The sequence below is a fragment of the Eubalaena glacialis genome, chromosome 10 (genome assembly GCF_028564815.1).
Source record: "Eubalaena glacialis isolate mEubGla1 chromosome 10, mEubGla1.1.hap2.+ XY, whole genome shotgun sequence".
NCBI lineage: Eukaryota > Metazoa > Chordata > Mammalia > Artiodactyla > Balaenidae > Eubalaena > Eubalaena glacialis.
Genome location: NC_083725.1, coordinates 108,499,274 through 108,638,386, shown reverse-complemented (window position 1 = coordinate 108,638,386; position 139,113 = coordinate 108,499,274). Strand labels below are relative to the sequence as shown.

The following is a 139,113-nucleotide window of genomic DNA, read 5'->3' as shown; positions in this document are numbered from 1 at the left end:
CCCCCTCTTCATGCCCTGAGGATCCTTGTCTGGAGAGACACTACCCGTCTTCAGCCCTCTCTGCTGGCCAGTCTGACCTCTCACCTCCCCAGAGGAGCACTCGACTTGGGGAATTTCCATGCCCATTTGGAAGAAACGGAGGCGCAGAGCTGAGAGATGCTGGACCTCCAGGATGCACAATGAGAAGGGCTGTTGGATGCCCAGGGGGATCTCTGGGCAGGTGGGGTGCCTCAGCCTGGGGAGAGGGCACCAGATCTGGGCCCCAGCCAGGGATGCAGGAGGGAGGAGGGAAGGCCATGGGGTGCCGGGGGCTGCCGCCTGGCAGGTCCCTGTGCCCAGGGTAGGGAAGTTTCTTATTTCTCCTGCTCCGACTTCCCCCTTTGATTTATTATAGCCATGAAATGCTCTACTCTCTTCTCTTTTCCTTGCTGTCCCCGGGGCTGGAGGAGCACAGGCCTCCCAGGCACGGGACCTTGGCCTTGTTGGACTCCCATCTCCTTCCAAAGGTTGAGCCTGGGGGGCCCAGAAGTGAGAGGTGAGTCAGGGCAGGAAGGGAGGGACGAGGAGGGGCCCCGACCCCCCAAAGGCTAGCCTGGGCAGGACCGCAGGGGCTGGCACAGTCTCGGTTGGGAAGGGCTGGGGCCGGGCAGAGGCTGTGGCAGGTGTGGACTTGACAGCAGACAGCTCCCTGGGGTTGTGGCTCTGGGCCAATGGCCTCTCAAGTCCTGGCAGGTCCGAGGGCTGCATGCAGAGTCCTCGAATGCTACCCACCAGGTCAGAGAAATGGCTTCTCTGCAACCCCTGACGCCATCTTCGGATTTAATGGTGGCCAGAGCAGGCCTGGCCCAGGTGCATCTGGGGATGGGGCTGAGAACCCAGAGGAAGGCGTGAGGCCCCCCTGCCCAGACCTGGGGCTCCTCAAGGCCACCGCTGGACCTCACCCCGTGGCCTAGTGCAGGCAGGTGAGGGCTGGAGTCTGTCTGTCCGGCCCCTTGGCGGGCCTGGCGGCCGGAGCGTTCCTGGCCGCCGCTGTGCAGCGCCTGTGGTAACGGGGCTGTTGGCGTTTTGCAATGGCCGGGGGTGGGGAGGCTGCACACACATGCTTCCTGTGGTGACTGGGCGCTTCCTGTTTTCTCAGGCGCCGGACTTGCTACTGCCGATGTGGAAACAGGGGCAGCTGCAGCCCGGGTGGCTCCAGGTCGGGCGCCCCGACCCTGCCCAGAGGGGCCTAAGTGGGCCCATCTGCCCAGGCCCCGACCCAGGGCAGTGGATGGCCCGAGTCACCCCCCTACTGCAGGCCCCCATCCTTCCTGTCCCCAACAGCTTCCGCCAAGAGGAAGGGGCCAGGCAGGGCTATCACTCAAGGCTGAGCAGGTGGTCCAGGAGGTCAGAGGTCCAAGGGTGGGAACTCTGGTCTCAGCTCTGTCCTTTGCTCACTGAGTGCCTTTGGCCATCCCTGACCCGATCCAGGCCTTGATTTCCTCTTTTGTGTGGTGATCATGGCACCCATCATCTAAACTCCCTCACCCATTTCTGCCCCAGTTCTGACCTCCCTTGATTTTTCGATCCCAACAGCCTCAGCTCTGGGGACAGGGTTGAGGCTGGGACCCTCAGAGGGGGGCTTGGCATAGGTCTTGACAGAAAGGGGCTTGGAGAGACTGGGGAGAGGGAAGGGCACGCCAGGTGGGGGAACCAGACTTAGAAGAAGGCATGGAGGTGGGAAGGCCGGGACTGGGTTTGGGAGATAGGGTGTTGATGGGACAGACGGAGAGTGGTAGGCGACAAGGTTGATCTGGAAGGATTCAAAGCAGGAGAAGAATTTTAGGATCCTCTTTATTCCTGCAAACGTTAGGAAAATGTCTGATACCCCCTCACATTCTTCCTCAGAAGGAAGGCAATGGGGGTGGGGGGCAGGGCCAGCCCTTCCCATCCATTCACCAAGGAGACGGGCGCCCATGTGTTGTGATGTAAGGGCCTCAGGAGGGATCCGAACCTTTCTCCGAACCTAAGGCGAGGCCTTAGGATTTGGCATTGCCCTGTTCCCGAATGTGTTTTGTTTTGTTTTTAACCTGCTATTGCAAGAAGGGGAGGGGAGATGACTTTGCTTCTTGTTGAGTTTGCTGACAGCATCTGACCTCTGGAAGAAGAGTTTCTTTGCAGGAAGGCCAAGGCCTGAGCCCCCTGGGAACTGACCAGTCCACGGACTGAGTTCAGCCACACACTTGGCCCAGGAGGTTCTGAGGTGCCCACTTCACAAGTGGTTCCTCCTAAATCTCAAGGCCTGCCCATCATAGACAGCCAAGGACTGGTTCCAGCCAAAGAGGCCTTGAGGATCCCAGGACCCTGAGGCCCAGCCTGAGGGGCCATCGGGCCAGCCTGGCCCCCACCATCCTGTCCCCTGCCTTGGTGCCTTGGGCCAGCCCAGTGCTGAGTTGGCGGCTCCGCAGCTGCTTCTGCCCACGGAGGCCCAGTTATAAATAAGCCCAATGTGGCCAAGTCATCAAGTTCTGTCCCAGCTGCATTACCTCAGTGACCACAGGTTGGGGCTGCCCAGAACCAGGCCCATCAGAACCTGCCTGCCCAGGCCAAAGGCTGGGCCAGCCTTGATGCCTGCAGGGGTCCTCAAATCCAGGGTTGGGGTGTCTGCAGCTACTCAGACCTGGACCTCCCTGGACACAGGCCACGGAAGGGGCAGGGCCCATCCCGCCTGCCTGGAGCCAGCCGCTATTTACAAACCGAAACCGGGAGAAGTGAAGCGGCTGCGGCCAAAGTGGCTCCAGGCCCCCAGCCCCCAGTCCCGCTCCATCCCCGGCAGGCCCATCCCCCCTCCTCATGGCTTCCTCTTTCCTTCCCCACACAGCTCCCCAACCTCCCACTGCCCGGCCAGGTCTCTCTGGACAACCTGCCAGTACTTCATGGTGACCCCCGGCCCCATGGCCACTTGCCTGGAGGGGCGGATCCCCTTCTACTCCTCACCCCCAGGACCCCATCAGTCTGGGCTCCCTGGAGCAGCCCCCTCCCACCCGGGCCCAGCCCACCGTGGCCTGCCCAAAGCACATTCCCACAGTTCTCAGTTCCCCTTCGTGGCTGGAAAAGCTCCAGCACCAATGGCCACCATGACGCTGCCCGGCCCTGCCTGAGGGTAGCTTCTCCAGGGGACCTTGACCTTCAAGGGGGGCGCCAAGTAATCTGGGGTGCTGTGGTGGAACTTGGGGCACCTGGGGCCTTAAGGGGGCATGTTTCTGGGCAGGAGGCCCCAGCCATCTCTCTCTTTGAGTTCGGTTTCGGCCCACTCATCCGGCGGGTGTGGGTCACAGGCCCTTGTGCAGGTCAGAATTGAGCTGGAACAGACGGACACTGGGCCCGAGACCACGGCACACGCTGCTTAGGAAGTGGCAGGCAGGATGGTGCCGTAGCAGGGGCCTATTCCAGGGAGACACAACAGACAACATAAGTAATACTCACTTCTAATAATAGACGAACTCCCTCGCGATGGTGCAGAGGAAGTCAGTTCTTTCTGTCCCCAGAACAAGCCTGTCCCATTATCTCCATCATAAATGGACATGGGCTCACAGGGGAAGTCACGTGTCCCAGGCTACACAGCTAGAAAGTGTCTGGACTGAGATTCAAGATTTCCTGACATCCAGTCCCCTTCTGTCTCCGTCTGACTGCCCCTCGCTCCATCTCATCCCTCAGTCTCCTGCCCGGGAGGACAGGAGTTTCCCAGCACTGTGACAAGGCAGGAGCGGGGCTGTCCCGAAGCTTGAGGGGGAAGCAGGCCTTGGACAGCAGAGTTACCAGATGGGGTTCGTCAGTGCCCAGTGCTGCCTTCTCTGCCCCATTCCTTGCCTCCCACTAAGTCCCAGCTGAGGCAGAGCCCTAGCCCCACTCAGCCACAGTCAGCTGGCTGCCTTTCACCTAACTTCTCTGAGCCTCAGAATCCTCTTCTATGAATTGTCATTCCACAAACACAGAGCACCTACTCGATGCCGGCCCTAGGCTGGGTGCATGCAATCTCTAGAACTAGGGCATGGCCCTGTCCACACTCTTGTGGAGAAGGCAGATGAGTTACAAGATCCTGAGTACTCCGAGAGGGAAACTGCGGCTGTGAGACACCAAGAACAAGTGATGAGTGCTTCCCGGGGTGAGGAGGGTGCCACTGGGGTGGGATAGGAAAGAGTTCCCCAACAAAAGCCGGGGGACTGGTTCTCCATGCTGAGTCACACCCCTGTGCCTTGGCTCTAGTAGTTGCCATGGTCCGAGTCAAGTGCCCTTCCTTCCTCTGGGCCCGGTAAACTCCTATCCATCTGTCAGGACCCATGGACACACCACAGCATGACCAGGCCTGGCCTGGCCTGATGGCTCCTCACCTCCCTCTTCCCACCCAGGACCTGAGCACACCCGGAGGTCAGGCCTCCTCGGTCAGTATGCCCTCACCAGCCCCACCCAGGCAGGCATCTGCTCCCGGGCTCAAGCCCCCACCGTCCTCTGCTCCGAAAAGCACCGTTTCCCTTTTCTGGGTGACCACACGCCATACACAGGGAATTTCCATCTCAGCCTGTGGAGCCTCTGATTCACTCAGGCTCCTTATGCATTTAACTCCTTCCGGGTCCGTGCCTCCTACTCCTGCACCCTGGGCTGCCCCTCACACCTACCCAGGACCCCTAGGCAGCTTCAAACTTATCTTGGGCTCCACAACCTGGAAATCAAGTCAGTCCCTCACTCACTGGCCCCCTCAGGGCCCTCCCACTCCCATCCTATGCACAGAGACCCCTGCTCCTGGCACACACACTGGGGCAGCTTTGGGCTGAGAGCACAGGCTTTGGAGTAAGATAAGCCTGGTCCAACCCTGATTTTGGCCCTTTCTGCTTTGTGACCTGGAGCAGTTTAAGTATATGCTCTGAGACCCATTTCTCATCTATAAAATTGAGGTGATTCCTGTCCCATAGCTTTGTTGTAAAGATCCAGTGTGCTGGGCCCATGATGGGAGCTCAATAATGATTACTTTTCCTTCTTTGCAAAGGCCCCCTCATCCTATCACAAGGTCCCTACTCCAGACCTGGGCCCCCTTTCTCTGGCTGGCTTTCCCCTCCCGAGAGCTGGTTGCTCAGGCAGGGAGAAGGAGAGAAGTATGGGCAGAGCAAAGAAGGGCGAGATGCTGCTGTCTCAAGGCTCTCCTCCGCCAGCTTCTCGACTCCTCACATTTCTCAGTTTTTCCAAGGAGGCTTTGGAGAGGCCAGGGGGCAGGAGCTCCAAGGAGCTGAGGGCTGCAGAGATCCTGAGCTCTCAGGGACAGGGTCGAGCCTTCCTCCTCCCAAGGGATGCCGGGTGTGCATGTCACACACGAACATCTCACATGTGGGCTCCTCTAATTCTCACGGCCCAGTGAGGTGCATCCTGTTATTGCCCCCATTTTACAGATGAGGACACCGAGGCTCTGAGAAGTGACTTGCCCTCAGCCACGCAGCAAAGGGCAGGGATAGGATCCGAATCAAGGTTTCTAGAGCCATACTCCTAAACTCCACAAGGCTCAGTAAGCATTTGTGGAGGCCAATGAGGGAAACGTGGCCTAATTGAAACCCTACTGTATACAAAGGGAAGGCTCACACAGATTGTCTCGTTCTGCCCTCTGTACAATGCTGCGGGCTGGGTCTTGTTGTCCCCTCTACAGAATTGAGGCATGTGAGCTTCGGGGAGGGGAAGGAGCTTGCCCAGAGGCCATACAGCCAATCGTAAGGAAGGAGCCAGGGGTACCTAGATAGAAGAGGATGGTGTCAGGGGCTTCACAGAAGAGGGGGCTTGGAGGGGGAGAGTGGCTCCTGTCCTCAGTGAGCGAGCCGGGAGTGGGGGGGTGATGCCCGTGGTGAGCAGGAGGAAGTCGCTGTGGGTGGCGGTGGGTTTGAGGTGCCGGAGGCTGAGTGATGTGGCCAGGAGGTGAGCTCCCTGTCTGCAGGTCTGGTCAGCAGGAGACAAGGGTCTGGGGGGGGCCGGCAATGGGATTCAGGGCATGCAGGAAGTCAGGCCGCTCTGGAATTCTGTGCCTACTGCCCACTGGGGCTGGGGAGCAGGGGGCAGGAGCTGGCGCAGAGTGCAAGGAGGGACTCAGCAAGACTGGGGAGAGATGGAGGTGAACTGGGAAGGGATAATGTGGGGGGACAGCCTGGAGGAGGCGAGCCCTCAAAAGATGGAGGGAGATCTTAGGGTGTGGGAGGGGGTGGGACTGTGAGCAAAGGCCGTGGGAGATTGAGAAAGAGGTTCTAGGAATGTTGAGTAGTGTCTTCTGGCTGGAGGTGGGGGTGGGGCTGGTCCACTTGGGGTGGCGGAGGGTGGAAATGCTGGCCGGACTCCTGGGTGCTGGGGGCTCCAGCACAGCCCTCAGAGCTTTGGACTTCAGCCTGTGAACAAGCCAGAGCCAAGGACAATTTTTAGGTAGGGAAACACCCATGGGAGAAACTCGAGATAGAGGCAGCAGCGGAAGCCCATGTCCCAGGGCCACTCAGAGTGGCAGTCACCTCCCACCCCCTGGCCAGCTGTGTGTGTCCTTGGGCAGCCCCCTCACCAGCTGAGCCACGTGACCCTTGCCATTAAAATGGCACTGATAGTAAATTCACAGGGTCACGGGAGGTGGGGCGAGTTAATGCTGGTTGACTGCATCACCTCAGCCAATGCTGGGCCTTTCGCCTTGCCTTGTCCTGGCTCGCAGCACTTGGTGAGAGCCTGCGGTGGATACCACCCGGGGTCTCCAGCAGACCTGGTTTAAGCCTCGCCTGTCCCTCGATTGGCTGAATCATGGGCCCCTTCTGATCCTCGGTTTCCTCATCTGTACCACAGGGATGATAACGGCCCCAACTTCAGATCTGAATAAGGAAATGAACTTTGCAGTGGTGCTCCTGTTCTCCCGGAATCAAAACCAACTTCCACACAACACACAACGTCCCCCAGCGCCCTACCTGACCAGACCCTCACCTCCCTCACCTCCTACCACTGGCTCTTTTCACACTGGCCCCTTGCTGGTCCCCCTGCCTGGAGCTCTTCTCCCAGGTGTCTGCTTGGCTGGCTCCTTCACTTGTTCCCAGGGTTTGTTCAGGTGTCCCCTTCTCCCTGAGGCCTGCCCTTCCCGCCCTCTTCACTCTGCACATGGCCCCCCCTTCCCCAGCTGGGTCATCCTCTTTCGTATAGCGTTTGCTGCCTTCTCACCTACTCTGCATATATCCTGCCTTCCCTGCTCCAGAACAATCCCCAGGAGGACAGGGATTTTTGCCTGTTTTGTCACCTGGCCCATAGAGGCCCTGAGCAAATATTTGTTGGATGTCCTAATGCACTAAAGAGCCAGCCCAGCACTCTGACCAGAGCTCGAGGAGCTCGGAGGGGCCCAAGGAGCCTCTCCCAGTGTCTCAACTGTGAGAGGAAGTTGCAAGACGGCCATTTCTGTACACGGGCTCAGCTCTTTTTGGTCAACTTGCCCAGCTTATGCTCTGAGGCCTGAGTTTTCCCACACGCCCCGTCAAGCCCCATGGGGACCGGTGGCTAGGAAGCGGGGGTGAAGGGAGTGCTGTTCCCTCCTTTTAGAGCTCTTTGGGCTGAGGTTGAGGGGTCTGTGTGATGAGGTGTCATGTCCCCCCAGGTGGACACAGCTTCGAGGACACAGTGCCCATGTTTCCTGTTGCCTGTCTACCCTGTGACTGCAATAGCACCCAGCCTACCCCATCAGCCACCCAGCCCAGTAGGGGCAAAGGACACCTGGTGCTCCACCACCCAGGCCTGCCTGACCTCCCTGTCACTCTGCATGGCCAGCCCTACATGGCCACCCACTCGTCCAGTGGGGTGGGGAACAGCACGGTCATGTGCTGCTGGTAGGAGGGTAAGTTGCTACAACTTTTATCCAGGGCAACGTGACAATATCTCTATATTTATCTACCTATCTACTTAAAAGTTTCCAATGCTGTACAGGACTTCCCTGGTGGCGCAGTGGTTAAGAATCCACCCGCCAATGCAGGGGACACGGGTTCGAGCCCTGGTCCGGGAAGATCCTTCATGCCGCGGAGCAACTAAGCCTGTGCGCCACAAGTACTGAGCCTGCGAGCCACAACTACTGAAGCCCGTGCGCCTAGAGCCCGTGCTCGGCAACAAGAGAAGCCACCGCAATGAGAAACCCGCGCAGCGGAACGAAGAGTAGCCCCCGCTCGCCGAAACTAGAGAAAGCCTGAGTGCGGCAATGAAGACCCAATGCAGACAAAAATAAATAAATAAAAATTTTAAAATGCAGTACACAAAACTAATACAGTGTTATATGCCATTTATACCTCAATTTTAAAACATATGTCTCCTTTGACACCAAAAGAGGTGAGTCAAAAATTTCTGTGACCTGGCTCAGCCAAATAAATAAATAAATAAATATTTTTAAAAATTCTGTGTATACTTCAATAAAAAAAAATAATAATAAATTTTAAATTAAAAAAGTTTCTGTGCACCTACATTAGAGCATCTAAATAATTATCTGGTCTCTTTTCCAATGAGTTAAGATCGAAAGCTATGCCATTTTCTTTTTTTTTCCTCTGTGTATTTGTTGTTGTTGTGCTTTTTTTGAATTTTATTTATTTATTTTTTATACAGCAGGTTCTTATTAGTTATCTATTTTATACATATTAGTGTCTATATGTCAATCCCAATCTCCCAATTCATCCACCATTTTCCATATTACTTATAATTGAAGGACTTTTTATTTCTATTTTAGGTAACTTCTGATCCTATTTATTAGTGTCTACAGGGAGGTACACAGGGGTTTTTGACTCAGCCTGCATTTGGTTGCGGTGATTTTCTTTTCACTATCACTCTCTTAATAGTCAAAATTAGACTTGGAAAATTAAATATAGAGAAAGAATTTATAGCATTTTGCTTTCTTTCCCTTTGAACATTTACTTCTGCAGAAGTAGGACTTTCTCCTACATAGTTTTCATTTAAGGCGGAAAAATATGTTTTGTTCTTTACGTTGAAGGATGTTTTTTAGAAGCAAGCAAACGTGAAAGCATGAGAACCGCCACCTGGAGCCAGCACTACAGTCCATCCAGCCCAGCAAACGACCTTTAACTCAAATCTTCCCCCAACTATTCCAGTGGACACTCCCCTCTAGCGTCCCTGGAAAAATAACCAAAACAAAACCACTGCTCTTTGACCCAGTATTTCAACTTTGGGGAATTTATCCTAGACATACACTTGCATATGTGTAAGTTAGCAAATTTTATCTATTGCAGTATTATTTGTAATAGCAAAAGACTGGAAACAACCTGAATGTCCATCAATAAGAGACTGGTTAAGTAACTTTTTAAACAATGGAATACTATACAGCAATGAAAACAGACCACAGCTACATGCAACAACATAGTGGGAAAGAAGAAGTGGGATACAAAAGAATATTTACACTATGATTCTCTTTGTATAAAGATTAAAATCTGTTAAGGTAAAAACTAAACTATATTGTTAGAGGTGTTTACATAAGTGGGAAAACTATAAAGAAAATGAGGACATAATTACTGAAAAAGTTAAGATAGTGTTATTCTAGAGAGAGGGAAGGGATTTGGGGGATGCTTCTGTAGTGCTGGCAACGTTTTATTTTTTGACCTGGATGGTGGTTACATAAGTGTTCACTTTATAATTATTTTTTAAATTGGACATAAGTGGTTCATGCAGTCTTTTGTATGAATGAAGTCTCTCATGATGTTAAACTATCACAGTCCATCCAAACAGTGGAATACTATATAGTCATTAAAAAGAACGAGGCAGCTCTATATGCATGGACATGGGATGGATTTAGGGGGGAAAAACAACCAAAGTGAAGTGCAATGTGTTTAATATGCTACTTTCTGGGTGAAATTTAAAAAAGACTATGTCTGCCTCTATGCCTTTGTCTGCTTAGACTATCTCTAGAAAAATACCCAAGAATCAGGTAACAGGGAACTGGACAGTTGTTTCCCTTTTTGTATCTTTTGGATTTCATACCATGTGCATATATTACCTATTCAAAAAATAAAGTAATTTTAAAAACTGTTTCACTTCTCATTCCCTGGAGCACCTAAGATTTTTGGTCTGAAACCAATTTCTTGCCCACAAGAAATACGAACCACAAGCCAACATGATGCTCCTGGTGACCTCCAGCAAGTTGGGGACCCTCTCTGGTCCTGTTTCCTCTGCTGCAGAAGGAGGCCAGGCCTGTGCTCCTCTGAGGTCCTGTCGCTACCCAGTCCCTGCTGTCCTGTCTCCTCTCTCCCTCCCTTGTCCTCCCCTCCCACCACCCCCGCCCCGTTCTCTCTTTCATTGCCTCACTTCTCTCTACTCCCTTCTTTGACTCTTTCTCCTTTTTTTTTTCCTTTCTCTTCCTCTCCAGTTCTGGCTGCCTTTCCCCTCTCTGCCCTTCCTTGCTCTCCCCATATTTGGCTTCTCTTCCTCTGCCTCTTTCCCCTGTCCTAGGATCCAGCCCTTCCTAGAGCCCCAGAAGGCAGGTTCATGCCCCAGCTCTCCACTCACAGGTTGTGTGACCCTGGGCGAGTCACTGACCTCTTGGGTCTCAGTGTAACAGATGGTTGTCCTGGTTACGTGAGATCACAAGGGTGGAAGCACTCAGCACAGTGCTGACTCAGAAAATAATTTCCCCCCTTTTTAAAAATTTTTTAATTTTTAAAATGCTTTATTTTTGGCTGTGTTCGGTCTTCGTTGTTGCGCGCGGGTTTTCTCTAGTTGTGGTGAACGAGGGCTACTCTTCATTGCGGTGCACAGGTTTCTCAATGCAGTGCAGAGCATGGGCTCTAGGCACGCGGGCTTCTGGAGTTGCGGCACGCAGGCTCAGTAGTTGTGGTGCACAGGCCTAGCTGGTCTACGGCATGTGGGATCTTCCCGGACCAGGGCTCGAACCCGTGTCCCCTGCATTGGCAGGCAGATTCTTAACCACTGTGCCACCAGGGAAGTCCCTTTCCCCCCTTTTTAAGGAGCTGTTAGCCCTGGGGTTGTGGATTATCAGACCTTCCCTGCTCTGCTCAGAATTGCTTAGAATCTGGGTCCTACTATTCCAAAGGCTTAGGATAACATCAGGTCCCTAGGAATTCAAATCTCGGGAAGAGGCCTCTGGTGCACTTTGGGAGGAGGGGCAGTGGGAGGAAGAATGGGGAGGACTTGCTGTGTGAATGGACACAGGATGCTGGAGCTGCACGGAAAGTGGGAGTCAGTTCTGCCCATTTCCATAGATTTGGGGCCCTGGGTCTTTTATGGGTTTCCTTATCCAGGCCCCTTGGGCTTGGCCAGACTTGGGACAATGGAATCTCGTTCTTCTCCTGAGGCCCCTTGAGGCTCAGGGCTCAGGAACACAGAGCCGACCTGGTCTGCTCCCTGTGTCCACGGAGGGGAGCACCACACGCCTTGCTTATAACCAGCAAAGGCTCCACAGTTGCCCCCGGAAACCCACCAGGCTCCTGGGCTTGGTACTCAGGGCTCTTTGCCTTCTTGCCCTGTCTTGCTTCCAGCCACAAGGAGGGCAGCTCACTGTTCCCTTGTTCTCTCCCAACTCCTTGCCTTTGCTCAGGCTGGTCCCTCAGCCGGACATGCTCTCTCCCTTGCACGCTTTCCTACCTGTGGCCCTGACCTGATTAACTGTTCACTAATGCACCTGGCACCTCTTGTGCCCCTGCCTCCCAGAAGGACCATGCCGTCTGCTCACATGTGTGTTCTCTCTGCAGGTCTGTGAGCTCCTGGAGGCCCAGGGCATGCTTCCTTCATGTCTGTGTCCCCTTGCCAGGCCAGCACATGGGAGACCCTCAATAAAAAGTTAGTGATTAGGGGCTTCCCTGGTGGCGCAGCAGTTAAGAATCCGTCTGCCAATGCAGGGGACAGGGGTTTGAGCCCTGGTCTGGGAAGATCCCACATGCCACGGAGCAACTGAGCCCGTGCACCACAACTACTGAGCCCGCGTGTCACAACTACCGAAGCCCATGCACCTAGAGCCTGTGCTCCGCAACAAGAGAAGCCACCTCAATGAGAAGCACGCACACCGCAACGAAGAGTAGCCCCCGCTCGCCGCAACTAGAGAAAGCCTGGGCACAGCAACGAAGACCCAATGCAGCCAAAAATAAATTAATTAATTAATTTTTTTTAAAAAGTGATTAAATGAATGAATAAGTAGATAAATAAGCATATAAACAAAACAAACCAAGATAAGAATGAATGAATGAAAGAATGAATGAACACATCAAGCAGGACCTGGTTCTCATGCAGTAGAGCCAACCCCACACACAGCCAGTCAGCTGGGACTAGGCCTTCTTTTTTTTTTTTTAATTAATTTATTTTATTTTTGGCTGTGTTGGGTCTTCGTTGCTGGGCGAGGGCTTTCTCTGGTTGTGGCGAGCGGGGGCTACTCTTCATTGTGGTGCGCAGGCTTCTCATTGCGGTGGCTTCTCTTGTTGCGGAGCACGGGCTCTAGGCACATGGGCTTCAGTAGTTGTGGCACATGAGCTTCAGTAGTTGTGGCGTGCGGGCTCAGCAGTTGTCGCTCGCGGGCTCTAGAGTGCAGGCTCAGTGATTGTGGCTCACAGGCTCTAGAGCACAGGCTCAGTAGTTGTGGTGCATGGGCTTAGTTGCTCCGCGGCATGTGGGATCTTCCCGGACCAGGGATCGAACCCTGCATTGGCAGGCAGATTCTTAACCACTGCGCCACCAGGGAAGTCCCTAGGCCTTCTTGATGGGAAAGTGGGGACAGAGATGGAGCTGATGCCAAGTCAGCCCGCCTCTCCCCTCCTCTTGGTGAAGAACCTTGGTCAGGTACTTAGGGAGTCCTGAGGACCAGTGACGTGGACCCCTTGGAGAGTCCCAAGTGTGGATGCAAAAAATCAGTGAAGATGTAGGTGAAATAGATCTAATGGTGAACCCAGACCGGTGAATCCCTGGTCTTTGCTGCAAGTAAAGAAACACTTGGGCGTCTGGGATTCCACTGACAGGAAGGAGGCTGGCTAGTCTTAGTGGGAAGGGGATATAAAGCAAAGAGACTACACAGGGGAGGAAACTGAATGCTCAAGAAGTTCTTCCCCAAGAGAAGTGGACTCACCAGAGATCAATGGATCAAAAAATGTCTCTATTCATCCTTCTGCCCTCCAGACTAGATCAGGAATTCCCTGAAGGCAGGGATCTTGTCCAGTATCTTTCTCTTCTCCCAGCACTCAGCATAAAGCCTGGAACTCAATTAATATTGGCAGGATACATGGATGGATGAATGGATGAATGTATGGATGGATAAGTGGATGGATGGATGGATGGATGGATGGATAAGTGGATGGATGGATGGATGGATAGATGGATGAATGGATGAGTGGATGGATGGATAGGTGGATGAAAAGGACCAATGGATGAACAGATTGATAGCTGGACATCAAGTGGATAAACAGATGGAAATGTGGATGAATAACAGATGGATGGGCTGATATATGAACATATAGATGGCTACTTGGACAAGTAGATAAACAAATGGGTGGATGGATGACAGACTAACAGATAAATGGATGAATGAATGCACAGTTGGATAAACTGATAGACAAATGTATGACTGGATTGGTGGGTGGATAGATGGATCGACAGACAGATAAACAAATGGATGGGAAAATAGATGAATGGATGGACAGACAGGAAAAGTTTGTAAACTAGGAAGACTAGATTGATATTAAGGCATTGTTAAGGGGAGGAGACACTGAGAAATCTGGGCTGGGAGTAGAGCACCTAGGGATTTGGAAGAAGCGGTGGTACTTAGGAAGCTGGGAGGGGAGGGTGTAAGAACCCTTCTGGTGGAAGGGAAGCTGGTGGAGGGAAGGGGAAAGCGGCGCTGTGCTGAGGACCCTGCCCAGGAGCCCAGCCCCAGGCTGGATAGAACCCAGGGGTTGGGGTCCTACGGGCCCAGGAAGAGCCAGGCCTGGCACTCTGCTGGATCAGAGCCCTCAGCCAGCCAGGCTGACCCCAGAAAGCAGAGACCCCCAAGAGGCCACCCTTAACAGCGCTGACCCCAAGGAAGTGACTGTTGGCCACGTGGGGTTCTCAAGAGAAGCAGGTATTTGTGGGGTTAGGGGTTAGAGGTTAGAGAGCCTCTGCAGGGCCTGGGGGCAGGAAAGGCCTCTGATGGTGGAGCCAGCGTTCCTCCCTCCCACTCTTCCTCCCCACCCCAGCCCTCAAGGCCGCCCCTCACAGTCCCAGCTTCCTCTGGGCAGGGGGCCTGGCCCCCATGGCCTCCCAGGCCAGCCCCTGGAGCACCACCTGCCCCAGCCGGCCAGAGACTTCCTGTAGCGCAAGAGATTTATGCAAACGGGCTGGGGTGGTGATGTCACCCCAAGGGGACTATCTCCCAGCGGCAGGCCTTCGATAAAATCAGGAACTTGTGCTGGCCCTGCAATGTCAAGGGAGGGGGTTCACCCAGGGCTCCTGTAGCTCAAGGGGCAGGCCTGAGCCCTGTACCCGCCCTGAGTCCGTCCAGCCCCCGACGGGGCGCCCCATCCCCAGGGGCTCCGCACTGGCCCCCACCAAGGCAGGGGACCTGACCGGCTCGGAGCTCGGCTGGATGTTACAGGCGTGCAAAATGGAAGGGTTTCCCCTCGTCCCCCCTGTGAGTATTGGGACTCCTCCACCAGCCCAACCTGTGGCCCTCGGACGCCCGCCAGCTTGCCTGCCAGCCCGCCGGCTGCCCTCCCACTATCAGTGGGAAGTTGGTGTTTCCTCCCTGGAGCTCCCGGCCTGAGACCCAGCAAGGGGGCCATTGGCTTCCTCGGAGCGTGCCCTGGCGGGCTGAGGGCTGAGCCCATGGTGGAGCTGTGATCGGTGGGGCCTGAACGGTTATTTATAGATGGGGCTTGGGTGGCAGGCCGGAGCTCCACGGCAGGGTGCTGGGCTGAGGATGGTGAGGGTGGCGGCAGGGAGGTGGTGGCGGAGGAAATGGGGAGACTGGTTGAGTGGGGGATGCCAGTCCCCAGGACAGTACGGGCTTGAGGGCGGGCGGCAAGAGGCCAGAGGTGGCCTGGGTGCTTCTGGAGACTGAGGCTGCCTTAAGCCTGGGTCCCTACCAGCCAGCCTGGGGCCTGGCACAGAGGACACAGTTGTTGACCCAAGGGTCTGGGGCTTGGGCCCTGGGCCCTGGGCCCTGAGTGGCAGAGGCAGGGGTCGGGGCAGGCACTGGGCCGGAGCAGTGAGGGGAGCAGAGACTAGCCACGCAGTTAGGGATGGGCTCTGGCTGGGGATCAGGGAGTGGAGGGCAGGGGTTGGTGCTGGGGACATCCCGGGGCTGAGATTGGGGCTGGGGTAGGAGCTGGGAGAGGTCAAGGGGGGAGCCTGGGGTGGGGGCAGGGCTGAGGCTGGAGGTGAAGAAGCAGGAGTCCCGGGGGACCCCGGGGAGGGAAGGGCAGCCGCCTGGGGCAGACCCCCTCTGCCGCTGCTCTCAGTGACAGTTGCAGCCTTCGGCAGGTGTCAGACCCGAGCCCCTCTGAGAGGACCCCTTTCCCTTTTCCCACCCTGTCCCAACTCAGCCGGGGTGGGGAGCTCTGGGGGGAGACGGGAAGGGCTTGGCAGGGCCTGCCCACCTGACTCAGCTTTCCCGGCCTGGAGGCAGCTCCCTTCCCCCCGCCCCACCCCAGCCGGGCCTCAGAGCCTGGGGGAGGCACCCCAGGCTTGACATCCCTCTGTGGGGTTGCACTGCCTGCAAGCCCAGTGCCAGGTTCCTCCCTGGGCCGGACACAGAACCAGCACCTGGCCCTGGCCCACCCTCCCCCGACCTGGGGGCCGGCAGGGGTGACAGAGGTGGTCCCGAGAAGAGCCAGCTCTGCCTCCAGAAAGCCACAGGCCCTGGGGTTCAGCCACCCTGTCTCTGACCCTTGACCTCTGAATCCCTGAACTCCAGCTAGAGCGGGGCAGGAGGCACATCCTCTTGGGCTCCCACACCTCTCCCCAGCCCAGGGGCTACTCGGAGTGGGTCCTTGGAGGGTGGGCTACCAAGGCAGCCCTGGTTGCCAAACCAAGCCCTGAGGGCCAGAGTTACTGTTGTGCAATCCTCGGGCACACACTGCGCGGGGGAGGAAAGGCCTGATGACTGTTGGGAAGCCTCCGGGTGTGCATTCCCTGTGCCAGTGGGGCGAGGCGCGGGGAGGAAGACCAGGGAGCATCCCAGGGAGGGTGTCGGGAGGAGGGGGGAGGAGGGGGGAGGAGGGAGAGGCCCCCAAACCTGCCCCTGCCTGGGTGAGTCCTGTAAAATCCATCAGTGTGAACGGCCACTGGTCATGATGGTGGCCCTGGGCACCGGCTAAGAGAGAGAGTGGGTGTCAGGGAGGGGCTGTAGCAGGAGGACAAGCGTGTGTGCCGTGGGGTGAGTGTGGCGTGTGAGTGACCGAGGAAGGGCGCGGGTATGAATGTGTGGGTTAGTGCACTTGCAGGCAAGTGGGTGGATACGTGCGTTAATCCCAGTGACCCTGTGTGTGCCTACAGGTGGGTGCATAATGGTGTGTGTGTGTGATGACAAGTGTGTGTAAGTGTGAGTGCCCCCTAGAGCGAGTGTGAGGGCTGTGAGTGGACGAGGGGGTGAGAGTTCGCATGTGGGAGTGTGGGTGGGAGTGTGGGTAGGAGTGTGTCACGGGGAGTATGTATGTATTTGGGGGGTGTAGGCATATCAGTGTGACCGTGAGAGGGTGAGTGTGTGAGGCTGGGATCCGGGCACATGCTGGAATGTGAGTATGAGTGTGAGGTGACGTGGGGAGCAGCTGGGCTGTCCTCTCAGACCTGGTCCTCTTTTGACCTCTGACCTCCAGGGTCCCTGTCACCCCCTTTCTGCAGGAGCCAAGGCTCTTGCTCCCCTGGGTCCCCCTCTTCCACTCTCTGTGGCCTCTCCCAGTTCCAAGCAGAGAGAGGGCTGTAAGCCTGATACAGACGGTCTCCCGGCCACAATCCCAGCCCTGACACCCTCCTCTCTCAGCAGCCATCGGAAGATCTAGTTCCTTATGACACGGATCTCTACCAACGCCAAACGCACGAATATTACCCCTATCTCAGCAGTGATGGAGAGAGCCACAGCGGTGAGTACCGGGCCCCGGCCCAGCCCCACTTCCCCAGCCTGGCCTGCGCACCTGAGCACTGCTGGGTTCCGGGGAGAAGGGACAGGAGCCTCGTTCCCAGGGCTTCTTTGGAACTCTGAGAATCAGATCCAGTTAGCTCTTGGGGATGTGAATTCACTACCCTGATCCCCGACACTCCTGCTTCCCAACACCCCACACCCCCAGGCTGCATTTATGGAGCATCCTTGGTGTATCCAGGCACGGGTTAGCTTCTTCCACATCTATCTTCTTGCCCAACCCTTTTGGCCTTTTTACACACGAGGAAACAAGCTAAGCGGCTACGGGACTTGTACAAGGTGGCACAGCCGGTCAGTGGGACCCAGCTCTGTCGGTCTGCTCCAGGTCCAGTGCTTTCTCACCTTCCCCTCCCCCAATTCCCCGTCTTCCTTTCCTTCTTGTCTCACACACACACACTCCCCCCCATCTCCTTGCTGGTGCAGCCCCGCTCCCTGCTGTGTGTGGCTAGCAGAATTTGTCTATTGACATTTGGGCTGGATAATTCTATGTTGTGAGGCCTGTCTTGTGCATTGTAGGATATCTGGCAGCATCCCTGGCTTCCACCCACTAGATACCAGCAGTACTGCCAATCACGACAACCAAAAATGTCTCCAGCATTGCCAAGTGTCCCCTGGGGGGCAGAACCGCTCCTATGTGAGAGCTGCTGAGCTAAAGGAAAGGCTCTGAGGACTCCTTCATTCAGCAGGGGCTGAAGCCCCCAGTCTTTTCGGGATGGGGGTGAGGATGGGGCCTGGGCCAGGGGCGTTTTCCATCTGGGCCTAACTGTGCTCCCCCAAGGCCCAGCCTTGATCCTGAAGCAAATTCAGGGGAGGAGAGAGAGGCCTTCAGTGCCTGGGACCTGGGCAGGGAGATAAGAGAGGTTACCTGAGGTGGATCTTGGTATAGTGATGGGACATCTCTGAACCAAAGGCCAGGTGGCCCAGTTAACGGGTCTTCACTGGAGGATTCTTCAGGGGGTCTGAGACCTGGGCAGGCCAGACACTGGGGTTTCTGCAGTCCCAGAGGGACAGGCATGCTATGTGCCACAGCTGAGGAAGGTTTCACACCTGAGGGCCACACCTGGGAGCCAGTCACACCTGTAGCTCCATTCTGCTGGCACATCTATGGCAGTTTAAACCTGACGGCCACACCCAGAGATGCCATTTGTGGTGAGTCCTTATTTAGGGCCCTCACATCCAGATGCCAAACCTTGCGAACAGTTTCAGCTCGAACTCACACCTGACAACTACTATAAAGACTATACCTGGAAGCTGTGTCTTGAGAGTAGGTGGTGGATGTACTTCAAGGTCATTTCTGGGGACACACAGGCTTCTTTCAGAACTCTAGGGCTAGAAAGTCTTTAAAAATATCCTTTTCCTCATCCGTTTAAGCTTGTTTATAATTCTACAAGAAATGCATCCTCTCTGTGGAAAATCCAGACAATTTAGAGACTGTCCCTCATCCAACTCTATCCCCAGATCCCCCCCCCTGCCAGGGTCAAGGGCTGGGTCTCCCTGATCCAGAGACCTGCGGGCACACCCTTCCACCAAGCAGTTTGGGACCAGAGAAGGTCCCTACTTGAGGACTGGCGCCCCCTGGTGGCTTCAGGCAGCAGGACAGCTCGGGTCCCAGCAAGCTCAGGGCTACCTCTGACCCCTTCCAGTATTAGGGATCCTTTCTCCTCTAGGCCTGACCCCTTCTCAGTTTCACTGGGTTTGGGTGCATTTCTTTTGGGTCTATTGAAGCCTCATTTTCTCCTCCTGTGATATGGGTGTGCTATGGGTTTATATATCTAGAAACCAGCTAGGCCTGGGGTGGGCTGATGGAGTGAGCACTTTAGAGAAAGTCAGTGCTTTCCTGGCTCAGTGATCAGGCAGATCCCTTATATCTGGGGTGGGGCTCTAGGAATGACTCCTAATTGGATGTGTGAGCTCCCCATTTGGGTCCTTCAGACCCAGACCCTTCATAGACTCCTCCAGCGTCCCCAGGTGTTCTGGTCCCTATTCACCAACTCCCGCCTCCCCGCCACACCCCTGCCATCATGGCCCAGCTGGCCTTCTGTCCTGTCCCTTCTTAATATCTGTTGGAGGGTATTCTCTGAGGACTCAAGAGTAGAGACACCCGCACATTCTTCCACCTGTTCCTGCACGTCCTCTGCATCTGTATTTTTAGGTGGTGAGGCTTAGTGAAAAGGCACTGGGGCCAGACCTGGGTCTACTCCTGGCTCCATCACTCACTGGTGTGTAACCTTGGAGCAAGTGACTTAACCCCTCTGAGCCCCTGTTTCTTCATCTATAAAACTGAGGGCATGAAAACACTCCACAGAGTTGCAATGATTAAATGAGGTTAACACATGTAATATATGAGGTAATATACTGAGTACAAGGCCCAGTAAACTTTCAGGACATAGTAGATTAGCTTTACTGAATCCCCCCAGACGGGAGGGATGAAGCAGCTGAGAGAGTAGAGAAGCACAGAAGGTTCTGTGACAGATCAACTGGGTCATTTTCCAACGGCCCAGATGGCAGCCAGCCAGGCACCCACTCACCCATCCATCCACTCCCCTCCCATCCACCCAGCCACCCACCCAGCCACCTACTCACCCACCCATCCTTCCAACGCTTATTGTACAATCCACTTGTCCACTCATCCCCTCATTTGTCCATCCACCAAATAACCTCTGATTATATGCCATGTGCCAGAAACTGTTCTAGGCACTGGAGGTTCCATGATGAGCAGGCCAGGCAAGGCCACTGCTCTTGTAGAGCTTACAGTGAGGGAGACAGTGAAAAATCAAATTAACAGACATGTACTAATAAGTCCTATGGAAAGTAGAGTAATGTGATTCGGAGTGTCGAGGTGGGGGACATTTTAATTGGGTGGTCAAGGAAGGCCTCTGAGGAGGTGGCAGTTGAGTGGAAATCTGAGTGCAGGGAAGGAACGTGAATGTCAAGGCAGGTAGGGACAGGTGTTCTAGGGAGAGAGAACAGCAAGTGCAAGAGCAGGAGGGACCTCCACCGAGGACCAGAGTGGCCGGTGAGCACAGGCAGAAACAAAATGAAGCCAGAAGGGTCTGCAGGGGGCAGATCACGCAGGGCGTGTTGGCCGTGGCAGAAGTTTGGGTTTTATCCTGCATCTAATGGGAAGCCATTGGAGGGTTCTGAGCAGGGAAATGACATGATCTGAATAAACTTTGTGTGTGTGTGTGTGTGTGTGTGTGTGTGGTGAAAATCTAAATAAATTGTGTTTAATTTTAATTATTAAAACAAGAAATACCCATTGCAAACAATTTTAAAATACAACAGCATATCAAGTGAAATATTATCCTCTTCCCGTTCTTACTCTTCCCTGACAGCACCTTGGTCTATCCTTGCAGATATTTTATTTGACATGTATAATCCTGTATGTTTGTAAGTGTATACGTCCACATGTGCATATTCTATCCATTCAAAAATGGACTGTAGTATCATGCTGTTCTGCAATCTGCTACTTTTTACATAAACTTATCATAGTCATTCCTCCATGGCATACATAGCAACCAGAGATAGATAAAAGCTATTTCTCCAGTCTTTCTATTACAGGGCTATGTAAGTGTATATAAGAAGATTTGAAATAGAGACTTAGAACAGCATTTATTTATTCATTCACAAACATTTATTGAGTACTTTCTATATGCTAGGTGGAGATGAATCTAGCTTGATTTTTTACTTTGAGGCATCTATTCACTTGTACTATGAAAGATGAGAACTTGACTTTCTAGGTATTTATAACACACACACACACTCACACTTCTCCACATATACCAAGATACTTATAGTAACTTTTTTCCTTCTTTTTCATTTTATTGCTGTAATGGGCATACAACATAAGTGTATAAGTTTACGGTGTGACAGCGTAATGACCTCACACACATGTACATTGTGAAATGATTACCACATAAATTTAGTTAACATCCATCACCTCATATAGTTACAAAAAAATTTTTTTCCGGGCTTCCCTTGTGGCACAGTGGTTAAGAATCCGCCTGCCAATTCAGGGGACACAGGTTCGAGCCCTGGTCCGGGAAGATCCCACATGCCACGGAGCAACTAAGCCCGTGCGCCACAACTACTGAGCCTGCGCTCTAGAGCCCGCGAACCACAACTACTGAGCCCTCGTGCCACAACTAATGAAGCCCGGATGCCTAGAGCCTGTGCTCCGCAACAAGAGAAGCCACCGCAATGAGAAGCCCGCGCCCCACAACGGAGAGTAGCCCCCGCTCGCCACAACTAGAGAAAGCCCGCGCACAGCAACGAAGACCCAACGCAGCCAAAAAAAATAAATGATAATAAATAAATTAAAAAAAAATTTTTTTTCCCCTTGTGATGAGAACTTTTAGGCGAAACTCTCTTGACTTTCGGAGTTGCCACACAGCAGTGTTAACTATAGTCATTGTGTACATAACATCCCCAGGACTTATTTATCTTACACCTGGAAGTTTGTACCTTAGACCACCATCACCCAATTTCCCCTATCCCTCTCCCCACCACTACTTCTGGCAACCACAAATCTGATCTCTTTTTCTGAATTTAGCTTTTTTTAGATTCCACCTATAAGTGAGATCATACAGTGTTTGTCTTCCTCTGTATTCTAACTTTTGTTAAATCAGTATCTGAATTTTCCGTTATTAGGACCATGTGAATATTACTCACAGCCGAGCCACGTGGCGTACTTTGATTACCTGCACTTTCTCGTCGCTGTGTTTCTGAGGGTCAGTGTGGCAGGGAGATGGAGCCCTCACGCTGCAAGCAGGCTGCTGGGAGTCACACCCCATCTCCTCGCTACTGGGTGGGGTGACCTCGGGCAAGAGGTCTCACCCCTCTGTGCCTCAATTTCTTTCTTTTTATACATTTATTTATTTATTTTTGGCTGCGTTGGGTCTTCGTTGCTGCGCGCGGGCTTTCTCTAGTTGCAGAGAGCGGGGCTGCTCTCCGTCATGGTGCGCGGGCTTCTCATTGCGGTGGCTTCTCTTGTTGCGGAGCACAGGCTCTAGGCGCACAGGCTTCAGTAGTTGTGGCATGCGGACTCAGTAGTTGTGGCGCAAGGGCTTAGTTGTTCCGTGGCATGTGGGATCTTCCCGGACCAGGGCTCGAACCCGTGTCCCCTGCATTGGCAGGCGGATTCTTAACCACTGCGCCACCAGGGAAGTCCCTCAACTTCTTCTTAATGATACCTACTTCACAGGATTGCTGTAAGGATGGAATGAGTTACTACAGTTAAAATGCTTAGAACAGTGAACATTATATAAGGATTTATTACTCTTCTCATTATACTCTCCTAAGAAAGGATGTATGGGAGGCAAGGTTTTGTTCTTGTTGTTCGTTTTACCTGGTGTCTTTATGCTCTCACTTGATTAACAGTAGTTTGGCTGTGTACAGAAATCTAAGTTAAAAATCATTTTTTTTCTCACTGAAATTGAAAGCATTTCTCTACTGTCTTCTGGTTACTAGAGTTTTTCTTAGGAAATCTGATGTCATTCTATGTCCTCTTTTTGAATGTAACCATTTTTGGTTTTTCTTTTTTTTTTTTTTTTTTCTGTTTGGTTTTGTTTTGTCTCTCTGGAAGTTTTCAGTATCTTCTCCCAATACCTAGTGGTTCCACTGAATAAGCTTTTAAAAAGATCACTCTGGCTGCTGTGTGGAGAATAGATGGAGAGGAGACAAGAGTAGGAACAGGGGGAAAGCACAGTAGAAAACCACTGGAATAATCCAGGCGAGAGATGACGGTGGCTTGGACAAAGGTGGTGGCGAGAGAGACAGAAAGGAGCAGACAGGGACTTCCCTGGCAGTCCAGTGGTTAGGACTCTGTGCTCTCACTGCTGAGAGCCCGGGTTCGATCCCTGGTCGGGGAACTAAAATCCCACAAGCCGCACAGCGTGGCCAAAAAAAAAAGAAAGGAGCAGACAGATTTAGGATAGATTCTGAAGGTAGGGCTCATAGGATTTGCTATTTATTATTATTATTTTTAAACTGTGATAAAATGCACATAATATAAAATTTACTATCTTAACCATTTTCAAATGTACAGTTCAGTGGCATTAAAAACATTCACATTGTTGTGCAACCGTCACCACCAACCATCTCCAGAACTCTTTTTATCTTGCAAAACTGACACTCTGTACCAATTAGACAATAACTCCCCATTGCTCCCTCCCCTCAGACCCTGGCAACCACCATTCTACTTTCTGTTTCTATGAACTTGACTACAGTAACTACCTCATATTCATGGAATCATGCAGTATTTCTCTTTTTGTGACTGGCTTATTTTACTCAGCATATAATATCCTCAAGGTTCATCGATGTTGCAGCATAGGTCAGAATTTCCTTCCTTTTTAAAGCTGGATAATATTCCATCGTATGTATATACCACATTTTGTTTATCCATCCATCTGTTGATGGACACGTGGCTTGCTTCTACCTTTTGGCTATTGTGAATAATGCTGCTGTGAACATGGGTATAAAAATATCTTTTTAAGATCCTGCTTTCAGTTCTTTTGGGATATATACCCAGAAGTGGAACTGCTGGATTATAAGGTAATTCTATTTTTAATTTTTTGAGGACCCACCATACTGTTTTCCATAGTGGCTGCACCATTTTACATTCCTACCAACACTGAACAGGGATTCCATTTCTCCACATCCTTGCCAACACTTGTTATTTTCTGTTTTTTTAACCATTTTTTAAATTGAAGTATAGTTAATTTACAACGTTGTGTTAGTTTCAGGTGTACAATAAAGTGATTCACTGAGTCATATATATTCTTTTTCAGATTCTTTTCCATTGTAGGTTATTACAAGATATTGAAAATAATTCTCTGCACTATACAGTAGGTCCTTGTTGTTCTGTTTTTTGATAGTAGCCATCCTAATGGGTGTGATAGGATTTGCTATTTGCAGTGTGATTGTTGAAGGAAATGTAGTTCCAAAGTATGACCCTTCTCTTGTCCTTCTATCTTTCCAAACACTTATTCGTCTTTTCATACAATAGACCATCCACCAATTTATTCACATATTCATCTAATCATCCATTCATTCACCTTTCCAAGTGTTCTTCCTTCCCCCTACCAAACACTCCATGCATCTCCCACTGACTTATACATCTAATAAATATATGCTAAGCATCTTTTACATGCCAGGCACATTGCTAGGTGCTGTAGAGTGAATAAAACACAGGTCCTATATCTTTGTAACAAGGGAAATAACTAAAACCTTAATAGTTAGGATACGACGTAGAAAGTAACAAGGAACATGAGACCTGGAACTCTCTGCTCTCTGGCCCTCAGTTTCCATATCTGAACAATTTGCAGGAGGGCTGGGCTTAAGGAGCCCTCGTCCACTGGTCTGTGATTTCCTGTGAAGGTTTTCTTCTCATCCCTTGCTTTCTTAATTCCTCATCTTCCTTCTCTTATCTTGATCTTACTTCTCCTTCCCTGGGGTGAGCCCTGGCTTCAGGCTGGGGTTTCTGCTCTGAGGAGGAAAGGTCAACTGAATGACACTTAAGGCTTGAATTTTGTGTGTGTGGGGGGGAGGGGGGCGGGGGGTTGTTTTAAATATCATTTTATTTTTGTCCTAGTGACATGCAGGTATTAGTGACACCAAAAAACTGAGTTAGAATAGGGATGTGTGGGCAGGACTTTGGTCCCAGATTGGGAGCTGGTTTAGAGGGAGGAAGTGAAAGATTTTGGTAAATGGGTAATTGCTGGCTGGATGAATGAAGGTTCAGTGATGGATGGAAGGATGGATGGGTGGATAACGGATGGATGGATTAAATGATGGATGATGAATGGGTGGATGATGGATGGATTATGGTTGGATGATGGATGGACAGATGGACGAATGGATGGATGGGTGGATGGATGGATGATGGGTGGATGATGTTGGATGATGAATAATGAATGAGGGGTAAATGATGGTGGACAGACAGATGGATAAGAGCAGCCTGTAAATTCTCTCTGTCACCATGGGCCTTACTTAAAGTTTTCATTAGCAGTCTTTTTCCTCAGAGGTGGTATGGCACAGTGGTAAGAGTTTAGTCCCTGGAGTCATACATAGGTGGGTTTGGATCCTGACTCTACCAATGACTGTCTGTGGACAAGGGACTTAATGTCTTTGAGTCATGGTTTCCTCATATGCAAAAGGAAGATCATACTATAGTGGCCACCTTGTCAGAGCTAAGGTGAGGATTAAATGAGATAATGTGGATTAAGTACTTAGCATAGTGCCTGGTACATAAAAAACGCATTAAAAGTTAACATTTATTGGTCACTTAATCAAATATTGATTGAGGCCTAGTATGTGTTGGGTGCCTAACAGGCTGTAGAAGGGAGAGTCCAGAGCTATCTCCAGATATGCAAATGACACTATATTCTTTTGAGGAGCAGAGTCATGCTAACGGGGCATAAGTTGCAGGATAGTCTGGGTGACCTCTTGAAGTGACAAAAAGGGATAAAGCAATGCATTCATGAACAGTCATCCAGAAATGAGGTCCAAAGAGCCCAGGAGTGCTGACATTTGCATTAGGATGGACTCCTGGCATTGTATTCCTTCAGAGGGCCCCATCCTTGGAATGTCTCTGCCTGCCAAACAGACAGCATTTATTACATAAATGCCTGAGCCCTCAAATCAAGGGTGAAGGCAAGGTTTCTGTTGGGCTTTTTGAAACCTTAATTGTAGCCCAAGAGTCTCTGTTGCAGCTTTCAGGGGACCCTGGGGCAGGGTTCCAGAGCCTCAGCGAGCCAAGGGACCTCCTTAGGATCCTCTTAAAGGCCAGATTCCCAGGTCTCCTGTTGGCGCTGCTGATTCCGTGGGTCCCCAGTGGGCCCCAAACCTGCAGGCTTTTCCAGCCCCCAAAGTGACTCTGATGTGGGTGTACTGAGACCTGCTGTGGAAAGTGCTGGTCTCAGGCTGGGCCCACCAGAGTGAGCCCGTGGGTCTCATGAGGAGCTAGAACAGAGGTGGGGAGCAGGAGAGAAAGACAGAACTCAGGGGCTCCCCAACCCAGAACTGGAGTAGGTGTGAGCGTGTAGGGTTGGTGGGCAGGATAAGGCATTCTATAACGATCTGGGCACTTCAGCCTGGGCAGGAGAAGGCAAAAATGGGAAGGGCCAGGAGTGGGGCCGGAGGGCAGTTCTACAGCTAAAGAGGAACCTGGATCCACTCACCAAATCCCAGAGCCACAAAGAGCCCCTCTCTAAAAGACAAAGCCAACTCTCCCAAAGCAAGTGGAGAATTTCTGGGTCTTGTTAACTCACAGCAAGATGAAAGTACAAATTCAATGTTGCTGTGTTTTGTTTTCCCTTCAGATTTGGATAATTTTCTGAAGGAGAGTCAGAGTTCTTAAGAGGATAGGATTTGCTCATTCATCCATTCATCCAGAAATGTTTGTTCAGTGCCTACTGCGTCTAGACACTGGGAATACAGAAGAAAACAAAACCAGTCCCTGCCCTCGGTGCAACGCTGGGCCCCCAACTCCAGCCTCTGGGAGAAAGTGACAGCCAGGGCCCTCAAACTATTTCTCTGGGCCACAGACTAAGGTGGCAGGGAGCAAGGGAAGATGAGGAACTAACACATATTAAAGCATCTGCTGTTCGCTCAAGTGCTGATTTAGGTTCTCTAAAGAGAGCATTAAACATTAATAATACTAATTACTATAATGATGATGATAGTTAATGTTTTACTGAGTCTTATTTTGTGCCATGTTCTGTTCTAAGTGCTTTGCGGGCATTAGCTCATTTAATCCTCACAGCAAGCCTATGAGATGGGTGTAATTATTAGCTCCATCTCACAACTAAGGCAACAGGCATAGAGAAGTAGAATGACCTGTGTCGCTCAGGGCTAAGTGGCAGAGCCAGGATTCGAACCCAGCTCTGGCCAAATCATGTACTTTCTCTCTCCTATGCCATGCGGCTTCCCGGAGGTGGGAGCCTGGATTGTGGGTTCAAATGATTCCACACGTGGACTGGACCTCAGTAACCACTCAGTTGGGTCTCTGACTTTTGCAGTGGGGAATCAGAGGCTCAGGGAGATAAAATGTCTTGTCCAGGGTCACACAGCAAAGCCACCAGAGAGCAGGATTCGAAAGTGAGTCTCCTGATGACCAGTGCAGAGCCAAAACAACACATGTCATTTCTTAGGGATGTGTGAGTGAGTACGTGTTTGTGAGAAAGAAACAGAAAGAGGGAGACAGACACACACACACACGTGTGCACGCACACACGCGCACACACACGCACACCAGGCTGGTGATAGTCCCTCTACGGGGCCCTGTGCTTATCCTGGAGACACCATCCTGACTTAGCACCCTGTACACTCCCTCTTTGGTCACACGAGAAAATCCCTCTGGTCACTTTATCACCACATCTTCTTTTGGACCCCAGGAAGTCCTCAGACATGTGGCAGTTTTTGTTCCTGGAAATGGTGCCCAGAGAAACCATGTTGAAGGCCGGCTCCAGTCCCAGGCAGGGCTCCCAGTGGCACGTAGCTATTCCCCAAACTCAAAGCCACCCTACCGCAGACTCTGAAGGCACCCACCAGGGAGTTTCTGGGAAAGCCTCTGGTCCCGGCAACTTTGCTGGAACACAGGTGGAGCTGCCCAAGGACGTGGCCTTGAGGGGGCAGCGCCGGGAGCCCAGACAAGTTCTGGCGTGTGAGGAATGTCAACCCTGTGACTTTGCAGTCACACCTTGGCCGTGTGACAAGGCCGTGAGCTGTGACGGTGGGCAGCCAGTCAGCTCAGGAACCGCTGTTGTGTCTTAAGGGGAGGAGAGGGGACCCAACATTCCCCGAGGGCCGACTCTGGGGCTAGGAGGTTTTACAACTGTGAACTCGTTTGTATCCTCCCGGTAACTATTATCCCCACTTTATAGGTGAGTCAACAGAGGCCAGAGGGGTCCATGCACGTGTTTGAGGTCACACACAAAGTAAACGGCAGAGCCAGGATTCGGACTCTTTGGCTCAAAGGCCTGCGTCCTTGTGATCGCATGCGTGGCAGGGTAGAACGGTTGTTGAGAACAAAGCCTTTGCCTCGGACCTGGGTCCCAGCTCTGCCACTGATGAGGCCTTTGACCGCAGGCGTGCTATGTAGCCCCTCCAAGCCTCAGTATCCTCATCTACAGAATGGGGGTCGGAAAACAACAGGGTGGGTGGTGAGATGATTAATGTCAACTTGCAGTCCAGCCTGGCCCGTGGCGATTATTATACGGTAACACGGCCTGGCATTATTATTTTTTTTAAATTAATTAATGAATTTATTTTTGGCTGTGTTGGGTCTTCGTTTCTGTGAGAGGGCTTTCTCCAGTTGCGGCGAGCGGGGGCCACTCTTCATCGCGGTGCGCGGGCCTCTCACTGTCGCGGCCTCTCTTGTTGCGGAGCACAGGCTCCAGACACGCAGGCTCAGTAATTGTGGCTCACGGGCCCAGTTGCTCTGCGGCATGTGGGATCCTCCCAGACCAGGGCTCGAACCCGTGTCCCCTGCATTGGCAGGCGGATTCTTAACCACTGCGCCACCAGGGAAGCCCATGGCCTGGCATTATTATTCTTTAATTAGCATAAGCCTTTCCTGCCCTGCCCTCCAGACCATTACTGGGACTTCCACCCCCACCACATGCACAGCGAGTTCGAGAGCTTCCCCGAGAACCACTTCACGGAGCTGCAGAGCGTGCAGGCCCCGCAGCTGCAGCAGCTCTACCGCCACATGGAGCTGGAGCAGATGCACGTGCTCGACACACCCATGGCGCCCACCCACGCCAGCCTTGGCCACCAGGTGCGTGCGGGGTCACCCGGCCTGGCCCAGCCCAGCCCGCGGCCTGTGGTGAGGCCGGCGCTTCGCAGGAAGCTGACTGGGGCTCTTACTCAACTCGGCTTCCTGCCTCACAGCGCCAACGGCCGCCTCCTGACCCCCCGACTGACCCCGTGACCCCACACCCCTTATCTCCTCTCGCCCCACCACGGACAGAGCCCAGATCATCCCCACGTCCCCACGGATCCTCCCAAGCCTGAAGACCCGGCCCTGGGCCCTCCCGACCCCCGGTGGCCGCAACCGCCATTCGCTGACCCTTCACGGATCGGGCACCCAAGTCCCTGCGCCCTGACCTCCACTGACCTCTACGGCCCCTCCTCCTCCCCACCGACCCTAACCCCAGTCAGTGACCTCCACTGACCTTCACGACCCTCACGGACCTCCGCCGCCTCTTCGCACCCTTGCCACTCGCCTACCCAACCCCATTCGCTCCAGTGCCTGACTCTCTAGTGCCTCCTCACCCCGGGGCTGCTGCCGGTCCGTGCGCTTCCTTCCCCGGGCCACGCCGCCCCGAACCAGGGAGATGGGTGGGAATTCAGGGGCCCCTTGTCCCCATAACCTGCCCCCTGTGTGGGGTGACCCTGCCTGACCTGCAGGGTGCCCAGCCTTCCCCCAAATCCCTCTGCCCCTCGCCAGCACCCCCTCTTCTCTCACGCAGCCGACACCGACCCAGCAGCCCTGAGCTTTGAACTGCCCCTCAGTGACCTCAACCCTCCTTCCGCCACCTTTCCAGGTCTCCTACCTGCCCCGGATGTGCCTCCCGTACCCCTCCCTGTCCCCAGCTCAGCCCAGCTCGGATGAGGAGGAGGGCGAGCGGCAGAGCCCCCCACTGGAGGTGTCTGATGGGGAGGCCGACGGCCTGGAGCCAGGGCCTGGCCTCCTGCACGGGGAGACAGGTAGGGGGCCCAGTCCCACCCCCGACCCAGCCTGGGCCCAGCCGTGACCCGGTGCATCCTTGCGCCCCGTACCCACCGCGGCCAAGGCCGACGGACTCGGCAGTCAAGCCACAGAGCTGAGTGCGTGTGTATGGGTGTGTGTGTGTGTGTGTGAGTGCGTGAGTGTTTGACGACATGTGTCTTCACATGTGTTTCGGGAGGGCGCCTGGGACTGTCTGTCCCCGCGCATGTGTCTGAGCACGTGTGCCGAGGCCGAGCGTGGCAGTGGGTGTGCGCATGCTCGCTGGCGACCTTTCCCCAGCAACCACCCCGGGGGTCCCAGGTCAGGGGGAGGCGGACTGGGTCCCCGCGTGGGCGCTGACCACCTCCGGCCGCAGGCAGCAAGAAGAAGATCCGCCTGTACCAGTTCCTGCTGGACCTGCTGCGCAGTGGCGACATGAAGGACAGCATCTGGTGGGTGGACAAGGACAAGGGCACCTTCCAGTTCTCGTCCAAGCACAAGGAGGCGCTGGCGCACCGCTGGGGCATCCAGAAGGGCAACCGCAAGAAGATGACCTACCAGAAGATGGCCCGCGCGCTTCGCAACTACGGCAAGACGGGCGAGGTCAAGAAAGTCAAGAAGAAGCTCACCTACCAGTTCAGTGGGGAGGTGCTGGGCCGCGGGGGCCTGGCCGAGCGGCGCCACCCGCCCCACTGAGCCTAGGCCCGAGCCCGCCGGGCCGCCAGGCCTCCCCTCTGGCCATAGCATTAACCCCTCGCCCGGCCGGACACAGGGGGGAAGCTCCCAGGGGCCAGGGGCAGGACTGGGGCGGGCCAGGCCTCGCCTCCCCGCCCACCCCCTCCTCCTCCAAGCCCCCGCCCAAACCCCTGCTTCGCCTCCCACCAGGACTCCAGCCCCGGCTCCAGAAGGCCACCTGGGCGTCTGGCCCCAGCAAGGGTCAGCTTGCTTAGTACCAGGGGTGCTTCCTTGGGAGTTCGAAGTCATCATATTTGTGTAAATTGAATCTTCCTCTTTAAGCATCCCTTTCTCCCCACACCTCTCTCCCATCAGCTTCCTCAGGAATACCAGTTATTAAAATTATTCTCAGTGAGTCCTCTTGCGGCACAGAGAGTCTCATTTAAAATTTTTTGTGCACCTTGTCTGCCCCCCCCCCCCATCTGATCTCTCTTTTTCTCACCTGTCCATCGGGCATTTACTAAGGATCCTACCCAATGCTGGACACTGGGGACGTGAGAACAGATGACACATCGTGCCTGACTAGGAGTCAGAGCCGCTGGAAAGAACGAATCCTCAGTTGTTCTTAGAGGAATAAATCATTAAAAAGCCCTCTGCGCCTGATAAATTTTTTTTTAATGCCTCAATGAGGCTTAAACTCATAACCTTTAGGTTATGACCCCAGTGATGATGATATTAATAATAATGACAACAACACTGGATTTTCGGGCCATTTATTACATGGTAACCTTGAGAAGTGGAATCTAATATCATCCCATGTTATAGACTGGGAAACTGAGGCTCATAGAGGTCAAATAATTTGTCCAAGGTCACACAGCGAGGCTTCCTGTGTGGGATCCCTGATCCCACCCCATGTGGGCCACCATGGCAGTGTGAGGTGGGAAGCTTCACGTGCCTGGAAGGGGGTAACGTGCAGCTTGGTCAGGAGCAGGAATTAAGCCCCAGAGCTCCCGTTGGCCGCAAAGCATCCTCACGGAATCCATGCTGGCAGGACCCTGACACGGGTGAACTCCTCCCATGTACCCTAGTGTCTGGTTGCTCTGGCTTCTGGCCCACAGCAGGGGAGAGACAGAAAAAGATGAGCAGGGAAACCTGTAAGCTTCTTGCTTCCAACAGTAGCAAGAAGAGGTGGCCGACAGCCTGGGAGTGAGGACACTTTCCTCAGCAACCTGCAGACCTCAGAGAATCCAGATTCTGGGGCCATCCGCGTTGGGGCAGACACCCACACACACCTCCTTGCCCCGAGGGCTCAGAGTGGGGAAGCCCAAACATGACACTCCCTACGTGGATCTCTGAGCCCCGAGAGAGGGAAAGTGGTGCCCAGTCCCCTTTTAAAGAAGGCCCAGGAACATGAGATGCGGTTTAAACATGGTTAAAATGGAAGAAAAGAATGGATTTCGGTATTAAAAGGGATGGTAAGTTTTGACCATGTGGACAGTCCTTGTGTACAGAATTCCTCCCTCCTGACTGTGAGGGACAAATGACCTTCCCTGATATTGGGTCTTGCTTACAGTAGGTCACATGTAATTTGCTTCTTTTTGTGTAGCAACTGATGTTCCTGATGTGACCTGAGCGGGAGCAGGGGGAGGGTGTGTGGAGGCAGTCACAGGGGGCAGAAGGTCACAGAGGAACACTGACGGGGAAGCCAGGACTCAGGGCAGCCCAGCCCACGGTTGTGCATGTAACCACCGCCCAGCAAGGATGTGTTTGACCCATCAGCCTCGGGGTTATGGGTCCCACACGCTCCCACCGCACAATTTGCCTGTCACAAGGACGTACAGACAGGGCTTGGGGTACTCCTGGGGTTCATTGAGGGTTGGGGGGCAGAAGCTGTCATATTGGGCTGGCGGGGGAGGGGACGGGGCCAGCCAGGAACGATGGGGTCCCATGTTCTCCTGGAGAGCCCTTGATCTCTGGAATTTGTCTATATTTAGCAGGTGGCTGGGCAGGGTGCAGATAAGGAGGGCCTGGGGAGGGGGTGGCCCCTTATATAGTAGGGGGACGGATCCCTGCTCAGATTCTCTTTCGGTGGCCCGTGCCTGCTCAGTTCCTGGTGTGACCTCTCCCAAGATGCCTGAGCCAGGGAAGAAACCAGGTAGCTCCAGGCCTGGGGTTGGGGCTGAGCGTGGGGCAGGGAGGGCTGGGGACATCTGCAGTTGGGGGCGGGCCTAGGAGCGAGTTCCTGAGGGGGTTGATGAGGACGAGGCCTCTGAGCCCCAGCACAGGGGCACCGTCCTCCTGGGTCCTTTTTTGATTCTCAGTTTCTCCTTCTCATCCTTCTGATGAGAGTGAGAGTAAACCAGGGTCAGGGGCACAGAGTGGGAGAGAGCCAAGGCAGGAAGTGGGCCATCACCCCGCTCTCAGGACGCAGGAAGACCCCTTCCCTGCCTCCATGCCCATCTCCTGCAGCAAGGTTAAGCCTGGGCTTGCCTTTTGGGAAAAGGCTGCTGAAGGAAGGACCCCAGGATGACTCTAGACTTGAGCCAGGCTTCCTGAATGCTCTTGGACAGGTCCCTCCCCTTCTGGGTCTCAGTTTCCCCATCTATACAAAGAGGGGTTAGGTTGGTTCCTTCCAGCTCTGAGAGTGTCTGCTTTATGAGCCTGCACCCTTGTGGCCCGCACACCAGTCAAGACCCCCGCAGTGGGGTATTGCAGCCCCTCTGCTCTGGGAGAGGATGGTCAAGAGGCCCCTGGTCCCCAGCCAAGGGCAGAGAAAGTCACAGCCCAGAGCCCCAGTCCTGGCCTGTGCCCTTACCAAGGTTGTCCATGTCAGGGATCATCTCCCCAGCCCCAGCTCCCTCCCAGGCCAGCCTTATCTCGGTTGCTGATAGCCTGAAGCCCTTAGAGGACAAATTTAGCCACGTCCAAGTAGGCAGAGTACTGGTCCCTTGCCAAGGGCCCCAGCTGGTGGGGTGAAAGGGGGATGGGCTTCCACAGACTGAGAGGGTGGGGTATCCAGGGACACACCTAGCAAAAATTCTTGTATGGAGGTTGGACCACAGGCCTGGCTCTCCTACCTACTGGCTATGTGATCTTGGGTAAGTCACTTAACCTCTCTGAGCCTCGGAGTCCTCATCTGAGAAATGGGCATAATAACTGCACCTACCTCATAGAGCCATTGGAGCATTAAATGAGGTGATGCATTAAACTGCTTATCATCGTATTTAATAAGAAGCGCTATATGGGTGGTGTGCATGGTCAAGCCAGGGGCCCCTGCAGATTCCATTTGCCCCTCAGTTTCCGCCTTCAACAAGAAGCCACGGTCAGTGGAAGTGGCCACAGGCAGCCCTGCTGTGTTCGAGGCCGAGACAGAGCGGGCAGGAGTGAAGGTGCGCTGGCAGCGGGCAGGCAGTGACATCAGTGCCAGTGACAAATATGGCCTGGCAGCCGAGGGCACGCGGCACACGCTGACAGTGAGGGACGTGGGCTCTGCCGACCAGGGGTCCTATGCAGTCATCGCTGGCTCCTCCAAGGTCAAGTTTGACCTCAAGGTCTTAGAAGCAGGTAAGACCCTGGGCAGCCTTCCCTGAAGTTGGAGCTACTGGAGGCAGGGGCAGCCCCGCCACCTCTCCTTCGACCAGAGTGCAGGAGATGTTTTCCCACTTTCTTACCTTTGCTTCGGCTGTGCCCTCAGCCAGCAATGGACTTTTCCCGTTTTCTGTAGCAAGACCTTTCTGAGTGTCCCTACGTGGCTCCCTGGCGTGTCACGGCCGTTGCGGAGGTGGGGGAAGTTCAGAGATGAATAAGACATAAGCTGCCCTCCCACTGGACATGCCCACGCAGATGGGAACTCAGTGGGCTGTGTGTGCTGGCAGGGAAGCCCCATGAGCTTATGGGCGTGGAGGGAGACCCAGCCCAGCCTGGGGGGCTGGACCAAGACCAGAGCCTGGGGAAGGAGTGGAGGGATGTTCAGGCCGACCCCCTGGAATGTGGGCACAGACGGCTGGTGAGGGTGAGGAGAAGGTGAGAGGCAGGCTGAATGAACCTTTGTACACACTGCAAAGACGGGAAGGACCAGGGACAAGAGGAGGGGGTCTCTGGTTAGAAGCTGCTCCACGACCCCCCATCTGATCCTTTCCAGGGAAGGCAGAGCCTGTGCCAGGCCCTGCTCCCGCCCCTGCTGAGGCTCCTGGAGCCCCTGGAGAAGCCCTGGCCTCAGCCACTGAAGTGGAAGGAGGCTCCCCGACTCCTGAAGGTGAGAGGGGCGGGTCAGGGAGGCTGGGTCAGTGGATGGGGGTGTCCCAGGGAAGGTCTCAAAGGCCTCTGTCCACAGGGTCAAGCTCAGCAGCCCCCGATGGACCCAGTGTCCCTGACGATCCCATCGGCCTCTTTGTGATGAGGCCACAGGATGGCGAGGTGACCGCGGGTGAGTGTGGGGCTGCTGCACCCAGGGTGAGGTGGGGAGGGAGGCAGCAGGGCATCCCCGATTGTCACCCCTCTCCTGCAGGTGGCAGCATCACCTTCTCAGCCCGCGTGGCCGGGGCTAGCCTCCTGAAACCACCTGTAGTCAAGTGGTTCAAGGGCAAGTGGGTGGACCTGAGCAGCAAGGTGGGGCAACACCTGCAGCTGCATGACAGCTATGACCGGACCAGCAAGGTGGGAGCTGCGGGGCACGGGGGTCATGGGGGTGCATGGAAAGGGGACCTGGAGAGCCCCTGGAAGGCATGGGGGGCACAGAGAGGCAAGGGGCACCATGAGACTTGAGGCACAGAGGAGGTGCAAAGAAGGTCATGGGGAGCCTGGGAAGCTGGTTGGGGGGCCAGGGGCACACAGGGAGCATGGGGAGGCTCAGAGGAGGGTTATGGGGAGGCACAGGGGACCTGTGGGACATGGGGGGCTCGGAGGGCATGACAGTCTCAAGGGGGCATAAATAAGGCTTGGGGGGCACCAGACAGTGAGGGTGTAAAGGCCCCAGATGGATGGGTATCAGAGCTCAAGGGACCCTCAATGATCAACCATAACAATTCTTCACTATACAGACAAGGAAACCAAAGCTTGAGAGCTTATTGTTGCTGGTCCCAGGTCACTCAGAGCCAGGCCTAGAACCTGTGCTTTGACTCCCAGCCTTTGCTCCTCCCACTCTTCCACAGTCCCGGCCCAGGCACGAGGGCGTCTGGCAGGGCAGGGTAGACATGTACAGTTGTGTGGGCTGTGCACTGAACAAAAGTGCCTCTTTTTTTTTTTTTTTTCTGGCCGAACCACGTGGATTGCAGGATCTTAGTTCCCCAGCCAGGGATCAAACCTGGGCCCACTGCAGTGAAAGCACGGAGTCCTAACCACTGGACCACCAGGGAATTCCCCAAAGTGCCTCATCTTAAGTGAATGCCATTTGCCTTGTAGCCACCCTTGATTTATATCTTATCACCACCCTGTACCAGCAGATGGCAGTCAATGTATCTTGAGAAGGGGCCCCTTTTTCTATTTATACAAAACTGTATGGATTAATTTAAGCCCTGAGGGGTGAGAAAGTCAGTGGCCTTTAACCACCCACAGTCTCCTTTAGGGGTGAAGGGCCTCATCTCCTCGCTTCCAGTCTCCCCTGACACTTCACCTCCACAGGTCTACCTGTTTGAGCTGCACATCACAGATGCCCAGGCCACCTTTGCTGGTGGCTACCGCTGTGAGGTGTCCACCAAGGACAAATTTGACAGCTGCAACTTCAACCTCACCGTCCATGGTAAGGGGCCCTCTGGCATCTGTTCTGGGTTTGGGCTCCCCATGGGTCCTGTCCCCATACCTGCCTCCACTTCCCAATACTGAGGATGCTGAGCCCTGGCCATGCAACCACTGACCACATGCCCAATACTGAAAGAAACCCATCGAGGCTTCCAGGGTTGGGGTGGGGCTTGAGCCCAGATCTCATCTGGGGTCTTAGTCATCTTGGTGTCTGGGATCCTGGCACAGGTGAACAGGTGAAGGGTGAGTTGATAGATGGGCGGGAGATGAACCACCTCAAAGGTATTGGGAACGATAAACTGCCCCACGTCCCTGGTACCTCAACCCTGGCTGGGAAAGGCTGAGAAGATGGGGTCCTGGGGCAGATGCCCACTGTCAAGGGGTCATGGATGGGCAGGTCTGCAACACCAGGAGATCCCAGGGCAGGGCTTCTGGGATGGCCCCCTCTGAAGCCTCCTCCCCTGACTCATCCCTCTCTTTGAACCCAGAGGCCATCGGCCCCGGGGACGTGGACCTCCGATCAGCTTTCCGCCGCACGTGAGTGGCCACCTCTCGTCAGGGCCTGGGGGAGGCCGGTGCTGGGGTCTGAGGCCCCTTGGCGTTCGGGCCAGGGGTAATGTCGGGGGACCAGGATGGGGGCGTGATACGGGGGTCAGGGCTTGGGGTGATGTGGAGGGCCAGGCTGAAGAGGATGGGGATGGAAGAGAGTAAGCTCCCCTGGGCAGGTGAGAAACTGAGTCTAACCCCCACAGGAGCCTGGCTGGAGGTGGTCGGCGAATCAGGTACCCCTTCCTACCCACCGGTACAAAGACCCCGAGGGTCTGAGATGGTCAGGGAGCAGCCGTTCAGCCAGTGTCCCTTTCTCTCACGTCCATCCCCCCACCACGACCCCACCCCCTGCTCCCAAACCCCTTCTAGTTGGCTCAACTGTGGCCTTATGGGGGTTCCTCTCCATAGTGACGGCCATGAGGATGCTGGGACTCTGGACTTCAGCTCGCTGCTGAGGAAGAGGTGAGCCCCTGGGTAGCAGCTCCCAGAGCAGGTGGCGTGGCCCAGTTTCAAATTCTGGCACCATGGTTTTCCAGCTGTGTGGCCCTGAGCAGGTCACTGTACCTCTCTGAGCTGGTTTCCTTGTCTATCAAATGGGACAATCCAGGTGTTGCGAAGAGTCAGAGGGCTCAGCAAAAGTTACATCCTGTGAACTAACATCCTCATACCGTTCCCATGACCATCCTACACTTGAGTCTGCGATAGCTCATCTCAATAGGCTCTGGGGACCCAGAAGCTGGGAGAAGGCTCCAAAGCCTCAGGAATTGCCCACCTAGCCCAGTGCAACTGAGTTGTGTCCTCAGTGTCCTGTCCCTACCTCTCCTGGACCCTGCAGTATGGCCGATGCTGCTGCAGCCCAGAAAATGAGCATCGGGGTCAAGTGCTTTGGGGCAGCAGGGCACTGGCAGGACCCTGTAGCCATCCCTGCCAGGGCGGATGACAGATGACAGGGCTGGGGATCAGATTGACGTGGGTGAGGATCCCTACTGACTGGGGAGAGTCTCTGAGCCTCGGGTTCTCCTGATACCCACCTGTCGGAGCTCAGGAGGAATAAACAAGGCCACATGTGCCCTGTAAACGGAGAGGTGTAAGTGCAGGGAAGAGGGTGGAGGTGAGGACCCACAGGCTGCGGTCCATGGAGGGATGACCCATTCCTTCGTTACCAAGTCCAAGCTCATACTGCTTGCCACACGACAGGCCAATAAATCGAGAGACAAGGTGTTGGGGCAAGGAATAGCGATTTTATTCGGAAAGCCAGCAAACCGAGAAGATGGTGTATGAGTGTCCCAAAGAACCACCTTACCCAAGTTAGAATTCAGGCTTCTTTTCTACTAAAAGGGGAGGGGGTGTGGCTGGTTATTGCAGACTTCTTGGTGGAATCCTTTGTTCTTGCAGCCGGCCATGTAGGTCTGGTCACAATGTTCCTGTAAACCTCCAACAAGACAAATGTTATTTTCTGTTCTGTAATTTTTTATCTCTATACAAATGAAAAGTGCTATATACCTTTAAAGGTCAAGCCTGGGAGGCAAAGCCTTGAGAATGGGCTATCATATATAGTTTGAGCCATAGGCAACATTCTTTTACAAAGATGCAGAGCCAGCATGACCAAGCACAGGCAACACAGCACAAGGGTTAGAGCTAAAGGAATAGATCCAATATGGAGTCAGGTTTGTTCTTCTCTGTTACACCTCTAATGTGTCCACTGCTTTTCTTCCCCACCTGGAGCAGCAGCTTCCGGACCCCACGGTGAGTGCCCCATGAAGCTCTGCACCTGTCACCCCTACTTCAGCCAGGAGCACCTCCCAGTCCCAGCCCCCCCCCATACTGAAGCCTTAAGCCCCCTTGAGCCCCAGCACTGGCCCAGGACCCACTCCAGCTCGAGCTGTCCCACCAGAAGGGAAGAGGCAGAGGGGCAGGGTCAGCTTCCGCTTGGGAGGGGAGGAGAGGGGGCTGCAGTTTTGTCTTGCCCATGGGGCCTGCCCTGAGGCCTCGCCACATGGACCGCGTGACACAGGGACTCGAGGCTGGAGGCACCCGCGGAGGAGGATGTGTGGGAGATTCTGCGGCAGGCACCCCCGTCAGAGTACGAGCGCATCGCCTTCCAGCACGGCATCACCGACCTGAGAGGCATGCTCAAGCGGCTCAAGGGCATGAGGCGGGAGGAGAAGAAGAGCACAGGTGAGACATGCCTGCCAGGGAGAGGAGAGGGCGAGGTGAGCGCCTGCGCAGACGCACGCATGTGCGCGCACGCGCACGCGCACGTGCCCACGGAAAAAGCTGCGTCCAGCTTGGCCCAGAGACGCTCAGGAAAGGAGAGTCCAGGTGAATCCCCTCTCGTGTGGGGAAAAAGCAGGAGTGCCCAGGCTGGCACCTTGCCGCACAGAAAAAGAAAAGGGCCAAGTTAGCCCAGAGACGCCACAGGCAGAGGACGGAGCCCAGGCCAGCCCTCCTCCCCCAGCCAAAGCCAGGCGGCCTCTTCCTCCCCTAGCCGGCTTGGGGAAAAAAAGCCTGCTTAATTCTCCCCACACCCAAAAAAGGGGAAGAAGCCAGTTTAGCCCAGAGACCCCTGACCCGCGAAGAGAAGAGCCTGGATAATCTTCCTCACAGGCAAACAGAACAGGTGGGTGCAGGTTAGCGCCCCTCGCCCCCAGGCGGGTCCGAGGAGAGGGCTCAGGCCAGCCCTTCCCCATCAAGGGGTTGACAAGGAGCCCCGGAAACTGAGCTGGGACAGCGGAGGCGCCTGGTAGGAGGGCATAAAACCGGGGGTTGTTGGTAAAACAGAGTGGAGAGGAGAAGGCCCATTTGTCCCATCACCCATTCTCCTGCCAAGCTTCTGTCTTTTTGGAAAGCCCCGGACCCTATCCCTGAGCTGAGCAGGTGAAGAGGACCCCAAGGAAGAGAGGAACACAAAGACAGAGAGACAAGGAGGTGACAGACAGGGGTAAAGAGACAGAGTCACAGCAGAGGCACGGAGAGAGACGTGGGGAGGCAGGAGGAGGAGAGAGGCAGGACCTCGCCCTCCTCGCTGGGCCAGCCCCGGGAGCAGGGGGCTGAGGGGTGGAAGCGCTCAGCCTTTCAGAAGAAGCTGCAGCCGGCCTACCAGGTGAGCAAGGGCCACAAGATCCGGCTGACCGTGGAGCTGGCTGACTCCGACGCCGAGGTCAAGTGGCTTAAGAACGGACAGGAGATCCAGATGAGCGGCAGGTGCGGGTGGGAGTGGGACCCGGGGACACTGCAGGGTGAGGAGGGGCCCTGCGGGGGCTGCTCCCCGGCCGTGCTCTCCCTGCCTCTCCCTCCACCCATGCTCTCTGGCCAGCTCTGGATCCCTGTCTCTCTGTCTCCCGCCATTTCTCTCTCTCTCTGGGTCTAACTCCCCACCTTTCTGTTTCTTCCCGGCTGTGTTCCCTGCTCATTTTCTCTCGGTCTCGTGCCTCCCATCGGGGACGCTCCAATGGCCCCTTCTGCTCCACAGCAAGTAAGGCTCCTGGAAGGCCTGGGGTGTGGGCACGGGGGTCCCGACGGCAGTTTGAGGGGGCACCCAGAGCCCAGGAGGTGCGTCCATGGCTCTCCTGCCCACACCCCGGCCCCGCCCAGGTACATCTTCGAGTCCGTCGGCGCCAAGCGCATGCTGACCATCAGCCAATGCTCGCTGGCGGACGACGCGGCTTACCAGTGTGTGGTGGGCAGCGAGAAGTGCAGCACCGAGCTCTTTGTCAAAGGTGGGCCTGGCGCCCTGAGACCCTGAGAGGGGAGGGGGGCCACAGAGCGGCCCATCCATCGTGCTCTCTCTGCTTGACAGAGCCCCCCGTGCTGATCACATGTCCCCTGGAGGACCAGCTGGTGATGGTGGGACAGCGAGTGGAGTTTGAGTGTGAAGTGTCTGAGGAGGGGGCCCAGGTCAAATGGTGAGTGCCAGAGGCGGGGGGCTCGGGGCGGGGCCAGGGACCTGGAGGCATCCGCAGAGGAGGCCCTGGCACTTACTGCCCACCCTCTGGCCAGGCTGAAGGACGGGGTGGAACTGACCCGGGAGGAGACCTTCAAATACCGGTTCAAGAAGGACGGCCAGAGACACCACCTGATCATCAACGAGGCAACGCTGGAGGATGCTGGGCGCTACGCGCTGCGCACGAGTGGGGGCCAGGCTCTGGCTGAACTCATCGTTCAGGGTGAGGCCCTGGGAGGCCCCCTCAGCACTAGCCCCCCAGCCATGTAGGGGAATTGGGCAAACCCGGGATCGAGGCCTGCATGGCCTTGGACAAGTCACTTTGACACCTCAGGCCTCACCTTTCTCATCCATAAAATGGGGATGCTGAGGTGACCACCTGGAGGGTATGTGGCGGTTCACATGGGCCTGGTTAGTGTCACCCACCCCGGCACACATGAGATTCCTTTTGTCCACGGCACCGTCACAGGCACACATGCATTGCACTCATGTGTTTTCACAAGCCCGAGGGATCTCCGCAGGGGTTCACGCCCACACACACCCTCCCCAGCTCACTGGCTCTGCCCTATGCCCCCCAGAGAAAAAGCTGGAGGTGTACCAGAGCATCGCGGACTTGACGGTAGGCTCAAAGGACCAGGCCGTGTTCAAGTGTGAGGTGTCGGATGAGAACGTGCGGGGCGTGTGGCTGAAGAACGGGAAGGAGCTGGTGCCTGACAGCCGCATAAAGGTGTCCCACATCGGGCGGTGAGTGTGCAGGGTGTGCCAGAGACAGACACACAGAGAGACAGAGAGAAACAGAGACTGACAGAGAGAGACAGACAGAGGGAGAGACACACACAGAGAAACAGACACAGAGAGAGAGAGACTGAGATAGAGACACAGAGAGAGAAAAAGATTGGTGACAAAGACAGACAGATGGATGGAGATAAACAGAAAGAGACAGGCAGAGACAGGACCGAGACTGAACTAGAGACAAAGTCAGACTGAGATTGAGAGACAGAGGGAGAAACAGATGAACAGAGAGACAGATACACAGAATCAGGACAGAGACAGAAAGAAAGATACAGAGAGAGACAGACAGAAGTATGGAGAGGCAGACGCATACAGAGAAGAAGAGTCCATTAGAGACAGAGAAGGAGGGAGACAGAGACAAAGACGAAGCAGTGAGAGATACAGACAGGGTGGGAGCCCCCCTCCCGCTCCCCCAACTCGTGACCAGGGCAGAGTAGGAGGCCTTGGAGGACGGCTCTGGCCAGGGGCCCTCACTCTCTCCCACTCTCTTACTCATGCCCCAAGCATCTGGGCCCAAGTTCACGGAGATTAATGAGACCAGCCCCTGCCCAGTCTCCAGTGGCCCAGCCGAGGGGACACGTCTACACTGCTTACCTCTGAAAGCATGCAAGGGCGCTGAAAAATTCAAACATAGAGGAAGAGAGCACTTTAGAACACCACTGAGCTAGGGTGGGGTGAGGGCCCCCTGGAGCCCTGGCTGGGGTGTCCGGTGAGGCCAGGAGTGCGTGGCCCAGCAGGGTCCCTTGAGCCATCACTGCCCTGCAGGGTCCACAGACTGACCGTGGACGACGTCACCCCCGCAGACGAGGCGGACTACAGCTTTGTGCCAGAAGGCTTTGCCTGTAACCTGTCTGCCAAGCTCCACTTCATGGGTGAGCGGGTGCTGAGGGGCATGGGGGCCCCTGCCGCTGGGCCCTGCTGCTGTGGGCCCTGCCTTCACCCTGGTGCGACTTGCTCTTGCATCTCTTGCAGAGGTCAAGATTGACTTCGTGCCTAGGCAGGGTGAGTCTTGGGCCCCTGCGTGCTGCCTCCCACGCCCTGCCCGTGTCTCCCTTCCACTCACAAGCAGAGGGAAGAAAGGAACCGAGAGTGGGGACCCTGAGGCCCAGCCCCAGCTCTGCCACTCACAACCACGGGCCAACTGCAGTCTCTCTGAGCCTCAGTTTCCTCACCTCTAAAATGGGGATCCTGAAGTGGCTCCCCTATGGGATGGTAGGAACAATGATCTGACATGGTGTGTGTGAGCTTTCAAATGACATCACAGAGGTGAGATTTTATTATTAAATCTTTTCTGCTTTTAGAAGTACCTTTCCTGCTTTTAGATTAAACTGTGTAGGATCCTAATTTCAGGAGAATAGTCCAGGCTGAGGCATGCTGTAGGTCAGGGCTTTCCAAACAGGGTTCACTTAATATGATACTCCATTTTACAAGGGTTCCATGGTGAAATAAGTTTGGGAACCTCTTGTTGATTTAGAAGGTGCATTAGCATGTCAAAGGCTCTAAAAAATCCTGCTTAACTTTGTTTAACCTAGGGTTTCCTAATTGTCCATGGAAATTTTTTTTTTCTAGGAAGACATTGGTGTTCCCCCAAACACAAGTTGAGAAATGCTACACTAGGTGACCTGATGTTATGAACCTCCCTGGAAACTTCCTGGGGAGATGGAAATGTTTTAGGTCTTGACTGGGTGGTGTATACATGTACACAGGGTGTATACATTTGTCAAAACTCATCAAGCTGTATGCTCAAGTCTTGGCATTTTAGCTTGTGCAAACTATACCTCAGTAGAATAAATTAAAAACAAAACAACCAGGGGCATGTGCTCCTTCTAGCTTTCCCCTCTTTCATAGGCCTTAGGCCCCTTCCTCTTTCGCTGACCTGTGCTATCTCCCTGCCAGAACCTCCCAAGATCCACCTGGACTGCCCAGGTCGCGTGCCGGATACCATCGTGGTGGTGGCTGGGAACAAGCTACGCCTGGATGTCCCTATTTCCGGGGACCCTGCTCCTACTGTGATTTGGCAGAAGACCATCACAAAGGTACTGTGGATCCCTCCCCAACTTCCCCACCTGTAAAATGGGTGCATGGGACTAATGTATGCTGGGACCTGCTCCCCACCCCACATGTACACGCCCTGGCCACTGACTAGGAGCACAGAGGCTCAGCTGGCTGAGAGGTCAGGGAGGTGGGCAAAGGAGAGACAGGGGTAGGGGTTGCTTGGCAGGGGTTCCCTCCAGGCTGAGCCAGACCCTCTTTCCCCTCTGACCTTCCTTCCTGCTCTGTTCCCAGGGGAATAAGGTCCCAGCAGGGCCAGCCCTCGATGCATCAGGGGATTCAGGTGCCAGTGATGAGTGGGTATTTGACAAGAAGGTGAGTGAGGCTGAAGGTGGCTCATTTGCCCTCAGTCATTTTCTGCCCATGTGGTATCCACCCTCAGGTGAGGTCTCTGTGAAGGTGCCACATCTGGCAGGAGTTGTGCTTCTGCCCCTGGTAGGGTTTCCACGGGGCCCTCACGCCCCAGACAGACACACGTTCACACCTTCAACATTGCCAGGAAGTCCTCCTGACTGGGGGCGCTCCCTGGCTCTTGTCTTCCTGAGCTGACCTTGACTTTGTGCTTCTTCCCAGCAAGGGAGTGGGTTCCCTGGCACTTTTCAATAGGAGTAGCTGCAGGGGCACCAATCAGGTCAGCTTCTCGTCCCCAACTCACTGCTGGTTCCTCTACCCAGCTGAGGTCTTTCAGGATCCTCACAATAGCTCTGTGAGGTCATGTTATTCCCATTCAGCAGATAGGAAAACTGAGGCATGGAGCGGACAGGCGATTGTCTAAAGTTCCATGACAGAGCTAGAGCTAGAACCTGTGACCCTTGCCCTGGTGTTGTGCCCATGGCAGGTGGTAAGGAAAGGGTCTTGGATTAGATGCTCACATGGGTGCAGTTTCCACACAGGCTGTGTCTCCCCAGCAGACCCAGCACTGAGCTCCGTTCCCATCTCAGGGCTGTCAGCTGTTGCAGAGGCTGCAGAAGCCCCTGGTTCTGACTTGGGTCCTTCCGCCCAACTCCTCCTCCCCCGCCAGCTGCTGTGTGAGACCGAGGGCCGGGTCCGAGTGGAGACCACCAAGGACCGCAGCATCTTCACCGTTGAGGGAGCAGAGAAGGAAGACGAGGGCGTCTATGTTGTCACGGTGAAGAACCCCGTGGGCGAGGACCAGGTCAACCTCACAGTCAAGGTCATCGGTGAGGCAGGGGCCCAGGTGGGGAAGCCACAGGAGCAACCAGGGAGGACCCATCCATGCACTCATTTAGTCTCTAAACAAACACTGTGGGCCACATTCTTAGATCCATAGAGAGGGTTGGGACTGGGACCGGTGAATATGGGCAGTGGGGAGCTGTAACAGGTTGTTTGCAGGCTGGTGATGTGATCAGAACTGCATTCTGGAAAGATCGTTTTAGGCTCTGGGGGCAGTGGGGGAAGCCTGTTGGTTGGGGTGGTGTGGGGATGGGCAACGTTGGCATCGGCCGGGCAGGGCTGATGTGGGTACCCTCCCCCCAGATGTGCCGGATGCTCCAGCGGCCCCAGAGATCAGCAACGTGGGCGAGGACTCCTGCACGGTGCGGTGGGAGCCCCCTGCCTACGATGGTGGGCAGCCAGTCCTAGGTGAGCCGAGGGCACAGGGGACATAGCCCAGGGCAGGGGGTGCGGGGGTGCCTACGCTCTAGACCAGAGCTCCCACCTCCCCTCGCCAGGCTACATCCTGGAGCGCAAGAAGAAGAAGAGCTACCGGTGGATGCGGCTGAACTTTGACCTGCTGCGGGAGCTGAGTCACGAAGCGCGGTGCATGATCGAGGGCGTGGTCTACGAGATGCGGGTCTATGCCGTCAACGCAGTGGGCATGTCCAGGCCTAGCCCCGCCTCCCAGCCGTTCATGCCTGTTGGTGAGCCTGCCCTGTCTGCCCCGCCCCACGCCCTCCCGTTCAGGGGCCCCAGTAATAGCAGCTACTCTCTGGGTGGCGCTTACACCCGTGGTCTCCTTTAATCACCTTCATTTCACAGGTGAAGAAAGTGAGGCTCTGAGAAGTTAGATGACTTTGTCGAGGTCACCAGCTGGCAGGGGGTGGAGCTGAGACACCTCTCCAGCCTCACTTTCCACATCTATAAAATGGGGATAATGACAATATCTACTTCATAGAATTGTTAGGATGAAATGAGATCATGCAGGTGGAGCATCTGGCATACAGCAGCTCAGTAAATCTTCATTGTTCCCTGTTGCCCAGTCCCTTCAGCCAGCATTTGTTAACCAGGGAAGAGGGTGAGGGTAGTTGGGTCCCTCGGAAAGGGCCCTGGACCAGGAATCAGAGATGGGGTTTGCAGAGCCAGCTCTTTCATCCCTAGGAGGGATATCTGGAGTCATCGTCTTCCCCTATGCCTCAGTTTCCACATCCGTATAATGGAGGTTGAGAAGGTAGAACAGACACCGAGGGTGTGGCACTCTCGAGGACACCTGTCCCTGTCGGGGCATGTGAGTCTCGGGGGGAGGAGGGTGGCTGTCTGTGGTGGGGCATAGACAGGGGAGGGGGACACAGTTTGGTGAGATGGCAGGAAGAGGGTGCCTCTGGGGAGAAGGGGCCAGGCCTCTCTTTAGGAACTGACTTCCGGTTTTCTCAGCTCTTAGTCAACTCAGTTACTCATACGGGGTCAGGAAATTTCCATGTTTAAGGCCAGTTTTTTCTTAAATTACATTTATAGAATTTCCTACACCATCTGACAAAAGTGGCTCTTTCTAAGCATGTTGGTGTTGTTTTTGGGTGTCTTTTCCTTTTTAGATCTCTTCTGTAATTGCTGATGCTGCTTGGGTGTGTGTTTGTTTGTAAGCCTATCTAGAGACATGTCGTTTAAGGGAGCTGAAATATTTCTCAAAGTGCTTGAAAGCCAGTCGAAGGGGGAGGATTTCCTTGGATTGTGGTCCTTCAGCTGCCCTGGCTGGTGCAGACTCGCTCAGACCCCTCTCTGGCCTCCCCTCTGCCCAGGCCCCCCCAGTGAGCCCAGCCACCTGGCGGTGGAGGATGTCTCTGACACCACCGTCTCCCTCAAGTGGAGGCCCCCAGAGCGCACAGGAGCTGGAGGCCTCGACGGCTACAGCGTGGAGTACTGCCGGGATGGCTGTGAGTGCTCCAGCCCAGCCCTGGGCCCTCCGCCTCCCAGCACCCTTCTCTGAACTGCCCTCCAGGCCAGGCCAGGTCCCTGTCACCCTGCAGGGCCCCTGTCTGCAGTGGAGGCCCCAGTCGGCCACCAGGGATGTGGGCGGCAGGATGCGGACACTGCCCATGGCCTTGCCTCTTCATCCCCACCCCTGCCCCCAGGCTCGGAGTGGGTGGCTGCCCTTCAGGGGCTGACCGAGCACACATCGTTGCTGGTGAAGGACCTGCCCACGGGGGCTCGGCTGCTCTTCCGCGTGCGGGCTCACAACGTGGCGGGGCCTGGAGCCCCTGTCACCACCAAGGAGCCTGTGACGGTGCAGGAGATACTGCGTGAGTGCCCGTCGTGCAGGGATGAGACCTGCCACTGGCACCCTGGCCCTTGGGGTCCAGTGGAGGTGGGGGCAGTCAGGGAGACCCTGCTTGGAGGGGATAAATGCTGGGCAGGGACAGGAGGGGTCGGTGCCTATACCCATGCCACAGGCCAGATGTGCAGAGAGGGCCTCCCTCTTGGTTTTCCATGTCAACCCCCAGTTCTGGACCAGGGAAAATGTAGGTCATTGTACCATCACCTTCGAGCTCTGTTTTGTGGGTCTCTGAGCTCCAACAGGTAGGTATTGTCCATGTGTTAAGGACTGAGCAGTGAGGTCGCTTGTTGTCAGATTGGCCCATGTGGGATCCACTTTCCATTATTTTGCCAACAAAGAGTCAGTCCTTTAAGGATTGGTTCTCAGAGTGGAAAGAGGCAGCAAACTGGGATGGAAACAGCAGGGGGCATAGAGTCCAAAAGCCTAGGTTTGCATCCTGGCCTATGACTGGCTAGCTGTGTGACCTCAGATAAGTTCCTCACTCTCTCTGATCCCTGCCTGTTGTAGCAGTGTGGAGAGGCTCGGGTGGAAGCAGGAGCTTTGGGAACCTTTGGGGCTGGGGTTGGGGAGCTAAAGGAGAGGAGTGCCCGGCAGGCGGCATGTTTCCTAGTTGCGGCTCTCCAGGCCCTGCCTCCAGCGGAGGGCGCTGTGGCGCTCCTTGGGCCTGCGGCTGTGGGGGCCCCCGCCGAGCCCCTCACTCATACCCACAGAGCGGCCACGGCTCCAGCTACCCAGACATCTTCGCCAGACCATCCAGAAGAAGGTCGGAGAGCCCGTGAACCTCCTCATTCCTTTCCAGGTACGGCTGGCCCCCTTCCCTTCCCCCCGTGTGTTGTCCGTGCCCAGCAGACAGATGTCTCAGCGAGGCTGGGGCAGTGGCCGGTAGGGAGAGCCAGGCTCGGGAGTGAGCTGTCCTCCCGCACAGGGCAAGCCCCGGCCTCAGGTGACCTGGACCAAAGAGGGACAGCCACTGGCAGGCGAGGAGGTGAGCATCCGCAACAGCCCCACGGACACCATCCTGTTCATCCGGGCCGCGCACCTCGCCCACTCGGGCACCTACCAGGTGACTCTGCGCATCGAGAGCATGGAGGACAAGGCCGAGCTGGTCCTGCAGGTCGTTGGTACGTGGCGTTGGGGCTTCCCTCTGAGTCCGAGCATTTTCAGTCCCTGAGCTGGGCTGCCAGGGCCCAGGGCTCAACCTGGAGCTTCTCGTCTTCCAGGCCTGGGGCCCCGCCTCTGGGATGCCCAGAGCCCCTGCAGAAGATGGCAGGCCAGGTCCTGGCAGGGGCGAGGGGGCCCCTGGAGCCTGGCGTCCCCTACTCACACTCAGGCGATGTCAGGAGGTTTGGGCTTCCCACTGGGTCTGTCTCCTGCAGACAAGCCAAGTCCTCCCCAGGATATCCGGGTCATTGAGGCATGGGGTTTCAATGTGGCTCTGGAGTGGAAGCCACCCCAAGATGACGGCAACACAGAGCTCTGGGGCTACACGGTTCAGAAAGCTGACAAGAAGAGCATGGTGAGCCCGGGGGCTTGGGCCCCCCGCACGCACCCTCTCTGGGTCCTGGCAGACCTGGGCCCCAGCTGCCCCTCCCCGATATCCTTAGACTGGTTCCCTCCACAGGGAAGGTGCTGACACCAGGGGTACCCAAGAGAGGCCCCTGGCAGGAAGTAGGGCCTGCCCCAGAGACCCCCCTACTTTTCCTCCCCACCCCAGGAGTGGTTCACTGTCCTGGAGCATTACCGCCGCACCTACTGTGTGGTGTCAGAGCTCATCATCGGCAATGGCTACTACTTCCGGGTCTTCAGCCATAACATGGTGGGGCCCAGTGACAGAGCCGCCACCACCAAGGAGCCTGTCTTTATCCCTAGACCAGGTGCTGTACCTTCACTCCCACCCCCCGCGGGCAGGGGCTGGGGCAGGGGGGCGAGCCTGGCTAGGTGTGGCCCTCTTGGTACCAAGTTCTGTCACCGACAGGCATCATGTATGAGTCACCCAACTACAAGGCCCTGGACTTCTCTGAGGCCCCAAGCTTCACCCGCCCCCTGGTGAACCGTTCGGTCATTGCCGGCTACAACGCTACCCTCTGCTGTGCTGTCCGGGGTAGCCCCAAGGTAGGGAGCTTTGGGCCCTGGTCCAGGCCAACCCAGGAGGCCTGGCTCGTAGGCCCCCACCTCAAGCAGTCCTCCCCCAAGCCTGTCCCCACTTTTGGGTATCAGGGCCCTCCCTGAACAGGGCCTTGGCATTCCTCATTGGCTCCCTGTTGATACTCGGCCCTGGGCATAGTTTGGGACTCCAGTGGGATCCCCGGAGTAGAAACACAAATGCCTAGTCTCCCTAGGTTCCTGCCAGGTCCTCTCTCAACCTGAGAGATCTCCCTCCTTCCCATATACAGCCCAAAATTTCCTGGTTCAAGAATGGCCTGGACCTGGGCAAGGACGCCCGCTTCCGCATGTTCAGCAAGCAGGGAGTGTTGACCCTGGAGATTAGAAAGCCTTGCCCCTTCGACGGGGGCGTCTATGTCTGCAGGGCCACCAACTTGCAAGGCGAGGCACAGTGTGAGTGCCGCCTGGAAGTGCGAGGTGAGGAACCCGCTGGGCTAGGGCCTGGGGTGGTGGCAAAGGCCAGGTGCCAGCTGGGACTCTGGGCTTTCGCTTTGCTGTCCTGGCCCAAGCAGCTGCTCTGGCTGAAAGAGCAATGACCCTGTCATGTCCAGATGGTGTTGGCTTCTGGACTTTGTTGCCAGAGCTGCTTGCCTGAGCCTTCCCGAAGGCTGGGGGCGGGGGGAACACGTAGTGCTGGGAGGTTCAACACATGCATGGCATGGCCTCCTTCTCTCCTGCAGTGCCTCAGTGACCAGGCTGGCTCCCTGGGGATGGCCAGGTATGTACTCCACATCACCCTGATACCCAGGGCCCAAATCAAAGGCTGAGCCCTGGCCCTTGGTCCAGGGGCAGCCAGCCAGAAATGGGGGTGCAGGTGGCTCTTAGTAGGGTTTCAGTCCAGCTCATTCACAAGGGAGCCTGTGTCACAGGTGCAACTGGAGCCAACCCATGTACCAGGAGCCTGGAAGGAAGTTGGACAAGCCACCTTCTGCTGCTGGATGTGTGTGCAAGTGTGTGTGTTGGAGCTGGGCTGGGGGAGCCCCGGTAGGGCAGCATAGTTATGATGAGCAGGCATGGGGGGCACTCCGCACAGGCTAACCTGTCAGAGCTCCACTTGGAAGCTCCTCAGATCCTTGGGGCGAAAAGCGTATGGGCTCAGGAAATGATGGCTGGGGACAGGCCTCTCTGGCCTGCCGTGTTTTCTCAGTGTGTAAGGGCAATAAAAGATCAGTGCAATCACAGAGAACTGACTCTTCTTGTCCAAGATGCTTGTTTTCAGAAAAAAAACAGGAAAATTTACTTATCTTGAGAGCCAACTGAAGGCAGGTATTCTTTCTCCCAGATGAATTAAATGAGGACCAGAGTGGGATACTAAGTTCATAAAACATTAATACTAGAAGGAACCTCAGTCTTCCCCACCTTCAAATGAGGAAACTGAGGAGCTGTGACAGAGGAAAGTGTATTACTAGCAAAAGAACCAGAATCTCCAGGCTCTCCCATCTTTGTCCTGGTGACCCATGGTCACAGCACCCTGGATGGGGGGCAGTGCTAACCTCAGAGTGGTTCTGTGCCCATAAGGCCTGGAGTGAAAGTACCAGCTGCTTTGGGGTCCCACTGGGCAAAAAACCCACTGCCCATCCACACCCATATCGCACAGGAAGAGAGTGATCCTGTCTAGACAAGGCTCTGAGAACCAGGAAGGTGTAAGGGCCAGGGCCCTACTCTGCTCTTCCTTCCCCCGTGGGGAGCCAAAATCCCATCACCAGTTTCCTTTTGGGAGGAGGAAGCCAGCAGCTCTCAGAGGTGCCCTGATAAGAGTGAAAAGGGTCCTTCCTGCCCAGGGAGTGGTTTCTCCATGGCATAGAAGTTCCATGAAGGCTGGTCCAAGGTTGCTTCTCGGAGTTCTACCCAACCCAAGACACTCCTGGCCAAGAGCCCAGAGCCCTGGGCTCCAGGCCCCGTGGGAGGCTCTGGCGGAGTCACAACAAACAAACACCTCTCTGGACCACACCTGTAAGGGGCACCGGGAGCTGAGACCCCGGGCCTTGGTTTTTCCTTTACTACTAAATCTCTGCTTAGGTGTCAAAGCCCTGTTTGGCTGCTCCCTCTAGTGACCAACTCATAGCACAGCAGCCCTCTGATGGGGCCCTGGGAAGGCCCCTCCCATGGGGCCTCTCTGAGAGCACACGAAGCATGGTGAGCTCCACTGGGCCAGAGGGGTGGGAAGCGGGGCCTTCAGCCCACCAGAGATTGGATGGGCATGATCTCACCTCCCTGATTGCTTCAGGCCAAAGGTGCCTTTTTCGAGTCCAGGGTCAGCCTTCCTCAGCCCAGGCTGAGAGAAGACGTCATTTAACGCATGGCAGCCAGGAGCCCAAGGGGAGTTAGGGACCTTTATTTCACATTCACACATCTGTACATTTTCTATAAATAATGTGGAGCTGAAATATTTACAGTCATCTCTTGCCCACTCACTCCCAGGCTCTCTCTCCCCCTGGCAGCCAGTGCTGCGATGCTACCCGCAGACATAGAGGTGGGTACTGAGCTTGGCCTCTCCCCACACCACCAGGTTCCTGGGCGTGGCAGCCTGTGGTCCCTGGGACTCTCCTAGCCCCAGTCATTTTGCTCTTCCCTGCCGAAGGCCAGGCGGACCACGAGGAAACTGCTGCTCAGCAAACAGCAGCCGTCAGTGCAGCCCCACTGCAGTGGTGGAGACCACGGTAGCAACAGCCAGGCCTGTGCCCATGGGCAGTCGCTGCCAGCTTGGGAACTGCCTGGAAGTTGCAGGGAGGAACTAAGGAAGCAGGGAGGTTGCCACTCGCTCTGCTGCCCCTTGACTCTCCCTCCCTTTCCCCACCGCCCCCCCTTGTCTGGGGGGACAAGCCTCAAGCTTCCCTCAACTCCCCATAGTGGGACTGCTCCAGGCACCTAGTGGTGCCGGATCACAGAGGACGGAGAGCCCAAGTCCTGCTCTGGAAGGTTATAATGTCAAGGACGAGAAACTACAACACAAATGTCTCAATGACACGTAATAGTGGGCTCGCACTGGCCTGTACTCCGAGTTCTTAGAAGCCATTGGCCCAACAGACAGACACACACGTACTTCTGAGCCCTGAGGGGACAGGAGGATGGTCTTTGGGGGGTGGAGAGAAAGCTGGACGAGACTAGCTCAGCCCTGTGAGACACACGAAGACACTGAGACACACAGAACTGGGACCCATCTAAGCCTCAGCGAGGGGGCTTGCAGAGAACACACACACATCACCCGCTTCGCAGTCACAGCAGCATCGTGCACTTGGGAACAGCGAGAGGCAAGGGACGGCCCCTGGGCTGGGGCAGCCTTAACCCCTCTCCATCAGCTAGAGACGGGCCGGGGTGGGGTTCTGAGATCTTCCTCACTGCTACGGACAGCAGCCACATACGAGAAGAGACACAACACAGAGTAGCAGATCTCGTGGGCCTGGAGGAGAGAAAACCAGCCAGATCAACGTCACGCAGATTCCTACATCTTCACACGTGGAGATCTGCCAACTGGGAAACTCCTGCCCTAACTCTGGGCTCAGCCCTCCAGACTAAAGAGCCCCAAGCGAGGCCCCAGAGCTGGCCTGTGGGAGGGGTCAGCATGTGTGTCTCTCCCAGGCTGAAGACCTGCTTCAGCTCCAGCTGAATCTTTGGCATCTAGACTAAATTCTCTTCTCAACCATTCTTAATTGCCCCTCACCCTGTGCTCTCAGAGGCCCACCCCACTCCTGCTGGAACGCCCCCGGGGAGCCCTTCGCAGACTGGCCTGTCGGCACACTCACCATTGGTGTCTTGTACTTGTGGCTCACCACTTCTTTAATTTCAGGAACTAAAACCGGACGGGCAAGAGACAAAACAGAAAGTTCAAAACTAAGAGCAATAGCGCCACACTCCCCCAGGCGGCAGCGCCCGGCACCAGGGTCCCCTTCCCCTCTGGGCCTCCCGGCCGGCCGGGTGAGAGGACACTGGCCCCGCCTCCTCAGCCTGACATCTGAGGTCTGCAGTGGCCCCTGGCTCCATGGCCGTGACTCTACCGACTTGGAGAGCCCTAGCACAGGAGCAGGCTAGTCTCTCACCAGCCAGGTCGCTGCTACCATCCAGGGCCCGAGGACCACAGCTGATATTCCCAGGTTTTGGCTGGGAGGAAAGCACTGCCTCTAGCCTGTGCCTCACCTTGCTGAGACACCCGAGAACTCACCCCTGTCACCAGCCCCACGCTCTGGTCAAGTTAAACACGTTCCCTGTACTCCCAGCCCCTACACTGAGGGTCCTGAGGCTGGATGAAGAAATGGCATGATACTAAACCCACCAGACTTGGAAGTTTCCTTCCCTGATGGCAGGAGAGGCCCAGGCCTGCCTGTGTGAGGGAGAGCGTCAGAGGGCTCTGGAGCAGACACACCGAGCAGAAGAGACAGGTGAGTACAGCACCCGGGGAGGGAGGTGACAGGGAGCATCAGGCAAAATACACACATGTCCACAGCCCGGAATGCAAGACCTAAGAGTCACCCCTGCCCCAGCCATGCAGGGGTTCTGCTTGGCCAGAGGAAGGAGTAAGGTCCCCCAGCCTCAGCCATCATCATGGCCCCTGGAGACTGGGAGCAGGGGGTGTGGCATCCCCTGGGGGCCAGAAAAGGTAGGATGAGAGTTGGCCACACCTTCTTCTGACCCTGGGAGGTAGAATTCAGGGGGCCCCAGGGTTAACAGGGAATAAACTCATCAAAGGTAGAGCAATGAGCCCAGGTCCTTCTCCTGAGTTGGAAGACTCCCCCAAACGTCTCTCTGGCAGAAGAGAGAAAGGAGCACACGGGAGAAAACTCGGAACCAGTGAGCCAGCGCGAGGGTGGAGGAGGTTGGGAAGGAAGAGGGTGGGGAGAGAAGGGAAGAGACAAGTTGGTGATGTGAGCAGCTGGCTTGGGCGAAGGGAGCCTGCCCACCCGCCGCTGGGCCCAAGGCAGGGGCCTGGGGAGAGGCAGCACGGCGAGGTCACTTTACCTGCTGGAGAACGAAGGTTTTCATAGCAGCGATGAGGGGCACGAAAGAATGAAGCACAAACACAGCAGGAACTCAAAGCCCCAGGGTGAGAACCCAGACACCACTCATAGCCAGCGCTTGGCTGGGGGGAGCCTAGCTCCCGGCTTCCAGCTACCACTGCCCTCTGCCTCTGAGGCCACTAGGCTTGCCTGCCCCCTAGAGTGAGCCTGCCTGCACCGCCGCACGCCCTCCTGCAGCCCAGAGGCTCGATGGACCCTGGCGTGGCCCCAGGGTGGTGGGACAGAGCACTGGGCTGCTAGAGGGACCGAGGCAGGCGACATGAACACAGCAGAGCTAGGGAATGGCTCGTCTGCTCTGCCCCACCAGCTGGCCAAACAAGGGAAGGTGGCACTGCTTTGCGGAGCCTCTTCACTACCAGCGCTAATCTCTAAGCCCGGCGCCTAAGCCACTGCTCTTCGGCACACTCTCAGGCAGCCACCGACCGACTAGCTTTCCTTTCTCCTCCCTCCTCTCATGTCAGGACTCCCTCTTCCTCCCTATCACTCCTGCTCCTCCTGACCTCTCTGCAGAGGCTCTTCTTCTGTCTCTAGTCCCTTCTCTGGAGCTCCGAGGTTTGAGTTACTGCCATGTGAGTCCAGACCTAAGAGCAAAATAGTGTAATTACCAAATTCCTCCAGGACAAAGACGCCTCGAACTGTATTGCACTTTTTAATGTGATTCAGCTCTATGAAAACCTGCAAGAGAGGGAGGGAGGGAGGGAGGGGGGTAAGGCCCAGAGGCTCCCCCACTGCCCCGCAAAGCCCACTCTCCCAGCTACAGCCCCACCCACACAGAAAACCTATTTCCCACAGGGAGGATGGAAGAATACACACACACACAACTCAAAAGCGCTAAGAAGCGAAGACAGCAGAAAGGGCATGTACCTTCCGCTCCTGGCCGGAGGAGAAAGCATGGGAGAGAAAGGAAGGTGTTAGTTTTAACCGTCAAAGCCAACGCAAAGGCCCCTCTGCTGGCCTGGGCTGCCTGCCCACACCCTCTGCCCAGGGCAGTGCTTGTAGGACACTGTGCCCCAGGGGTCCCCCCTCAGCCCATCAGCTCTCTACCCTTCCATGCATCCTCCTCCGGCGCAGAGGGCTGGCACGGGCGCAAAGCTCCCCTCAGACTGTCCTTGGGAGGGAGGTGTTGGCATCTTCCTTGAAACAGGATTCAGGCTCTCCCAAGAGTATGTGGTGATTGATGGTACTAACAGCAACCACTTGTGAGCACCTACTAGGAGTTCTACAAATACTATTTGTTTGTCCTTACATCTACGTGGCACACACAGGATACAGTATCGCCCTCACTGTACAGATGCGGACACCGTGGATCAGAAAGTTGATTTGCCCATGGATAACGAAGTGGGGCTCCGAATCCAAGTACGTCCTGACTCCAAAGACCATGCTTTTCCCATCTGTTACCCCACACTGCAGAACTCCACCGGGGGTCCAACGCTTCCTCAACTCCAGCTGACTGTTATGTGGTAGAAGATAGACCCCAAGGCCATTATCTCATCATCAGTCAGGGTTTGACTTCCTCTCTCTCTTCAGGATCTCTCTTCTGGGGCAAAGCCTTAAACTACAGGCCAGCTTGTACATACTTTGTAACGGTTAGACGGTAGGTCACTCCAAAGGGGGTGTACCAAGTGGAAAGAGGGCATCTGGGTGTCATTTAATGAGATCTCTTCTTCAGAAGGTGAGGCATCAGGGGAGGCCACAGCCCTAAAGTGCAGTCAGAAGCCTGGTCCCCGAGAAGTGCTGGCACCTTCATAGTCTAGAAAAGTACTTAAGTAAACCCCTCTCTGGGTGGACCCTAAGGTCTTAAGTATACTATTTAATATATTACTATGACTAATAGTAAATATACTACTGCAAGTATACTGCCAGGAAGCCTGGGCAGCTGTTTCCCATCGCACCAAGTTGCCCAGCTGGATTCCTGAAAGAAGGAGAACTAAAATGGCAAGTGGTAGGAGGAAGCCCCAGAGTCCAGATGTTCACTGCCTCTGAGTGTCTGCTGCCTGGCCAGGGGCCGTGGTGCTTCGCACATTCGGGTCTGGCTCAGGGCCTCAAGGAGACGAACCAGCACGTCAGGGGAGGGGAAGGGAAGGCACTTGTGTGAAGAGTCAGGGCTGGGCGCGGACCTGGGGTGGTGCGCTGGCCTCAGAAAGGAATTAGCTTAAGGAATGTCCACTGAGAGAGAAAGTAACGCTGTGTTAGAACCAAGAGAAAAAAGTCAGCTCCTATGGTGGAGTCGCAGTGAGGGCAAGATGGATCCTGAAGTGCTCCCCAGTCAAAAGAAGGGGAGTGGGGCCTGTGGAGCAGGCGATAGAGCGGGGACGCTCAGAGGAAGGAAAAGAATAGGAAGAAGAATCGGCAGGAAAAAAAAGGCAAATAAACACACACACTCCAGATGGGACAGACACAAGCCACACACACACACACACACACACACACACACACACACACGCACACGCGCGCGCTTCACGCGCACCAGAAACACGCGAGGGGATCAGCCGGTATAGACTCTCAAAGCAAAACCACCAAGCAAAAGCACACCCTGGGATAAGGGAAGGCGGACACTGTGCGAAGAAGGGCCAAGTGAGACGCTCCCACTCACACTGTGCTGAGTCTAATGGGCAGGGGCAGCCGGGCCACCATGGCTCCCTCTCTCTCCCCTCCTCCCCCGCACAGGCTCCCTGCCGCACCTTCCAGGTGGTTGCCAGTGTCACTGCGCCCTCCCCTCTGATTGCTCTCTCCGGTCCAGCTGCTCCGATCCTCTCACTAGCCCCGGAGGCCTCTCGCACGCTCTCTGGGGAAGCACTGGGGACCTGGACACTGATCCTTACTGCAGATGCAACACCGGGGCTGGGAAGCCTCGTGCTGCCGCTTGCACCTACCTGGTTGTGCATGAACTTGAGATTGATCCCTTCTAGGGTGACCTGCAGCAAGCCACCCTCGCCAGTCTTCATGTCCTGCACGGGGAACTCGCCACCCAGCTCCGGCCCTGTGGCGAGGGAGGAGGTCATCAGCTAACTGGGAGGTGGGGCGTCCCGCGGCCTGACCCCCTTGTCGGGCCTCCACCGCTCAGGACGGACGAAAACCAACAGCAGGCGCGCGCCCAGGGAGCCGCCCTCTGCTCACCGGGCTTGATGCTCTGCTGTCGGGCGGCAGCACGCTCCATGCTGTCCTTCACGCAGTAGTACAGCTCCCGACACTGCGGCACAGTGGGGAGAGCTGTCCTGTCATACAAGCTCTCCCGGCTCCCCACCCTCTGCTCTAGAATGGCTGCTGGAGGCCTGGGCCCATGCCAGGACCTCGGAGACAGCTTTACGTGTTCCACGCCACAGCCAGAGGCAAAAGTGGGGCTCCAGCGTGGATTCTGGAATGTTAACTTCCCTGCAGGAGCTCCGCACTTTCCCTCAACGCCCAACCCCCAACGCACACAGAGTTCACGGGTACCTTCTTAGTATAGAATTTGTTGAGCTGAGTCTCAGAGCCGTTTCTACGCCACAAGCATAGCACCTTGGTCTTGGGACAGTAGGTCATGTTGATGAGCTTCTCGTACCACCAGCGCTCGTACACTGTCCCGATGTTACTACGCAGCACCACGCAGTCGTCACACACCTGCAGAGGCGCACGGGGCAGTCGGTGGCCCTGGTCTCTTCCCACCCCAGGCCACACTGCACGCTGCTCCCCACGGGGAAAGATGGGACAACTGGTCCTAGGAGCATCCCAAGGTCAGGTTTTCTGTCTTGTGCTCAGTCTTCCTTACATGGAGACACAAACACTGAACTGCTGGACACATCGTCCACTAGAAGGTTTACTGACAGAGGAGGAGCCATTGAAAGGAACTTGTGGGCAAGGAAGGAGGCTCACTTCACTTCAGTCAGTGTTCATTACTTCTTACGTGTTCTGGACTTAAAGTACGCAGAGGATATCTTATGCCTCCACCTTACAACCTTAGGAATCATTGCTATTGACAAGCACAAAGGCAGGGAATTAGGGCAGACTTAACCAAGGAGAAAAAAAATGGAACCAACACATTTTCTAATCCTGGCTCGGCTCTAGTTCTGCATAAATCTTTTCAAAAATTAATTACACAAGTGACACACGGACATTGCTTATTGCAAAAAAAAAATTATACTACACAGGATGATATAAACTAAAAGGCAAAGTTCTCCACATCCTCTTCTTGCTCAACATTCTCCCTCAGGTGGACGTACCTGTTCGTATGCCTTCAATTATGGTGGAGACATTATAGCACGATGGGTAAGAGCACAGGTCTCAGATCAGACTACCTGGATTTAGATTTAAGGCTGTCTCCTTACTTAGCTGTGTCACCTTAAGCAAGTTAATCTGTCTATATTTCCTCGTGTGTAAGATGGGGATAGTAGTAACCTCATGGAGTTACTGTGAAGATTAAATAAGTTAATGTGCACAAAATTCTTAGAATCGGACTTCCCTGGTGGCGCAGTGGTTAAGAATCCACTTGCCAATGCAGGGGACATGGGTTCGAACCCTGGTCCGAGAAGATCCCACATGCCGTGGAGCAACTAAGCCCGTGCACCCACAACTACTGAGCCTGTGCTCCAGAGCCCGCAAACCACAACTACTGAACCCCCGTGCCACAAGTACTGAAGCCCGTGCACCTAGAGCCCATGCTCCAAAACAAGATAAGCCACCGCAATGAGAAGCACACACACTGCAACGAAGAGTAGCCCCCGCTCGCCGCAACTAGAGAAAGCCTGCACACAGCAACAAAGACCCAATGCCAGCCAAAAAATAAATAAATTAGTTAATTAAATAAATTTAAAAAGAAATTCTTAGAATAAAGCCAGGCACATAGAATGTACCCTGGAGTTAGCTGCTATAACAACAATACAACTATGATTTAAGAAATATAATAATAATAATTATGACCACGTTGATGATTCTCAAATCTTTCTCCATATGAGACCTGTCTTCCTGAGTCCTGACCTCTCTCTATCTGGATGTCTCACTGGCAGCACTTCAAACTCATCATGTCCAAATCTGAACTCCACATCTCCTCCTGGGCAGCTCCTCCTTCTAAGTTCCCTATTTCAGTAAATGGCATCACTGTCTCCCCCAGATGCCCAGGCCAGAAATGAAGGAGTGATGCAAGACTCCTTCCTTTCCCTCTAACTATACCATCAAGTCCCACCATTCTACCCCAAATACCCCTGGAACACACTTCCCCTCCCTGACTCCAGCCATCAAGTCCTACTCTTCTTCAAGTCTAAGCTCAAAGGTCACTTCTGAGGGTCGCCCACGACTCCCAGACCCTCTGCTATGTATTCCCACAACACCTGCCCCCTGAACATCTTCTCTCAATGCTAATTATATTTTATGACACTGGGTGTTTAATTATCTGACTTCCCCAGTGGCTTGTCAACTCTGTTAGGGCAACAGAAACTATGTCTCCCTTATTCACTGATATAACCCCAAACCCAGCAAACCCAGCAGAGTGCCTGGCTATGATACGGACCCCATAAAAATTAGGTGAATGAATGAGGAATATACAAGATTACCAGTTTTAATCTACCATCTAAGACTCTACTGGGGCTCAAAAGCTTTAGGAAGAAAAGGGCCAACGTAGCTGAGTAGGAATTAGAAACTTGGATTCTAGCCCCAGTTGAACTCTGTGGTTCTCTCCATGTGGAAAATGGAGAATACCACTCCACTTTCCATAACCCTCTAAGAACATGATGGAAAGGAGAGGGACAGGTATTTAGAAGAACATATGATTTCTAGGCTAGAGAGACGATGGTAATAATGTGTCATACTTGTCTATGCTGCTGGTAGAGGTGTAAACTGGCATAGTCTTTGGGATGGCAATTTGGCAAAATCTATCAAAACTGTAAACGTATATAAGCTTGACCGAGAAATTTCACACTAAGAATCTATCCTATAGAAATTCTCATGTGAGTGTGCAAAGATTTATGTTCAAGGATAATCAGTGAAGTGTTGTTTAAAAAAAAAAAGTGGGAGGGACCAGTTAAATAAATTATGGCACATCCATATAACACCTAACGGTTAAGCATCCATTTAAAAAATAGAAACAGATTTCTATAATATGTAGACATATTATAGATATGCCTGTGATACATTAAGTGAAAAAAGCCAAATTATATAACAATATTTGTAGTTTGATATCACTCTTATAAACACTGAAACAAAATTCCATATAAGTAAGCTGTATTTATACAAATATGCATTTTTTTAAATCTGAAAGGATTCATGCCAAATTCTTTAACGGTGGTTACCTCTGAGACATGGCACGGGAAGGAAGTGAAGGAAAATTTTTACTTTTTACTTTATTTACTTCTATATGGTTTGAAACTTTTACGGCATATACTCTATTACTTTTGTAATTAAAATAAAAGGCAATAAAGATAATTTTTAAAAGTCTTTGCAAATTGCTATCCAACTACTCATGCAAGCAGTAGGCTGTGCTGAGAACAGCTAAATCTGACAGCATCACAGTAGCCAGGCACTGATGGAATGGGCAAGGTACCCTCGCTTTGCAGTACAAGGGGGAGCATCTATGAGATGATGAACCCACCCCATGCTCCAGGGCCCTCGTATGAGGCTCCCTGTAAGAGTGGTGAGAGAGAATCCTATACTTCAAGGAATCCTCTGGAGAAATTTACTGTGGTGCAGATGTCCTAAGCAGCCCTCAGCTCTGATGGGCACCTAGCCAAATTCTAACAAACACTTCAAGGTGACATGAAAATGACTCCCTTCTCAGCTACATCATCATGTATGTTTCTGCCTCAGAGCAGAAATCCCACCCTACGTTTGACAAACTACCTCTTCAAAAAGCTGTGAATGTGAGAATCAAATTCAACTAAGCCAAAAGGCAGCACAATATTAGCTAATTTCACTACTTTATAGAGGAGCAGTACTTGGTCCCTAAAATTACTTAGAAAGAGATCCATTTGAGAATTAAAAACACAGAAATGAAGAAAACATGGCCAATTTCCTTTACAATACTGGATTAAGAAAGGGTTTTTCTAACTATGACTCAAAATCCAGAAGCCACAAAAGAAATGACTGATTAATTTAACTACAAAAAAGTAAAAAAATTCTGCATGGTAAAAAATACCATAAGCTAGGGACTTTCCTTGTGGTCCAGTGGTTAAGACTCTGTGCTCCCAATGCAGCGGGCCTGGGTTTGATCCCTGATCAGGGAACTAGATCCCACATGTTGCAACTAAGATCCCGCATGCCTCAACGAAGATCCCGCATACCTCAACAAAGACCAGGAGCAGCCAAATAAATAAATAAATAAATAAATATTTTTTAAAAAAATACCATAAGCTAAATCAGAAAACTAATGAGGAACTTTGCAGTGGATAGGTCAGGTTGCCCACATGTGAACCCATTGATCACTAGGACAGAGCCAACCATATGAGGTGACAAGAAATATACAGCACCACCTCTTCTTGCCAAAATATTGAATCTGAAACTGATCAAATCTCTAGATTGAATTACTAGCTTGTACAAATACAAGTGATAGAGAAACATGTTAAACAACACTAAGGAGATGCAATCAGCAAAATATCTAAAGTGTAAGATGCTCTATAGGGCACATTTCTTCGACAAAATAAATGGCAACATGGGAGAGAAACTATTATATGTTAAGAGATACTTTAGAGTCATATCAACCATAATTATAAATGCATTTTCCCTTTGACCCAGCAATTCCACTTCTGGAAATTCTTAGATAAACCTGCACATGTAGGAAATGAAGCAGGCACAGCATCAACCAGAGTCGCGCTACTGGCAATAGCAAAAATTTGCAAGAAAATCAAGGGTACATAAATACTGACTGGTTATATAAACTATGGTATAGTCACACAGTGGAACACTATACAGCTGTAAAAAGAATGAGAAAGCTCTTTTTGTACTGATACAGAAGATCTCCAGGATAAGTTTAATGAAAAAAAAAAAAAAGTTACAGATCAGTAGATATGATGTGCTACCTTTAGGTAAAAGAGTAGAAGAATAAGAACTTATGTTCATATTTTATTGTGTTTGCACAGAAAACCACTGGAAGATACAAACTGGTTATAAATAAAAGTGGTTACCTCCAAGAGGAAGGGGTGAGGTGGATGGGAAACTGAGTGGAAGGGGATAAGAATGAGAGCAAGACTTGCCAGTGTATACCATTCTATGTTGTTCTGACTTATGGACAATGTGACTATATCATCTATGCAATCTATATATAAAAGAAATGATAGGGATGGACTTCCCTGGTGGCACAGTGGTTAAGAATCCGCCTGCCAATGCAGGGGACACGGGTTTGAGCCCTGGTCTGGGAAGATCCCACATGCCGCGGAGCAATTAAGCCCGTGCGCCATAACTACTGAGCCTGCGCTCTAGAGCCCGTGCTCCGCAACAAGAGAAGCCACCGCAATGAGAAGCCCGCGCACCGCAACAAAGAATAGCCCCTACTCGCCACAACTAGAGAAAGCCCGCGCGCAGCAACAAAGACCCAACGCAGCCAAAAATAAATTAAAATTTAAAAAAAAATTAAAAAATAAAAAAATGATAGGGAATCATCTATTATATTAATTTATTTGCATAAGAGCCTGACAATTTAATGATAAATGGATCATGAAGATGAATAAGTGGGGAAAAATATTCTGGCATCAGTTCTAGGAGTTCCTTGTGACTCTCAAATATTGCTTTGGGCCCCTAGCATGAACCAGCACCTACCTCCATGAAAAAGATATCTCCATTTGTGTCTGTCCCTGCATGTACCACAAATGTCTGCTTCTTCATGTGCCGGCTGCCACTGGACCGGATAGAGAGATCTCGTCCGTTCTGAGGAAAGAGAGATCCTTTAGGGACAACCAGACATCCCTCTCACACAGCCCTCTGGGCCAAGAATCCCTCATTCAGCAATTCAATTCTAATCAGCTTCCTTAGAGCAGCGCCATCTGCTGGCCACTGGCCGCCATGGATGTGTTCTCAAACTTCCTGGTCTCAGGACTCCTATTCATTTTAACTTTATTGACGACCCCCAAGAACTTATGTCTTTGTGAGTTTTACTTATAGGTATTTACCACACTAGAAATTAAAACTGAAAAAATTTAAATGTTTATTAATTAATTTAAAAGGAATTAATAATTCATTAGTAATAAATCCATTACATGATAATATAAATAACATATACTTTTTAAATAACCATATCTTCCAGAACAAAAAAAAAAAATGTGATGAGTGGCACTATTTTACACTTTTTGCAAATCTCTTTAATGTTTGGCTTAATGAAAAATAGCTGTATTCTCATATCTGTTTCTACATTCAATCTGTTGTGACATGTTGCTTTGGCTGAGGTATATTAAAGAAAATCTGACCTCACAGATACGTATCTGGAAAAGGGAGGAGTATTTTACTAGGCTTTCCAGATAAATATGCATATTCTTCTTTGATGCTATACCAGAACCTCAAGAAGTTTCTTAAAGTTAGTTGCAGTGTGTAATCTGAAAACACATCAATGAACACTTTGTACTTTGTTACATTAAAATCCATTTGTCTGCTTTACACTTGGAGTGGATCTTTTACCCACAGTTGAATTTGTAAAATCACACATCAGTCATCTGGAAAATACTGGTTCGCCCAGTTATGCAGCTCTTCCAAATGTTGACGCATTTCATTACACAATATCAAAAAATCACATTCATCACCAATCTCACTGGAAAAGTTTTTAAGTACTGGGAAGCTTCATGCACAAAAAGTCTGCCAAATACCCAACTCCAAATAACAATAATTTGTTAGTCATTCTTTCAAGTAAAAATGATGTCCCATGACTGGCTGCAAAGCTGTCAGTTCACCTTGGAACTCAAATCGTCACAAATTCCCTTTCCTCGAAACAATCATATTTTCATTTGCAGCGATATGCTTTATGTATATTTCTCATTTTGTCACATAGAATACTAAGAAGATGTATAATCACTGATCAGGTTTAATAAAACTGATGATTTTAACTGCTTCATCAAGGACATTCACAAGTGAAACTGGCTTTTTGTTTTATTTTTAACTGAGAGTGTGTGGAGGTGGGGACACTAGCACGGTTTGGTGCCACCATCTTCACCGTGTTAAGGCACCAGTGGTTTTACCCACCATTGCATTTGCACCCTTAGTGCAAATGTCAACCCAGTAAAAAAGGCAAATAACATTTTAGTATTATCATGAAAACAGTATTCACCTTGTGGATCCACAGGGGTCCACAGACCACACAAACGTTGAAATGGCTGCACTGGGATGGTTTTAATGCAGGGAATCCTATCACAGAACAGAAGGGCAAAAGCCTCATCTAGAGTCAAAGCCCTATTCTCAGAACTAGGGATTTTGAAAATATACGAGCCAAGAAATGACCTATGCGGAAGCCTCTGCGTTAGGCCATGAGGCCCACGCCTGGGAGGCTGACAAGCGCAATGGAAGGGAGCCTAAAGGATGGCCCAGGTGTGCTCACCAGGTTTGCCAGCTGGTCAAGCACTTCGTTGATTTGCTGGCTGTACACAAGCCCAATATGCGACTTTCCCATCAGGCGCCTCACCTTCTTCCGGATATCATTCTTATTTACCTGAAAAGCCAAAACAGGATCTTAATAACTTTCCTCCTGAGAAAAGTAGAATTCTAAAAGACCACATCACTGAGGATAAAACATTCAACTGTGTGTTCTGCCAACAGTCTGAGAAGAAAAACCCTGGTTCTGTCTCCAGGTGGCTTCTGCAGAAAAGTGGCTCTTAGAGAAGTTCTGGTTTAAGTGGATGGGGACTCACGGGGACACATCCTCCCTAACCCCCCAAGCACCACCATAACATTCACCTCTAAAAACCCCTGGGGCTCCTCAGAGTGTGATTCTTACATAGTAAGACTTAAGAGTAGCAATGTTCTACACTCAGCTGTCACAAGACACCATCTTAGGGTTAAAGATCACCACCCTTTCCCAACCAGAGTTAACTGGTACCACTGGAGTTCAAGAGACCCTTAAACAGAAAAGGAAACAAACCAAGAGTGCCTGCAGGGTATTCTCTGCATTTGATCAACTAATCCCTTCACATTTAGAGAGGATGGGAGAACAGGAGGAGGAGAAACCCAGGAGCTCATTCTCAAAACAACTCTCTTCTACCCACCAAGTCCCTTTCAGAACAGGACTCTTCTATTTGGTAACACAGTTCTCCCACAGCTGTAAAAACCAAGCATAGGGACTTCCGTCGTGGTGCAGTGGTTAAGAATCCGCCTGCCAATGCAGGGGACACGGGTTCGAGCCCTGGTCCGGGAAGATCCCACATGCCGCGGAGCAACTAAGCCCGTGTGCCACAACCACTGAGCCTGCGCTCTAGAGCTCGCGTGCCACAACTACTGAGCCCGCGCTCCACAACAAGAGAAGCCACCACAATGAGAAGCCCGCACACCGCAGCGAAGAGTAGCCCCCGCTCATCGCAACTAGAGAAAGCCCGTGAGCAGCAATGAAGACCCAATGCAGCCAAAAATAAAAATAATTAATTAATTTTAAAAAAAACAACAAAAAGCAAGTATAACCAAGTCAAACTAGAACCTACCATTGCTTTTTCAATGAGTAGCTCTTTTTACATCTATGGCAAAGTCTATATGATAAAGGACTAATGCTGAAAAGTAAATTCTGAGCATTCTTTCTAAGGTTTCAGAGCCTACTACTTAAAAAAAAATTTTTTTTCCACTGTATTCTGTGGGGAGTTCTACAGGCATCCTAAAACTATTCAGCAAAGGAAGCCCATTTAAAATTCAAAATAAACAAGTGGCATGCAATCATCAATCACCTTTACAACATTCCTTAGCACAACAGCCTGGCAGCTTCAGATAAATGGATCATGTGTGAGCAGCAGAGAGGCCTCAGACTTTCAGTGAAGAAGAGAGCCCCAGCAGGATGCTCTGACTGCTTCCCAACTGCCCCAAGATTTAGGCAACAGGAACAAGCCTTGCCCTCCAGTATCAGCAGTAGCTGGGCATAAGCAAAATAGACATTACCTTCATCAGCAGCATGTAGGAGATGAGGTTGTGCAAGAGCGTGGCCAGCAAACGATCTTCATCATCCTCTAGGCGCTTCCGGTCATGTTCTCCTAGGGACAGGTACCTGAGCAGGAGACCAGGACAAGTCAGCCCCCAGGTGGGAGAACACAGAATTAACTGGGAAGAGGATGAATTTGCATTTTCCCAAGGGTTTCTAAGCCTCATACCTGTCTATCATTTCCTGGGGACCCTGGTCCATACCCATCCCTTCTCTCTCCAACATCACAGCATCTAAGAACGCATCTTCCCAGAACTGCATTTGGTCCCATAAAGTAGAACGCTCTTTGCCTGTGTGGAATAGAGTTTTTTTAGGGGCTTGTATAACATATAAAGAATATGGCTGCCAAACTAAAACAGAGTAAATTCCAGAAAAAAGGAAGTCATTACAAATTCCAGGGCAAAGGAAACATGAGACTCTTCACCCCAGATCTAACATTCCTGCCACCAGCCCCAGCTGCCTCCAAGTGAGGCCCAATCCCTCCCGAGGAGGAGGGATGAACAGCACACAAAGAAAGGTGGTTACTTATAGAAAAGGTCTCCATAGCAGCATCCTCTAACTGGTCCCACATCGATCCTTTGTCCCTTCCTGCCGATTTGTGAGCAGGAAGGACCATGGTAGCAAGAAAGTAAAAGAAGACAGAAAGACAGAGGCTGTTGGTTAATACCAAACTTCAGTCTCTTCTAGTTTTCACCCACTGTTTTTTCCCCAGTAAGTCGCTTGCTTCAGATATAAAAATGTCCTCTAACATCAGCACTGAGATCCGCAAAAAAGCCAAGCAGCTACTTGTTCAGTGCCACCCTCTTCCCGGGCTGAGTCCAGCTTCCTTCCAGTGCAAGTGGCCTTCGCAGTCTATTTCTCACCTAGGAGTCCCTCGTAGAGATAGACTCGCTGGCTTACATCTTCAGAAAAGCGAACTGGGCTGCCCACCAGCTTCTCCTTTACACTTGGCTTCAAGCTGTGGGCTTTACCCTAGAGAGAAGACGCAATAGGTCAGCTGCCAGAGGTAACAATGAATAGGGGCAAAGTAAACCAAGCAGCTCATTAAGAGGCTCACACACTAGGCACCATCATTAGTCACATATATTCCAGTAGCCCTGCCTTTGCTACTCTGCTTGCCTCAATCAGAAGTCAATCTGATAATCCTGCTTTCTGTTACTGCCTCCCAAAACATGCAATCAAGTTTTCATTTTTACTTACCTTTACCCTTTAGTCTCTGTAAGACTCTTTCCTCTTAAAAAAAAAAAAAATTAGGCAAATTCTCTGTAGCAGCGTGATGCAGTGAAAAGAACACTGGGTTTGAAGTCTAGACTGACCAACGTTCAGATCCCTGCCTCTTACTAGCTGTGTGATCTTAGGTACAAAGCTTAGCTTCTCTGAGAGTCATTTTCCTCACCTGTAAAAGGAAGGTTATAATACCTACCCGATAGGACTATTCTCATTTAATATGAGAAAATACGTATAAATCACTTAATAGTGCCTGGCACATGGTTGGTATTTGATAAATGTTAAGTCTTCTCTTCTACCATCTCTTAGAAATATCTTCCCACATAGAAATACCACTAACTTTATCTACCACTTCTGCAATATTAGACTTTCTATTCATTCAAAAAAGATCTTTGGCTGGGTAAGAGGTAGTTTTCATGCCTGCTTCACAACACATGCAACAGCATAAGCAGAGAAGCCACTGAACAAAGGTTATTATTAGGCAATACCTAATTAGTGTGTCCAAATGCCAGCTTCCTGGTTCACAGCCCAAGACTTTGTTCAATGAACCATATTAGCCTAAGATAATTTATTTCTTACCAAAATAGCCCTTTTTGAGCCAAGAAATTTAGGTAACTGCTCTCAGCAACTCAACTGCACAAAGAGCCCTTGCCCAGAAGTACAGGAAAAGTAAGAATTTGTCCCAGGAAGGTGCCAGGAAAGGTAGCACACAGCTGAATGGCTTCCTCCAAGACTGCTTCTCCATAACATCTCTCTCAACCTCCAGAATGGAAGCACACTAGAAGGATTTAAAATACTCTTGGAGCTTCCCTGGTGGCGCAGTGGTTGAGAATCCGCCTGCCAATGCACGGGACACGGGTTCAATCCCTGGTCCAGGAAGATCCCACATGCCGTGGAGCAACTAAACCCGTGCGCCACAACTATGGAGCCTGCGCTCTAGAGCCCATGAGCCACAACTACTGAGCCTGCGTGCCACAACTACTGAAGCCCACGTGCCTAGAGCCCGTGCTCTCCAACAAGAGAAGCCACCAAAATGAGAAGCCCGCACACCGCAACGAAGAGTAGCTCCCGCTCACCGCAACTAGTGAAAGCCCGCGCGTAGCAACGAAGACCCAACGCAGCCAAAAATAAATAAATAAAATAAATAAATGTATTAAAAATTAATAATAATAATAAAATACTCTTAATTAAAAGGGTCTGTTTAGACTCAGGGAGAGTTAAGGTCCATTAGCTTGAATGGCTCTGCTAACTCTCAATCCTATCCCCTACCTCCACCTTGGGATGTCACTTGCTCTATTAGAAACATGTATACAGAAGGCCCTGGGGGTGGGAATGATCACCAGTGTTAAATAATTTATTTCATTTAAATTTCACCTTCCATTCTCCCCACAGACCAAAGAGAAGAACCCATGAGCTCGTGTAGAAAATATCCATTCTCAACGTCGCCTAACCAAGTGGTGAGTGTATCAGAACCCTTAAAGCTGCCTAAAGAGGCCTGTATACACTGAAGGGCAGTGGGTCTAAAGGCAAGGACTAAAAAGAATTCATTTAATTCCAACTGATCACTGGCTTATTGTATAACCTAGGGCAAGATCTTTTTTTCCTAAGGCTTTGTTTCCCTCACCTGGCAGAAGAGATTAGTTGTAGCAATATACTGAAGTGCAAACTTCTTGAAAATGGGAATCATGCCTTATCATCCCTGTTTCTTTAGTACAGAATCTGGCATTTAGTAAATCACTTAATAGATGTTTATTAATGAAGGAAAGCTTCAAATAACTGTTAGGAATATACTAAAATGAAATGCTATTTTAAGGTGCTATATAAATAAAGCAGAGACCAGAATAAAACTAGACTAGTCCATAAAAATAGGTAGACTGGTACAAAATGAGAGCTGCAACTGCCCTGACATTGCTATAAAGGCATCACTTTGCTTATTTTAAACACGGGGGTTACTGCCACGTAGGAGTCGAAGCCCTTATCTGACTGGGCAGGAAGCCTAACTCATCCATGATTCAGGAGAAGGTTCTAAAAGCCCCAGATCACGGAGTCAAATGACTCTGAAAAAAGCTAACTTAAGAAACATTTTCTTTAAAGTCAAATATATGAAGGTTATCCATTCCTTCCTTCCGCTTTTCCTTCTAACTGCCTCCTAACTTTTCATCCTTTTCTAACCCATCCCCATCCCACTGAAAAAATGGTCTTCTTTTGTTAGTAAACAAACTTACAAAGATGGCACTGGTGGCAGAGTTGGTTTCAATTTCACTATCAGACAAAGTGCCTCTAGAGCCTGCCAGGTGGGTGCTGCCCTCACCGCCTGGTCCATCACCTGCATTGCTGCTCAGGTCACTGTCCGCTCCAAGGGTCTCTCCAGAGCTATTACTCACCTGGAAAGGAAAAAAAGGTGGTAAGGGATATTCCCCAGGATGTGTCCCAGAAATGCCAAGCTGCTAGAGCTCTCTGCTACCATAAAAAAAAGTATCCAACTTCAAAGGTGTGTCAGACAGCCTCTGGAAGTACCTTCTTTACAAGATGAGGAGAAGCCCTGGGTGAAATCTCGGGGTCTGATCTCACAAACAAAGACCTATGACAGGTAAACATCTCCACCAAGAGAACCAACCTGACCTGAGACTAAGAACAGCCCCCAAAGGAGAGAGTAGCCCCCTTTTCCAAAGGGGGACCCACACCCCACCCACCAAGATGCCAGCGTGGTGTTCCCCTACCACGGTGCTAACTTCAGAGTCCTGACTTGAGCTTCGGATCATAACGGCCGGACTCACACCAAGGACAGAATCTGGATCAGTCCTCTGAAACAAGACACGCGGACTCAGACACATGAGGGAGGTGTCCAGTCTAGTCTCAGTTTCCCTAAGAAATACTGTATCTTCTCCCTTCTCTCCATCCCCACCCTTCTATTGTCATCCCTAGATAGGTCATGAAAAATGAACATTTTTCCTGAATATAAAATATATATGACTTACAGAGTGAGAAAAATAATGAATGTTAAAGAAGTACATGCTCACTACAGAAAATACACGAAAGAATAAGGAAATAAAAATAAACCATAAACTTACCACCTACGTTAATCTCTGTTAAGTCTTTAGCATATTTCCTTTCAGTCTTTTCTATATATGTTTTAAAAATAAAGTTTGAATCATACTGTATATAGCTTTGTAAACACTTTCCCATGTCACATTTTTGAAAATACAGTCATTAACGGATACTAATATTGTATTACATGGATATATTACACTTATTTCATCATTCCCCTATGACGGGATATTCATGTTGTTTCAACGCTGTCATTTTGTTCTGTTTTGATCTGAAAGAAGTATTCCGAGATGGCAAATTTTTAATGCTCGCAATCCTCAACAAGGCTGTCACAAACCTGGGGACCAGATGTCAGGCTCACACCACTGTCTGCGCTGACTTGGGACTTTCTCTCCTCTGTCTCACCAAGGTCAAAGGCGGGTTTGATTACTTCAGGCCCTGAGTAGGGGAAGACTTGTGTTACTCAGTACAAGAGGCTAGGGGCAGGCTGGCGAAGGGAGTGGGACAGCAGCACAGCCCGGTCCCAGACCAGTTCAGCATGTCCCAGTCACCTTTCCAGGGACTGCCACCCACTCAGGCCGCACTGGAAGAAGTCCCCAGATGCCTTAAGAACCAAGTAGGAAAAATTAAACCTGGTCTCAAGGGGTTCTGCAGCCATCTTCTCAACCTGAGAAAATTCTGACCAAATCATCCTAAAGCAGAAAAGCTCCACAAACAAACATCTGAACCACATTCCACTGTACTCAGAATCAGAGCTTCACTCGTGCCTAAGACCCTTTAAGGGTCCCCAGGTCACTCTGCTTCCCAAACAAATATGTCTGAAGGGGCTAGAAAAGGAAGAGCCCAATGAGATTAAAAAACACCAGCTGTCTCAGCGGACGCTGCCTACCCCCACCCTGCAGCTTCTGTGTTTGACATTAAAAACCACCCCCATTATTTCTCGCCCGCCCACAATGGTATGGCAGAAGGACAGAATGACAGAAAGCAAGAAAGCGTGCCTAGGCAAGCCACCAGAGAGAGTTGGGAAGCTACAGACTCAACACGGAGGGAGAGCAACCATCTCTGCCAACTGTGCCCACAGGCCTTCTAATGGGGGAGGGAGGTATCAGCCAATGAGGGGCACTGACATAGGCAAACATTCTCCCCACCAACTCGGAAGCAATAGAGAACCAAGCTCTAAGGGATTTTACACAGTAGATGCCCTGATTACTGCCTGATTACTACAAGGGGAGGGGGAAAGAAGCAGCCTACGAGCATATACCTATGAGTCACATACCACCTACCTGCTTGCATTCCAAATACCCACCCAAGAGCAAATTTGGGGTGGGGCTGACAAAGGGAGCCTGCCCCTACTGGGCCTGGGGAGTTGGCAGGTATGGGAGACTTGGGAACAGGAAGGGGCATTTGTTCCTTACTCTGTTTTTCCAAAGCTTTTTGCTTTTTCACTTCCTGGTGCTTGTTCCACAATTCTACCCCAGATGCAATGTGAGCAGGAGAGAAAGACAGAGAGAGTCAGAGGCTGGTCAGACAGACGAAATGGAAATCCACCCACCCAAGCTGATTCAGTCGCAGGCACAGGATTACAAATCAAGAGATAAAAAGAGATCTTCATTGCGGGGAGGGGGGTTAAAAAAATCAAGACATCTAACGCCTTCCCCCCAGGTCAAGAACTAAATTCCTATCCTAACCTCAATGTGGCAGTAAAAATCCCACAGAATGTTAGAGCTGGCAGAGCCTTTAATCAAGCTCCTTCATTCTGGCATGAGGAAACTGATCCCAAAGAGGCGGGAGCACTTGCTCAAGATCAGGTAACTCAGGACCAGTTTAAACTTCCACCACACCACGCTCTCTGCCAAATGAGCTAGGCAACAGCAAATTTTAAAGATTCCAGATAAGACAGATGATTACCTCAAGCAGCCAAAGGGTTTCAGAAGCATGAGCACAAATCTGTTTGACTCACTGGATTGAAGAGAGGCCACTCAAGGTAGGCAGTTACCATCCCTTCTTGTTGCTACCAAAAAAACCCAACTTACCCTCAGCATCAGTGCCTGCCCTACCAAGAGACCCATCTTAGCCAGTCATCTGGAAAAATGCTTCCGGTAGAGGTGACAGAGAACACTAAATGGTCAAGAAGAGCATCTTAGTAGGGGTTAAGAAGAGAGAGTACCGATCATAGCAATTCTCTTCCTGGAAGAACTTTAGAGTCTACTTAGTGCAATCTCCTTGTTTTCCAGATGAGGAGATAGAGACCCTGAAAGGGGAAATGATTTGCCCAAAGTCACTTTCCTAGTTGGGGGCAGATACAGGACTAAAACTCCAGACCTCCAGACTGGCAGGTCAGTACATTTTTCTAGAACATCACAACAGGCAGGAGAAAAGCATGGTTGACTGCCTCTAGGACAATATTTTGCTGGTTAGAGAAGCACAGCTCTCCTAAGAAGGAAACTGGTTCCTCATTACCATTTATGGGAGCAAAAGGCAACTGCTAATGGATGTGGCAAAGAGGTATCGGCTAGAAGCACATTGCCCAGGGACCTAGAACCCGAAAAAGAAAGACACAATCTAGATGACTCAAGGTCAGGTAGAGAGTGAGTCAAACAGAGGTGACACCCAGAGAGCTCACCAAGGCTCTGCCTTAGTGGGAATGGAGAAACACCAAATGTAAGCAAGGTCGAATCAAGTCCAGTAAGGACATGTTTAAAGAAAAGCTGACTCAGAACTCTGTACCTCGAAGTCCAGAACCCAGGGAAATGGGGTTGCCGGACATGCCCCAAAGGAGCAAATTCGAGGACAGCATCATGGTTGGATGGGGGAAAACTGGCTTTAGAGACCCAGACAGTCACAATTTTATAGCCCAAAGATGCATCTATAAACTTCCTTATAGCTTCCAGGAGCTCATGTGGCCTCTCCATTATGTGAAGAAATCCAGATGTAAGTAAAAGAGAGGGACGGGGAGTACAGCTCAGACTCCTGCACTAAGCCTCGCTGGGCCCTCTACGCAAAACTTCCATTCTTCCTCTAAGATGTAGGTGAGGGTGGCTGTAAATGAAGCATAAGGGATAGAGAAGTATAAAGAAATGCCATTAGAAAAGGACACAAACCTATCTTCCTGTCTACAGAGCAAAGCATGGGGAAGAGAAAGGCGGGATTCTGGATGAATTGAAAGGAGGGAGGGACATTAAGAAGCCAGAACTCCTCTGCCACACCCAACACGATACACACCGATAGATGCTACAAAGTTCTCCTCCTTTAGACTTCTGCTGTCCAGTTCCTTGGGACTCTTTCCTGCGGCACTTGGTGCCCAAGGTCCCAGCTGGGGGACTCTCAGCTGTGCCATGGCCTTTGGGTCCCCCCGCCCAGCCAGGCCAGGATCCTTGCCAATTGGTGTATTTACACTCTCTGTTGGACTTCTCTTCCGCTTGTCTGGTTCTGAGGAAAAGATCAAATATAGGAAGAGGTCAAAAGAGACAGTGAGTGAGAGTCAAGGTGTGGGAATGAGGTGGGAGAAGCAAGGATAGAAGAGGATGTGGAAGGGAAAAAGTGCAAGGAAAGAAAAGCTGACATCATGCTTTTCCATGACAGAAAAACACCCACTACATACATACACGCACTAGAAAATAAAATCCCAAAGCCTAACAGGAAGCAGCTTGACACTGGGAAACTCGTCAAGGGGCCAAGTTCATTCTTTCAGAGAAGAGTGGGAGAGCTGTGGACAGCACGAGTGGGAGAGCTGTGGACAGCATGCTGCCTTGCCGGTCCGATCCCTACCTTTACTATAGTAGTGGGTCTGGGCGATCTCCAGAAGCGCAAAGATGCTGGCCATGCCACCCAGACCAGCGTGGGCGTAGGACTGCTCCAGACTGAGGACCGTGCACTTGAGCAGGTCTAACATGCCCTTGTACACCTTCCGACTGATCTCCTGCAACAATAACCCGGGGGCGAGAGTTGGGGCAACTGCCTCTGGCGCCCACGTCCCTCTTCCCAGTTGATTCCAACTCCCAACCCCCAGCACTGACCACATCTGGGATGATGTCCTGCCGGGCCTCGTCCTCTGACTGCACCGTGCGGTTCAGCTTGCTCAGGACAAAGACTCTCAGCTGCTCGCTCTCCAGCAGCCGTCGCACCTTCTTCATGTTGAGCCAGCCAACTCCCTGGCCGTCCAGCACGCTGTGCACCACCTCCTTCAGGAACTGCTGGTTCTCACTGGGGGGTCCATATACCACTTCTGTGGTCATCGGCTCCTTTGCAGAGCATCTCCCCCTTTCACCAGACTAGACGTTTGCCTCCAGGGGCAACACACAAAGCCACGTCTCCAAACATCCAAGTCCACTGCAAACCCTACCTCTCCAGACGGTCTGGTTTGCCCGAGTACCCACCACTGCTGTTACACTCTGCTCGACACCAGGAGCTATTACTGCCGCATGGGGATTGAGTCAGAAGGGGAAGGGATTTCATTTACCCACTGAGAGCTTCCCTCCCACTTTTGAGCATCCCTAGTGTTTGGTACAAGGATCACTACCTCTATCTGAGAACTTTTAAAACAGCTCTGCCATTTATTACCTAGAATTGCTGGATCGACCCTGAGGTGATGGAGGCTCTCTTTTCACTGTTGGGCTGTGTTTAATGACCGATGACTTCTGGTCCACTAAGGCCCTCCTGTTTCCTACAGCCAGGAAGGTAGAACGAGAGACATCACTACTGTAGTCCAGTAGCTGGTGTCAGCACAGCCCTGGGTAGCCGTGTTCCACACCCATTCCCTGGAAGGGCTGGGTGAGGGCAGCACTGGGGCATCACATACAGGTAGAAACCAGCCATGGCAATGTGGAGGAAGTGGGGATGGAGACTCAGGCCACTCCACATGCACCAGCAGCGCGCCCCATGGGCAAGCATGGGCATCCCGGGGGACGGGGCAAGGCAGGTCACTCGAGTGATGCCGCTTGCTCCATGAGGAGGATGGCCCTCAGGCAGGCACAGTAGATGCTAGGAAAAAAGATCATGCATAGCTCACGGGCAAGACCCACCTTCACCACTCCCGGGGCCGGCTTCAGTAACAATCTCCATTAGAGTATTTAGCCCAAATACTGGGACACAAAATACACAATTAGTAGGTGCACCATGATACCACAACCCTTGAACCCCTCAATGGAGCTGTAAGTCAGATAATCTGAGCATTCTCCCAAAGCTTAGTGCACATAACCTTAGTTCTTAGGCACCTCAGAGCTGGAAGCCAAGTGGCCAGGAGACAACTGAGGCTCGAGGAAAGACCATCCTTAAGACTATGGCCTCTCAAAGCCAGAGGCATGGTAATAACACAAGGAGCCTTTACATACGAAACAGGCACATGCATGAAAGGGGACCATTGGTTTTCATGAAACATCTAGCACAGGGGTCCAGGGGGGCTGCAGGTATGCAGAGGAAAGAGACCCAACTTGTAGATGCTGTCATGGGAAGGGGGGTGGGGGTGAGGATGGGAGCTGGATGGGAGTGAGGAGTACAGCAAATGAAGTGAAGCATCAGCATGCAATGAAAGCATTTCAATTGCTCTCCCCTTCAACTGTATCAAATGAAAGCCAGTGACGCTAATACCTTTCTATCCCTAACCTACTGAGCCTGTGTAGACTCACTCTACAGGGCTGGTTAGCTCCCTACACCACTAGCTATGATGTCCTTTTGCCCATCTATCCTATGTTCCCATCCCCACCAAAGAACATTCCTTAGATTCCTGATATTTTTAACATTGGGAAGAGAGGTCAGTTAAAAAATACATGAAGCTGCTTCTCATTGTGCTTCCTTCTGTGATTAAATATTTCAGCACAAAATCCAGAGTAAACAAACAGAAGTCAGAGTAAATTCAGAAGAACCTTTCAGGGCTTCCCTGGTGGTGCAGTAGTTAAGAATCCGCCTGTCAATGCAGGGGACACGGGTTCGAGCCCTGGTCCGGGAAGATCCCACATGCCGCGGAGCAACTAAGCCCATGTGCCACAACTACTGAGCCTGCGCTCTAGAGCCCGTGAGCCACAACTACTGAAGCCCACGTGCCACAAGTACTGAAGCCTGCGTGCCTAGAGCCCGTGCTCTGCAACAAGAGAAGCCACCGCAGTGAGAAGCCCACCCACCGCAACAAAGAGTAGCTCCTGCTCTCCGCAACTAGAAAAAGCTGCGCACGGCAACGAAGACCCAACGCAGCCAAAAATAAATAACTAAAATAAATAAATTTATAAAAAAGAAGAACCCTTCAAACTGTCAGAGATCACAAATGAAAATCAAATAAGGTCTTAATTGCCCCTAGAAGCCAACCAATGCTACCAGGCCCACTCATAGGGCCTAAGTTGACATGAAGCCAAAGTAAGAGGCTTCTTGACTCTATAAACACTGCCAGGCTCTTCACAACCATCCCCTGGGGGGCCAGCTCTTTAGGACGGAGTTTGTCCTAAGTTCATGCGGTAGGAACCTGGCAGATGACTGGTGGCAGCTGATGAGCCCTATGTTAATTACGTGCCTCTGACAAAGGTCCCCCCCAGAAGCAGCAGTAACCCCCCGGTTGCCATTATCCTATATAACAGGGCCTTCTCTTTAGCTAGAAAAGACAGTTTCCATCTGAAAACCAGGAAGAACTCATGATGTGCAGTGAAAGCCATGGGAAGCGATATGAGAGGCAATGGCCGGATCAAAGGATTCTTCATACATGGGGCTCCTGACAAGCACCCACAGGCCTGAAATATTTCCCAGAGAATCTTGGCTTGGCAAAAGGAGGGCTGGAGTTACCTTTCAGACTGGGGAAAGGCGTGGTCTTCTCTCGCGCTCCTTTGGTAGGCAGTGTGAGATTTGAAAGACTGAAGCTCGTACTGTGGTTCCGATACAGGCTGCCTGTCAAGGGGAGCGAGTGAGAGCAGTGAGTCAGAGGGATAAAGAATCAGAGCATTATGCTCCAATGACCGTACCATCATCTTCACCCTCCTCCTTTTCAAATGCAATTCCAGAACCTCTGACCTCGCTTAGAAAGGATCACGCCTAACTCGGGGCAAACAAAGGGGCCACTGCCAGGACTGCTCATAACCCAGTAACAACTTTCTCTGACTGCTTCCCACGATAACATCCAAGTCTCTCCTCTACTGCTGACCCAGCATGAACGCCGGCAGTTAACGCGCTTCTGGTCTGATGTTGGTGCTGTCCCTCCTGGGCTTCTAAAAAACTCACCATCACAATTATCCCCCATGTTGGCTTTCTCCTGTCCCTAGTCTGTCTTTAGTCTTTAACTGACACCGCCCCTCATTTCTGGTAATATCCTCTATGCACAAGTCAATGTCACGTAGATTTCAAGGCGCGTTCATGAAAAAGTCCTTTCCCAGGCAAAGAAGATACTAGATATATACCCAAATCAAATTTGACCAGAATATTTCCACAAAATATATGTACAAGTGTATGACTTTTAATATAAGGATTATTTTTCAGTTGAACAGCTAGCTGTCTTACCTGAAACAGACTAAAACCTCCAGGTATAAAGATAACGACTAACCTGTCCCTGTTCTTCGTTGACCTCCCCTGAAAATACCTTATTCAGTATCACCCAAACGACCGGATCCGGAGCTTGATAATGCCAACCCAGCCCTGTATCTGAAGCTCTAAGCCATATCTGCCACGGTCAGGCCCTGCTGGAGTGAAGATGGGACAGAAGCGTGAGAGAGCTGAAGGCACTTACTGGCAAAAGACATGATGCCCCCGAAGCCCTCAGTGCTGTTGCTGGAGACGGTGGAGGCGGGCGAGCTCGCTCGAGAGTCTGACTCTGCATCTGAGTCACTTGCCAGTTTCAAGCTGTTGGGCCGCAGCAGCTTTTGAGCCCTTGAATGCACAGTGGCACCTGTAAGCCCCAGGCAGGGGTACCTAATCTTGGGGGTGGGGGGGCGTGTGGGCCTGATGCTACACTGCAGTCACCTCTCCCTCCCCACAATTTCTAAATGCCTAGATCAAAGCACGACCCTCTGGGGACGCAGGACCATGAGAGCCTTCAGACTGCTCAGACTTCCTGGTTAACCCTCGCCCAGGGTCCACCGTAGTGAGGTCCTTCAGTCACCCGTCTAGAAGGCAACCCCAGGCTCTCACCGATTGCCACTGACATGCTGGCTGAATCGGGGAGTGTAACTTTCCCCCTGCTCATCATCATCTTCCTCAGGGGGAAAGCCATACTGGGGCTCGAAGTATGGATTGTCATAGGTTCGCCGGCGCACTGACCCCTCTCCAATTTCTGTCTGACGCCTGTCCACGTTCGCTTTGCCAATGCTGGGAGGCACGCTGGGGAGGGACTTGGAGACGCCTACTGCTGCCTTATCATCCATCTCCGTTGAGTCGGCAGGTTCCTAGGGGACATATTAAATAAAAAGGAGTCACCTGGTGCCCTGTGATGCCTTCCTATGTTCTCAGTTCAAGCCAGGCCTGTCAGGTTCCTAGCCTGAGGAGTATGTGAGAAAAGATCTTTGTTATACCCCTGTTCTCTATCTCCACAAATTATGCAAAGGGGATCTCGACTAACCCCTGAACAAAGCTGGATGTCCTTCTGGGGTCAAATTGTATCTCACAGGCTCTGAACTATAGGATCTACAGAGAGGAAGAAGGGGGAAATGTGGAGAAAGTAGCAAATTAAGTGAATAGCTTCATCCTAGCTTTCCTAACAGAGCTGAGGCCCACGTCCCAAGTAACAGTCCTCACTTATCCACTCCTCCAAGTCCTCACGTACAGAACTGGCTCCATGGATAACGGTGCTGGGGCTACTGCTGGCGGTGGTGCTGGAGCTGGAACGCAGAGGGGGGTTTTCCTGAGAGTTCTCGCTGTCTGGGCCAGGTTCCTCTACTTCCTTCTGGCTCTGCAGCTCATCAATAGCTACCTCACTGGCATCCCCCAGTGCCGCGTGTGTCAGAGGATCCACGTCTGCCAAAACCCAAGGATTATATGTATGGCTGATTGACTTTGCTGTACAGTAGAAACTAACACAACATGGTAAATCAACTATACTCCAAGGACTTCCCTGGTGGCGCAGTCGTTAAGAATCCGCCTGCCAATGCAGGGGACACGGGTTCGATCCCTGGTCCGGGAAGATCCCACATGCTGCGGAGCAACTAAGCCCGTGCGCCCACAACTACTGGGCCTGAGCTCTAGAGCCCGCGAGCCACAACTACTGAGCCCACGAGCCACAACTACTGAGCTCGCGTGCTGCAACTACTGAAGCATGTGCGCCTAGAGCCCGTGCTCCACGACAAGAGAAGCCACTGCAATGAGAAGCCCGCGCACCGCAACGAAGAGTAGCCCCCGCTCGCAGTAACTAGAGAAAGCCTGCGTGCAGCAACGAAGACCCAATGCAGCCAAAAGGATAAAATAAAATTAAAAATTAAAAAAACTATACTCCAATTAAAAAATTAATTTAAAAAAATTTTTTTAATTAAAAAAAAAAAACAACAAGGATGGCAGGTACAGACCATACCATCACAGAACCCCAAACCCTGTCCCAAGCTGGCCAATTTCTCCAAGTACACTTACTAGGAGTATCACCATTGATGTCACATTTCATCATCTCACTGACAAAGTCACCAAGGGAAGAGTAAGAAGAGCTTGAGTCATCATAATCCATACTATCACTGCCGCTGCAGAGTGAAGAGCAAAAAAATAAAACAGAAAGAAGGGGCAGGGAGAAGAATCAGCAATCAGCATCAGGAAAAATAAACAGAGGAGCACTCTTAACTCAAGGCCAGGGAGCAAGATAAAATAAGGAAACTAACACAAAACAATCAACCAAAATATAACCCAAGGCTTCAAGGACTGATGTCTAAATCCTATGAAATTCTGCAATTGCGCTAAATAACGGCTAGCAAGAGCCTCTTAGACTTCAAGAACTGTCTTGCTGCCATAAGGGGCTGCTCACCTGTCATCAGTGGGGTCAGAGTCAGAGTCGTGCTCCGGCGGCACGCTCAGCGCCTCGGCCAGATGGGAACTGCTGTCGTACACTCGATAGTGGACAGGCTGCAGCTGGTGGGTGTACCACTTCGGCTTGTCGCCTATCAGGGCTGGATCGAACGTGTCTACCCACGGAGGAAAAAAGGAGAGAGTCAGCAATAAGGGAAAAAAGCAAGCAAAACCTACAAGAAAGGTGGGAAAAAGTCTAAAGCAAAATCAGAATGGCAGGGGCAGGTGGAAGATTAGAAAGGGAAAAAGCAAAGGCAAGAGCCATCAGGAGGACAAACGCAGAAGGTGGGGCAAAGCAGAGGTCGGTGCACTCACTGTTGTGAATCCGCTGAAAGGCATAGTTGGTGGGGTTGAGGATCCATTCTCCAAAGTACTCCACAGCCTGAGTCCTGGCCAGTTTCTCAGCAAAAGGAGTCTGCCGGGGACGTGAGGCTAGAAAGGAGCCAGCTTGGAAAGCTACCACGGGCCGGGGGAAGAGACGCAGGGTACGTGTGTGCATCTGAAAGCCCTGCAGCACGTTGGGGGAGTTGAAGAAACGGACCATGGCCACTCTGGGGAAGAAGGGGATGGTGAGATGACCCGAGTCCCTCGCCCTGCAGAGCAAGGATCCCTACGATCCGAGGCCTCAGACCACCTCCCACAGTCATCATTTAACGGGCTTCCAACAGCAAGGGGAGAGGTATCTTAAAGAATCATCAATCCCCTTCTTCACGCAAGGTCTAAGAAGCCTAAGAGTATGATTATTTCTTCTGTTTGCTTTTACTAAGGTGGCAAATGTAACCAAATATTATATACATTGTATACATAAAGAACCTCTGGCTCAGGGAAGTCATCTGCCCCAAGGTCACTGAGTGAGCAGAGACCAATCTAAGAGCCTGTGACTGTGGGGTTGGCTTGGCTGTACCTGGTTGCAACATCCACAGAATCCACATCGTTGCCATAGATGAGTGGGTTGAATTCAGTGGAAGGTGTAGACTGCAAGTCATTAGAAGGCCTTCCCAAGAGAAGAGGGATCTCCTGGCCTTCGTGGAATTTCTCCAGATTGAGGATGGGCTGGGTGTTGAGACTCATGCTGGCGAGGGCCTGCGGAACAATAAGAAGTCCCTCAGAGAAGGCAGATTTCTGGGGCAGCCAGCCAATCTCAATTCCTAGAAAAGAACCTTCATCCTTGAAACAAGAATCCAAATATTTTAACCTTTAGAAAACAATCTGAATTATGAAACCTTCAGCTTAAGCCAGTCTGACTCAAGGCAACTTGATCAAACCTGAAGTCCGAGGCAATAGTTTTCAAATTTGTTTTAGCTACAAAATCTTGTTTTTCAATTGAAATCTATGTAGAAATATAAACAATCGAAACATGTAAAAGTAAAGCTTCTCTGAAGGACATAAGGAACCCAGAGCCTCATATGCTCGGGGGTCCCAACCTAAATCAACTCTCAGAGGCTCCATGGGGCAGTTTGAAAACCACTGGTCTAGCCCAGCAGTGTTTCTTAAATGTTAATGAGCATAGGAATCACCTGGGGATGTTGTTACACTGCAGATTCTGATTCAGTATACCTGAGGTGATTCTGCACTTTTTAACAAGCCCAGGTGATGCTAATGCTGCTGGTTCGTGGACCACACTTTGAGTAACAGGGGTCAGAATACAGGATCTGTGAGCCCAAAAATCTTAGCTCCTACAAACATTTAAAGTCCAATATCATATATCAACCTCTCCATCTCATTAGTCATACTAAAGCAATCATCAAGAATGAAAAACACAGCAAAGGAAGACAGCTAGAGAACTTTCTGAACTTGCAATCCTCACCAGACTCTGCACTAACAAGATATCATATTACATCAGTAGTGCTGAAGCAAGTGAAAAAGAGAGAGGGATAATACAAAATCGCCCATTTATATCCAAACAGATTTCACCTAGAGGTATTTCTTTCTTCTTTTTTTAAAATATTTATTTATTTATTTATTTATTTATTTATTTATTTATTTATTTATGGCTGCATTGGGTCTTCACTGCTGCGTGCAGGCTTTCTCTAGTTGCGGCGAGCGGGGGCTACTCTTCGTTGTGGTGCACGGGCTTCTCATCGCGGTGGCTTCTCTTGTTGCTGAGCACAGGCTCTAGGCGCACAGGCTTCAGTAGCTGTGGCACGCGGGCTCAGCAGTCATGGCTCACGGGCTCTCGAGCTCAGGCTCAGTAGTTGTGGCACACGGGCTTAGTTGCTCCGTGGCATGTGGGATCTTCCCGGACCAGGGCTCGAACCCGCATCCCCTGCATAGGCAGGCGGATTCTTAACCACTGCACCACCAGGGAAATCCCCACCTAGAGGTATTTCTAAGAACTGAGACAACACAGAGAGAGATTCCTGAAGACCCTTCAAATGACAGATTCCTAAAAAGAAATACAGAGCTATCTACTGGTGGTCCTACATAACACATACAGCAGCGCAGAGCACCAGGGCCTCATCACACTTTACCTTCAGGTACTGTGTTCAGCACGCAGAAGAAGAAGAAAATCCATCAATGAAAAATGTATTTAAGGGTTTACTCAAAGAAAGGAATTTTTGAAGAAATGATTCTATAGGGACCAGAGATCAATTCAAGAGGAAAACATAAAAGGAGCCAGATGATCCAAACTACTAACTCCCTCCTGTAACACTGAGAGAATGCTCCAAGGCCATTAAGAATGGCAGACGGGACAAGCAGCAGGAAGTGAAGGGTTGTTTTACACAGCATTACAAGGATTAGAGGGTGGGAGGGGACACACAATGAATTAAAAGGAATCTAAAAAGCCCTTTTTGAGATTCACCCTGCAACCCAGAAATGGGATACATCTCTTTTTAAGCCCACCCAAGGCTAAGAAAATCTACTCCACTTGAAGTCTGAAAGGAAACTGGCTCTTACAATAGCTGTCTGCCTACAGCAGCCCTATAGCCACTACTGCTCCCCTTCCTTTTCGTCATTCTTCACCTACCTGTTTTAAATGTTTTTTCAACTCTAATGATTCTGGCTCTGGCAGGATAGGTAGCACTTCTGCATTGGTGGGGGCAATCACCTGCACCAGAAGAAAGATAAAAGGCATGACCTTAGAATTAGTTGCTCCAAAGTTTCTCTTACATAAAGGTAAGTAATAAGAATAGGAAGTTATATATACGGTATTATTATATATATGCAAACACATATATTATATACACACATATAAAATACACACATACACATGTATGTGACACATATACACACCTGCAAGGAAATATTATACCTAAATGTTTTTGGTGACTATCTCTAGATAATAGGATCATAGTTTTTATTGACTTCTTTATACTTATTTGCATTTTCTAAAGTTTTACAATGAACACATATAAGGGCTACCTACCGAAGTTTCAATGTACCCACACTGCAGAATGTTAATATACTTTTTAAAAGTCTGCAGTTTCTTACTAGAAACTACACTCCCAGAAAGCCACTAGATGACCTACACCATATGTAATAATCCTGCAACCACAACTGCCCTACTGCTCTTGGAAGATGTGGGGAAGCATTTAACTCCAGCAAAACTATATCTTATAATTCTTTGAGTCCTAACCAAGGGCTTATTAAGCCAATAAAGTAAAAGCAGTATTTTTTAAAAAGTTGTTTCAATGAGTCTCATAACAGCAATCACCCACAAACTTAGGAACTTCCTGGGAGTAATCTAGAAAGACAGAACACAATCCTATTCTAGACCCTACAATGCCTCAGCCGAGAGCCTCACCCTGCTGCTGTCCAGATCCACCAGCCATACGTCGTCAGGCATTTTGAAGTCCAGTTTGTAGAGGAAGAAGCTGGCAGGGACCCCGATGATGTACGGTGTTGGAGCCAACAGCAGCTGTGGAAAAGACAAGAAACAAAACCAAAACCTACTGCGATCACATATTGAGTCACGACTTTTCCTAGATAAGGGAAACGCAGGTCCACAATCCCTCTTCCAAATCCTTGAAGGCAGATGTGTTTCAAAGTTCAGAATTTTTCAGATTTTAGAAAAGTAATAGTGTATATTCTACGTATTATGTAGCACCTGCAGTGGTGTAGCCAGCAGCCTATAATCATTATACTAACTGTGATAAATAAAAAACATAAATAGCATAGGTTTTGCCACCAGATCAGTTCAGATTTTGTAGACAAGTAAGTTATAACAAGGAATTCAGGACCAGTACTGATTTACAACTTCTCTGGGCATTGAGCCTTCGCCCTCAGAGCTGGACAGAGTTGGAACAGAGGTGACAAAGCCAGAAGACACCTTGATACTCACCTGTTCTGCAGACGCCATGCAGGTGGGCAGCAGTGGGATAACAGGAAACATATACTCCAAGGGATAAATCATTGCCACAAATGCCATCACAGACATGGAGAGTGCGTTGTAGTCTCGGGACTGCAGCACCACCTGCAACGAGCCACACCACAAGGGTTACCCGACAGGAGAAGGTTTGTGAGAAAACAGCTTCCCACGCTACAATTTAGTTTCTGTTTCACCAAGCCTATGGCTCTGGGAGTTTAGTTTCCACACTTATCACTGCCTCACGCCTCACCCTGCCTGCTGCCTCCCAGTGCAAGCACTGCAGTAATTCTCCCTTGAATCACTCCTTTGTCATCCTAGTTCTTGTACCCCCAAATCCCAGGGTCACTCACTGGAACAGAACGACTGAAATTTTCAGAGAATTAGGCTGGTATAGTTAAGGAGAATTCAACTGAGTGTCAAGCCCTGTGAATATATCCCACACGATACTAGTACCTTAATTCAACCCACACCAACTGAGTACCTGTCGTATACCTGGTATCGTGTTATCTCCTAGAGACAAGATGACGAAAAAGATGTAGTCCGTATCCTTAGAGAACTCATGGTCTAGCCTCTGCCACATTTCAAAGCCCTTTCCCTAGAATAGTCTAGAAAGCTGGCCCTCTCACCTTGTGCTCTAACAGGATGCAGGTTAGCACCTGAAGACAGGCATCCACACCCAGAAGTTCCAAGGGGAGGTGCAGTGGGAAATCCACTAGGGTGAATCGAGAGGGGTCTGGAAGAGCAAAGGTCAGAGCTTGCTGGAGCTCCTGGGGCAGGACCTCAATATCCACTCGCTTCTGCCCTGAGACGGGTACTGGGGAGCGCAGCAATCGATAGATCCAGGCCTCAATCTCTCGAAGGTCGTGCAGAAGGGCACTTGACTTCTCCTCCACTAACAACGATCCAGTAAAGATGCGCCACATGGTGTCCCTGAGCAGCAGACAGCAGGAAACAGACACATAAGCACTAGGAGCTGACACCCCACTGCAGCCCAACGTAACCATAGAGGGTCTAATGACAGCAACTGGAGAAGCCCACCCTTTGGTCTCAGCTAGGATCACAGGGTATACATAAGAGTAATGACAAGTGCAAAAATGTATACATAGCAAGACTTATTGTCCTGCCCGTCGTGAAACACCAAATTCCTCAGCATCAGTCCAAACACGATTATGGAAGGAAGTCTAACTCTGCAGTAGTCTTTGGCTTAGCACGGACTAACACAAAGTGCTTAAGGAGGTCTGAAGGAGCTCAGGCTTTAGAGGAAAATTCCTACGCCCCTCACAAGCCAATTACACCTCAACTCTAGATGCCTCCCCTCTCTTCTGAGCATCAGTAGTGAACCGTACCTTTGTATGCCTCGAGGGATGCCCAGTTTCTTGCCCAGCAGTCGCTCACTACAGCAGTCCACCAGACGTTTGAGGGTGTACAGACACTCTCGGAAGGTGGAGAAGAAGGGGTAATGGCTGAGCACACACAGGGACGTCAGAGTGCTGTTGCGGGAACGGCTCTCCGCCTTGGCCTGGCGTCTGCCCCGAGGAGACTGGTTCACATCCGGGGTAGAGTCGGCACTGGGAGGCTGCAGGGACGGGCCACTCTCCGAGCTCTCGGCGCCAACCTCTTCTGAGATGCAGGTGGCATGGGGTCCTTCCTTCCCACGGGACCCTGCCCCGGCCTCCCCCTTTTCCTTAGGCATGCGCTTTTGGAAGGAGCGGTAGAAGTTAACACAGATGCCATAACGCGTGACTCCAGTGTCCTTGTCGGTGAGAGTGAAGACAAAAGAGGTGTCCTCGCGCAGGCTCATGCGCCGTTGCCGCACACTCAGGCAGCCCTCCGGCTGGCAGAAGAACACGACGTCCGGGGGCAGGGGAAACTCGGCGTGATCCTCTAACGGGTATCGCCGTAGCAATTCTGGAGTCTGGGCCACGCTATCACTGCTCGGGTGCCTGGAGAACAGAAAGACAAATTCAGCAGCCTGAAGGGACAGAACGCCCTTTCAAATTTTAACCACAGTCAAGAAATAAATGCTCTTTTGGATAAAGAAACCTAGCTGCAGGACCTTGGAAAACATGCCACATTTAGCTATAGGCTAAATGAGGTCTGTGCTGCCATGAAGATGCCCACCCTGAAATAAAAGGAAAATGGCGACAGTAAAACTATCACTAACACCTTGAGATGACTAGCATCTTTCAAGGTGTATTAGCTAATGAATTCCCAAAAGAGCATACGTAGAGACAGAAGGAGCACAATGTACTTTTCCTTTGTACGAAATAAGGAAACTGAAGTGTATAGAGTATATTTGCTCAAAATCACAAAGACGCTAGTTAAGAGCAGAGTTTTGCTCTGTCTCTGTTCCTCCAGGCCAACACTCTCAATCTACCTGTTTTGTTTCCCTTACTGGCAGCAAGGTTCCCATCAGGGTGAAATCATAGAAGAAGAAAGAGATATGCAGGATTTCCCTGGTGGTCCAGTGGTTAAGACTCTGTGCTTCCAATGCAGGGGGCAAGGGTTCAATCCCTGGTCAGGGAACTAAGATCCCATGTGCCGCATGGTGCGGCTGGGGCAGGGGCAGGGGTGGGGGTGGGGGCGGGGGAGGGGGTGGGGGCGGGTGGGGGGGAAGAAGAATGAGATATGCAAAGCAACGTGGAAATGGGGAAGGGAAATCATCACAGATTTTGTGGCTATCCCAGATGACAAGACAAAAATCAGTCACTTCTTGGTTACCTGGCCCCTACAATCACTAGGTAGTCAAGTAACCGAGGACAGGACTTCTTCTTTTGCACCATGGTTCCGATTCATCAGTTCATCTCAGAGAAACTTCAAGGCACCAAGCATGGAATCAATGTCCCCAGGAGGAATTCTGATATTATCTGAAAATCCAAGTTTAATAGGAAAAAAGTACTGATAAGATCCATTGCTGTGCCTAAGGGACTCATCCCTCTCAGCTTCAACCCAGCCAGGGACATAGGTCAGAAGATCTTCCATTTTAGTACTAAAGATAGGAGAACATGACACTTTTCCTAGCCTAGAGCTCTGTCCAGGCTTAAGAGCTCACAGAGTCAAATGTCCAGAAGTAGGATAAATAATGGCTCACCTCTCCGTCCCTACAAACCAGCTCATTTCCAGCCTCACCCCTGGGGCTGTTTCTGTTTCTGAAAAACAGGCCCAGTCGGTCTAATCTGGACTCGGTTATTATGATAACAAAAATTAAGTCACTTTCAGGACTGCTCCAGGGTGGATCAGGATCAAACCAGACTCTCTAATCAGAACTAATCTGCACTCCTAGCTCTAGGTGGAAACCTAATTATTCTCTGTTCCAACATTCTGCATTCAGCTTGATGTGAAATTACCATATAGTCTATACAGTTAATTGCACTCAGACAGTAAAACAGCTGGCTACTCTACCCCATGTGATCTCAAATGAAGAATATCTATGCCCCAATTGCTTCATCTAAACCATTTTTCTCCCCTCTTCAAGCAAGAAAGGGGCCCAGTGGCTACTGCTACTGGCTCTGCCCTTGGTGCTGAATCACAGTCTTCCACTTATATTCTGGTCCCAGGATTCGAATTAGTAATACAATATACACAGATGAGACCTTGTTCTTCTTTATCTTACAGGGATTAAGAATTAGATGCAGAAATAACAGTATTCCTGCAAGGACAGGGAGAGGTGCTAAGAGGAATTTCTAAGCCATAGTCCAAAAATTAGAAAAAGCTTACATGTCTTAACTGTAATTTATTTCCTGTTGGGTCTCCATACACTCCTCTAAACAAAATGTTTCACTTCATGACAAGGTTACTTTCAGTGCTTCCAGTATTCCACCTCTGTGCTCCACACATAGCCACACTAAGACCTTGTTCACTATACACACAGAGAGAATCCCATTACACTACACACACCCTCACACATCACTCTCTTCTTTGCTGCTGCATGCACTCCCATACATACAACGTACACACTCTCTGTATGCTTAAGGCTCTATTTGATTTAGATGAGAAGCTCTATCTTTTTTTCTCTCCTACTTAATAATTAAAAAAAAAATATTTACAACACCTCTCAAATCCTCAAAATACTTCTCCCTCCTTTCTCTTGCTCCCAATAGAGGACCTGCAGGTAATAGGATTCAGTTTTGTCTCCATAGCAACTCTGGCTCCAGCACTATTTATAGCAGAGCCACCGTCCCTCCCCTGCTTGGGGACCGCACAGTGCTATCAGCTGCTACTCCAGAGTTGGCCAATGCCCATAATAATTCATTCTCCTTGAATCTAGAGACACCTCTTCCACTGATAGCACCGACTGACTGTTAGGTCATCTTCTCCCCCATGTGCCTTTAGTTTGCACTTTGTCTTAATTCTGGATTTTGATAGAGATATCTCCTTTCTACACAACGAAAACCAAGTTCCCAAGCTTGCAAAATACTCATTTCTAGGCATCACTACCACCCCAAAAGCCCTTTGGGCCTCTCCACTGCTACGGACTCATAAGCATACTGCAGAACGTGAGGCACTGCAGTATGGACTGTTAGAGAGCAGAGTTCAGCTCCTCCCAAGCAGAATGAGAAGGGGAGGGAAACACAGAAATGAAATGGGAGATGGGTAAAAGCATAATTCATTCTCTAAAGAATTATATGGAAAATGCCTAGTGAGAGCCAAAGTATCTTAAAATAAAACAGAATTTACAGGACCAGAGCTCAAGGCTAAGCCTTGAAATCTATGTTTATGTTGAAAACCAGGAGCCCTTTCCAAATAAAAATCTCAAAGATCACACCTGAAGCATCTTCTACTAATATATTAGGCATCAGGCCTCTATCCTTGGTGGGATCCCAGCCCCCTCTCCACTGAGAATCACCTGATAAAACTGAAATCATTATCATGCACTACAGTGCTCACCTCTCTCCAAAGCCACAAGGACCCAGAGATCTTGTGACTATTCTAGCCACTAGTGATAGGATGGATTTTTAGTCTCAATTTATATCTCATCAACAGCCACTGCCTTTGGTTTTTCAGACTGCAGAGATAACCAAGGCTTTTCTTCCCATTCTCTCCCCTCTCCCCTCCTCATGAAGACTCTAAATTCTCTCGCATTACCTATAGCTCACACTCTGTCTTCACATCCACCCACTCTGCCTCTTGCCTCAGCTACATTTACTAACGTATAGATCCTCGTTCCTAGCCCCTATAATTCCAAAGGCATCAAGCTCAAAACGCATACCTATCTGCTGAAGTTCTACACAACTATCATCCACTCCATCCACAGCTTTAAATTATCTATGTCTTTTCAGCTTACAAATGGCCACATTAACCAACCCTTTGGATTCGCCCCTCATTTGGGGCAGGATGTCATAGTAAAACCACAGGAACCAGAGAGCGATATGACATCCTTGCTGACGTGAGCACAACAGGAGGCTCTCTCCCCTCCACCGCCTCCCCAGGCAGTGACCTTGCAAGCGCATCAGCACAGACTGGTCCAGCGTGGGGAAGAATGAGAGTAAAGAGGCAGGCAATAGGCAGGGTTGGGGAAGAGGGGAGGGCAGGAACAGGAGGACGAATTTAGAGGTGCACGAGGATGGGGAGGGAAGCAGCTGCAGGAAAAACTGAACGGTGTCTCCACTCTCCAACAAGCCAATTTTGAAACACCAAATTAAAAAAAAAAAAAATTTTTTTTTTTAAAGAGCCAAACGTGCTTTTCAAACCCTAACCAAAAATAAGGCGCGCGGGTGCGCGCACACAAATACACACACGCACATACACACGCACACACGCGCGCCATGTGGTTAGCACGGCTCGGGCCCCCGAGCTGGACAGCTCTGGCCGCCCCCTCACCTGCTGGACAGTTCTCTCCCGCCCCCGCCCCGGAACCAGGACCGCCCGCCAGCCCCGTGGGAATCTCGCCCTGCAGCCGCGAGCTGCGCCTAGGCTCGCAGCCCGAACCCCTTCGGCGGCCCGGACGCCCCCACCTCTAGCCCCACCCTCTTCCCTACGGACCCCTGCTGTCCCTCTCGAGACCCTACGCCCCCTCACACTCCTTTAGGGCCTCCTTAGAGGCCCCTTCGCCCTAGAGCCCCTGTTTCCTCCCAGAGTCCGTTTCTCCCGGGGAGCCTCGTCCCAAACACCCTTCCGGGGCCCCCAGCGGCCCGGACCCTCCTACCTCCCGAGCCTCGGGGTATCGGCCGGGTTCGGCCAGACGTCCCCCGGCAGCCGAGCGTCAATCGCTCCTCGGCGCGGGCGCCGCTCGGAGCGCGCGCCAGTTCCGCGTCTGCACCGTGGGCCGTGTACCACTCCGACTCGGTGAAGGAGGGGGAGGCTGAGGGGCCAGGGGCCGGACCATTCACCCCCGGGGGGACAGGGCTGCACCAAGCCGAGCGCTGCAGGGTGGAGCCGGACCTCGGGAGAGAGACGGCTACGCACACACCTATGCGTGTGGGAGTGGGAACGCGATGGGGAGCGCTGGGCCAGCCCAGCGCCTCTACGTGACAAGGGGAGGACCCAAAGGAATACTTTTTGTTTGGGTTGCGCAAACGTTTTAATTCGACACGGAAATAGAGCCCATTTCGATGAACTGCGGATGAATCTGGAAGCGACGTCTCAAGATAAGCTGCCCCAGGACTTTCTCACCGTTCCCCTCACCTCATCTCCCACCCCCGCTCGCGCTTTGGAAGTGCCCAGCCGCGTGGGCAGGAAAGCCGGCGGCTGCGGCGGTGGAGCCTACCAATTCAGGGGCGGCGGGGGGACTTAAGGCCGGAAGGCGCGGCCGCGGCATCTCCTCCACCCGGTGCGCTCCAAGGCAGGGGGCGTGAGCGGTGCCCCGGTGCGCGCTGGGAGAGGGAGTCCAGCCCTTCCGCGAGGCTAAACCTGGGACACAGCAGCCTCCTCCTGGCCTCTGGGGACTTTCCTCGCTGTCCCACAGGGCCTGCGGGCCAAGAGGAGGGATTGTTGTACCTTTTTAAGTATCAACGGAAAAAACAAGGCATCATACCCGCACGCACGAACACAGGTGCACGACTGAGGCGTTAGTTCCGAAAATCCAACACCCCCTCCCTCACAGAAAGACAACACGATCCCACCGGGATCATTGAAGGGGGGCAAGGGCGCGTCCCAGCCTCAGCACTTCATTGACCCTTACATCGCAATGGGACTGGTAAAAGGAGGTCCCCACTCACTGCCAAGGCTGTCACTTGTGACTTGTCTCCCTCCCCTGAGTCTGGAAACGGACCCGCAAGGACACAAGCTTCCCTCCTCTGTTGTCGGGCCCCCACCCCCATTCCAGAAATTGGATTCTCTCATTCTGAATTCATTTTGGCCTTCCTGTACAGTGCCAGGCCTATCGGTGAGGCAGCCCAGCAGCATTTATGGCCAAGCCGCAGAGTGACAGTGGAGAATTTCTCTTGGGGCCCTGTGGGTAAAACAGGAAGTGGTAGAGGCAGGATGGGCAGGGCCCTGGAGAACCTTGTGCAAAGTGGCCCCCAGGTTCATCCACTGGGCCCGGTTAGTACAGTCTTCACGCGGAGCACCGTTTTAGCAGGATCCCTACTACCCAGCAGCCACAAAACTCCCAACCCTTTGACTCTCCTTTAATGCCACTTGAGGATCTCCTTTGCCCAGCCCTCAGGAATGTTTGTCCTTCTCAGTCGGTTCCACCTCTAGGAGGCAGCCACCAGCCTCAGCCATCCAGCTCAGAAAACAGAAGATACAGGGGAAGATCAGTCACTCGTGCACATCCCAGATCTCAGAGAGCAGCGGGGGAAGCTTTTTATCCTGCAGGCGCAGTGCAAACACTTGCTCTGAATGGACGCTGCTCAGTGTCCGGAGGTTCACCAGTTTCATTAGCATCCGTGGGAACATCAGTCGGTCCTGGGAAAGAAGGACAAGTACAGCCTTTGTCTCTCCCCAGGGAAGGGGGGCAAGGGTGGGGGCTTTGTGGGAGAGGTAGAGAATTGTCTGTGCACGATGTAGTCAGGGAGGGATTCTTGAAGGGAAAGTAGATGTGTCAGGGGATGAGCCTGTGGAGAGGAGAAAGAGGGCACAGTGGGGAGACTCACATGGGGGTGGTGGATGGAGACGTAGGCATGCAGGGCCTCCACATATGTGTGTTGCAGCCTCTCTACCTGGAGCTGGTCCTGCACGTTGGGCCGGTCTATAGGTCACCAACAGAGTTGAGTAGCAGGTCTGGCCAGGGTCTTATTTCCATACCCCAAATCACAACCAAAAAATAGGGACATGCCCTACCCAACCTCTCCCATCCCAAAGTAACACAACAAGGGCCTCCACCCCCACGATTCTTGCCCTATGGGGCCTGCAGCCCTCTTTGGTTGTGAGTCTCTTGCTCGTTTTCCCTCTTGCCCCTCCTCCACACCTGCAGAGAAGATGCTGATGGCAATGAGCAAGGCAAACTCAGCATCATTTAGTTGCAGCTCATTCATGGCTCTGGAGAACTCAAAGATGGGGTTGATGAACTCCACCTGCAGCCCTGGGGAGGAAGAAGAGAGGCTGGGTTGTGTGGCATGGGCAGCACTGCTCAACTGAGGACACTACCAGGAACTCAGGAAGACGTCTCCAGGGCTCTGCTGTATAACCTTGGGTAAGTTTCTTAACCTCTCTAAGCCCCATCTGTGGGGCGGGAATCATATCTGAACTTATAAAACTGTTGTGATGCTTAAATGATAAAGCATACAGACCACTTTGCACTGCACCCAGCATACAGAACGTGCTGAATTAAATGACAATAATGCTGTTAGAATTCTTCTTAGAATGCTTGAGGGCCCCACATTACTAGAAATAGAAGCAACCCTTATGTTTGTTTATAAAAAGACTGCTTCACTGGCAATTGGCCTTACTTATTTGAATACCAGCAATACATTTCTTGTTTCACATCACAGGGGAAACAAAGCAGTGTGGTTGAGGGTGTGGACTCTGGTGTCAGACTCCCTGGGTTTGAGTCCTAGCTCTACCATTTACTAGTCTGTGTGACCTTGAGTAAGTTATTTAAGCTCTCTGGGCCTTGGTTTTCCCATCTCTAGAATGGAGATAATAATAGTACCTACCTCATAATGGGTCCTTAGAATAATGAGTGGCACATATGGTAACTCCATGTAAGTGTTTGTTAAATAAATAATAAATTTTAAAAATAGAACCAGCCTTCTTACTGAGGAGACCGAAGTTCAACAAACCATGACCTGAAGTGGTGACATCTAAAGAACACTTCTCCCAAACACACTGTCAAAGTCTCCCCACCCCACGCCATCCCCTAGTTTTCTCAGATGTCTTTTAGCAACCATCTGCTAACTTTTCCATTCCAGGCTTCTTGATTAGTCACTTCCTGTGCTTTCACCCCGATGTTTATCAAGTGTGTGTTGATCCATTTAATGGACAAGCCCCATTTAGAAAGCATTTATTGGTGAGGTGTCCAGCCTTGAATTGTGCTGAACAGCCCCTTTGTACAGAGAGGACGAGCAAGTTCTAGAGTTACGCCCCCTGCGAGGGTCTGCTACTGCTCGCTGAGTGGACGCCCCCAGTGTGATCGGTTCACATCGTTAGTCACCCACGCGAGCAGCATATGGTAGTGGAGGTAAAGGAGGAGGAGACCTGCCCAAAGAGCAGCCCTGTCTCTTCTCCCCTCACTGAAAAAGTGAGAAATGAAAGACAAACATGATGACATAAAAACCGCTTATATAAATGAATCTATAAATAGATACAGATTCAGACAGCACAAGTCCGCAAGTGCTGAAGGAACACGCAGACATGAGAACGGGGAAGAGTTCAGAAAGGAGGATGTTATGAAGGAGAAGGCCGTGGTTAAGAAGGAGTGGGGTAGTAACCGTCTGGGGAAAAGGTGATTGGGTAGAGAAAGGGGGCCGGGCTGGGCTTTTAACGCTGGAAAAAGTCATTACATCACTCCTACTAGGTGCCTATACATTCAGGCAGCACACCGGGCACTACAGAAGGCAAGAGGTGTCAACACAGCCCTGCCGTACCCTATAGTGAAGGGAGGCCTACCTAGAAAGCTCACTGGGTGGCCTGTGATGGGACAAGAGCTGGCCTGAATCACCGGAAGCCTCTGTGAGCTCTGCACTGGAAACCAGTATTCTCCAAACCCGAGAATGGAGTCAGCATGAGCCATATTTTACAGACCCACTCACTCAGGGGTTAAACCACCCAGTCTCTTGTTCAGCCTCAGTCCTGTCCCTCCGAAACACCTTCCACCTTCCATCCTTTCCCGGCCCTCCTCCCACAACACAAACCAGCCATTGAATATGAGGAAACCAAAACTGCTTAACCTGCAAGCAAATGTCAGATAGAGAACAGCATCGTGAACTAATTCCTGGAGAAAGTACTCCAAGATACTCCAAGATGAGGATAGAAGTGTTCACTCTTATCCTAAAACTGCCTCATCTGGGCACATCTGTCATGTTTTAATGCCAATTCCATGGCTACTCAGAAAGCACAGCTGAAGAGGAGGAAATCAGTCCACATGATCCTTAAAGAGTACATCTGAGAAAGATTTTTCAGTTTTGGCTACTAAAGGCTTGGTGAGGTTTTCAAGTTTTTTTTCCTAGCTGTAAAGTCTTTTCTTCAAGCAAAATATTACGCAGAAGCACAATATATAACGCAGATTTAAATGGAGCTTCTGGTTTGGCTAAAGTGAGGGTGAAGGACGTTTTTCCTCTAAGGTGACACTTCCATGGAAACCCCCCCCTCAGGTTCCTGGGAACACAGGTTGAGAACCACTGGCCTAATGCAACAGAGGACAGGAATCTATCTGGGGCAGTTAAGGGAGACCTATCAGCATTCCAACTTTCTGTCTTGGAAAAACAAGTGGATCCTTCCCTTTGTAGCCACTCAAACCCTGGGCCTGTAGCTCTGTAGTCACTGTGGGCCCCATGACAAAGTGCATCTGTTCATCCAACCCAGTCCCTTTGTGATCTCAGTTCTCACCTGCTTTGGCAAAGTCGTCCCGGTTATAACTGAAATCCTTGAGGAAGGTGATACTCTCACTTCCAGGGTTGTACCTCCGAGATGTCTCCAGAAGCATCACCTGCACACAAATATTGGGCTGGTCTTGGCCCAGGGCACCTTCAAGGGAAGGTTGAGCCCCTCATCCCTACCTCCCAGTGCATGTGGCTTCCCAGCTGGCGGGCTGGGGGCCCCTCCCACAGACATCCCGCTCTGGTCCTCCCTTCGCCCTCAGCCTTGCCAGCCACCTCAATTGCAGAGGTCTTCAGGAGGGCAATCTGGTCCTCCCGGCTGAGCTGCAGGAAGCCCGGCAGCTGTTTGGCAAAATCAACGATCTCCTGCACAGAGACAATGGCCAGCTCCGTGAAGTGGGCAAAGCGTTGCTGACGGGCCTCCCGACTCTGCGGATCTGGTGCCATGGGCCAGGGCTACCCCGAAAGGCAAGGAGGAAAGAAACAAACCACTCTGAGTCAGGCATCAAGAAGCCAGCTGGTGCTCTGGGCACAGCGACCTCTCCCCAGGACCCTCAGGTACCGTGACTCGAAGCCGGTCCGAGAAGGAACGTCTGTTACACTGCTGCTGGGCAGCCACCAGCTTCTCAATCATGCCCAGCTGCTCCGGGCTGAGCTGGGGCAGGACTTGGGGCGGAGAGGAAGCCCTCGGGGGCACGGATGTGGCCTGAGCCTGTTCCTCCTCTTGCCGCTTCAGTTTCTTCAGACGGATCTGTTCTTCTGACAGAACACCTGAGAACAGAGCCAGATGTGAGGAGGGGAGAAGAGGGGGAGACAGGAAGTGGGGATGGGGCAGAGGCGTAGTTTGAGGCTCCAGAAAAGCAGAGAGTGTTAGGTAAAGACAAGGAAGAGATTTTAATCCACACTTAGGGACCGTGTAGGAAGGCCCATAGCCTCAGCTGCCTTTCTGCCCCCAGACCTTGGCACCCAGACATGCCCTCTTCCCCATCGGCCTAACCACCCCCCTCCCCCAGCTCCAGTCCCCAGACACTCACACTCCTCCCGCATGCCGGCCTGGCGGCATTTGCGAAGGCGGCACTCCTGGCACTTGCGACGCATGTAGGTGTCCATGGGGCAGTGGCCCCCACTGTGGCAGACGTAGCGCGCCCCTTTGATGACACTGCGGCGGAAGAATCCCTTGCAGCCCTCGCAGCTCAGCACGTTGTAGTGGAAGCCGGAAGCCTTGTCCCCACACACACTGCACAGCTCATTCCCCAGCATTTTGGGGGCTGGCCCCTTTTTCCGCTTTTGTGGACGAAGCTCTGGGTACAGGAAAGAGCCTTAATGTTCTTCTTCAGGGAAAAGGCTTGGTGCCCAGCTGGCCACTGCCCTGAGTACTCAGTGACCTTCATTTACTTCACTGTACAAAGTCTATCTAGTCTCTCTATTCTAAGAAAGTAGCTCTCGTATGCAAAGTGCTATTATGTCCTAGGTACTGTCTGAGCCCTTTATATGCACTGATCCTTACAACCATAAGAGATAGGTACTCTTGTTATTTCCATTTTACAAATAAGGAAACTGAGGCTCAGAAAGGCCTAAGAAACAAAATTTACACTCAGATTACTTAGGTCTAGTTGACTCCAAAGCCTTTGGACTTAACCATGATCTTACAAGGTAAAGAGCCCTGAAGTTACCCCTCCCGGATCCAGGGAGCCCTTACCTCCTCCAAATCCAGCAGCTCCTCACCTGTGGACTCTGGAGGGGCCTCCACCCCGGGGAGCAGGGCTGTGGGCTCTGTTGCCTCCAGCCCCACCCTCGAAGTGCCCCTAGCAGATTGGGGTGTGCTAGATTCCTCCCTGAGGATACAGTTGCTGCTTCCCAGAGGCTGGCTGCTTGCATCTTGTGCATCTGGCTCCCACAGCTCCACTGCACAGTCTGAACCCCGAAAGAGAGGCACAAGGGGGTCTCAGGTCCCCAGCATTCTCCTGGGAAACTGCAAACTTATCTTCACCCATAGAGGGCAGTAAAACGTCGGCTCCGGCTTTGGGACCCTGCGATTTGTGTGGGCTCTAGGGCTAATCACTTGTAGTCCCCTGCACCTCAATACCTTAAATAAGGATGTTAACCTTTGTCCCCTTGCGGGGCTGAAGTGCATCCATCTCAGATATCAGACAGAGCTCTTGAAAGCCAAGCTGGATAAGCATTGGACATGCCAAGCCTCCCCAGCAGCAAGCCCGGATTGAGAAGGACGGACAGGTATCTGCAAGGGCCAGGCACCAGAACCAGGGCAGAGACAGTCTGGGCAGAAGGAGGCAAGCAACACCAAGAGCAGCTCTGGACTGCTCTCCAGGGAAGGGCAGAAGGTAGGTAGTGAAGGAGGCTGATTCCCGCGGGAGGAGAGGAGTTGGGGCCTGGGCTCAGGGGAGAGGGCTGGAGTGAAGAAGCTTACCAGGAGAAACATCAGGCACAGGGGCCTCCAGCCACAAAGACATCTCTTCCTGGAGCCCTGGACATTACCAAGGGACTGTCCTGCAGGAATGATCCAGGTTACACTCTTCCCAAACTGGGTTCCCTCCCCTCCTGATCCTGCTTTTTGTCTGTACTCACATATCAGCTTATATTTACTTGCCATATATGTGTCAGCCTGTGTGTGCTAAGGCTTTCCATGCCTTCCTCACAATATCCCTATGAGGTCAGGGCTATTCTCAAGCCCAATTTACAAATGAGGAAACTGGGGTTCAAAGACATTAAGAAAATAGCCTATGGGCACACAGTTAGGCAGTGGTAGAGCCAAGACTCCGACTCTGGTCTCTCTGACATCGAAGTCTGATTTCTTGGCTACCATGCCACCTTTTCTCCCCAGGACCCCCTCCAGGCCATCAGGGAATGTTTGGGCACAACTGCCCCGCTTCTGTCAGAGCCCCTTCCCGCTCACTCTAGCACTGGGGACCGCCAAAGTTGGGCAGAATCAGGACATGTGATCGAGGCTCCCTCCACCCAGTGAAACACACTGCTGGTTAGACAACCTCACTCCTGCCACCTTCCAGGGTCCCAAGACAAAACTCTTGCCTCCAGAAGTCACCCCAGTTCACATACAGGACCTCCTGCCCCTGACCCCCTCAGAAGTTATCCTGGGACATAAACAGAATGCTGTCGCTGTCCGAGCTTCCGTCACCATCATCCTCTTCACTTCTCCCCAGAGACCCCTTTCTAAATCCACAGGACACCCCGCCGCCCCCGCCCCCACCCGCGCCCCAGACACACAGTCAGAGCCCCAGGCCAGCGCTGAGGAGCAGACCCACCGAGTGCCAGGCCGCCAGACTCTGGCTGGGGCAGTCTCTGGAGCCCCCTTGCTGGGAGAGGAGGATGGTGCAGTCCCTGGTCCACAGGCCTCAGCGGCCGGGGAGCCGGACCGGAGCAAGAGAGGGGCAGGGAGCCGGGAGCCGACCGACCGGAGCCCTGGCCTCCTCGCCCCCGCCCACGGGCCGCTTCCCCACCGCGCTGACTCCGCCCCCTGCCGGCCGGCCACCCCCTCGGCCCGGCGCCACCCCCGGCCCCTACCCCCAAGCCCGAAGGCCGCATTTTCCTGCAGATCTGCCCGGCTCTCCCCTTCCTCTCCTCACCCTGGCGGCTCTGAGCTGCTCTTACAGGCACCTCCCAGGCGCCCCCACCCCGCTCCCGGCAGCCTCCAGAGTCGCTTCCTCCCTTCCACAGACACCTCGCGGAGCAAAGGTCCCGGCCCGGCCCGGAATTGCGACACCGAGCCCCAGCTTGCTTTCCCGGCCTCCCTCCTCCTCCTGTACCTCTGGAAAGGGGCCAAGAAGCTCTCCCCACTAGCCCCAGGCCTCAGCCAAGCTGATAGAACTACAGGGGTGGAGACAGGCAGGTGCTGGGCCTTCCAGGGAGTCGCTGAACGCGGGTGCCCTGCGGGGGCCAGAGAAGGAAGGAGGCCGGAGCGGGGGCGGGCGGGTGGGTGGTGGAAAGAAGTCGCTACAGCAATGGATGGTCTGGGACGGGAGACGGTAGATCTGGGTGCCAGTCCAGGATGGACCTGAGAGGGTATGCAGGTTCCCTCATCTGGGGAAGGGTTCCGTCAGAAGTGAGGGCAGGCTCTGTCCAGCATATACTGAGACTGTAGCCGTGCCTTCTCGCCTGAACATGAGGTCCATCCCTGAAGGTAGACACCTCGTTTTACTGATTTTATCTCCCCTGAAACAGGGCCTGCCATAAAGTAGAAACAGAGTAGGTACTGTGGTTCTGTTTGTTGAATAAATAAGTAAACAAGAAAAATAGTATCATCCTCTTCTATCCTATACTTGTTGGCTCTAGTCAATTTCATCATTGCTTTAGTGCTTGGGCTCTGAGCTCAGATTTTGGGTTCAAATCCAGGCCTTGCCTCTGCCTCTTATTTGCTGTGTGATCTTGATTAAGCAAGTTACTTAATGTCTCTGAACCTCTGTTTCTCTATCTTTAAAACAGGTATAATAATAATGGTTTTTGCCACATAAGGTTGTCCTGAGAATTAAACAATGTATCAGAGCACACAGAGTACTAGAAATGGAAGCAGTAATTAAACTCCCAATCCTTTCAGCTATGGGTCTTCCCATCACCTTGGATCTGTACACTGTTAACCTTCCTGTGCTTATTTCCATATACAAACCCCTCACTCTCTCTTCTGGTCCTTAGAGCAGCCCCAGGAGGGAGGGAGGGTACAATAACACTGAGCTCATGGGAGAGTCTTTTCCAAGACCACACACAGTCAGTGGCCAAGCTGGGATCAGAATCCAGATGTCCTCACTCAAGTCCCTGTCCTCTTTCTTTCTCCTGTGTCAAGAGTCCAGGATACTCATCTTGCTGCCTCTCAGGTCTGCTGGACCAGTGAAGTGAGATGGACGAAGCTGGGGCTGGTGGGCTGCAGTGGGAGAGGCAAGGGGCCCTGGGGATGCTTCAGTCCAGATGTGGGAGGCGAGGAGCTGAGGTTACTGCTGGTTGTTCCCCCCCTGCCCCACTCCCAGTTTCCTGCTCACAGGCTCTTCCTGTTTTGCTGTGAACTCCAGTTCCCATGGGCTCCACATGAAAGCACAGAAAGACAGGGGGCCAGGGCAGGCAGCCAGAGGCACCGAGACAGAGATGAACAGGACACCAGGGAAGAGGAGAAGAGAGGGAGTAGGGAAAGACTGGACATGGGGTGTGGGGGAACAGGACGGGAGAAGGACAGGGAAAACAGAAATAGAAAGGAGCTTGGTGAAAGATGGGAGGAAGCACAGGGTGGGGCGGGAGGAACAGGCGGAGGTTAGGGAGCAAAACTTGAGAAGACAGCAGGCTGGATGGTGTTGCAAAATCTGCCCATGTATTCATTTTCACATTTCAGAAAAGCCCCTCTGACACCCCCATCTCAAAGTCCTGCCTCCAGCTTTTGCTCTTGTTCCCTCTCATCACAAGGTCATCCCCTCACAAGGCCCCCCACCCTGGTCCGGGCACCTCTGAGTCACGAGCACAAGGCTCTCCATTCCTCTTGCTTATGTTGCCTCCCTGATTTTCACAAGGCCCCAGCTGTCCTGGGAAAGTAAAAACCAGGGGCCGTAGCCCCTGGGAAACTAGAACTGTGCTGTCTTAGCACCCACATCATCGCTCCAGCTCCCTCCTCCTCCTTTCCCCATCCCAGAAGCTCCAGCACAGAGGCAGAGTCAGCGATGTCACTGAAACGCTTGGTTCAAGGAACTTGGGATGGAACATTGGTCTGGGGTCTGATGATCTATCTTCTGGGAGTTGGGAGAAGACCCATTCACTCCTGATCCTCAACTCCCTCTCGTGACACCCTAGTCTCCCCACAGGCCAGGACCCAGCACCACACACAAGCCGCATTGGGAGCCCTCTGACCCAGGCTAGAGCCAGTTGCTGAACAAGCAGGTTAGGGCGCCATCTCCCCCACACAAGGGATTCGGCCTCAGCCTAATCTCAAGTAAGGGAGGAGGAAGCATTACTGCCAGAGTTACCCCTTCAGGTTACGGGGGTTCAGGAGCCTCCCCGACCCCTTCACCCTTCGAAAGGGGTGAAGACCAAAACCTGTTGGTGGTATCTCCACAAAGGTTCTGGAGATTAATGACTGGGACTTCTCCCCCAAACCAGGGCAAGTAGTCAGGTGATCTGCAGTGGGAATCACATGTCTCACTTTGCCAGACACCCGCCCCCCCCGGTCCCCACTGTGCAGTCCCACCAGCCCACTGGAGGTGTTAGGTGCAAAGCCTCCCAGTCCCACTGGGCCTTTCCTATGTTTTCTTGGCTCCTAGAAGAGGCAACATGCCTGGGAACTCCTTTTAGGGTCTTCCAGGTCACATTTCTGACCCCCAGGACCTCCAGAGGCTTCTCCTTGCAGCAAAGGGAATCTTGAAGCAAAGATAGGAGCATTCACCAGCCCACAGTTACATGCACTACTGGATGGCACTCCCATGAGGCAGGCCACAAGGTGCACTTTGCAGGGATGGACTGGGGCAACTGCTTCTTGCTGCCTCCATCACCATTCTGGAAGGCTGCACAGTGTGGGGGTCATCTTGCATGCTGCTCAAGTGACTTCTCCCCAGCCTCCCAATCACAGGAGAGAGAAGAACCCAGGAATTCCTGCTTCCCAGGTCTATGAGTTCAGAGATGATATAGACAGCAGAAAGAAGAAAAGTAACATTTATTAGGCCCTACTACATACATTTATCTTTACATGTATTATTTTATTTCTCCTCATATATAATCCTAGAAGAGAATACTAGCAAGGGGTCAAATATCAAATTTGAATACAGGTATAGCTGACTCAAAAGCTCAAACTCAAACAAAAAATGACCACCTCACTCCATTACACAAAACTGCCCTCCCAGATAGGAAAAATAGTCCACTCACCTGGATTTAGGTTCGCTTCTGCCAACACAGGGTGCAGCAGTGGTTCCCAAACCTGGCCTTATTTTCAGAGGTTCTGATTTATTTGGTCTGAGGTATGCCCATGTATCCATCTATCTAACTATCCATCTACACATCTATTCTTTTTGCATCTGTAGTTAGGAACCAAGGTGTGGGGGCCACAGAATCATCTGGCAGAAAACATGCAGAAGCTGGGGGTCAAGAAACCAGAGCTCAGCTCTTGGCCCTACCATGTACTTGTGGTGTAATCTTTACCCTTCCTGGGTTTATTTCTCACCATAAAAAATGAAATACTATCTTCTCCATCAATCCTTCCTACATCGGATGCTTGCAGGCACAACGAATATAGAAATACTTGAACAAGTGGGAAGAAAAGCAAAAGATGAATTTAAGGGATTTTTGTTCTACTTGCCAAAATTTAATAAGCCCAGGATTTACATTCTGAAATCGCAATGGTCTGGCTAGTTTGCAAGGAGAGTAAGGGGCATATTAAAACAAAACACTCAAAAAGTCCCACTAATATGCAGAATTTTGCCAATTAGCCATGTCCCATTCAACCCCACCAATGTGAAAAGGTTTCCTTTGCTAGAAATCTCTTAATTGAAAGTATTTTGGGGCCACTGAATACAGTTAAGCAATGCAGTTTGAGTAGCCTGTGAGAAATAACCCATTTTAAGGGCTACTTGACTGGAAATCAGAAAACTTGAGTTTTAATCCATTCTCCTAAACTCTGTGACCTTGGACAAGTCACTTCCTCTCTCTGGGTTTGTTTTCTTATCTGTGAATTAAGGGGACTAGGTTAGATCAAGGATTCAGAGATGCTGATTTATGAAGCCTATGAATGGTCTTCATGAACCTCTTGGGATTGTATGCAAAATTCCATTTGTGTGTGTCGACATTTTTCTGGAGGAGAGGGGACTAAATTTTCATCTGATTCATAAAGGAGCCTGTAACAAAGAAGAAGTACAATTCTGCAGCCCGTGGAAGGAAAACCACATTCATAGAAAGACAGACAAAATGAAAAGGCAGAGGACTTTGTACCAGATGAAGGAACAAGATAAAACCCCAGAAAAACAACTAAATGAAGTGGAGATAGGCAACCTTCCAGAAAAAGAATTCAGAATAATGATAGTGAAGATGATCCAGGACCTCGGAAAAAGAATGGAGGCAAAGATCAAGAAGATGCAAGAAATGTCTAAAAAAGACCTAGAAGAATTAAAGAACAAACACCTAGAAGAATTAAAGAACAAACAAACAGAGGTGAACAATACAATAACTGAAATGAAAAATACACTTGAAGGAATCAATAGCAGAATAACCGAGGCAGAGAACAGATAAGTGACCTGGAAGACAGAATGGTGGAATTCACTGCCACGGAACAGAAGAAAAAAGAATGAAAAGAAATAAAGACAGCCTAAGAGACCTCTGGGACAACATTAAATGCAACAACATTCACAGTATAGGGGTCCCAGAAGGAGACGAGAGAGAGAAAGGACCTGAGAAAATATTTGAAGAGATTATAGTCGAAAACTTCCCTAACATGGGAAAGGAAATAGCCACCCAAGTCCAGGAAGCGCAGCGAGTCCCAGGCAGGATAAACCCAAGGAGAAACATGCTGAGACACACAGTAATCAAACTGACAAAAATTAAAGACAAAGAAAAATTATTGAAAGCAACAAGGGAAAAACGACAAATAACATACAAGGGAACTCCCATAAGGTTAACAGCTGATTTCTCAGCAGAAACTCTACAAGCCAGAAGGGAGTGGCATGAAATATTTAAAGTGATGAAAGGGAAGAACCTACAACCAAGATTACCCTACCCGGCAAGGATCTCATTCAGATTCAAAGGAGAAATCAAAAGCTTTACAGACAAGCAAAAGCTAAGAGAATTCAGCACCACCAAACCAGCTCTACAGCAAATGCTAAAGGAACTTCTCTAAGTGGGAAACACAAGAAAAGAAAAGGATCTACAAAAACAAACCGAAAACAATTAAGAAAATGGTCATAGGAACATACATATCGATAATTACCTTAAACGTGAATGGATTAAATGCTCCAACCAAAAGACACAGGCGCACTGAATGGATACAAAAACAAGACCCATATATATGCTGTCTACAAGAGACCCACTTCAGACCTAGGGACACATACAGACTGAAAATGAGAGGATGGAAAAAGATATTCCATGCAAATGGAAATCAAAAGAAAGCTGGAGTAGCAATACTCATATCAGATAAAATAGACTTTAACATAAAGAATGTTACAAGAGACAAGGCAGGACACTACATAATGATCAAGGGATCAATCCAAGAAGAAGATATAACAATTATAAATATATACACACCCAACATAGGAGCACCTCAGTACGTAAGGCAACTGCTAACAGCTATAAAAGAGGAAATCAACAGTAACACATAATAGTGGGGGACTTTAACACCTCACTTACACCAATGGACAGATCTTCCAAGCAGAAAATTAATAAGGAAACACAAGATTTAACTGACACAATAGACCAGACAGATTTAATTGATATTTATAGGACATTCCATCCAAAACCAGCAGATTACACTTTCTTCTCAAGTGCACCCGGAACATTCTCCAGGATAGATCACATCTTGGGTCACAAATCAAGCCTCAGTAAATTTAAGAAAACTGAAATCATATCAAGCATCTTTTCCAACCACAATGCTATGAGATTAGAAATCAATTACAGGGGGAAAAAACGTAAAAAATACAAACACATGGAGGCTAAACAATACGTTACTAAATAACCAAGAGATCACTGAGGATCAAAGAGGAAATCAAAAATTACCTAGAGACAAATTACAACGAAAGCACAATGATCCAAAACCTATGGGATGCAGCAAAAGCAGTTCTAAGAGGGAAGTTTATAGCTATACAAGCCTACCTCAAGAAACAAGAAAAATCTCAAATAAACAATCTAAGCTTACACCTAAAGGAACTAGAGAAAGAAGAACAAACAAAACCCAAAGTTAGTAGAAGGAAAGAAATCATAAAGATCAGAGCAGAAATAAATGAGATAAAACACAGAAAACAATAGCAAAGATCAATAAAACTAAAAGCTGGTTCTTTGAGAAGATAAACAAAATTGATAAACCTTTAGCCAGACTCATCAAGAAAAAGAGGGAGAGGACTCACATCAATAAAATTAGAAATGAAAAAGGAGAAGTTACAACAGACACCGCAGAAATACAAAGCATCCTAAGAGACTACTACAAGCAACTCTATGCCAATAAAATGGACAACCTGGAAGAAATGGACAAATTCTTAGAAAGGTATAACCTTCCAAGACTGAACCAGGAAGAAATAGAAAATATGAACAGACCAATCACAAGTAATGAAATTGAAACTGTGATTAAAAATCTTCCAACAAACAAAAGTCCAGGACCAGATGGCTTCACAGGTGAGTTCTATCAAACATTTAGAGAAGAGCTAGCACCCATCCTTCTCAAACTCTTCCAAAAATTTGCAGAGGAAGGAACACTCCCAAACTCATTCTATGAAGCCACCATCACCCTGCTACCAAAACCGGACAAAGATACTACAAAAAAAGAAAATTACAGACTAATATCACTGATGAATATAGATGCAACAATCCTCAACAAAATACTAGCAAACAGAATCCAACAACACATTAAAAGGATCATACACCATGATCAAGTGGGATTTATCCCAGGGATGCAAGGATTCTTCAATATATGCAAATCAATCCATGTGATACACCATATTAACAAATTGAAGAATAAAAACCATATGATCATCTCAGTACATGCAGAAAAAGCTTTTAACAAAATTCAACACCCATTTATGATAAAAACTCTCCAGAAAGTGGGCATAGAGGGAACTTTCCTCAGCATAATAAAGGCCGTATATGACAAACCCACAGCAAACATCATTCTCAATGGTGAAAAACTGAAAGCATTTCCTCTAAGATCAGGAACAAGACAAGGATGTCTACTCTCACCACTATTATTCAACATAGTTTTGGAAGTCCTAGCCATGGCAATCAGAGAAGAAAAAGAAATAAAAGGAATACAAATTGGAAAAGAAGAAGTAAAACTGTCACTGTTTGCAGATGACATGATACTATACATAGAGAATCCTAAAGATGCCACCAGAAAACTACTAAAGCTAATCAATGAATTTGGTAAAGTTGCAGGATACAAAATTAATGCACAGAAATCTCTTGCATTCCTATACACTAACAACAAAAGATCAGAAAGAGAAATTAAGGAAACAATCCCATTCACCACTGCAACAATAAGAATAAAATACCTAGGAATAAACCTACCTAAGGAGGTAAAAGACCTGTACTCAGAAAAGTACAAGGCACTGATGAAAGAAATCAAAGTTGACACCAACAGATGGAGAGATATACCATGTCCTTGGATTGGAAAACTCAATATTGTGAAAATGACTATACTACCCAAAGCAATCTACAGATTCAATGCAATCCCTATCAAATTACCAATGGCATTTTTTACAGAACTAGAACAAAAAATCTTAAAATTTGTATGGAGACACAAAAGACCCCAAATAGCCAAAGGAGTCTTGAGGGAAAAAAACGGAGCTGGAGGAATCAGGCTCCCTGACTTCAGACTATACTACAAAGCTACAGTAATCAAGACAATATGATACTGGCACAAAAACAGAAATATAGATCAATGGAAAAGGATAGAAAGCCCAGAGATAAACCCATGCACCTATAGTCAACTTATCTATGACAAAGGAGGCAAGGATATACAATGGAGAAAAGACAGTCTCTTCAATAGGTGGTGCTGGGAAAGCTGGACAGCTACATGTAAAAGAATGAAATTAGAACATTCCCTAACACCATACACACAAAAAAACTCAAAATGGATTAGAGACCTAAATGTAAGACCGGACACTATAAAACTCTTAGAGGAAAACACAGGAAGAACACTCTTTGACATAAATCACAGCAAGATCTTTTTTGATCCACCTCCTAGAGAAATGGAAATAAAAACAAAAATAAACAAATGGGACCCAATGAAACTTAAAAGCTTCTGCAAAGCAAAGGAAACTACAATCAAGACAAAAAGACAGGAGGGCTTCCCTGGTGGCTCAGTGGTTGGGAGTCTGCCTGCCGGTGCAGGGGACACGGGTTCGAGCCCTGGTCTGGGAGGATCCCACATGCCGTGGAGCGGCTGGGCCCGTGAGCCACAATTACTGAGCCTGCGCGTCTGGAGCCTGTGCTCTGCAACAAGAGAGGCCGCAATGGTGGGAGGCCCGCGCACCGCGATGAAGAGTGGTCCCCGCTTGCCGCAATTGGAGAAAGCCCTCGCACAGAAACGAAGACCCAACACAGCCATAAATGAATGAATAAATAAATAAATTAAAAAAAAAAAAAGACAAAAAGACAACCCTCAGAATGGGAAACATTTCCAAACGAATCAACGGACAAAGGATTAATCTCCAAAATATAAACAGCTTATGCAGCTCAATATTAAAAAAACAAACAATCCAATCAAAAAATGGGCAGAAGACCTAAGTAGACATTTCTCCAAAGAAGACATACAGATGGCCAAGAAGCACATGAAAAGCTGCTCAACATCACTAATTATTAGAGAAATGCAAATCAAAACTACCAGTTAGAATGGGCATCATCAGAAAATCTACAAACAACAAATGCTGGAGAGGGAGTGAAGAAAAGGGAACCCTCCTGCACTGTTGGTGGGAATGTAAATTGATACAGCCACTATGGAGAACAGTACGGAGGTTCCTTAAGAAACTAAAACTAGAATTACCATATGACCCGCAATCCCACTACTGGGAATATACCCAGAGAAAACCATAATTCAAAAAGACACATGCACCCCAATGTCCATTGCAGCACTATATTTACAATAGCCAGGTCACGGAAGCAACCTAAATGCCCATCAACAGACGAATGGCTAAAGAAGATGTGGTACATATATACAATGGAATATTACTCAGCCATAAAAAGGAACCAAATTGGGTCATTTGTTGAGATGTGGATGGATCTAGAGACTGTCATACAGAGTGAAGTAAGCCAGAAAGAGAGAAACAAATATCGTATATTAACGCATATACGCGGAACCTAGAAAAATGGTACAGATGAACCGGTTTGCAGGGCAGAAATACAGACACAGATGTAGAGAAGAAACGTATGGACACCAAGGGGGGAAAGTGGCGGGGGTGGTGGTGGTGATGGTGTGATGAATTGCGAGATTGGGACTGACATACACACTAATATGTATAAAATAGATAACTAATAAGAACCTGCTGTATAAAAAGTAAATAAAATTCAAAAAAAAAGGGGGGACTTGTGACTAAATAAGGCTAACTTTTTGACTACCTAGTCCTCAGCTCTCAATTTCTATTCACTTCTCCATAACAATTCTGGAAGTAATGTTTAGATCCTGAGGTTTATATAAATAATTCAATCTGGAGTCCTGGGGCAAGATACTGACCCTGCTTTCTTCCATATGTTCTGATCACGTTTTATTTCTCCAGTGATCTGAGGTGATTTGCTCAGGAAATGAGCATTGGCTACACTGGGACCAACCTCAGGGACACAGGGAGTCCAAAGGGCTGTTTACACGCTGTGCCCTACACCCAAAACAAGACTTCTTCCGGGGAAGAGAGCCAGGGCCAAGGCTCAAATTCCACCCGAAGGAAGGGGTGTGGAGAAAGGCGCCCTATACCACCCCTCGCCCCAATTCTGCACCAGCTCTCGCTCTAGGTCAGGCCCGGCAGCACCCCGGCCCGAGGGGGTCGCTTGCTGTGCCGGCCACGGTCCGGCCCAATACAAGAGCCACCTTGGTACTGGGTCTCCGCGGGCAGAGGCAAAACCCACGCTCAGTGTTCTCTTTACCAAGATGAGGTCTTCAAGCCCTTTCTGCAGGGCGAGGTCGCGCTACATTCCCACGCTTCTCCGCCACGGCGGGATCGCGAACCTCCTACAGGAATTCCCTACCAGATTCCTCCTCCCACCATCCCTACCCCCCCTTTAGCAAGATGGCGGCGAGAGCACTTCCGGCGTGTGTCCTTAAGGGTGCGTCCGGGCGGCGGCTGCAAGTGCCACTCAGCGGGTTCCAGCCTCTTTGCTGCACAGACTACAGCGGTGATGGCGGGCAGACAGTTTGGCTGGAGCCGGGTGGCTCTTCTCCAGCTCTTTCTTGGTGTGAACCTGATGGTGATGCCACCTACCCAGGCCCGGTGTCTGCGTTTCGTTACCTTGGTAATGAGAGATGGGGTCGCCAAGGGCTCGCCAGTGCTAGGAGGGCACCGGCCTGCGGGTGGAGGGATGGGCGGGGCTTTGCTGGGGTCTGGGGTCTGGAGGAGGAGGAGGAGCTGGTTTAAGAGGAGACGACTGGCCTGCGGGGTTGGAGGCCAGGGTTCGCAGTTTTTGTAAAGCTCTGGGGTATTTGGGGGGGGCAGGGTGTACGGAGTTCAGTATTAGAGGATAGGTCGGGTGAGTCTGCCTTCGGAGAGGGATGTAGCTGAATGGTAAGAGGCTCGCGAAGAAAACCTTTGGTGATTTTTTTTCCAGTTTCCCCCGCCATCTGCATTGCTTTTATTTCTTTTCCTTTCCCACCTGTACTTTTGATTTTCCCAAGGTCTCCAGTGGCATTGCTTAGCCAAGTTAGAACCTCTGGAACCTGGAGGAAGTTACTGACTTCTGAGTTGGGGGCTTTTGCAGTTGCTAGAGTTAAGGCTTCCCAGAGGGAGTGACGGCTCCTTCTCAACATAGGGCAGAGTTTGGCTCTGTGTCCACATCGAGGGGACCCTTCTGACCTGTAGGCTAACCTTTTCTTTCCTCAGCTGTACCGACATGGAGACCGTTCGCCAGTGAAGACATACCCCAAGGACCCCTATCAGGAAGACGAATGGCCCCAGGGATTTGGTCAGCTAACCAAGGTGGGTCAGAAGCCAGCTCTCTCTCAGGATGAGCTGTAGAATGGGTGACCTCTAGAGCAGGCTGCAGAACTTGGGGCCTCACCAAACTGCTTTTTCCCATGTGGGTGCTGATTTTGACCACATTTCTTGATCTTACTTTCATCTGTGCCCAGATTAAAATGGGCATACATAATGCCATGCACAGTCGGCCACTTAATAAATGACTCCTGGGATCAGATTAACCCACTCCTACTTTCAGCCAGGAACTTGGAAAGCAACAGTGGCTAAGCCCTGTGGTAATCGTGAGCCATCCCTTCCCTCTGGGCCTCTTAACCCTTGGGTTTGCCCACAGGAGGGGATGCTACAGCACTGGGAGCTGGGCCAGGCTCTGCGACAGCGCTACCATGACTTCCTCAACACCTCTTACCACCGGCAAGAGGTAAGGCTGGGAGCTCTAGAGGCAAGGGAAATGGGAAGTGCTGTTCTCACCCTCTGCCCTCAGGGAGACTACGGGTGAGGCTGGGCACTCTGGCCTCCCTCCATGCATTTTTAGTTACAGCACAGCTACAGGACAAGACATCCAAGGGCTGTCTAGAGCAAAACCCTAGAGGCTGAGTTGCCCCTGCTTGGCTTGAAAAGAGGCAAAAGTGATCAAGCATCCAAGCTGACTTAAGGATCTGGCAAAGTAGTTTCTGACTCTGTGAAGTAACTCAGGCTTTCCATCCAGGACACTTACTGAGTACCTATTATGGGGCAGGCACTATGCTAGCACTGCACATAATGGTGCACCATACAGATATGATCTTTGTCCCTAGATGTTGTTACTGTTTCCTTGAGGGCCAGCCCTATCCTGATCTTGCCCTTTCTCACAGCTTATTCCTTCCTTTTCACAAGCAAATATCTCTGTTCCTTATTTTATTTCCTCTCCTGGTCTCTAAGACAGTTATAAAGGGGGGTGTGATTGAAGACAGTTTCTGCCCTCAAGGACCCAGGCCTAGATAGGGAGATAGGTGTTGTAATAAACCAGGCAAGCAGACAGACCTGAGAGCCTTGTTGACTAAGCACTTTGGACTGGGAGGGGCATTTGAACTAGAGCCATTCCCACAGGAGTTCTTCACAGATGGGGGACAGCTACGCCCCCAGCTGAGTGGGCCTTGGCTGGGAAGAGGGATGGGGAAGGCCAGAGAGGGGGAGAGGGCCAGATGCATGGTGGATTTATAATTTGCTAGGTGACCATCAAGAACATGTCCTCCCCTGGAGCCCCAGTGAGGGGCCAGAGCTCCCCCACCCCGCTCCCACAGGTGAGACTTGTGTTGTCATCTCTGCAGGTTTATGTGCGAAGCACAGACTTTGACCGGACTCTCATGAGTGCTGAGGCCAACCTGGCTGGACTCTTCCCTCCCGACGGGATGCAGCGCTTTAACCCAAACATCTCTTGGCAGCCTATCCCCGTCCACACTGTGCCCATTGCCGAGGACAGGGTAAGACCAGCCAGCTCTTCCCTAGAGGTGGTGACAGGGACAATTCTGGCCGTCGGCCTGCTGATCCCCGACTCCTTCTCTGCCTCTGCTTCCCCGCTTTGGTCTGCAGCTGCTGAAGTTCCCATTGGGCCCGTGTCCCCGTTTTGAACAGCTGCAGAACGAGACCCGGCGGACACCGGAGTATCAGAATGAGAGTATTCAGAATGCAGTGAGTGGGGCTGAGGTGGAGGTCACCACACTGTCCTTTCCCCCAGGGCAGGACTGATCCCCTGATCCATTTTTCATAGCAATTTCTGGATATGGTGGCCAACGAGACAGGCCTTACGGACCTGACACTGGAGACCGTCTGGAATGTCTACGACACACTCTTCTGTGAGGTGAGCCGGCTCAGGGTCCCCGGTGTGACCGCTCTTCTCTCATACCTCGACAGGCCTAGGTGACCAGGCCAAGTAGAACACCGTGCCTGGACACCACGCTCACTGGGGAGGTCCAAGCAGGCCACCTCTTGTGAAACAAGGGAACTTCCCTCACGGGTGAAAAAGAACCTCAGAGTGGGAAATAGTTTATCAGTCGTCAGCAGTTCCTGCTTCTCTCCACCCAGAGCTCTCGTGGTATCTGACTCCATTCTGCTGAGTCACACTTCTCGCTCCCAAGCCTCCTTTCCTGTTCCCTGCAGCCTCAACACCATCCACCATGTCTCCTGGTTCCGGTCCCTCTGCCTCTCCTCTCCCTCCCTTCACACACACACACACACACACACACACACACACACACACACACACACACACACAGGTACTGCCCCACGTGGGAAGAGAGCTGCTCCCGGGAGAGGCTCTGGCCTAGGCTGGGGAGCTAACCTGCCCGCTGCCATACACAGCAGACACACGGGCTGGTCCTGCCGCCCTGGGCCTCGCCCCAAACCATGCAGCGTCTGAGCCGGCTAAAGGACTTCAGCTTCCGCTTCCTCTTCGGGATCTACGAGCAGGCAGAGAAGGCCCGGCTGCAGGGGGGTGAGTGACAAAAGCAGCATGTCACTCCCCTGTCAGAACCCTACAGCATTAGACATCTGCTACTGGGGGCTTCTTACATGCTTACTTCTGTACCTGAAGTGTTCTCTGCTCTTTCAGAACCAGATCACCCTAGTTATCCCGTCAGTCATCCAGTCTCCCCAGTTCTCCAGATACTTAGCACGTTTGTCACTGTGTGGGTGACCACAGTTAGGTTTTTGTGCTTTTCTGCCATTCATATCCTTAAGTTTCACCCATGTCAGAAGACCCTCCCTTCCCTCCAATGACTTCCTACCTCCAGAGGACCACCGAGGGCCACTCCGAAAGGACGCTGAGAGTAGTACACATGCTGAGCACCCAAGGGAGTGCCAGCTGCCAGACCTTTCCAGCATCCTGAAAGTTTTCAGAGCCTGCGCATGACAGAGTTCCCCTGGCCTGGAGCCTCCATCCTGTGTGCTCTGAAGCCATCTTAAGTTTATATTTATTCCCAACTGGAGTAATTCTTCAAACATGGGCAGGGCCTCGTAGCTTCTTTATAAATAAATGGGCAGGTTTCTGCATCTGTGGGAAATATAGATATCTTGTTTTATCTTGCTTCCTTCTGTAAATTTGGAAGTTCTTAGAGAGCAGGGGGTGCTGTAGAGTTTGCGTGGTTCCCCTGAATCTAAAGCGTTCTCCGTGCTGGTGATCAGACCCAGGACTGGCAGAGGGTGAGAGGACCTCAGATAGGTCTAGTCAGAAGACGGTGATGGCTGTAGCCACCGACACTGGGGACTCTCTCCTTCAGGAGTCCTGCTGGCTCAGATACGGAAGAACCTGACCCTGATGGCAACCACCTCCCAGCTCCCTAAGCTGCTGGTCTACTCTGCGGTAAGCTCCCAGGGTCCCCAGTGTGCTGACGTCACGTAGGAGCTGGGTCTCTCCTCTCTTCAGCGCCTGGGGGTGTGGGGGGCAGTGCTGATGGGGAGCCCTTCTCTCTTACAGCACGACACCACCCTGGTTGCTCTGCAAATGGCGTTGGATGTCTACAATGGTGAACAAGCCCCCTACGCGTCCTGCCACATATTTGAACTGTACCAGGAAGATACCGGGTGAGTGGAGCTATGGGTCTGCCCTGAGGAGGGGCGCTCACGTGGGGACTGTGGGCAGCTCCCATCTTGTCTCCTATCAACCCTCAGGAATTTCTCAGTGGAAATGTACTTTCGGAATGAGAGTAACAAGGCCCCCTGGCCACTGATCCTGCCTGGCTGCCCTCACCGCTGCCCGCTGCAGGACTTCCTTCGCCTCACAGAGCCTGTTGTGCCCAAGGATTGGCAGCAGGAGTGCCGGCTGGCGAGCAGTCCTGCAGACACAGGTGAGCTGCTGCCTGCCTCCATGCTGGCTGTGTCCCAGAACAGCTTACAATTCATATCCACAGGTCTTGAGAGAGCTGATGCACTTCCAGCCATCCTGTTGCAGGGATGGCAGTCCTTTAGCTGGCTCAGACGCTGCATGGTTTGGGGCGAGGCCCATCCTGTCCCTAGACAGTTAATTTCCCACCCTGAGAGGTACTCCTCGCCCTCAGGCTATGCCCCTCTTCTTATACTAAGAGAAAATAAAAGCAACCGGGGGAGAACTGTCTTGTCCTCCCACCACCAGGTGTTCCAGCTTACTCGCTGGTACAAGCCACCACTTGGAGCCAGCCTTTCCACTTACACTCTGGGTCCATCTCTTCTCACCTCCACACGGACCCCGGTGCTCAGTGTTACCGCTCTACTGGATCAGTGTCATCTCAAAGCCTAACAAAAACCTCTTTGGCCCACGTCCTTCTCCAGCTGCCACTCCCTCTCTCTCTCCCCTTTTCGGGTGTAATCCTTAAAAGGGTTGCCTGGACTCTGGTGTCACTGCCTCACTGCCCATTCTCTCAGACTCACACTGGACAGTCTTATGTCACCTGCCACTCCATGGAAGCCACTCTTGTCAAGGACCAATGACCTCCTCTTACCAAAGCCAGTGACCAATTCTTAGTCAGCTTCTCTCACCTCTCAGCAGCATTACTGAATCGATCACTCCTTCCTTAAACACTTTCTTGGCTTCTCTGGTTTTTCTCCTAACTCATAGGCAGCTTCCTTTACTAGCTCCTCCTCCCCACTAACCAGGGGATGGCCCAGGGCTCAGCCTCGCTCTTTCCCCATCCATGCCTGCTCCCAAGGTGAGCTTACCCAGCCTTATAGCCTTATATACCATCTCCATGCTAAGTTCTGTCTTTTTATGACTCACAGATTCATGACCTCTTCTCTGAGCTGCAGGTTCACATATCCAGCTGCTGACTTGAGGTCTCTATATGGATGTCAACTAAGGCATGTCACAGTTGAAGTCTAAATCCAAATGTTCAAAAATCAATCAATCAATCCAAATGCTCTTCCCCCAAATCTGCTCTTCCTCCAGGCTTCCCCACCTTAGTAAATGCCACATTAGCCACCTAGGTGCATAGCATAACCCAAAGTGCTATCCTGAATACCCTCTTTCTCAGACCCCACCTCCAAACCACTAGCAGATCCTACCAGCCCAATCTTTAAAGTACACATTCTTGCTCCCTAGCCCACTCTACCGTCATCTCTTGCCTGAAGTACTGAAAAGCTTCCTAACGTTCTTAATGATTCTGTTCTTGGCCCTACCAGTGTTTCAGCACAACAGAGTTAATTTTTTTAAAACATAAATCAGTTCACATCACTACCCTTCTCAGAATCTTCCAGTGGCTTCCCATTATATTTGGAATAAAACCCAAGTTCTTTACCATGGTCTTCAGGCCCTACTTGGTCTGGTCCTCCGCCCTCATCTCCGGTGCTCACATATTCTGCTCCAGCGATACTGACTTTCTTGCTGGCCCTAGAACATGCCGAGCTAATTCCCTTTTGCATTTGCTTCCCGTCCACCCACCTCCCTGCCTCCCCACCCCCCCATCCCCCGGCCTCAGGACACTGTTCTCTCAGATCTTTTGTCTCAGTGACTCCAGGTCTCTGTTCAAATGGTCACTTTCTCAGTGACACCTTCCCTGACTGACCTATCTCTCCATCATTTCCCCCTTACCTTGCTTTGTTTCCCTTTATGGTATTTGCCACTAATCCATCATGTCTGTCATTTGCCTGTCATGGCATCTCCTCTCCTGGAATGTAAAATCTACAAGGGAGACTTTCTCTTGGCCACCTGTGACATCCCCATTGTAAGAAGAGCACCTGGCGTGTGGAATGAACACTGACGTGACCTTTCTCTCCCCATCCCTGCCCCGTGCTCAGAGGTGACCGTGGCCTTGGCTGTATGTGGCTCCATCCTCTTCCTCCTCGTAGCGCTGCTCCTCACCGTCCTCTTCCGGACGCAGGCCCAGCCTCCTGGCTACCGCCACGTTCCAGACGGGGAGGATCACGCCTGACAACCACTCAGCCCCCTTCCCTCTGCCTCCTAGGGGAGGTGGGCTGGGCCTTGCTCCTGACTGTTGCTGCTCCCTAGCCCATGGACAGGAGACCCTGGGTTGGGCCTCCCTCTGATCACCCCAACCTATGTGAACAAATGGGGCTCAGCTTGGCCCGTGGCACCTGTCACTCAGCATTCATGTGCCTGATGTTAACCAAGTACTGTGTTGGACGCTGGCTTTCTCCAAACAGGATTTGCCTCCTCCATGCTCCCTTCTAAGGACCTGAAATGTAGATGAGTATTCAAGTTTCACTCAGGACCTAGGATAAAAAGACTGAAGGAGTTGCTGCTTGATCTGCTTTGCCTCTCCATCGAGCCCTGCTCACTCTCTCTTTCAACCCAGAGTCTTTGGCAAATGGCCCAGAGGACACAGTCTTGCCTCTCAATGCTTATTTTAGTGGGAAAAACTGCACAACACCGGGGGTACAAACACTGGCCACCAAGGAACCAGATCACCCAAGAGCCAGCCAGTGAAGTTTTCCTTTGTCCAGCTGAAGCCACCATTAACTGGAGTCAGACATAATGCTTCCAGCATCTTTGTCACCCCTGCACCTTGAGCAGGTCGGAAGGATGTGTGTACTTGGGAGGGAGTCGGGGGAGGTGGGGGGGGGGGTGAGTTGTGGTACAGAATCATGAAACTACTATCCCTCTCATCTAGGCTGGGATCTCCTGGGATCTGCCAGGGATCTCCAGCTGGCAGGCTGTGAGCTGAACAGCTCCTGACTGTGGCCCAGAATGGGGCTGAGACAGCTTCCAGAGAATGAAGGTTTTGGACTCTTAGTGCTGTTTTCTGTGCCTTTTCTTCATTTTGGGGACCTGAGAAGCCCTTTGACCAGGTCAGTGCTGGAAGATCCACTCAGAAGCTCAGTTGGGTATGGTTTTATTGGCCATGTGAATAGTGAGCACAAATCGAAAACCACTACCTGATCCTCTGCCACTGCATGTCAGAGAGGAGAAAGAAGAGAAGCTTGGCTCCAGGCTACATATAGCAAGGACCCTTGGGGCAGCTGGGGCGCCAACTCTGGAGTTTCTGGAGCTACGTCCAGAACAGCACATGCCGTGTCCCAGTCCCAGTGCCCCTGCGCCAACCCTAAGACTCGGATACCTCTGGCCCTTTAACACAAAGCCGCCTCTTCTCGCAGAACGTGTTCTCATGGGGCTCCAAGCCCTTGCTTGGCCCCCACCTTCATTAATGTCTCTCATTTCAGCTTCCCAGCTTCCTCCTGGCTCCAAATGAGAATATGATAACCTAGGAGGAGTGAGACCAGTCTGACTCTTACCTTCCATTATCAGCCTCTGAAAACTTGGGGCTGGCGTGGGGAACCTAGGACTTGGTAAGGAGATACCAGGAAACTGGGCAGCAGCCAGGCATTGCTGTGACCAAGACAAAGCAAGAGGGATGGAGGGCCTAGGCCGAAGAGCCCGCTGTCCCCTGGTCATCATCTTTACTGACTACGACCCTGGGGTGAATGGAGCAGCGCTAAGCTGAGGTTAGCCTGCCCTGAACCTTGGGGAGTAGGGTGGGCTTTACCAGCCTGAGATTCACTCACCCATCACAGAGGCCAGTGTGTCCCCCATGGGATTGAACTCATTGAGCTGCAGAGACAAGGGGATAAGCATGAGGAGGGAATGAAGGTACTGGGAGAAGGGCACATGAGGATTAATTTCTGGTCGTTTTTGATCCAATAAGGTAGGGTGAATCCCTGCTTCCTCCCATTATTATTTGAGGGCCCAAGCCTCACCGACATGATACCAGAAGATTCTGGGTCATACAGCTGATACATCATCTTTCCTGAGCTTCCATCAAACACATCGATTGTCCTTAATTCATGGGAGGTACAACTTTTGAAATTAGGATCTGGGTATCGGCCCACGACAATGAGGTTGTACCGAGGATGCCAGGTTGCCTAGGAGATGGAGAGGCAGGTCACAAGAGTAAACACAGAACACTGTCAAGAGGGACATCAAAAGTATCTTTGCCACTAACAACAATTGTTAATACAATTGCCAACAATTTAAGAATGGAGATAAGACCCTACATGAAACAACAAGAATGGTTTTCAAGTGCATGTGCAGCTACCGTTGCAAATTTAAAATCCCCAGCTGGCCTCCCTGACCCTTAGGACACCTTCAGGCCTTCTCTCTCCTTTGCATTTCCTGAGATCATACCAACTGATAAATGTTTTAACATCAGCCCGACCCAGACACGAACCAAAGAGGTAAGCCTACAACAAAGCGAAAAGCCTCTGGTAACCAAAACCAAATAGGACCTAATAAGTTCTGAAGTAATCCCACTACTCTCCCTCCTCCATCAACGTCAATGGGTTGAGTAGAAAATGGCTAGTGACTGAGAAAGGGGAGGACACCTGTGTTCCTCAGATCACCCTGCTCAAAACAAATCTGGCAGTTATTGGAATGACAGAACTTGATGGGATTTTCCCAAGAAAGCTTTTCAAGGAAGTTCTGAAGGAGAAAAGACATGGTTAGCAGGAAGGAAGAAGTGCTACCGACAGTGGCTTGGAAATAAGTCACAAACAAGTCACACCTGGGATGCTGTTGGTTGGGCTGGCTGGATACCAAGTGGGAGATAAGGAAGGAAGGATCAATGGGGAACACTAACTGCTAAAGGACCCTGATGTTACTGAGAGCTTGGATTTGATTTGAGGTACGTGGGGGCCACTCTACTACCAAGTAATCACTGTTTACTGAGTACTTACTAGGCGCTAAGCATGTTGCCACGTGCTTTAAGTATAAGGATTTATCCTCACAACCACATTGTCAGTCAGATACTATTATTCGCTTTTTATAGACCAGGAAACTGGGATCCAAAATTTGAGTAATTTGCTCAAGGATTCTAACCCCAGGGGTGTCCGCCTGCCTGAACTATGCTATACTGACTAAAGAAGTACAGGCATGAGATCTGGAGGTCTGAAGAGGGACTGTGGTTCTAGAAAAGAATATATACTAGTAAAGCAGAAGGACTGGCAAGAGTTCAGACTGCTTGGGGCATGAGCAGGAAAGAATCACAGGACTTGACGACTGTAAGCCTTAGGGACTGAGGCTAGAGAAGCCGCTAATGAGGGCTAAGGTTAGCTTGCAGATCAGCTGCACACACAGGTAACTGAAACTAAGGGCAGAACAGAGGGTTAGGATCTCAGAAAGTGCCCACAGTGAGATCTGGGCTGCGTGGAAAAAACTCAGGGAAATAAGCTTATCAAAGAGACATGAAGAAAACTCAGCAAAATGGGATCACAGAGCTGGACAAAAGGTGCAGAGAGAGCCAGAGAATAAGAGACTGCTTTGTGTCAGTGCAGGAAGAGGTCTAGCATTGAAGGCTTCTGTATCTGCCCCTTTCTCCCCACCCTGGTAGACCTGATCCATCCCACGATCACAGCTCCCTTCCCTCCATTACTTACCTTGATGGGTGTCAGGTGCTGGAAGTGGCGATGAGGGTGTGGGATCAGGCTTGGGGGACAGTCCCACTGGGAGGCAGAGTAAACCCGGATCTCACTCTTCTGGTCAGTGGTCAGGAGCTGGGCACCGTCGGGACTGAAATGAGCTGGCAAAGTGAAAAGCCCCTGAGCTCAGGGAACCACGGGCCCCCTGTTGTCCTGGCCGTCACAGGCCTCTTGCAGGGGCACCCTCCCTCCCTCTCCTTTCTAGAGACAGGTGGAAGGGAGGTGAATCTGGGCTGCGAACAAAAACATCCTAGAGGCTCAGCAGCTGATACGAGCAGCTAGAGTCAGAAAGGCTTCAGGACTTCAGCTTGGCCGATGCTATCAGGGGTATAAAGGTTTGGCCTAGTGGCTTCTACACTTTGAGGGAAAACCCCTGAAGCGGTCGGGTCAGCAGGGTCTGCAGGAAGGACGAGGTCTGGTATATCACACCTGCATTGACGGGATGCCTGTGCAGCAGCGAGTAGAGGAAGCTGGATTTCCCTCTAACCTGGCGCAGGTCCCAGATTTTCACTGTTTGATCTACGGAGGCTGTGGCCAGGAACCAATCACAGCACGGGTTCAGGGCCACGTGGGTCACTTTCTTTTTGTGCATTCTCAGATTCCAAAGCTGCAGAGAAGAGCTCGGTTCAGGTGGGGGGGGGGGCGCAGAACCGAGGCTGGGGGTCAGGGAGGGAAGGGGAGGACCTGGGCTCCAGAGAACGCACCTCCCTGCCGTCCATGTTCAGCAGGATCACGTTACCCACGTTATCTCCTGTGACCACCACTCGGCTTTTGACAGACACATCCAGGCTGCAAAACCAGAAGCTGGAGGGAGAGACTGTGCTGTAAGATTCTTGGGGACAGAGGCAAGTTCCATTTATTCACTGTTGCAGCTCACGTATATTAGACAGTCAATAAATATTTGTTGAATGAATGAATAACTTGCCGTGGACTCCCAGTGAGGAGCACTCAGACTTGTCTACCATCCCCACAGAGGTTATGGGGGTGGTGGGGCTCAGAAACTTGTCCAGTTACTGCTGGGCCCAGGAGCCTCAGCTACTGAGAGTCCCTGAAGCAGCCAAACCCAGAGCCATAAGGCAGGTCCCCGGGCGGGCTAGCCCCCTTCAGCCCTGGGTCCTGAGGAAGACTCAGGTATTGCTTTCTCCCTTCACTCTCCACCCTTCGGGCCAAAGGAGATGTGACACACCAAACAGGGACTGCCCAGCTCTGTTCCTCACAGCTGGCTAGAAAGGAACTTCTGCCCCCTTCTGAGCATTCAGGGGGAAAGGCACACACAACTCAGAAGCTGTATCTTGCTCTTTTGTCCCTCGCACTACATGATGTGAAGAGATGGGGTTGGAGGGTGCTTCAGGGATCCTGATACCCAGCCAGGAGAGCTCAGATTCACATTTTTTTCCCTCAAATCCTTGCTACACTGCCTTTTGCATCCCTTGTAAACATCTTTCAGGGGGAGGGCTTCTTGTGGAAGAGCAAGTCCATTCTGTCACCTGTCCTACTGCTCCTGTATTTCTTACCCCTGTGGGGCAGCCCAGTGCTAGTTAGACCCCCACACCCCCAAATAACTTAGGGAGCAGAGTCGTATCTCTGGCTAGAAATCAAAGTGACAAGCATTTTGTAATTTCTCCAGCCACTTGCTCTTGGGGAGTCCAAAGTGCTTTACGGACATGATTATATCCATTTAAGCTTCCATCAAGGAACTGGTCAGGTCATTACATCCCAGTGAATGCAAGGAATGGAATCTTAAGTTCTTCATTCCTGCTCCAGGCTTTAAGTGGCTTTCTAGGCAAATGCCATGTTGACTTGTCCAGTGAGAATCAAGGTCTAGTCTAATACAGGAATGACTGACAGAAGAGCTGAAGCTTCCCATGCTGAGAAAAGCTGAAGCTCCAGAACCGCTCCCTGAAGCAGAAACCCACCTGGCCCAGAGTAAGAGCAGCTAAAGAAAAAGTCTAAGAAAGAGAGGGAAGCGTGGCAAGGAGCTAACACCTTTCCTTTCTTCCCTGTGCCAGGTTTGGGTAAAAGAAATGGGACCTGGATGCTCTCACCAGAACTACACTGAGAGCCTAGAAGCCCTTTCCCCTCTGAGTTAAACTACTCACTTGCAGGTGCCTGAGCTGGCAAAAACTCGGAGAGTGTTGCCTTTAAAGTCTTGCAGCCTAGTTGTTCCCTCCATTGAGGAGGTGAAAAACTGGTTGGTATTGAGAGGGTTAAACTTCAGCCCAGTGATGCTCCCTCCAGCTCCAATCTAACACAAGGAAGAAAAAAGCCAGTGAGTGACAACGGCCCAGGAAGAGGACGAAGCCTGGGTGCACATACTCCGCTCAGACACAAGAGCCAGCCAGACCGCACTTGGGGCCAGGCCAGCTTAGATGCCTAGACAGTAGGATGCTCTCCACAGTACTCTGTTTCTTAAGGTTTTAGTTTTAATTTTATACTTTTTAATTAACATACAGTAAATTTGTTGTTTTTGGTATACAGTTCTATGAATTTTAACACATGTATAGATTTGAATAACCACCACCGAAATTAGGGTGCAGGACAGTTGTGTCACTTCCCCAAAAATCCCTTGTGCTCTCCCACTGTAGTCCCATCCTCCCCCCCGACTCCTATCCCCTGGCAACCGCTGATCCGTTCTCTATCACTATACAATAGTTTCGCCTTTGACAGACTCATATAAATGAATCATACGGTATGCAGCCTTTTGAGACTGGCTTCTTTCATTTCACTCAGTGTAATGCCCCTGAGTTTCATCCAACTTGCTGTCTGTATCTATAGTTCATCCCATTTTATTGCTGAGTATTCCATTGTGTGGATGTACCATAATCTGTTTATGATATAAGTGCTCTTTTCAGAAGAGCTTCAGCTTGGAACAGTGGCTGGGTTAGGAGGGCTGATGTCAGATCTGAGCTCCTTCCTGTTTTTTTCCAGACATCTCAGACAATGATGATGAAAATAATCATGATAACATCAGTAGCATAACCTTATTAAGTGCTTATTATATATCAAGCACTGTTTTAAGAACTTTACATCCTCAAGGCTCCTCCTCCACTTCTCCCATATGCCGTTGCTATCCCAGCCTTAGTTCTACAAGGCCTCTTACACAACATCCACTTAACTCAATCAGCATACTAACTGGTACTTTCCATTCCCTCTATAAAACATTCTAACTGATGCCCATGGTTCACCAAACCCTTGCTGCTATAAGATAATCTGCTCCCACTAGCTGAGTTCTATGCTTACGAAGGGTTAGTTGTGTTTGTTCTTAAACCTATATATGCCAGTTGTAGTCTGTACTGTAATCATGTAACTTAATTTACATGATGTGATTTATTAAACATTTAAACACTTAAAACATTTCATCAAACATGTAATTTAATTAAACTGATGAAATATGTGCAAAAAGAAAGACTATTGTTATTTCTATGAAATCCATACGAACACTTTGGAAAAACAGATAAAAATGATTTGCTAAAAATAATAGTTGTTGAATTAAGCATGGGTGAGATACTTATAAACAATTAGGGTGGGAAACAGTAATAAAAATTTAAAAAGAATCTGCAATCAGATTGCTCCACAACTAATTTTAAATTATGTCTCTTTTGGGGAATGGAAACTAGACCCTATAAAAAAGGCATTATGGATATGGTTTATATAAGACCAGGTGAACCCTTATCAGTGAACACTTACACCAAGAAAAGGACTGGCCCTATGTCAAAGCGTTAGTAATAAACACATATGTAAACAGTTTAAGGTAAAACGCATGAGTGTTCTAGCAAGGGTGGGCTAAATGGTTATGACCAACTCTTGCACTGAGAAGGACTAACCAAACCTGGACAAAATATGAAAAAGAAATATGTTTGAGACTTCCAATTCCAGTGATGGTGGGTTACCTGGTGTCAGGCCAACCTTCTGTCAAGAAAAACTAGAAAAGACAGATAAAATACATGTTTTCAAAGGAAAGTTTCTGAAGTCAACGAAAAGCTATCAAGGCATCAAGGACTTGAAGGCCAGCCTCCTAGAGAGAAGAGAAGCAGAGAGGTACGCCTGACATTTCAACGCTGCTTTTCCTCTTGAGGCATATGCAGATAAGAAAGTGGTGGCTGAGAAGCTGAGCAGAGGTTCTGTCAGTCTCAAGAGGGGCAAAAACTGGAGTTCAGACCTGTCAAGGAGGAGAGGTCTTGGAAAAAACCCAGCTTTTAGTTAGGATCCCCGAAACCCTAAAAATAAGAGCAAACTGGAAACAAACCATCCCTCACAAAGACTGAAGTCCAGATTCAAATCATTTCAATCGCTGATCAGATTAAGATGATCTGATTCCACCTGACCTGCCTGCCAGAGGAAAAAAATTCTTTCTGGAGGAAAATAACAGCACTCAAAACTTCAAATTATATCTCTACAAGTTTTTATATGCAATATTTGGCATCAAATCTAAAATTATCCAGAATATCAAATAACCAATAACTAAGAGAAAAAACAATAGTTGAAAGACACTCACAGGAGATCCAGGTATTGGTGCTATTAGACACAGGCTTTAAAATAATTGTAATTAGTATACATTTAAAAAATAGACCTAATTTAAAAATGGACAAAGGGAATTCCCTCACGGTCCAGTGGTTAGGACTTGGCGCTTTCACTCCCGTGGCCCAGGGTTCAATCCCTGGTTGGGGAACTAAGATCTGGCAAGCTGCACAGTGCAGCCAAAAAAAAAAAAATGGACAAAGGATTTCAACAGACATTTCTCCAAAGAAGATATACAAATAGTGGCACATGAAAAGATGCTAAACATCATTAGTCATTAGGGAAATGCAAATCAAAACCACAATGAAATACTATTTCACACCCACTAGGATGGCTATAATCAAAAAGACAATTACAAGTGTTGTAAGACAGCCTATGGAATAGGAGAAAATACTGCAAAGTATATATCTGATCAGGGGTTAATATTAACAATATATAAGGAACTCGGACAACTCAATAGCAAGAAAACAATCTGATTAAAAATGCGCAAAGGATTTGAATACACATTTTTCCAAAGAATACATACAAATGGCCAACAGGTATATGAAAAGGTGCTCAACATCACTAATCATCAGGGAAATGCAAAACTACAATGAGGTATCACCTCACACCTGTTAGAATGACTATTATCAAAAAGATAAGCGATAAGTGCTGGCCAAGATGTGGAGAAAAGGGAACTCTTGAATACTGTTGATGGGAATGTAAATTGGTAGAGGCATTATGGAAAATAGTATGGAGGTTCCTCAAAAAATTAAAAATAGAACTACCATATGATCCAGTAATTCCATTTCTGGGTATATATCAAAAGGAAATGAAATCAGTTTCTCAAAGAGTTCTGTCCTCCTGTGTTCACTGCAGCATTATTCACAATTGCCAAGATAAACAACTAAAGTGTCTGCTGATGAATGAATGGATAAAGAAAATGTGGTGGGTGTGTGTGTGTGTATAATGGAATATTATTCAGCCTTAAAAAAAAGGAAATCCTGACATCTGCAACAACATGGATGAACATGGAGGACGTCAGACACAGAAAAACAAATACTGAATGATCTCACTTACATGTGCAATCTAAAAAAGTCAAACTCACAAAGGCAGAGAGTAGAATAGTGGTTGCCAGGGGCTGGGGTGGGGGGAGGCGAATGGGAAGATGTTTGTCAAAGGGTACAAAGTTTCAGTTATTCTTGAGATCTAATGTACAGCATGGTGACTATAGTTAATATACTGTACTGTATACTTGAAATTTTCTGAGTAGATAAGTGTTCTCAGCACGCATGCGTGCACGCACACACACAAAAAACTATGTAAGGTGATGGATGTTAATTAGCTTGATGGTGTAATCATTTCACAGTACATACATGTATTAAAACATCATGTGGTACACCTTAAATATGTACAATTTTTGTCAGTTAAGTGTTGGTGAGGATGTGGAGGAATTGAAGCCCTCCTACATTGCTGGTGGGAAAGTGAAATGGAGCAGTTGCTTTGGAAAACAGGCAATTCCTCAAAAAATTAAACATAAAGTTACCATATGACCCAGGAGATATATACACCCAAGAGATATATACTCAAGAGAAATGAGTATGTTGATGTAAAAACTTGTATGCAGGTATTTATAGGAGTATATTCATAATGAAAGTTAAAAAAGCTAAAAATCAATGACTCAAGAAGCTGTAAAACAAACAAGAAGCTAAAACCAAAGAAAGTAAAAGAAAAAAAAAACGAACAGAAATTAATGAAATAAAACAAATACACTGTGGAAAGAATCAACAAAGCCAAAAGTTGGTTCCATGAAAAGACTAATATAATTAAATTGATAAATCCCTGGCGAGAATGACCAAACAAAACAAGAAGGCACAAATAACCAATTTAATGAATGGAAAAGATTATCAATATAAATCTTAGACATTTTAAAAGATAATAAGAGGACATCATAAACAATCTTTTGCCAATAAATTTTAAAACTTAGAGGAAATAGTCAAATTCCTAGAAAAGTACAAACTTGCCAAACTGAAAGAAGATGAAAAAGAAAAATCTGAATACTCTGGTATCTATTAAAGAAATTGAGTCACAACTAAAAACTTTCTTGCAAAGTAAATTCCAGATCCTAATGGCTTCAGTGGTGAATGTACTAAATATTTAAGGAAGAAACAATCTTTTTTTTTTTTTAAACTTTATTTTCAAACTGTCTCAAACTCATAGAAGAGTTGCAAGAATAGTACAAAGAACTGTTTTTCTGGAACCATTTGATAATAAATTGCCAACATGATGTCCCATCACACTCAAATACTTTATTGTGTACTTCCTACAAGAATATTCTCTGACATAGCCACAGTAAAACCGTAAAACCACCAAAACTTAGTGGTATCTAAAGTAGTTCAAGCTCATAGAAGCAGAAAGTAGAACTGTGGTTGCCAAAGGCTGGAGGGAAGGGGAAATGGTGAACTGTTATTCAGTGGGCACAGTTTCAGTTTTACAAGATGAAAAAGTTCTAGAACTCTGTTGCAAAACAATGTGAATATAGTGTTAGTGCACTTAAAAATGGTTCAGATGATACATTTTATGTTATGTGCTTTTCCCACAGTTTTTAAAAGAAGCAGTATCACTTGCTAGAAATATAACTGTAAAGGTAAAAGAGTGACAACAAAACATTTAAATGAAAAAATCGACTATAACTAATAAACCAAAACAAACAAAAAACAATCAGTGTAGTTTACCACATTAATAGAATAAAGGAAGAAAATCATTGCTGACCTCAAGAGACAAAAAAGTATTTGATGAAATTCAATTATCATTCATGATAAGAGCTTCTGGCAAACTACGAATAAAAGAGGAACTTACTTAATCTGATAAAAGGTATTTAAAAACAAGTTTTAAAAACAAACAAGTTCTTAGGTATATACACAAAAGAACTGAAAACAGTTCTAACAAAAACTTGTACATGAACATTCATGGCAGCTGAATCATAACAGCAAAAGGTAGAAACAATCCAAATGTCCATTAACAGATGAATGGCGAAACAAAATTTGGTGTATTCATACAATTGAATATTATTCAACTACAAAAAGGAATAAAGTGCTGATACATGCTATAACATGGATGAACCCTGAAAACATTATGCTAAGTGAAAGGAGTCAGACCCCAAAGGACAAATATTTATTGTATGATTCCATTTATATGCAGTACCTAGAATAATCAAATTCAGAGACAGAAAACAGATTAGTAGGGCTGGGGGAGGGTAATAGAGAGTCATTGTTTAATGGGTACAGAGTTTCATTTGGGGATGAAAAAGTTCTGGAGATGGATAGTGGTGATGGTTGCACAACAATGTAAATGTACTTAGTACCACTGAATTGTACACTTTAAAATGGTTAAAATGGTAATTTTCATGTTATGTATATATTATCACAATAAAAAGTAGCAGAAACCTTATTTAATGACAAAAAATAAAAGCCTTCTATAATCAAGAACAAGACAAGGATATCTGTTATAGCTAACATTCAACAAAGTAGCAGAGGTCTTAGCCAATGAAATAAGGCAAAAAAAGAAGTGAAAAAATGGTAAAGTAAGAAATCAAACTCATTTATTTGTAGATGACAAGACTGTGTAGGAAAAAAATTTAAATCCTCAGAGAAACTATTAAAATTAGTTAAGTATTAATTTCTACTTCCAGCTATGATGGAGTGTCAGAAACCAGATATATCCTTCTGCCTTACACAACTAAAAAAAATGAAAAAATACATGAAATGAGTTTTCAGACATTGGGCAACAGGCAGCACAAGACAAGAGGGAAAGAAATGAGGTAGCCCTGCAATTGTCCCAGCTTACTGCTTGGAAAGAGTATCCAGGCTGCAGCACAGGGAGGGAGGACCCAAACAGCCTAATAGTCTCATTAAGCTGAGGTGACAATTTGGGAAAGCCAACAGGGCAAGAATTTGTGGGGGAAAATGCTGGAGGGGGAGATATACAGAGATAGCATTCTGGAGATTTTCAGAGGGGTCCCCTCAGGCCTTGGAGTAAATATTATTGGGTAAATGTGTATAAGGAAACTATATAAGGCTGAGGTAAAAACACCAGAAATGAATAGGAGAAATCCTCAGAACAGTCTGTATTCTCACCATCCAGAATGAAAAAATTCTTAATATACAGAACATTGAGTAGAGTCCTCAGAAGGGTACTGCCTCAGGGTGAGGTCAACTCACATCTAAACTATAGGCTGCCTTAGACCCATGCTAACTGGAGTAGGTTGAATAATGGTCCCCCAACATGTCCATGCCCTGATCCCTGGAACCTGTGAATATTACTTTAGATGACAAAGGGACCATTTTTAAAGCAGCCAAAAGAAAAAAAGGAAAATCACATGAAGAGGAACATAAGAATGAGAGCAGACTTTGCATCAGAAATTATCTTTAAAGTACTAAAAGAAAAAATATCCCATAAACCTAGAATTCTATACCCAGCAAAAATACCTTCAAAAAAAAAAAAAAAAGGAGGGGGGGCAAAATAAAGACTTTCTCAGACAAACAAAAGGAAAAAATGCATCACCAACCAACCTACATTATAGGAAATGTTAAAGGAATCTCTTCAAGCAGAAAGAAAATGGAAAATGTTACCAAAAGGAAGTCTGGATCATACAAAGGAATGAAAAGCCCTGGAGATGGCAAATATGTGGGTAAATATTAAAGTTTTTTTCTCATTTAAAAAATATCTTGGGACTTCCCTGGGTCCAGTGGTAAAGAATCCACCTTCCAATGCAGGAGACATGGGTTCGATCCCTGGTCGGGGAACTAAGATTCCACATGCCACGGGGCAACTAAGCCCGTGCGATGCAACTACAGAGCTCGTGCGCCTCAACAAGAGAGCCCGCCTGCTGAAAACTAAAGGGCCCACGTGCTCTGGAGCCCACGTGCCCTGGAGCCTGAGCGCCACAACTAGAGAGAAGCCAATGCGCCACAACAGAGCCTGTGCCGCAACGAAAGATCTCATGTGCCTCAACGAAGATCCCGCATGCCCCAATTAAGTCCTGATGCAGCCAAAAAAAAATAAAATAATAATAATAAAGAAAGTAAATATTAAAAAAAAAAAAATTAAAAAAATATCTTTAGGGACTTCCCTGGTGGTCCAGTGGCTAAGACTCCACGCTCCCAATGCAGGTGGCCTGGGTTCGATCCCTGGTCAGGGAACTAGATCACATGCTGCAACTAAGAGTTCGCATGCCGCAACTAAAGATCCTGCATACCGCAACAAAGATCCCTTGTGCCACAACTAAAACCCAGTACAGCCAAATAAATAAATAAATATTTTAAAAAATAAAAATAAATAAAAAATATCTTTAAAAGATACCTGCCCTGCAATCCAGCCATTCCACAACTAAGTATTTACTCGAGAAAAATGAAAACATACATCCACACAAAGACTTGTACATGAATGTTCATAGCAGCTTTATTTGCAACAGTCAAAAACTGGAAAAAGTCCAAATGCCCTTCAACAGGTGAATGGATAAATAAACTGTGGTGTATCAATACACTGGAAAACTACTCAGAAAGAAAAAAACTACTACTGATACAGGCAAAAATGTAGATGAATCTCAAATATTTATACTGCATGAAAGAAGCCAAAAAAAAAAAGAGTATATATTGTATGGTGCCATTTATATAAAAGTCTTGAAAATGCAGATTTATCAATAGGGATAGAAAGTGGATCAATGGTTTTCAGGTGTCAGGACAGAGGGAAGAAAGGGATGGATTACCAAGGTGTGTGAGGAAACTTGGGGGGTGATGGATATGTTCATTATTTTAATTGTGGTGATGGTTTCATGGTTGTATACATATGTCAAAACTCATCAAATCGTACACTTTAAACATGTGCAGTTTATCATATATTAGCTATATCTCAATAAAGACTTAACAAAAAACAAAAACAAAAAGATAATTGTGTAAAGCAAAAAAAAAATGTAGGGTTTATAACATACGTAGAAGTAAAATGTAGGACAATGACAGAAGGGAGAAAACAGAAGTAAATATATAGTTGTAAAAGTCTTACAATACATGTGAAGTGGTATAACATTATTTGAAGGTTCTCTCTTACATTAAAGATGTACATTGTGGGGAATTCCCTGGTGGTCCAGTGGTTAGGACTCCTCACTTTCACTGCCAAGGGCCCAGGTTCAATCCCTAGTCAGGGAACTAAGATCCCACAAGCTGTGTAGTCAAAAAAAAGAGATGTACATTATAAACCCAAGAACAACTACTAAAAGAGAGAAAAGAGAAAGGAAAAGAAGTGTAACTAATAATCCAATAGTGGAGATAAAATGGAATCATAAAAAGTACTCAACCAAAAAGAAGACAAGAAAAATGGAGCAAAGCAACGGGACAAATAGAAATACAAGATAACAGACTTAAACCCAATCATATTTATAATCATATTAAATGTAAATGGTCAAATGCTCCAATTAAAAGGTAGAGACTGTCAGATTGGATTTTTTTTTTTTTTGGCTGTGCCACCACGTGGCTTGTGGTATCTTAGTTCCCCAACCACGGATTGAACCCGGGCCCTCAGCAGTGAAAGCACCAAGTCTTAACCACTGGACTACCAGGGAATTTCCCACGGGTTAACTTTATTTTAAATGCAACTTTTTAAAAAATTACTGAGATATTGACATATAACACTGTATTAGTTTTAGGAGTCCTAACCACTGGACCACCAGGGAATTCCCAAATTGGATTTTTTTTTACATGCTATCTACAGGAAACTCATTTTATATACAAATACACAAATACATTAAGAATAAAAGGATGAAAAAAGATATATAATGCAAATACTAATGATAAAAAAGCTGCAGTGGCTACATTAATATCAAACAAAGATTTCAGAACAAGAAATATTACCAGGGGTAAAGGGAGACATCTCACAATGACAAAGTTGTCAATTCATCAAAATGACATAATTTAAAATGTGTAAGCACCTAATAACAGAGTTTCCAAATGCTTGAAGCAAAAACTAAAGGAAAATAGACAGAACCACAATTTTATAGTTGAAGATTCCAATATTCCTCTCTCAATAATTGATGAGACATAAAATCAATAAGGATACAGAACATTAAAAAAAAAAAAGATACAGAACATTTAAACAACACTATCAACCAACTTAACCTAACTGACATTTAGAGAATAATTCACCCCAAAACAGGGACTTCCCTGGCAATCCAGTGATTAAGACTCCATCCTTCCACTGCAGGTGGCATGGGTTCTATCCGTGGTCGGGGAACTAAGATCCCACATGCTGTGCAGTGCAGCCACAGGAAAAAAAAAAAAAAAATTCACCCCCAAACAGCAGAATACACATTTTTTTTCAAATGCATATGGAAAACTCACTAAGATAATCCATATGCTCAGCCAAAATACAAATAAAAAATATAAAATGACTGAAATCACATAAAATGTCTTTTGTTCGTAACAGAATTGAACTAGAAATCAATAACAGGCAGGTATCTCAACAATGCCCAAATATTTGGAAATTAAACAAAATACTTCAGAATAACCCATAGGTCAAAGAAGAAATCATAATGAATTTGGAAAATAATTTGAACTGAATGGAAACAAAAACACAACAAAATCTGTGAGATGCAGTTAAAGAAATAGAGGGAAATGTACAGCATTAAATGGTTATATTAGAAAAGAAAGGTCTCAAATAAACAATTCAAGTTTCTATCTTAAGAAACCAGAAAAAGAAAAGCAAATTATACCCAAAGTAAGCATAGGAAAGAAAATAATACAACAAAAATCAACAAAAAAGAAAACAGAAAAACAACAGAGAAAAAAACCAATGAACTAAAAGTTGGTTCTTTGAAAATATCAACAAAATTGATAATCCTCTAACAAGACTGATCAGGGGAAAAAAAAAGAGAAGACACAAATTACCAATATCAAGAAATATGAGGGAGGACATTACTACAGATCCTATGGATATTAAAAGGATAATAAGGGAATACTATGATCAACTTTACACCACTAAATTCAAAAACTTAGATAAAGTGGACAAATTACTTGAAAGAAACTACCAAGCTCCTTCAAGAAAAAATAGATAACCTAAATTGCCCTGTATCTATTAAGAAATTGAATATATAGTTAGAAACCCTCCAACAAAGAAAACTCCAGGCCCAGATGGCTTCACTAGTGAATCCTATGAAAAATTTAAGAAAGGAATAGTACCAATTCTACACAAATTATTCCAGAAAATTCAAGTGGAGGGAATACTTCCCAACTCTTTACATGCGGTCTACATTACCCTGATACCAAAACCAAAGGCATTACCAAAAAAAGGAAATAAGATATATATTTTTAAATTTTATTTATTTATTTTTGGCCATGCCCAGTAGCATGTGGGAATCTTAGTTCCCCGACCAGGGATCAAACCCGCGCCTCCTGCAGTGGAAGCATGGAGTCTTAACCACTGGACCGCCAGGGAAGTCCAGGAAATAAGATATTTTTAAGTGGTCGTCATCTGGTACAAGATGACTAAACTAGGATATGATCTAATAAGTAAAATACAACAGATTCTAGGATAGAATATTTACATAAAAATATAAGTAGAAGAACGGGTGTATATACACGTACATAAAGATGCCCCAAATGGGGATTTCAGGTAATAGTTACTTTATTCTTTATACTTTTTTCTGTATTGCCTGAATTTCTTACAATGAGCACAGGTCATTTTTACAATGAGAATAAAATAATCTTCATTTTGAAAATGTAATACATGTCCCCTCGCCAAGGGCCTGAAAGATTAAGATCAGAGCCAAGGTCAGATGACTAAAGAAATGACAAAATGAAGCACTGCTGCTCCCTCAGTCACTGGTCTCAAATCAACTTTCTGCTGTCAGTTCCTGGGAGTAAAAACAGACAGTTCTCCAGACCACATACCCTTCTCCTGCTACAACCCAGCTCCCTACTAGTCACAGAGTTCAAATGCCCAGACCAATCTCCACAACAGTGTGTAAGGAAACTTCACTTAAATGCACATCATAATAAAGGGTGATATAAACCAAAAGCAGCTTCAGCCTGACACAAGTTCAAAGCAGTTATCATTCCCCTTTTAGTCAGGAAACTCTTCCCTAGGACACTCTTAGGCTGTTTCTTAAATTTCTCTATTCCCATGTCCTGGATGCCTAGGAAAAAAACCAATCTCCTCCTGCCTGAGCTCTGGATTCTGACTTCAACTTAAAGCTACCCCTCCTGGGGGTCCCCTGTCTCACCAGCTGGGTAGACAGACCACCAAGTAGTCCCCTGGCTGCCTTCCTTTGGGCTTCAGGCACTTATTTTCTTGAACACTGATGTCATACCTTGAATCCTAATCTTCAAGCCTGCCTAACCTGGCCTTTTCTGTTGAGCTGCTCTCCAAACCCTCCACTTAAAAGAACTCATCCTGGGTTTATCTTTGGCCTCTAAACCTGAGGTAGAAAAACAGTGAGCTAATGCAGAATCCAGTTCACAAATGTGTTTTGTTTAGCTACAGAGCATGTTCAATTTCATTTAGTTCCCAACATTAAAAACCAGGATATTTTAAATTGACACCCTTGTGTACTGTTGGCGGGAATGTAAAATGGTACAGCCTCTATGGAAAACAGTATGGTGGTTCCTCAAAAAATGAAAAATAGAGTTACAATGTGATCCAGCAATTCCACTATGGGTACATAACCAAAAGAACTGAAAGCTGGGGCTCGAAGAGGTATCTGTACAACCACGTTCACAGCAGCATTATTCACAAAAGCCAAAAGGTGGAAGCAACCCAAATGTCCATCAGCAGATGAATGGATAAACAAAATGTGGTACATACATACAGTGGAATATTATTCAGCCTTAAAAGGGAAGAAAATTCTGACACGTGCTGCAACATGGATAAAACTTGAGGACACTGTGCTAAGTGAAATAAGCCTGTCACAAAAGGACAAATACTGTCTGATTCCACTTGTATGAGATACTTAGTCAAAATCATAGAGACAGAAAGCAGAATGTGGTTGCCAGGGTCTGGAGGGAAGGAGGAATGGGGAATTAGTGTTTAATGGCTACACAGTTTCAGTTTTGCAAGATGAAAAAGTTCTGGAGACTGGTTACACAAGAATATAAATGTACTTAAAGCCACTGAGCTGTACACTTAAAAATGGTTAAGATGGTAAATTTTGTATGTGTTTCATTACAATTTTTAAAAGTCAGAACATTTCAGTCTTCATTTGAAAAAATCAGATCTGATACCTCAGGACCTAGATTCTCACCTGTCAACCATCCCCAATTTACCACTAACCACCATCCTACATCATTCTTTTATCTGTCTGGCTTCTTTAGGCATGTGCATTTGTGGCTCCTGCTCTAAACCCAGAGCATCACCTTTCACAGTATAGCCCTCCAATGTCAGTCCCCAGCTGGGCAAGCTAAGGGTCTTGTCTTTGGTGGAGGGGCCAATACCCTCACCCCTCAGCAACTGATGACAAACACTAGCACAATTAAGACCATCCCTAAAAAGCTCTTGGCCAAACCTTGCCCCAAACACACTCTGCCTTTCCTCCTTTTCTCTCCGTTTAAATATTGTTCTTCCTCACTCCTCACTCATCCATGAAACCTCTATTGACTCTAATTCACAAGAGGTTCTTCCTTCTCTCATGTTCTGTAGCATTTAGCATCTGTACTGCTGTATTGTTAGTTATCTTGTAGGTAGACATCCCACCTATCCAGTTATACTCCAAGCCCCTCATTCATTCAACAAATACAAAGCAGCTATCTAGGCCAAACATTGTTTTAGGTACTGGGGATACAGTGGTAAATCAGAAAAACAAGGTCCCTGCCATCATGGAGCTTACCTTCCAGTGGGTAAAGACATACAAATAAGTAAAACATTTCAGATATTGATAAACATTGTGGGGGAAAAGTGAAGCAGGATAATGAGATAGGGAGTCATTAGTGATTAGGCAGAGTGGTCAGTAATAGCCTTTTTGAAGAAATATATTGAGCCGAGACCTGAATGATAAGAGGGAGCCAGCCATGAGAAAACCGTGGGAAAGAGCACTCCAGTCAAAGGGAACAGCAAGTGCAAAGACTCAGTTTCAGGAATAGAAATAGCTAGTATGGCTAAAGCATAGGAAATGAGGAAAGACAGTAGTACAAGATGAGGTCAAGGAGGTAAAGAAAGGGCTTAGATTCTAGGTGATTTATGAGGGTGACCAATATTTCATACTTTCTAATATTTTAAGGGCAGGCGTTCAATAAAGAGTTGAGTATCATCACCATTGACTCATTTGAAAATACCCACAGTTATTTTTGATCCCAATTATCTCCTTGTTACCGGATGACTTTTCATCCCTTCAACAAACACTTCTTCAGCACTATCGTCTGCCACAGGGAACTGCTCACCCCTTTAATGAAGGTGGGTTTGTCCTTTATGCCAAAGTTCCAGAGCAAGATATCTCCCCCTTTGGAACCCACAGCCAGGGTGCTGGGGTGAGTTGGGTGCCACGCCAGGGATGTGGCCCTCCTGTCAAAAGGGGCAGCCTTTTGGAATATCCGGTAAGAAGCCAGAGAGTTCAAAAAGGACTGCTGAAGACCCTGATACAGAGAGAAAAAAATTAAGTTGAATTAAAACATAAGGGTAAATTGCCAATCTCTGACTCCCGCATAGATAAGTGGGGTCAGGTCCTCCCACTAAAGGAAAAATAACTGCCTGACTCTGTGCATAAAAATATTTGCAATATACATGATCTAGTCATGGAAAGCAAGGAGGCAGGGTGCATTCCTGCTGGGACCCCCTACAGAATAGGACTTCTACATGGCTGAGTGCCCAGTAGGTACTTCTACATGGCTGAGTGCCCAGTAGTCACCAAGGTGGGGGTGATCTGACCACTCTGACGACCCACTGAACCAACCCAGCGTCTAATTTTGGACCATCCAGCAGTAAAAAAAAAAAAAGGCACCATGCAAACCCTTGAGCTCTTCAGCCAGGAAACACCTCACCTGCTGTAGTGATGGCCAGGCAGCTGTGCCTAGCTTATGCTGGTGGAGGGCCCTGACGATGCTGCATGGTGGCGGGACCCGCAGGCTAGCCAACCCCGCCCAAAGGCAGCCTGAGTCAAATCTTCTGCTAGGACCTGCCAAGCAGAACAGACACATATTTTCCGCTCCAATCTCACTCAAAGATTTTTCTGCTGAAACATCCCAGAAAGAAAGCCTTGTTGCTTCATTCGGCATAGACAATCTCTCTTATCATCTCCTAAGGTTTTCCACGTTCTGCTCAGTCTCACCCAGCACAACAAATAAATAGTGAGTAGGGATTCAGCCCCTTCTAAAAAACATTCCCCAAAATAGTACTTCTGAAGTGAAACTATGATCTTGCAGGGTTCCTGAGAACTGAGCCAAAGAAACACATGAGAACTGCAGAACTCTTCCCAGTTTGGGCTGGAAAACTAGTGATAGGGTTGGGTGACAATTTAAAAGTTATATATAAAGCACAATAAAAAGATTTTAGGACAGCATAGAAGTGACTTTTTGGGAAAAGCAGTTTCTTTAAATCCTATATTAAAATAATGTAGAGGTGACCAGTGGTTGGCCCTAAGTCCAATCTCTTCTCCTTAAAAACAGCAGGATCCATAGGGTCTGGTGTGGCGCTAAACTCACTAGGCTACTTTTGGGAAGGTAGATCCACCTAGAATAGGAATAAAGCAACTCTGGATTACCAACATGTATTTGAGGACCTGATCTCTATGAATCCCGCCTCGTGACAACCAATTCATTCTTCTCATGAACAAAAAAACACTTCATCAACAACCCCTGTCTTTTGAGTTCCCTACATTCCTTACAGCCCCAGGTTCAAGCCCCAATAAACCCCTAAGAATGAGTTTTCGAAGGAAGGAAGGAGAGAAATGGAGGGTTTCCGCAGTTAAACCAAGGACATACAGCTAGCAATCGTGACTAGAGAAATTGAGTACACACACCACTAGGCAAGGTAGGATTATCTTAAGCAGTCCTCAGTGTGTAAAAATTCTGGTACAAACAAGGAATTTGAAAAGTCCGTTGTGTCTGTTGTAATGGAGCTCATCTGCCTCTTCCTGTCACCTGAGGGAGGTTAAGCCCAAGCTCTAAGGTGTCAAAGGACCTGCAGACAAAATGCACAGCCTGAGGCGTTCAAAATTTGGGACAGCCTCGGGGACCCAGGCACACCCATCCCCCACTCCAGCCTCCTGTGTGAGAACCCCAAATGGCGGAATTAATTAAAGCAGCAGGCGCAGGCAGTACCGGGGCCCTTCAAACAGAGCTTCTTGGCCTCGGGCTCCAGCTCCCGGGGGCTTCTGTTCCTCTTGCTCTTGGGGCGCACAACCACCTCGGGGGTCTTCTGGGTTTCTGGGCGTTTCCTGGGAGCCATGGCGTCCTCCGTGCGAAGGGGTACTATGCCTTATGCCGAGATCACCGAAGAAAGATTGAGAAGCTTCTGGGGAGAAACAAGGCGGGGACCAGAGAACCCGCTGAGCCACAGGTAGGCCAACTAAGCCAACTTCCCGCCAAACAGGCTCACCGGGAAGGCGGGGGCGCGCGCGGAGAGATGGGAAGTGTGTGAGGGGAGGGCCTCACCGCTCCCCAGAGAAAAGGGGTACCGCCTACGTGTTGGCCCTGAGCTAGTCCAAGTCAGCTGACCTGCCAGAAATAAACATGGCCGTCGGTGCTCGGCCTCGCAACTTGAAGCCTCTTCAGACGCGGCGCTGCCAGGCCTCTGGGCCCCGCCCCCCGTCCCAGACCGATGCTAATCAAGGCTTCGGCTCCGCCTTCTCCACCTTCTAATTGGCGACCACGCCGTCTCGGGTTGTGTGATTGGTTGATCCGTACAGTTGGCGTGAGCAGGCTTTGTAGAAAGCAAGCCGCGTCCCGGCGGTGGAAACCGAGCAGATTCTGCCTGTTGGCTTTGCGGTCGATGTCGATTGCTTATACTTCTCCAGCTTCGCCGAATCCCAGCGTCTCTGTGGAGAGTGGTTGAAAGTCGCAGCTTTTAATTCAAGTTTCCCCAAACCTGCTTAGTGTCCTCCTAAGGAGCAACCCGGGGCAGTGATGATGGGCCGGAGAGCGTGCGGCTAACTGCCCAGGCTGAGGTCTTGTGCCAAAGGCCATTGCAGTGAGCCTCATAGGCGTCCCACCCGGCCCGACAGGAGACAGTTCTGATGCACCCCGCTTTCTGCGTCGAGCCAGGCAGGAGATGGGGTTGGTAGGGAACTGCTGGTCCTTTCCTTCCACTGGCTAAGTCAGGTGCCAGGTGCTTTGGGAGTGTGACAGGAGACAAAAATGCATTAATGGTAGATCCTGCATTCAAGGAGCTTTCAGACAGGTGGGGACGGAAGAGAGTGCCAAAAAAAATAACTCTTGGAAAGAAATGATTGCTCCAAAAGAAAAATCGGAAAAAGCTTTCTTGATGGGAAGATCAGCTCAGGGTGTTAGAAATGGCAGCCAGCAGGGGAAAGGGCAAGCTAATGGCTTCTCCCCTGCAGGCCTGTAGCTGTGTTTTCAGAGCTGTGATACAGAAGCAAGCTGCCCCCTCCCCCTTACTCAGACCAGCCATTCGTTTCACCTCAGCAGGCGCTCATTTTTGGGGGATCCTGAA

At 49.9% G+C, this 139,113-nt stretch overlaps 6 protein-coding genes across 34 annotated transcripts; 3 read left to right on the top strand and 3 right to left on the bottom strand.

Moving 5' to 3' along the window:
• The first annotated feature begins 14,430 nt into the window (after positions 1 to 14,430).
• Positions 14,431 to 30,949, top strand: SPI1 (Spi-1 proto-oncogene). Of its 2 annotated transcripts, none has more exons than XM_061203307.1 (5): positions 14,431 to 14,623; positions 16,976 to 17,072; positions 28,720 to 28,907; positions 29,677 to 29,839; positions 30,217 to 30,949. In XM_061203307.1, exons 1-5 carry the CDS (start codon positions 14,579 to 14,581, stop codon positions 30,534 to 30,536), a joined length of 813 nt encoding a protein of 270 aa, XP_061059290.1. In that variant the 5' UTR covers positions 14,431 to 14,578; the 3' UTR covers positions 30,537 to 30,949. The 2 variants fall into 2 exon arrangements, with proteins under 2 accessions (XP_061059290.1, XP_061059289.1); XM_061203306.1 differs by having other exon boundaries at positions 16,973 to 17,072.
• A 1,696-nt stretch (positions 30,950 to 32,645) lies between these two features.
• MYBPC3 (myosin binding protein C3) lies at positions 32,646 to 51,809 on the top strand. The gene is made up of 33 exons (XM_061203761.1): positions 32,646 to 32,670; positions 33,813 to 34,079; positions 34,657 to 34,770; positions 34,849 to 34,941; positions 35,023 to 35,171; positions 36,135 to 36,252; positions 36,740 to 36,788; positions 37,004 to 37,033; positions 37,209 to 37,262; positions 38,529 to 38,546; positions 38,815 to 38,978; positions 39,872 to 40,004; positions 40,273 to 40,275; positions 40,395 to 40,519; positions 40,600 to 40,705; positions 40,800 to 40,966; positions 41,322 to 41,487; positions 42,301 to 42,407; positions 42,508 to 42,537; positions 43,432 to 43,571; positions 43,822 to 43,902; positions 44,609 to 44,768; positions 45,085 to 45,189; positions 45,279 to 45,467; positions 46,560 to 46,694; positions 46,893 to 47,060; positions 47,806 to 47,894; positions 48,021 to 48,216; positions 48,472 to 48,611; positions 48,810 to 48,969; positions 49,071 to 49,207; positions 49,489 to 49,675; positions 51,700 to 51,809. Exons 1-33 carry the CDS (start codon positions 32,646 to 32,648, stop codon positions 51,807 to 51,809), a joined length of 3,915 nt encoding a protein of 1,304 aa, XP_061059744.1.
• Positions 51,584 to 91,732, bottom strand: MADD (MAP kinase activating death domain). Of its 15 annotated transcripts, XM_061201729.1 has the most exons (34): positions 91,570 to 91,732; positions 87,585 to 87,730; positions 86,210 to 86,806; positions 85,490 to 85,793; positions 84,837 to 84,968; positions 84,300 to 84,413; positions 83,523 to 83,603; positions 81,459 to 81,637; positions 80,870 to 81,105; positions 80,514 to 80,670; positions 80,132 to 80,235; positions 79,335 to 79,525; positions 78,704 to 78,957; positions 78,303 to 78,442; positions 77,369 to 77,470; positions 75,625 to 75,684; positions 75,164 to 75,266; positions 74,620 to 74,806; positions 74,372 to 74,522; positions 73,826 to 74,032; positions 70,941 to 71,041; positions 70,276 to 70,359; positions 69,781 to 69,939; positions 67,192 to 67,300; positions 66,498 to 66,618; positions 66,289 to 66,394; positions 64,751 to 64,861; positions 62,989 to 63,096; positions 57,706 to 57,870; positions 57,388 to 57,460; positions 57,144 to 57,250; positions 54,876 to 54,945; positions 53,002 to 53,048; positions 51,584 to 52,658 (listed from the first exon to the last, which is right to left on the bottom strand). In XM_061201729.1, the coding sequence occupies exons 2-34, from the start codon at positions 87,644 to 87,646 to the stop codon at positions 52,554 to 52,556; spliced, it is 4,827 nt and encodes a 1,608-aa protein (XP_061057712.1). In that variant the 5' UTR covers positions 87,647 to 87,730; positions 91,570 to 91,732; the 3' UTR covers positions 51,584 to 52,553. The 15 variants fall into 15 exon arrangements, with proteins under 15 accessions (XP_061057712.1, XP_061057700.1, XP_061057703.1 ...); XM_061201717.1 differs by lacking the exon at positions 75,625 to 75,684 and having other exon boundaries at positions 70,249 to 70,359; XM_061201720.1 differs by lacking the exon at positions 75,625 to 75,684 and having other exon boundaries at positions 70,279 to 70,359.
• A 672-nt stretch (positions 91,733 to 92,404) lies between these two features.
• On the bottom strand, positions 92,405 to 109,659 carry NR1H3 (nuclear receptor subfamily 1 group H member 3). 10 transcript variants are annotated; one of them, XM_061201734.1, is made up of 11 exons: positions 109,550 to 109,659; positions 102,650 to 102,837; positions 98,211 to 98,290; positions 97,508 to 97,696; positions 96,817 to 97,083; positions 96,345 to 96,553; positions 96,059 to 96,238; positions 95,793 to 95,892; positions 93,214 to 93,327; positions 92,900 to 92,994; positions 92,406 to 92,711 (listed from the first exon to the last, which is right to left on the bottom strand). In XM_061201734.1, the coding sequence occupies exons 3-11, from the start codon at positions 98,251 to 98,253 to the stop codon at positions 92,565 to 92,567; spliced, it is 1,344 nt and encodes a 447-aa protein (XP_061057717.1). In that variant the 5' UTR covers positions 98,254 to 98,290; positions 102,650 to 102,837; positions 109,550 to 109,659; the 3' UTR covers positions 92,406 to 92,564. The 10 variants fall into 10 exon arrangements, with proteins under 10 accessions (XP_061057724.1, XP_061057725.1, XP_061057726.1 ...); XM_061201739.1 differs by lacking the exon at positions 102,650 to 102,837; XM_061201738.1 differs by lacking the exons at positions 102,650 to 102,837; positions 109,550 to 109,659 and adding an exon at positions 99,565 to 99,665.
• Positions 109,660 to 109,754: 95 nt separating this feature from the next.
• On the top strand, positions 109,755 to 121,660 carry ACP2 (acid phosphatase 2, lysosomal). Of its 4 annotated transcripts, none has more exons than XR_009702243.1 (12): positions 109,756 to 109,915; positions 110,500 to 110,595; positions 110,927 to 111,013; positions 111,903 to 112,055; positions 112,165 to 112,263; positions 112,343 to 112,432; positions 112,933 to 113,065; positions 113,850 to 113,932; positions 114,047 to 114,153; positions 114,241 to 114,416; positions 116,338 to 119,177; positions 120,696 to 121,660. XR_009702243.1 is itself a non-coding variant. In XM_061201716.1 (11 exons), exons 1-11 carry the CDS (start codon positions 109,802 to 109,804, stop codon positions 116,748 to 116,750), a joined length of 1,185 nt encoding a protein of 394 aa, XP_061057699.1. In that variant the 5' UTR covers positions 109,755 to 109,801; the 3' UTR covers positions 116,751 to 120,590. The 4 variants fall into 4 exon arrangements, 2 of the variants coding, with proteins under 2 accessions (XP_061057699.1, XP_061057697.1); XR_009702244.1 differs by lacking the exon at positions 120,696 to 121,660 and having other exon boundaries at positions 116,338 to 117,073; positions 117,171 to 120,590; XM_061201716.1 differs by lacking the exon at positions 120,696 to 121,660 and having other exon boundaries at positions 109,755 to 109,915; positions 116,704 to 120,590.
• Positions 117,377 to 138,069, bottom strand: DDB2 (damage specific DNA binding protein 2). Of its 2 annotated transcripts, XM_061201713.1 has the most exons (10): positions 137,763 to 138,069; positions 136,485 to 136,618; positions 135,888 to 136,079; positions 122,070 to 122,215; positions 120,675 to 120,774; positions 120,400 to 120,577; positions 119,929 to 120,071; positions 118,255 to 118,419; positions 118,063 to 118,108; positions 117,377 to 117,761 (listed from the first exon to the last, which is right to left on the bottom strand). In XM_061201713.1, exons 1-10 carry the CDS (start codon positions 137,887 to 137,889, stop codon positions 117,712 to 117,714), a joined length of 1,281 nt encoding a protein of 426 aa, XP_061057696.1. In that variant the 5' UTR covers positions 137,890 to 138,069; the 3' UTR covers positions 117,377 to 117,711. The 2 variants fall into 2 exon arrangements, with proteins under 2 accessions (XP_061057696.1, XP_061057695.1); XM_061201712.1 differs by having other exon boundaries at positions 118,063 to 118,419.
• Between the last annotated feature and the right edge of the window lie 1,044 nt (positions 138,070 to 139,113).

Coding starts and splice junctions, on each gene's coding strand:
- DDB2 (XM_061201712.1), bottom strand. CDS start 137,889: ATGGCTCCCAGGAAACGCCCAGAAACCCAGAAGACCCCCGAGGTGGTT. Junction 136,619..137,762: donor GCTCTGTTTGAAGGGCCCCG/GTACTGCCTGCG, acceptor TCTGCTTGGCAG/GTCCTAGCAGAAGATTTGAC. Junction 120,578..120,674: donor TGAACATGGACGGCAGGGAG/GTGCGTTCTCTG, acceptor TCTTCTCTGCAG/CTTTGGAATCTGAGAATGCA.
- SPI1 (XM_061203306.1), top strand. CDS start 14,579: ATGTTACAGGCGTGCAAAATGGAAGGGTTTCCCCTCGTCCCCCCT. Junction 14,624..16,972: donor GGTTTCCCCTCGTCCCCCCT/GTGAGTATTGGG, acceptor CTCCTCTCTCAG/CAGCCATCGGAAGATCTAGT. Junction 29,840..30,216: donor CCTCCTGCACGGGGAGACAG/GTAGGGGGCCCA, acceptor CTCCGGCCGCAG/GCAGCAAGAAGAAGATCCGC.
- NR1H3 (XM_061201734.1), bottom strand. CDS start 98,253: ATGTCTTTGTGGCTGGAGGCCCCTGTGCCTGATGTTTCTCCTG. Junction 96,239..96,344: donor CGGACCGGCTTCGAGTCACG/GTACCTGAGGGT, acceptor CTTTCGGGGTAG/CCCTGGCCCATGGCACCAGA. Junction 92,712..92,899: donor TCTCCATCCACCACCCCCAT/GTGAGTCTCCCC, acceptor CTTCTTTCCCAG/GACCGACTGATGTTCCCACG.
- MADD (XM_061201729.1), bottom strand. CDS start 87,646: ATGGTGCAAAAGAAGAAGTCCTGTCCTCGGTTACTTGACTACCTAGTG. Junction 81,638..83,522: donor TGAAAAAACATTTAAAACAG/GTAGGTGAAGAA, acceptor ATTGTTCCGCAG/GCCCTCGCCAGCATGAGTCT. Junction 78,958..79,334: donor TTATCCATGGAGCCAGTTCT/GTACGTGAGGAC, acceptor TATGTCCCCTAG/GAACCTGCCGACTCAACGGA.
- MYBPC3 (XM_061203761.1), top strand. CDS start 32,646: ATGCCTGAGCCAGGGAAGAAACCAG. Junction 44,769..45,084: donor CCTCACAGTCAAGGTCATCG/GTGAGGCAGGGG, acceptor CCCTCCCCCCAG/ATGTGCCGGATGCTCCAGCG. Junction 47,895..48,020: donor ACCTCCTCATTCCTTTCCAG/GTACGGCTGGCC, acceptor CCTCCCGCACAG/GGCAAGCCCCGGCCTCAGGT.
- ACP2 (XM_061201714.1), top strand. CDS start 109,802: ATGGCGGGCAGACAGTTTGGCTGGAGCCGGGTGGCTCTTCTCCAGCTC. Junction 111,014..111,902: donor CCTCTTACCACCGGCAAGAG/GTAAGGCTGGGA, acceptor TCATCTCTGCAG/GTTTATGTGCGAAGCACAGA. Junction 113,066..113,849: donor GAAGGCCCGGCTGCAGGGGG/GTGAGTGACAAA, acceptor TCTCTCCTTCAG/GAGTCCTGCTGGCTCAGATA.